Here is a 137,799-nt window from a genome sequence, read left to right on the forward strand (position 1 = left end):
ATAGTAATTTTTAAATTTGTCCCCCCATTTTCCTGTTTCCCTCTTACTCCTCTCATCATAACTCTTAGTCAACCAACACCTAAACGCAAATCATTATATTCTTGATCCAAATTTTTTCATTATTGGCTTTTTGTGGGTCCATACCCCCACCCCTTTTTTTTTTATTTTTTTTTTCATGCCCCTTTATTACTTTTCCCCAATTCAGGCCCTCCATTACAGGCATTGTTTGTTCTATTAAATACAATATAATTCACAGTTCACCACAAGATTTTCTCAAGAAAGAGGGGAGAGGAGAGGAGAGAAAAAAAGGAGGGGAGGAATAATTTCCTTTTTTAAAATTTTTATTTTATTTTATTTTTCTTTATTTCATTATTAATTTTTTTTCAAAAACAACAACTTTTTTCAATTTTTTATTTTTTTTAACTTTTTATTTTTTATTAAATCTCATTAATACTATCAACAAAACCACCCTCAGATGCCATTAAGGAAGAGAAAATCAAATATCATGGATACAAAAGAAAGAGAGGTAACACAGATAGAAGAGGAAAAATCTATGGAGAAAAAATTTAATATATTGGAAACCTTGGAGTTAAATGACAGAGAATTCAAGATAGAAATCCTAAAAATACTCAGAGATATACAAGAAAACACAGAAAGGCAATTTAGGGAGCTCAGAAAACAACTCAATGAACACAAAGAATATATGTCCAAGGAAATTGAAACTATAAAAACAAATCAAACAGAGATGAAAAACTCAATTCACGAGCTGAAAAACAAGGTAACAAGCTTGGCTAATAGAACAGGCCAGATAGAAGAGAGGATTAGTGAAATAGAAGACAAGCAACTTGAGGCAAAACAGAGAGAAGAAGAAAGAGACTCAAAAATTAAAAAAATGAGATAGCCCTACAAGAATTATCTGACTCCATCAGAAAGAATAACATAAGAATAATAGGTATATCAGAGGGAGAAGAGAGAGAAAATGGAATGGAAAACATACTCAAACAAATAATAGATGAGAACTTCCCAAGCCTGTGGAAAGAACTAAAGCCTCAAATTCATGAAGCAAACAGAACTCCGAGTTTTCTTAACCCCAACAAACCTACTCCAAGGCACATCATAATGAAATTGGCACAAACCAATGGCAAAGAAAAAATTCTCAAGGCAGCCAGGGAAAAGAAGAATACAACATATAAAGGAAGGCCCATTAGATTATCATCAGATTTCTCAGCAGAAACTCTACAAGCTAGAAGAGAGTGGACCCCAATATTTAAAGTCCTGAAAGAGAGGAACTTTCAGCCACGAATACTATACCCATCAAAGCTATCCTTCAAATACGAAGGAGAAATAAAAACATTCACAGATACAGAAAAGATGAGGGAATTTATCATCAGAAAACCCCCACTCCAGGAATTACTAAAGGGGGTTCTCCAATCAGATACAAAGAACAAAAAAAAAATAAAGCCACAAGTAAAAGCTCCACCAAGAACACAATAAAACCAAATTTAAACTGTGACAACAACAAAAAGGGGGGAGAGGATGGAGATTAACAGTAGCAAAGGATGATGGAGTGCAAAAGTACTCACAAAATAGTGCGCTACAATGAACAGGGTCGGAACCCTTTTCATTACCTAAAGGTAACCACCATTGAAAAAACCACCACAGAAGCACATGAGATAAAAAAGATAGCAACAGTGGAAAGATGTATGGAATACAACCAAATAAAAACAAAAGATAAAAAAACGAAAGAGAAGGATCAAACAAGACACAAAACTAACAGAAAGCAATCTATAAAATGGCAATAGGGAACTCACAAGTGTCAATAATTACACTAAATGTAAACGAATTAAACTCACCAATAAAAAGACACAGAGTAGCAGAATGGATTAAAAAAGAAAATCCAACGGTATGCTGCCTACAGGAAACTCATCTAAGTAACAAGGATAAAAACAAACTCAAAGTGAAAGGCTGGAAAACAATACTCCAAGCAAATAACATCCAATAAAAAGCAGGCATAGCAATACTCATATCTGATAATGCTGACTACAAGACAACAAAAGTACTCAGAAACAAAAATGGCCATTTCATAATGGCTAAGGGGACACTGAATCGAGAAGACATAACAATTCTTAATATATATGCACCAAACCAAGGAGCACCAAAATATATAAGACAGCTACTTATTGACCTTAAAACAAAAACTGACAAAAATACAATCATACTTGGAGACCTCAATACACCGCTGACGGCTCTAGATCGGTCATCCAAACAGAGAATCAACAAAGACATAGTGGCCTTAAACAAAACACTAGAGCACCTGGATATGATAGACATCTACAGGACATTTCATCCCAAAGTGACTGAGTATACATTTTTCTCCAGTGTACATGGATCATTCTCAAGAATTGACCATATGTTGGGCCACAAAAACAACATAGCAAATTCAGAAAAATTGAAGTTGTACCAAGCATATTTTCTGATCATAAAGCCTTGAAACTAGAATTCAACTGCAAAAAGGAGGAAAAAAATCCCACAAAAATATGGAAACTAAACAACATACTTTTAAAAAATGAATGGGTCAAAGAAGAAATAAGTGCAGAGATCAAAAGATATATACAGACAAATGAAAATGACAATACGACATATCAGAATCTATGGGAGGCAGCAAAAGCAGTGATAAGAGGGAAGTTCATATCACTTCAGGCATATATGAACAAACAAGAGACAGCCCAAGTGAACCACTTAACTTCACACCTTAAGGAACTAGAAAAAGAAGAACAAAAACAACCCAAAACTAGCCGAAGAAAGGAGATAATAAAAATCAGAGCAGAAATAAATGAAATAGAGAACAATAAAACTATAGAAAAAATTTATAGAACAAAGAGCTGGTTCTTTGAAAAGATCAATAAAATTGACAAACCCTTGGCAAGACTTACCAAGGAAAAAAGAGAAAGAATTCATATAAACAAAATCCAAAATGAAAGAGGAGAAATCACCACGAACACCGTAGATATACAAAGAATTATTGTAGAATACTATGAAAAACTTTATGCCACTAAATTCAACAATCTAGAAGAAATGGATAAATTCCTAGAACAATACAACCTTCCTAGACTGAGTCAAGAAGAAGCAGAAAGCCTAAACAGACCTATTAGTAGAGAAGAAATAGAAAAAACCATTAAAAACCTCCCCAAAAATAAAAGTCCAGGACCTGACGGCTATACCAGCAAATTTTATCAAACATTCAAAGAAGACTTGGTTCCTATTCTACTCAAAGTCTTCCAAAAAATTGAAGAAGAAGCAATACTTCCAAACACATTTTATGAGGCCAACATAACCCTTATACCAAAACCAGGCAAGGATGGCACAAAAAAAGAAAACTACAGACCAATATCTCTAATGAATACAGATGCTAAAATACTAAACAAAATACTAGCAAATCGAATACAACAACATATTAAAAAAATAATACATCACGATCAAGTGGGATTCATCCCAGAATCTCAAGGATGGTTCAACATACGTAAAACGGTTAACATAATACACCATATCAACAAAACAAAGAACAAAAACCACATGATCTTATCAATAGACGCAGAAAAGGCTTTCGATGAAATACAACACAATTTTATGTTTAAGACTCTCAACAAAATGGGTATAGAAGGAAAATATCTCAACATGATAAAGGCCATATATGATAAACCATCAGCTAACATCATATTAAATGGCACAAAACTGAAGGCTTTCCTTCTTAAATCAGGAACAAGACAGGGTTGTCCACTCTCTCCACTGTTATTTAATGTGGTACTAGAGGTTCTAGCCAGAGCAATCAGACAAGACAAAGAAATAAAAGGCATCCATATCGGAAAAGAAGAAGTAAAGGTGTAAAGGTATCATGTTTTGCAGATGATATGAACCTATACATAGAAAACCCCAAAGAATCCACAAAAAGACTACTAGAAACAATAAGCCAATACAGTAAGGTCGCAGGATACAAAATTAACATACAGAAGTCAATAGCCTTTCTATATGCCAACAATGAAACAATTGAGAATGAACTCAAAAGAATAATCCCCTTCACAATTGCAACAAAAAAAATAAAATACTTAGGAATAAACATAACAAAGAATGTAAAGGACTTATATAATGAAAACTATAAACCATTGTTAAGAGAAATTGAGAAAGATATAATGAGATGGAAGAATATTCCTTGTTCTTGGTTAGGAAGAATAAATATAATCAAGATGGCTATATTACCCAAAGCAATATACAAATTTAATGTAATTCCCATCAAAATTCCAATGACATTTTTTAAAGAAATAGAGCAAAAAATCATCAGATTTATATGGAACTATAAAAAACCCCGAATATCCAAAGCAATCCTAAAGAAAAAGAATGAAGCTGGGGACATTACAATACCTGACTTCAAACTCTATTATAGGGCCACGACAATCAAAACAGCATGGTATTGGCAGAAAAATAGACACTCAGACCAATGGAACAGAATAGAAAGTCCAGAAATAAAACCACATATATATATAGTCAAATAATTTTTGATAAAGGGGCCAAGAACATACAATGGAGAAAAGAAAGCCTCTTCAATAAATGGTGCTGGGAAAACTGGAAAGCCACATGCAAAAGAATGAAACTGGACTACAGTTTGTCCCCCTGTACTAAAATTAACTCAAAATGGATCAAAGATCTAAACATAAGACCTGAAACAATAAAGTACATAGAAGAAGACATAGGTACTAAACTCATGGACCTGGGTTTTAAAGAGCATTTTATGAATTTGACTCCAATGGCAAGAGAAGTGAAGGCAAAAATTAATGAATGGGACTACATCAGACTAAGAAGTTTTTGCTCAGCAAGAGAAACTGATAACAAAATAAACAGAAAGCCAACTAAATGGGAAATGATATTTTCAAACAACAGCTCAGATAAGGGCCTAATATCCAAAATATACAAAAAACTCATAAAACTCAACAACAAACGAACAAACAATCCAATAAAAAAATGGGAAGAGGACATGAACAGACACTTCTCCCAGGAGGAAGTACAAATGGCCAACAGATATATGAAAAGATGCTCATCTTCTTTAGTTATTAGAAAAATGCAAATCAAAACTGCAATGAGATACCACCTCACACCTGTTAGATTAGCTATTATTAACAGGAAAGGTAATAGCAAATGTTGGAGAGGCTGTGGAGAAAAAGGAACCCTCATACACTGTTGGTGGGAATGTAAAGTAGTACAACCATTATGGAAGAAAGTATGGTGGTTCCTCAAAAAACTGAAAATAGAACTACCTTATGACCCAGCAATCCCTCTACTGGGTATATACACCAAAAACTCAGAAACATTGAAACTTAAAGACACATGCAGCCCCATGTTCATTGCAGCATTGTTCACAGTGGCCAGGACATGGAAACAACCAAAAAGCCGGTCAATAGACGACTGGATAAAGAAGATGTGGCACATATACACTATGGAATACTACTCAGCCATAAGAAATGATGACATCGGATCATTTACAGCAAAATGGTGGGATCTCGATAACATTATACGAAGTGAAATAAGTAAATCAGAAAAAACCAGGAACTGCATTATTCCATATGTAGGTGGGACATAAAAGTGAAACTAAGAGACATTGATAGGAGTGTGGTGGTTACAAGGGGAGGGGGGAAAGGGAGAGGGAAAGGGGGAGGGGGAGGGGCACAAAGAAAACTAGATAGAAGGTGACAGAGGACAATCTGACTTTGGGTGATGTGTATGCAGCATAATTGAAGGACAAGATAACCTGGACTTGTTGATCTTTGAATATATGTAACCTGATTTATTGATGTCGCCCCATTAAAAAAATAAAATTATAATTAAAAAAAAAAAAGTGGCCAGTAATACTTCTTCCCTCATAGGAGGGTTCTGAGAATTAAATGAGATCATGTAAATCAAGTGACACGAAGTAGTTTTCTAAAATTTTAAGTTTTTCTCCTCTTCTTTATATAGCATTCAGGACCCTCTAACCTCTGGTTTCCACCCTGGTCATTTATTGGACAAATATTTATTAAGGACCACCGGACGCAGCGAGCTAGCTTAGGGGAGGTACTAGGGACTCGGTGGTGAGTGAAGTTGTGTAGACCATCAGCACTTCCTGACTGAGCACAGCTAGCTTTTCTCAGCTCTGTATTTTCATTCGCCCTGCACTGTCCCTGTTCCTCAGGGACAGGGACTTTACCCCCTCCAATTTGTAGGCAGCCTCCAAAGTCTGCCCTCTCAGTGAACCTTTCCACAGCCCCATGACCCTTAGGATGGGCTCCTCCTACCTGAGATCTTGGTTTTTCTCATTTCAGGTATTTGGGTTGGCCTTCCTGTGAGCTCCTTGTGAACAGGCTCCTGGCCTTTACTTCTTTGTGCCCTTGTTAACCCTTACCCCATACAAGACTCATTAAATTCTAGAAATTGTCGGGAGCCAATCCACTAATGTTGGCTAACTAGGTCACAGCAGGAGAAGATCCACAACTGCTGGTTGACAAAGTCACAGCAAAAGAAGATAGAGTCACCACAGTAAAGACCAACAGCTGCAGGTTGACAAAGTCACCGCAAGGAAAGGCACAACGATACTTCCCCCTTTAATCTTTTGAATTAATCTGGCCTTATATTCCCCCCTTTTCTGGGTGTGTGCTATTATTTATGGCACAGGAATAATAGTACCGTGCTTTCCCTGTAGATTTGTAGTAATTCTTTGGAAATGAGACAGAAGGTGTAAGTTCCACAGAAAAGCCTGTAAGCCCCTTGAACTGGGCTCATAAACATAAGAGGCTGGCTATGATATCCCTCGTAAAGGGTTAAGTTTGTAGGAAAATTTCTTCTTAATCATGTTAGAAAGAATAGATTGTGACTTGTGAATGGGTAGAAGGCAGTGGCTGTGCGCAAAGCACCTTTCGGCCTTCACTTAATTCATCATTTTTCCTCCCTAGCCTTTTCATGTGATAGAGTAGAGAAACTTTCCTTTCTTCTTGCTTATTTGATCTGCAGATAGTGAAACACTCTAAGTAGAATATAGTTAGAATTTACTAGTGTGTGAATATAGTAAATAAACAGAATTTGACTAGACAATAGAATCTTAGGTAAGGTGTTATAGAATGGCCCGTTGCATGGCTTGGGATGGGAATGCAGTCAGCAAGAAAAGAGTGTTTTGCTAAGAGAATTGTTTTATGACTGAAGGCAGTTGCTGGGCTTTCTCAGTGAGACACTCTCATGAGATTTATATACTTTCCCAAAATTCTTTCTTCAGATAATGAGAGGTATGGGGGGGCATCCATAGAAGCAATAGCAATTAATGCCTTCTGATATTATGTTGCTACTAAGCTATCTTGCAGGTGCACTCTATATATCTTTAAGCAAAAGTTACTCTTGATGTTATGACAATTTCTTAATAAGCAAGCCTTTTGAAGTCTTGTGAGAAAAGTTAGGACACAGCATAAACTCAAGGCCATTTGCCTAAGCAAGCGGTGGTCCTTTGCTAGTCCTTAATGATTTTGTCTGTTAATCTCTCTCTGCCCCTTGACTCACAACAACAGTAAAGTTGAGTTATTAGTTAGTACTAATCCTTTAAAAGCTTTTACCAATGTTATCGCTATTCAAGTTATTTTTTAATTGTACTTTGAATGATTTGCCACCTGATTTGTAGTTTATAGATATAAATTAACTGTTATCTGGAAACATGTAAACATAGTGAAACAGAAGCAATGATTAATACCATGTAATTGTAACTTGGTGTGTGTGTATAAAAAAGGAGCTGTACTAGCATTTGGCAGAGATGCCTGGCAGAAAATGCTAACTAGAGAATAAAGAGAAAGAAAAGAATTCGGCTCTCTCACTCGATTTCGCCGACGCCGTCTCTTCCTGTGGGACCCCTGGATCCCACCCGGGGCTGGACCCCGGCAAGAAATCATGACTTTCTTTCTAAGATTTTATTTTTATTCATTTTAGAGAGGGCAGAGAGAGAGAGAAGGGTGAAGAGCAGGAAGCATCAACTCTCATATGTGCCTTGATCAGGCAAGCCCAGGGTTTTGAACCAGTGACCTCAGCATTCTAGGTCAATGCTTTATCCACTGTGCCACCACAGGTCATGCTAGAAATCATGACTTTTTATTAAAGTAGACACAAGTGGGCTTCAAGAGCATTTAAATTCTCAACTTGGTCTTGGGTGCAAAAATAATCTAAGACCTCAATCTTGATTCCTTCACCTGAAACCCAAGCACTTAAGCTGCTTTTTACCTCTTAGCTTCCCCCCCACACCCCCCATTGCAGAGTAGACAGGGTGATGTGAAGGTGGAAGATGAGGTGTTTGCTGCCTCCGCGTCCCTGGGGCACAGGAATACCCAGTCCCAGGGGATGACCTTGTTCCCTATCTTTAGTCCCTTCAGAGATTTTACTTTTCATCCTTCTAGGATGCCCACCCCCAGGACAAAAGTCTTGCCATCTCCAGCAGAAGACTCTGGGGCATGAGTTGGGGAATCTTCTTGACTCTGCACTCTGGCAGGGCAGGGGTTAATGGTGAATTACAACATTTCTCTGGGCTGAGTCACCTCCAACTGCAACTCCTCCTCCAATTCCCCCACCCCCCAAGTTTTATAAAGAACACCAGAGACTAGAGTGAAAAGAACTGAAGAGCCCCCTCCCACCTAACTCTGCTCCCCCAGGCTCCCAGAAATCTCAAGGCAGAGGTTACAGACAGCCTCTGGAGCTCCTACCTGGGGGGACCATGAACTGGCAGCCACTGTGGCTGAGCTTTCTACTTCCCGTGATGGTCACAGGCCAGGCCCTGGGGCCTTCAGAGAAGGAGGCAGCACTGGTGAGTCCCCTGGGTAAGAGGAACCTAGGCCAGGGGAGGGTTTGAGGTACTGCCCCACAATCCCATCTAAGTCTCCATCCTGACCTTCAACCTGCCTGTTTTTCCCTCTCTTTCTCAACTCCATGATCTAACCCTGCTCATCTCTTTCCCCTTGTTCCACCTGAGCCCCTTCCTTAAGGTGCCTCTCCTTTAATTTTCCCATGTCTGTCCCTTCCTATGCTCATGGACCTGTTAGGTCACTTAGAGGCTTTACCCTGAAACAAAACCCCTTTTTATCCTTTTTTTTGTTGTTGTATTTTTCTGAAGTTGGAAATGGGGAGGCAGTCAGACAGACAGACTCCCACATGCGCCCGACTGGGATCCACCCGGCATGCCCACCAGGAGGCGATGCTCTGCCCATCTGGGGCATTGCTCTGCTGCAATCAGAGCCATTCTAGCGCCTGAGGCAGAGGCCACAGAGCCATCCTCAGTGCCCGGGGCCAACTTTGCTCCAATGGAGCCTTGGCTGCAGGAGGGGAAGAAAGAGACAGAGAGGAAGGAGAGGAGGAGGGGTGGAGAAGCAGATGGGCACTTCTCCTGTGTGCTCTGGCCAGGAATCGAACCCGGGACTCCTGCATGCACCAGGCCAATGCTCTACCACTGAACCAACCAGCCAACGCCCCTTTTTATCCTTTTAACCCCTATCTCTATCATAGGATTACCTTTTTCAATATGGTATCTACAGAAGCCTCTAGAAGAACCTGCTGGCTTCAGGTTAGAGGATATCACAGAGGCCTTGAGGTGAGAGTTCATAAGGTGCATGACTTCAGGGTCAAGGTTGCAAGGTCTTTCCCTCTTCACTCCTTCCTTTCCCCAGACTCACCTCTGCCTGACCCAAATCCATGTTGAGATCTAGGGAATGGGTGGTTATCACTGTGAGGCTGGTGGGCATCAGTTGAGATGGTAATTCAAAGATGAGGAGCAGTCATTGGATCTTCTGAGGCTCTAAGCATTCCTTTGGAGGCTCCACATTGTATTCAAATACTAATATTGAGTCACAACCCATAATAAGTATAATTTATATGTAAAACTATGAGTTGAGATGGGGTTGAGTTGTTGATATGATGTTGCCTTTTGTAGACATCTAATTCATTATTTATTTGTTTCTACTTTGAAGTTTTCTTCTTATATTTTGGATACAATAAATCATTTCTCTTTTTGTTCTCATATATGTTCACAGTCTCTTGAAAAACCATAGTCCCTGCAGTGCCTGATGGATGAAATTGCTCCAGAGCAGGCTGGGCTGGGAGGAGTAGCCAGCCAAGAGGGGAGAAGGCTGAGGGAGGCCAGGCCCTTGGGTGGGAACAGTGGTGAAAGAATCTCCAGAGCAGGGTGTCAGCACATATCCCCAGAGCAGGTTAGATTGCAGGAGGGGAAAAGGGCTACTACATCCAAGAGGAACCTTACCTGAATAAAGGACTGAAGGTGGAGAGGTAAAACTGGAATATCACCATATATCCAGAAAGACGAGAAAGTTCCAATTATGAGGACTGGGTACGGGAGTAACCCCATCAGGCTCAGAAATCCTGTTCCTTTTCAGCTATCACTTTGGGCAGCAGGGGGCCAAAGAGCTTTCTTCAGTTCCTAGTTATTCCAGATTCCTTTACCTTGCTAGACCTATCCTCTTTTCAGAGCTTTTCAGGAAGCTTCTGAACTTCCCGTCTCAGGCCAGCTGGATGATGCCACAAGGGCCCACATGAAGCAGCCCCGTTGTGGTCTGGAGGATCCCTTCAACCAGAAGAGCCTTAAATACCTGCTGCTGGGTGAGGCCTGAACCTGGGAAAGGGAAGGATAGGCAGGGGTGGCATGGACAGCCTGGAATAGCTCAATGTTGGGTAGAAGGTCACCTGGTGATTACCTGATCATCACTTACCTGGAGGGGTTGTTTCATAGCTTTGTTGAGTGAACGCACAAATCCAGGGGAGTCCTCTGGGGTTGGCAGAAGGATATGTGTTTGTAATCTATTTTCTGATCTAATAACCAGGCCGCTGGAAAAAGAAGCACCTGACCTTCCGCATCTTGAACCTTCCTTCCACCCTCCCACCCCACACAGCCTGGGGAGCCCTGCTTCAAGCTTTCCAGTACTGGAGCAATGTGGCCCCCCTTACTTTCCGTGAGGTGCAGGCTGGCTGGGCTGACATCCGCCTCTCTTTCCATGGCCGCCAAAGCCCATACTGCTCCAGTAGATTTGATGGGCCTGGTAGGTACCAGCTCTTGACTCTCAACAAACAGACCTCTAAGATTATCTCTGTCCACTTGAGCCAGAGACTCTGGAACCTTAATATTTAACCTTATTCCTATGCCCAACTGCATCTTATACTCTCTAACCACCTTCTAACATTCACTTGGGGAGCAGATGATCACCTCCTTGAGACCCTGTTCAAGGCACACCCCAAAGAGGACTGGGCCAGAGAGGAGAGAGTGATTGGGAGATAAAGTGACAGAGTGATGGGCATCCCTGTGAGAACTGTGATGACAGGGGAATCTGAAAGGAGAGAGAAAGGCATCCAACAGACACCAACTACAGATGAGGAAATTTATGGGAATGGAGTAATTGGAGTTTATGACAGGCAGGGGAGCTCTGGCCTAGGAGCTTTGACATCTTTCCTGCCCACCTTTGCCTTTGTCCAGGGAGGGTCTTGGCCCATGCTGACATCCCAGAGCTGGGCAGTGTGCACTTTGATGAAAATGAACTTTGGACTGAGAGGACCTACCATGGGGTGAACCTTCGCATCATTGCAGCCCATGAACTGGGCCATGCCCTGGGGCTTGGGCACTCCTGATATGCCCAAGCCCTCATGGCCCGTCTACTCTGGCTACCGGCCCCACTTCAAGCTGCACCCAGATGATGTGGCAGGGATCCAGGCTCTCTATGTTAGTCCTTTCCCCTAGTGATCATGAGTGTTAGTCTGACCAGCCTCTCTTCAGGTTTGAGAGGCAAGTCTAACCTCTATGGAGGGAAATGACTTGGCTTCTTTCTCTTCCTCCTGTCCAGTTATTCAGCATTCTATTTTCAGGAACTGTTTTTCTGACACTTACATGTCTAATCTTCCTTTGGGGCCTCTGTCCCTTAAAACCTATTCTTGGGGATGAAGAATGAAGATTCCAGAAAGCCTCCTTCCTCCTAAACTAAAACATGTTTCCTGATATGATCTTGCCTCCCACCAAGGGAAACTCTAAAATTCCCTTTCCTCTTCCCTATGGGGCCTCTGAGCCAAACTTACAGAAGAGTGGGGGTCAGGAGTTATGAGTTCTCTCTCTGAGAAGCATTACATCACCTTGCAGGAAAGAAGAGCCCCAGAATAGGGGATGAGGAAGAAGAGACAGAGCTCCTCACTGAACCCCAAGCACCCACAGAACCCAGTCCCATTCTGGACCCCTGCAGTGGTGAACTGGATGCCATAATGTTGGGTGAGGCCCTTCTCCTCCAAGCTATAGGCAAGCAATGACGGCAGTCTTATGACCTTGAGACTTGGACAAATGGGAATAACATGGGACCACAGCATGAGCAATGGAGGTTAGACATTAGGCAGGAGTTAGTGGTCATGAAAAGAGGCATGTGGCATGGGGAGGGAGGTTTCAGAACCAAGTTAAGGACCACTAAAACACATTTGGAAATACAGCAAGATGAAAATAACTATATTAACTGGAATATCTATTAGAAAGAAATGTCCTGCATGGAAGGACAACTTGAAAGCCACTTGGAGTGGAAAGTGAGATCCCCAAAGGGGGAGCAGCTAACTGTAAGGTTTTTGTTTTGCTGAGTGAACCAGAGCTCAGTTGCTCTGAACAACAAAGGAGAGGCTTATCTCTGGGTCCTCCTAATCGTCTCCCTTAATCTTATTAATTAAAGTTGAATGAATTTTAAGAAATCAGCCTGTGGGAGGTAGAGAAATTATCAGCCTGACTGAGATACCCACAAGTCTATATTTGACCCTAGTCTTTTTAATTTGTTGACAAATCTTTGCTTTCAGGGCCCCGCAGGAAGACGTATGCCTTCAAGGGGAACTACGTGTGGACCATGACAGATGCAGGGCTGGGTCCCTTGTTCCAAGTGTCTGCTCTTTGGGAGGGGCTCCCAGGAAACCTGGATGCTGCTGTCTACTCTCCTTGAACACAATGGATTTATTTCTTTAAGGGTAAAGGGACTAGTTTATGTGTCTTGCCCAAGGAAGGCCTACCATCAAAGAAGCCATAAAAGGGAGGGAAAGATGAGAAGTTTCTGAGAGGATGGAAGGGAGGAACCAAAAACTTTCACCTGAGGATGGAGATTACTTGTTCTTACATGTCGTCAGGAGACAAGGTGTGGTGCTACATTAATTTCAAGATGTCTCTTGGTTTACCCAAGAAGCTGAATAGGATAGAACCCGACCTGGATGCAGCTCTCTATTGGCCAGTCAACCAAAAGGTGTTCCTCTTTAAGGTATATACTTCAAAGTAAGGGCATATCCCCTAGGATGGGCAGGCTACCTCACATGGAGAAGCTAAGACTTGCTCCTGAGGGAGATTTGCAGCTGCAATGGGCTGAGGGTAGATTTCTGGGGTCCTTAACCTCTCTCATCATCCTCCTCTTCTTATTCATCCCACACTTAGGGCTCTGGGTACTGGCAGTGGGATGAGCTGGCCCGAACTGACTTCAGCCACTACCCCAAACCAATCAAGGGGTTGTTTACAGGAGTGCCAGACCAGCCTTCAGCTGCTATGGGTTGGCAGAATGGTCGTGTCTTCTTCTTCAAGGGCAAACAGTACTGGCACCTCAACCGACAGCTTTGAGTAGAAAAAGGCTATCCCAGAGATACTACCCACACCTGGGAGCACTGTGATCCCTGTCAGGTGGAGACACCACTCCTTCAGCTACAGGTCCTGACCACGCAGTCACAGGAACAACCTTGGATACCACTTCCCTATCCAGAGATACCACTTTGAACACTGACCAAGAGACACAATCTTGGATATGATCCACTGAGCCACAGGCTTTACCACCCTTACATTCATTCCCTGGTAATGTCACCTTCCCAGAGACCTAAGAGCTGAATCAACTGTCTACTCATTGTACTGCAGGTCCTGCAGCAGGGCATGGACCATAAACCTCAGACATCTTTTTTTTTTTTTCTTTTTACAGAGACAGAGAGTCAGAGAGAGGGATAGATAGGGACAGACAGACAGGAATGGAGAGAGACGAGAAACATCAATCATCAGCTTTTCGTTGCGACACCTTAGTTGTTCATTGATTGCTTTCTCATATGTGCCTTGACCGTGGGCCTTCAGCAGACCAAGTAACCCCCCTTGGGTCCAAGCTGGCGAGCCCTGCTCAAACCAGATGAGCCCGCACTCAAGCTGGCGACCTTGGGGTCTCAAACCTGGGTCCTTCCGCATCCCAGTCTGATACTCTATCCACTGTGCCACCACCTGGTCAGGCAACCTCAGACATCTTAATGTCCCAGCTTTAGCCACCATTTCCCTGGATTCTGGGTCAGCCCTGAACTCTAGCCATTCCTTCCTGTCCTAGATAGTGTTATCTACTCCTTGGAAGACAGTGGTGGAGGGAAGGTGCCAATCAGATCTTACAGGAGGTAATGGCTGGGAAGCTGAGTGCCTGGGTCCTATTCTTCCTAGATAATGTGCAAGAAAACAGCATGGCCAGTAAAATGAGCAAGGGTTCTGAAATCCTTGAGAATCATATTTGCTTGTTTATGACTTGAGCAAGTTAATTAACTTCCTTGCACCTTAAGAGTTTCCATCTGCAAAATGAGATTAATACCAATCCTGCAGGGTTATCGCATTAAGTGAAATATTATATGTGAAGTATATGAGAGTGTCCGGCACATTTATGCTTAATAAAGGCTGACTCCAGAGGACTGAACAACTCATCCTCTGGCTGTGTGTGTAGCTTCTACAGCAGCCCAGTCTGCTAAGGGAGCCCTTATCAAATTTTTAGTGGGCAGAGGACTTGTCAGTCTGGCTAACTCTCTGTTTTGGGGTACAAAGAAAGAAAAGAGCAGCAACAGTAGAGGCCGGACTCCCTGATTCAGTGTTCAATGCCACTTTATTCACATGCTCCCATGTTCTTCCTCCCTCTCATCATAGCCTTGCTACCCAAGGGAGGGATATATCTTCCTTTTTGCTGTCTGGGGAATCATGGAACTGAATTTGGGAAGGAGAATCATAGTGAGGAGAGTTAGAATGGGTTAGTGGTTGGGATGAAGTTCTGGTTAAGAAAGAGGTTAGTATCACTACAATGAGAGGCAGAGGAGGCACCCATCTCTTACACAGCCCCAAAGATCAGGCTCCTTTGGGCAAAAGGGCAATACTCTGGCATGTGTGCCAATGCTCTTGCCGTGGAGAAGCCAGCTTTTGGGGGAGGTGGAAGTTGAGCCAGGTATTGCCCCATCGTCTTCCCCACATCAAGGAGAGAGCAGGAAGTACTATGGAGGACAAGACCCCCAATTGAGGTAGGAGAAGGGGGCTTGAGCCTATGAGTCCCGGTCGGGGTGGGGGGAGGTTACTCAGGAACCCAACCATCCCCTAATGAGGGGCCTAGGGATTGGGGGATTCTGGAGCTCCTCTGTGCCCTTCTCCCCATCAAAAAGCTACCAAGTGCCCTGGCTGGTTGGCTCAGTGGTAGAACATAGGCCTGGAGTATGAATGTCCTGGGTTCGATTTCCAGTCAGGGCACACAGGAGAAGTGACCATCTGCTTCTCCACTCCTCCCCCTCTCCCCCCCCCCCTCTTCTCTCTTCGCCTCCCACAGCCATGGCTCGGTTGGAGCAAGTTGGCCCTGGGTGCTGAGGATGGCTCCATGGCCTTGCCTTAGGAGCTAAAATAGCTCTGTTGCCAAGCAACAGAGTAATGGCCCTGGATGGACAGAGCATCGCCCCGGTAGGGGGTTTGCTGGGTGGATCCCAGTCAGGTACATGCAGGAGTCTGTCACTCTGCCTCCTCGATTCTCACTTAAGAAAAATAAAAGGCCCTGGCCGGTTGGCTTAGTAGAAGAGCGTCGGACTGGCGTGCGGAAGTCCCTGGTTCGATTCCCGGCCAGGATACACAGGAGAGGTGCCCATCTGTTTCTCCACCCCTTCCCCTCTCCTTCCTCTCTGTCTCTCTCTTCCCCTCCCGCAGCCAGGGCTCCACTGGAGCAAAGCTGGCCCGGGCGCTCCATGGCCTCTGCTTCAGGCGCTAGAATGGCTCTGGTCACAACAGAGCAACGCCCCAGATGGGCAGAGCATCGCCCCCTGGTGGGCATGTTGGGTGGATCCCGGTTGGGCACATGCGGGAGTCCGACTGCTTCCACGTTTCTAACTTCAGAAAAATACAAAAAAAAAAACCCCAAAAACCTATCAAGTGCTTTAGGAGGCTTCCTAATTTTCTAGATCTCCTACAAAAACAAAACCCTCGATTTTACCATTGTGTGGCACACTGAGGTGGGTATATAAAAAGTTTTCTGGGTAAGCCCCTCCTTGATTTGAAGAGAATTAGGAGTCAGTTACTTTAGGGACCAGGGCACCTCTATTATTGGACAGAGGTAGCTACTCATACTTCTGTTCTTCTCCCCTCCACAAGATACCTCTCCATCTGTCTCTGAACCCTACCCCTGCAGGGCTTTTCTAAGTTAGCGCACAGATTCCAACCCCAAGTCTAAGAGGTAGGGAAGTTTGTGTGTAGGTCCTGTGGGCTCAGGCCTTGCCCACCTAGTGTTCCCAGGCCTTTGTTAGGGAGTGTGGGAGTATCAGTGGAGGTTTAAGCTCAGGTCTGGGTGGAACCAGGTGTGGTGAGGGGTACAATGGAACCACAGTCAGAATCCAGGTCCAGGATGGTGTGGGGGACTGTGGCCTGGCTGCCTGGTCCCAGCTGGCGCTCTCGAAGGCTCTGGAGATAACTCTGGAGGGGCACAGAGCAGAGAGGACAGAAAGGTGGGCCTGGGTCAGTCCCTGCCCACAATGACCATCCCTATGTACCCTCTGCCCAACTTCCCAGAGTAGCCCCTCCTCCCCACTCACTGGAGCCAGACTGTCAGCAGGGCTCCAGGTGTTGGGGGGGAGCTGGCGCCAGTAGCTGCCCTTACAGAACCCTACCCCAGGGGACGTCCGGTGCCACTTGGCCTCTTGCTGACGGATCTGAAGGAGTTGGAGATGCCTTCGCTGTTGGCTCAAGACCACTGCTTAAGAGGGGGCAATAAAGACTGAGGGAGGCCTCTTTAGGTCTGAGTCCCACCCCAACCACATATTCTAAGAGAAATCCATTTGATATCCTTGTTTCACCTGCATCAAACCTCATCTTCTACTCAGTTCTTCTACAGCAATCCCTTCTTTGTAGTCTTCTTATTCTCTCCTGGACTTTCCTGAGATCTTCCTTGCCTTCCATAACAATATCCAATAATTCTTCCCTGCTCCCTCTGACAATTTTTCTTCTCACCCTCACCCAGACCTTTGGCTCCTCCAACTCTAACTTCCTTTCAATGCCATTCACCTAAGACACCTCTGCCCTCTTCTCAAGTGTACTTTCCCCTTTCCCCTCTTCAAGTCTGAGACCTGGGGACATGAGAAGGCACAGGCTGGCTGCTTCTGTACCATGGCACTAACTCACCATTGGCGTGGCCTCCATGGTCCTTATCCATGAGCTTCCACTGGGCCAGAGCCCCAAAGGCCCCCAGGGCTGGCAAGGTCGCCAGCAAGACCCAGCTATACCAGCAGAGAGGAGGCAAGGCTGGAAGTGCCTGCAAGCGTTGGCCCAGCCGATTGCCCAGTGCCAGCCCTTCCAGGAAGTAGTCAGCACAGGCTACCAGCACCGCAGCACCTAGCAGGGCTGTGCCCAGAACTGTGAATGGACGTGGCCACCGAAGTGTGAGCAGGGCTCCCAGCAGTGCCAGCCCCACCAGCCCCCCAGCCGGAACCCAGGCTGAAGGTGGTTGGTAGATGGGTTCGGTGCCTAGCAGGGCCCCGGCACCCAGGGTTAGGCCTAGCAGGAGACCAGTCAGGAAGAGCCCAACACTGCGAACCAGCATGGTGACCAGGCCACAGAGGAGTCCGATGCCCAGCGCAATGCCCGTGCTCACCTCCAGGCTCAGCTGTGTCTCTAGCACTCGTTCCTTGTGGCATAGCAGGAAGATCACCAGAGCTCCTGACAGCAGGCCGGAGAGAAACATTACTGCCTTGAAGCAGCGGTAGCCTGAGAAGGGAGGCAGGAGGCACTGAGAGGCAGAAGGGTGGTGGTGAGGGGGTCCACAAGGAAGGCTCTGATGATAAGTAGAGGAGCAGAAGACAGGAGTAGCATACCCAGGGACTTCAAGGCAAGAGGCAGAAAGGGACAATTTCTGGGAGGGCAGACAATTTTCAGGAACTATAAGGGGATGGGAGAGAAAAATCAGGAAATAAGATGGATGCATTGAGAGGAGTAAGTATAGAAAGAAGATCTAGTCCTTCCAGGATGGTAGACAGGAAAAAATCAGCATAAACTGATTCAAGGTTATTGGGGAAGGGTGGAGAAACCTTAAGCATGGAGGCTAATTTGGGAATGGATTTTTGAGATAGAAGGCAAGGGGGAAACAAGTGAGCATGTCAGGGGTCAGAGCTGGAAGACATGGATACAGCAGGGAGTGGGGTAGGGGGGTGGGGTGGAGGAGGGGTGGGATAAACAAGAAGAGCTGACAAGAGCAGCATGAGCCAAACTGAAGGTAGGCATTCCGATAGAGTAGTAGAGGTAGCCCAGGAGCAAAGGAAAAAGTTAACCTCATCCTTGAGGGTGACATTCTTGGACAGCTGCCCCCCAGAACCCTAGCTCTGCCCTCACCAAAGCAGCAGTAGATGATTCCAAAGCAGCAGCAAAGAGCACACACCAGGGTGGGTGCCAGTTCAGGATTGTCCTGGGATTCCAGGACACATCTTGGGTCTGGAGGCTCTGGGAGTTGTTGATTAAAGGGCCTGTGGTCAGAGGTCATGGCCAGGGGCAGCAAATGGTGGGAAGAGAAGGTGGTCACAGAGCAGTAGGTCAGTATCAGCTCCTCTCATCCATCCATGAATGTCTTGAGAGGGTTGGGAAACCTGCAAGGAGGTAGGGGGCAGGAACTCAGGTGCCCATGAGTTTTGAGGACTTTGTACCTCTATGTATTTCTTTCTTTTTTTTTTTTTTTTTTACAGGGACAGAGAGAGTCAGATAGAGGGATAGATAGGGACAGACAGACAGGAACGGAGAGAGATGAGAAGCATCAATCATCAGTTTTTCGTTGAGACACTGTAGTTGTTCATTGATTGCTTTCTCACATGTGCTATGACGGCAGGCCTTCAGCAGACCGAGTAACCCCTTGCTTGAACCAGTGGCCTTGGGTCCAAGCTGGTGAGCTTTTTGCTCAAGCCGGATGAGCCCACGCTCAAGCTGGCAACCCCGGGGTCTCGAACCTTGGTCCTTCCGCATCCCAGTCCGACGCTCTATCCACTGCGCCACCGCCTGGTCAGGCCCCTCTATGTATTTCTTTTGAAGAAAGGTCAATTTCAGCAGGGACCATGGCCCTGCTGGGGTAACTAAAGAATCTATAGAACTGGGTCGATGGGAGCCAACTGTCTCTCTACAACCCTCTGTAACAGGGACACTAAGTAAAACTTAAATGAAAATCTTATAAAGTAATGAGCTTTTGCCCCTTAGCTTTCCAGGGTAGAGAAGAAGAAGTAGGAAGTCCTAAGGACTGTAGAGGAAGGGATCCAGGGGCTTTAGTGGGACTGGGGACCAAAGTCCCAGTAGCCTGTTCCAGCTGAAGAGAAAGCTTGCCACATCTGCTGCTGGGACTCAATATTGCCCCATGGGACTAGGAAGAGTAGAGTGAATAAAGGGAGGGAAAGGAAGTGAAAAAGGAGAGAATGGTGGTGTTTCTTGACATATGCTTCAACCTCAGGGAAGAGGCAGAAAAAAAGAGGCATCAAAAGAGTTTGGGACAAGAAATCAAGTAGAGACAGTCATCCACGTTTGTCAGGGTTTTGAAGCCTGTTTCATATGGAGATGGAGTTGCTAGGGGAAGGGGCATTCAGCCACAGTCCAATTCCTGCAGCCCCTCATGGAATAAATAGGCACCTTGGCCACAGATATATCCTGGAGCTTCTTGTTCTTCCCCTGAGGACACTGGGACTTTTCCTACCCCTCCCTTCCCTCAGGCATGTCAGGGCTGCCAATGGGACTTGAATTCAGTTCCTAAGAGAAAAACACCAAAGATGGGCTGGCGTTGGGGGCACTGTGGGAGTGGGTTTGGGTGGTTGCAGGCACATTCCTTCAGCTGTCTTCCTTTGGACATCACGGTCCTAACAGGCTGGAAGGCTGGCCGTGGGAAATCCCTGGGGTTCCTCTCCTCAATCCTCTTGGAAGCCTAGGGACCCTAAACAAGGAGAGGTTGGGGAGGGGGTGTTAACTACTCACCACCCTGCCAGAGCTGAGGAGAGGAAGGGGGTTGAAGTGCTTTCCTAGACCACCAGCTTCATCCCAACCTGGGGGTCCTAGGCGTCCGGGCCGCTGTTGTGCGTGGGCGCCCCCAGAGTCACTCAGTTCGATGCCCCCTAAACTCTTGCGAGTTGTCGCCCAAGCCCCGTGAGCTAAATGCAACCAGTTTGGGGGGGGGGGGGTGGAGGAAGGGGACAGGGTGTGGGGGGGGGGTGACATCATGAGGTGGGCCATTCCAACTCTTTCCCTTGTGTGTGGGGAAACCAGTTTGCCTACTGCTGGAGCTGGGACCAGAGATCACCCCCAACTATCGTAGAGAAGAGTCCTGGGAGCACAATAGGTTTGGGAAAAGATCTCTGAATACTTAGGCGGTGACTCGATAACTGGAATTTCTCAAAACCCCAACTAGGGTCTCAGCCGCCCCCCTAGCTCCGGCTTGGTTTCTTCCACTTCCCAGAGAATTGGAGTATTGTCTTCAGTAGAGCCTGGTGGTCGGGATTGGGGATTCGGGGAAGGGGCTTTTGCTGCTCGGGGGGCGCCGGAGAGGGGTTAATGGGTGGACAAACTTGAGGAATAAGACCGAGTCTGGAAGGGGGACTAACGAGAGAGGCATGTACAGAGGAGGGTACTCAAGCCGGGGCTGCGTGGGGGAGGGGGCGCTTGTCGACGTCAACCGAACTGCTTGGTATGCAAATGAGATGTAAAGTAGCATGCTGATGAGTGCAACGTCTTTTGGCACAGTTGAAGTCCCGAGTCCTGCGGGAGCTACGCTCCCATTCCCCAGGCCCCTCTTGGTGACGGGGCTTGGGAGCTGTACTCAGAGAAGCGGATCCGGGCCGCGGGAGCTGCAGTTATACGGGGCAGTTTTGCCAGCCAGTTGGGTCAAGAGCTGCGGAGGCCGAGGGTTCTTGGGAAAGAAGGAGCAGCGCTAGCGGGACCGGAGCGGGGGCTGGCCCGGGGTGTCCTCTCTTCGATCCAAGGAGAGGATATGATACAAAAGGGCCTCTGTCCTCGCTACCGCCAGCAGGGAAGGGATCAGGGAGGTGGCCCCTCTACGATCCCTAGTTTTTGTCTGCAAGGGAAAGACTGTGGCTTGGTGGTCCCGGTCTCGGCAAAGCCCAAGAATCCAGCAGAGGAACCCTGAGATGAGACTCTGCCCCAGGAGGCAGGCACTGCTTCAGCACCCACTTGCTTCGCTTCCAGCCGGGCAACTTGAGGGGTTTCCACTTCAGCACGCGGAAGGTCGCACAGCAGAAGGCCCTTTAAGGGGCGGGTCCGGTGCTCTCCAACACCGCCTCCGATTTGACTCCGCGAGGGCCTCCGCCAACCGCTTTTTATTTTCTTTCCTGTCTCTTCCCTGGTGACCCCAGAAGTGGAAGTAGGCGCAGGTCGGCGGCTGCGGCGGTGCCGGAAGGCGGAAGCAGAGCGTGAGCAGGAGGCGGAGTCGGGGGAGCTGCTCTCCGAGCTCCCCCTGGCTCTGGGCCAGCTGCTTCTGGGGGGAGGAGTTGTCGCCGCTCTTCGGTACGTTACCTTCGCCCCATCTACCCAGCCGGAGGGTTCCCTAGTTGATCGTCTCAGAGGCAACCCCAAGCTCCGCCTCCAGGTTTTCTTTAACGGCCGCATGGTCCTCACCCTTTTCAGACAGCCTACGCTTCTCCTTTCCGACCGTTTTTATCTTTTTCCCAGAGTGACCCCCAGGACCACACCCTTTGCGGTACCTCCCCTCTTTCCCGGATTCAGGACTGTATCTTTCAGGGGAGAGAAGAAAAACTTAAGTGGATTTGGAAGAGGGGGCAGGGAGCAGTGTTGTGGTTAACGTAGTATTGGTTTATTATTAGGGGTAATCAATGCCCCGAAAGAACTTGGGAAAACAAGGAAGGTGGATGCATTAAATATATCCCTTATTTAAGATTATTCAACCCTTTTCTTGGTCCTATCCTTGATTATCCCCACCTTGATACCTTTGTAACAAACATCAGAATTTATCATGATGGCTGTGACCTAAAATATCCAGGAAGCCCCGGGGTCATGGCCCAGAAGAACCCCGGAGAAAGAAGGTTGTGTGAAGCCCACCACAGTGGTAATGCCTCCCTCGGGGCTTTACGATCCTCTGTGGACCCTGAAATACTTTCATTCTCAGGACTCAGGGACTCATCGAGCCCTGCTTTTACTGGTACCCGCTGCTTCACAGAGCACTCTAGTTCTAAGTATACACAGCTCCCTAATCCAGCCCACTGGTCGGATCCAAGTCATGGCCCCCCAAGGGGTCCAGGACCCCCTAGAGATGGAGAGGATTCTGATCAGAGTGAGGTCTCTTCAGAAGAAGAGTCAGGAGTGCATCAGGAACTCTCAAGAGAGAGTGAGGCTGGGCACCAGGAGAATGGGAACACTTCTTTTCTTTCCATTCCATCTACTTGCAACTGCCAAGGAACCCCTGGAATCCTTAAAGGGCCTGACTCTGGGGAAGGAGGTAGCTCTTCTAGCAACTTTTGCCACCATTGTACCTCTTTAGCTGTTGGAGAAGATGAGGAGGAGCCCAAGTTCCCCAGTGATTTTTCACATGTGCCCAGTGGAAAGAAACTTCTAACCCGGAGACAGAGGCACCGTGTTCCAGCCAAGGAGGATACTCGGGAAGGTGGACGCAGAGATCCCAGGTCCCTTGGTCGACATAGGCTGGGCCGGAAACGAAGTCAAGCAGATAAGCACAGAGGCCTGGGATTTTGGGGAGCAGAAGAACTGTGTCAGCTTGGTCAGGCAGGCTTCTGGTGGCTGATCGAACTGCTTGTATTGGTAGGAGAGTATGTGGAAATTTGTGGCCATCTCATCTATGCATGCAGGCAGCTGAAAGGCAGTGATTTGGACCTTTTTCGAGTCTGGGCGGGAGTCTGGGCAGGGCGGCTGGGCTGCTGGGCCCAGGTGATGTTCCAGTTTCTGAGCCAGGGATTTTGCTTTGGGGCAGGGTTGTTCACCCGTTTTCTTAGGTTATTGGGTGCTTTGCTGCTCCTGGCTCTGGCCCTCTTGTTGGGCTGTCTGCAGTTGGGCTGGCAGTTTCTCGTGGGACTAGGCGACTGGTTAGGCTGGAGAGGGAAAGCCACCTGGCTCTTCTCTTGGCTGGATTCTCCCACCTTGCAACGTTGTCTGATTCTGCTGAGAGATAGCAGACCCTGGCAGCAGTTGGTAAGAATGGTTCAGTGGGGCTGGCTGGAGTTGCCTCAGATCAAACAGAGAACTAACAGGCAGGGGAGTGCACCTGTAGCTAGTGGTCGCTACTGCCAGCCTGAGGAGGAAGTGGCTCGACTCTTGACCATGGCTGGGGTTCCTGAAGATGAACTAAACCCTTTCCATGTGTTGGGAGTTGAACCCACATCATCAGATGTTGAACTGAAGAAGGCCTATAGACAGTTGGCAGTGATGGTGAGTATCCTTCTCCTTGGTTTCCTGTCTTTCTTTTGTTCCCCTATTCTTTTTTTTTCTAATTTTAGGGAGAGTAGAATAATAGGAAGGCAGAGAAGAAAGTCAACTTTAAGCTGAAGAGTAACTTTAATTCTTAGAAAAGTCATAAAGACTCCTCCCCTCTACTATGGGATCTTACTTTCCCTACATTTTAAGTTTTTTGTCATGAGATTCTTTTTTCTTTTTTCTTTTCTTTTTCTTAATGAAAACAAATGAACCTGATATATCAGGCAGTGTTAGACTCGCTCACACTGAAATAATCCAGATGAAGTCCCTCTGACTAGTGTGGAAAAGAGGCCTGTCAGAAAGTTTGTCAGTTCCTCTCCCTGAATCATTTGTTTTGAACACAAAGAAACCCAACAATCTGTCCCAGAAAGGCAAGTGTGTACCTAGTGTGAAATATTTCAGGGAGTGCATGTGCGTCATTATTCCAGAACCAGGTGAAAAAAAAAAAGCTGTTTCAAGACCAGCAACCCAGAGTGGGAGAGGGAAGGAAAATGGAACATAAATCATAGAGAGACATGTACACATGTATATCATACATGAAAATATGGTTGCTTTTGTTTATAAAAGGGAGTTACAGGTTGGAGTTGTGACATTCTACATGCTTGAGGAAAATGATTTAATAGAGCCTGACCAGGTGGTGGCATAGTGGATAGAGCGTCGGACTGGGATGCAGAGGACCCAGGTTTGAGACCCAAAGATCACCAGCTTGAGCGTGGGCTCATCTGGTTTGAGCAAGGCTCACCGGCTTGAGCGCAAGGTCGCTGGCTCGAGCAAGGGGTCACTCGGTCTGCTGTGGCCCCCTGGTCAAGGCACATATGAGTAATCAATCAATGAACAACTAAGGAACTGCAACGAAGAATTGATGTTTCTCATCTCTCTCCCTTCCTGTCTGTCTGTCCCTATCTGTCCCTCTCACTGACTCTCTCTGCCTTTGCCACAAAAAAAAAGAAAATGATTTAATAGAAACATGCAATCAGATTGTTATTAGGTATTATTAGGTTGCTATTTTTAGATATGATTGTTAAACACTATTTCTGTACAAGTAAAACTATTATGAATATAAGTAATGTGTATAAATTGCCCTGGAGGCCTTTTTTTTTTTAGAGACAGAGAGTCAGAGAGAGGGATAGGTAAGGACAGACAGATAGGAACGGAGAGAGATGAGAAGCATCAATCATTAGTTTTTCATTGCGACACTTTAGTTGTTCATTGATTGCCTTCTCATATGTTCCTTGACCATGGGCCCTCAGCAGACCGAGTAACCCCTTGCTCAAGACAGTGACCTTGGGTCCAAGCTGTTGAGCTTTGCTCAAACCAGATGAGCCCATGCTCAAGCTGGCGACCTCGAGGTCTTGAACCTGGGTCCTCCGCATCCCAGTCTGACGCTCTATCCACTGCGCCACCGCCTGGTCAGGCGAGGCCTCTTTGACTGAATTGGAACTGGACTGGTATAATATCACAGTGTGCAGATTACCTCAACAGTTGTGTGACACCAGAGGCATGGGTAATCATGGTTTCCATTAACCATTCAAGGCACAATAGTACCAGCCCTTAACTTATCAGGCCTGTAAATTAGATAGGTGGGAAATGCATGGCCCTTAGTGGATAGCCTAGAATATTCTTAGAGTGGGGAATGACTGCTTACACTCAAATTGTTACTAGGAGTAGAGCTCTTTTTCTTACCTTCATGTCTTTAAACAGATATCCTCTCTTGGGGAATATCATTCTTCCACGAAAAAAAATCTTTTTCAACTTACTTTCTTGGATAAGAGATGTTAAGTTCCTCGATCTTCAATACACCTGCCCCGCATCCCAAAGTTCTCCTTTGTTCTGGATCAGAGTGTCTGCGGGCTTCTTTTACAGAACCTCTCGCTGCCCTTTATGAGGCCCCAGAGTGACCATGACTAAAAGGCTGTTCTATAAATTTGGGGATATGCAAGATTTAACAGCATTCTGCTAACTTGACATCAGTCAGGAGACTAGCTTCATCTCTGTATTTCTGGGGAATGAGGATGGGAACAATAAGGAAGCTGTAGGAAGAGAGGATATTATTTGTCTTGGAGAAAAGGCTGAAAAGCCTGTGAGTATCATATTTCATTTCATTTTTGGGACAGAAAGGAAAACTATTGTAGGAAGTTTTTATTTTTAAAAAGATTTTATTATTTTATTTTTAGTGAGACAGAGACAGGAAAGAAGAGAGATTAGAAGCATCAACTCGTAGTTGTGGCACTTAAGTTGTTCATTAATTGCTTTCTCATAAGTGCCTTGACTGGAAGGGGAGGGCTACAGCTGAGCCAGTGACCCTTTGCTCAATCCAGCAACCTTGGGCTCAAGGCAGTGAGCGACCTTTGGGCTCAAGCTAGTGACCATAGGGTCATGTCTATGACCCCATGCTCAAGCTAGCGACCTCATGCTCAAGTTGGTGAGCCTGTGCTTAAAGCCAGAGACTTCTGGGTTTTGAACCTGGGTCCTTAGCATCCCAGGTTGTTGCTCTATCTACTGCACCAGCAATGGGTCAGGTTAAAAGATTTTATTTATTGCTCTTAAAGAGAGGAGAGAGAAAGGGATGGGGAAGGAGTGGGAAGCATCAACTCATTGTAGATGTTTCTCCTATGTACCCTTATCAGGCAAGCCCAGGGTCTCAAACCTGTGATGTCAGCTTTCCAGGTCCATGCTTCATCCACTGTGTCATCACAGGTCAGGCTTATTGTAGGAAGTTTTGAGTAGATATGAGAATTTTCTAGTTAGAAAAGAATGAGTTTGAGGATGTATTACCTTTGGAACTCTTACTTTATAACTTACAATAAAGTTAAAATTTGAGGGCCTAGTATGCATGTGCCAGGTCAGGTGACCATCACTGTTTGCCTAAGATTGAGGAGTTTCCTGAGACATGAACTTCAGTGCTAAAACTGGGACAATCCCAGGTACACTGGGATGGTGGATCTCCTTAGAATAGATTCTGTGCTATGTATTTCACATATATTCTCATTTAATACTCCCAACAATCCATGATATAAAATATTGTAGGTCGGCCCTGGCCGGTTGGCTCAGCGATAGAGCGTCGGCCTGGCATGCGGGGGATCCGGGTTCGATTCCCGGCCAGGGCACATAGGAGAAGCACCCATTTGCTTCTCCACCCCCACCCCCTCCTTCCTCTCTGTCTCTCTCTTCCCCTCCCGCAGCCGAGGCTCCATTGGAGCAAGGATGGCCCGGGTGCTGGGGATGGCTCCTTGGCCTCTGCCCCAGGCGCTGGAGTGGCTCTGGTCGTGGCAGAGCGACGCCCCGGAGGGGCAGAGCATTGCCCCTGGTGGGCGTGCCGGGTGGATCCCGGTGGGGCGCATGCGGGAGTCTGTCTGACTGTCTTTCCCCATTTCCAGCTTCAGAAAAGTACAAAAAATAAAAAATAAAAAATAAAATATTGTAGGTCATGTAGCTAATAGTGACAGAGCTAGGACTTGAGGAGATTGGTCTGCAAAGCCAGAGCAATTATTTATTAAGCTATATTGACTCTCCAAAAGGGTGATGAAAGAGAACCATTTAACATGAGGTATTTTTTTATATTTTTACAATTTTTATTATATGAGAGAAAGAGAGAAACATCAATTTGTTGTTCCACTTATTTATGCATTCAAGGATTATTCCTTGTAAGTACCCTGACTGAGGGTTGAACCACAACCTTGGTGTATTGGGATGACGCTCGAACCAACTGAGCTACCTGGCCAGGGCTAACATGAGGTTTTGACTCAAGATAGGGAGAGGGTTAGAATGGATTTGTGATGAAATCTTTCTCTTGGTAGGTTCATCCTGACAAAAATCATCATCCCCGGGCTGAGGAGGCCTTCAAGGTTTTGCGGGCAGCTTGGGACATTGTCAGCAATCCTGAAAGGCGGAAGGAATATGAGATGTAAGTTGGAGACGGGAAATTGTCAGGTGAGGTAAATGAATAATCTTCAATAACAGAGGTCCCTGGACTTGTAGGTGGAGAGAATTGAGGTTACTTGTCTTTCTAGCAGGCCAGAGGCCTTAAGAGGTCAATACATGTTTCCTTTTGTTTCTTGCTCAATATCCTGTGATTTACAAAGCCTTTCTTCTCTTAGGAAACGAATGGCAGAGAATGAGCTGAACCGGTCAGTGAATGAGTTTCTGTCCAAGCTGCAGGATGACCTCAAAGAGGCAATGAATACTATGATGTGCAGTCGATGCCAGGGAAAGCATAGGTAAGACATAGATAGGAATGAGACAGCCCAGTTTAGGGACTGGGCAGCTGAAGATGTTCTTTGTATTATTAGTAGTTGTGGGATACAGATGGTGAGTAAAAAGCCCCTTAGGTTTCTACTTCTGTCATATGGTCAAGAGATTGGGGATTTGAATTAGGAAGAAAAAAAAAAGTATTTTTTAGCTTTAAGACAGTAGATTGAGCCTGTCCAGGTGGTGGCAGAGTGGATAGAGCATTGGACTGGGATGCTGAGGACCCAGGTTTGAAACCCTAAGGTTGTCGGTTTGAGCGCAGGCTAGCCTTCTTGAGCATGGAATCATAGACATGACCCCATGGTTGGTGGCTTGAGCCCAAAGGTTGTTGGCTTGAAGCCCCAGGTTGATGACTTGAGTCTAAGGTCACTGGCTTGAGCAAGGGGTTACTCTGCTGGAGCCCCCCCCCCATCAAGGCACATATGAGAAAGCAATAAATGAACAACTAAGATACCACAATGAAGAATTGATGCTTTTCATGTCTCTCCCTTCCAGCCTGTCTGCCCCCCCCCCCCCCCCCCCCCGCTAAAAAAAAAATCTAGTAGATTGAGAGCAGGGTGTACATAGGCATATTTAACTCAGTGGAGGTAATTTTAGATCTTTTAGCCACATTTTTCAGTAATGATGAGACTACAGCAGTGTCACAGGCTTGACAAAGAATCAGGGAACTGTCCTCTTGGGTTGCAGGAGGTTCGAAATGGACCGGGAACCTAAGAATGCCAGATACTGTGCTGAGTGTAATAGACTACATCCTGCTGAAGAGGGAGACTTTTGGGCAGAGTCAAGCATGCTGGGCCTCAAGATCACCTACTTTGCACTGATGGATGGGAAGGTGTATGACATCACAGGTACACTTCTTTCTCTAGAAATATGGCCTCACATGTGTATAAAATTGGCTAATCATTTCTCATGTTTGCAGAGTGGGCTGGATGCCAGCGTGTGGGTATCTCCCCAGATACTCACAGAGTCCCCTATCACATCTCATTTGGTTCTCGTATCCCAGGCACCAGTGGGCGACAGAGGTAGGTGGTATTTCTTTCAATAATCTAGCTCTTAATATGATTTCACGTGACATGGTGTTTAGGACAATCTCAGCCTTTAATTAAGTTTGCTGCCTAATCAGGCGGTAGTGCAGTGGATAGAGCATCGGACTGGGACGCAGAGGATCCAGGTTCGAACCTCGAGGTTGCCAGCTCTAGCGCGGGCTCATCTGGTTTGAGCAAGGGGTCACTCAGTTTGCTATAGCTCCCTGGTAAGGGCACATAAGAGAAAGCAATCAATGAACAACTAAGGAGCTGCAAAGAAGAATTGATGTTTCTCATCTCTCTCCCTTCCTGTCCCTATCTGTCCCACTGTCTCTCTCTGACAAGGTCACACACACAAAAAAAGTTTGCTCACTGACTCAATATATCTTTTTTTTTTTTTTCATTTTTCTGAAGCTGGAAACAGGGAAAGACAGTCAGACAGACTCCCGCATGCGCCCGACCGGGATCCACCCGGCACGCCCACCATGGGGCGGTGCTCTGCCCACCAGGGGGCGATGCTCTGCCCATCCTGGGCGTCGCCATGTTGCGACCAGAGCTACTCTAGCGCCTGGGGCAGAGGCCACAGAGCCATCCCCAGCGCCGGGGCCATCTTTGCTCCGATGGAGCCTTGGCTGCGGGAGGGGAAGAGAGAGACAGAGAGGAAAGCGCGGCGGAGGGGTGGAGAGTGGAGAAGCAAATGGGCGCTTCTCCTGTGTGCCCTGGCCGGGAATCGAACCCGGGTCCTCCGCACGCTAGGCCGACGCTCTACCGCTGAGCCAACCGGCCAGGGCGACTCAATATATCTTTAACTTCAGTGTCAATAGGCAACAAAAGTAACAATTTGACTCTTATTCTCTCTTGCCTACTTATTCTGTTTTCCTCTCAGAGCCACCCCAGATGCCCCTCCTGCTGACCTTCAGGATTTCTTGAGCTGGATCTTTCAAGTACCCCCAGGACAGGTGTCCAATGGGAACTTCTTTACAGCTCCTCATCCTGGCCCCGAAGCCACCACAACTTCCAAGTCCAATAGCACAGTACCCAAGAGAGAAGCCAAACCGAAGAGGCGGAAGAAAGTGAGAAGGCCCTTCCAACGTTGACACAATTCTTTTCCTCAAATCAATGTCAGGGAGTCAAAAGGGCTGTGTACAGCACAGGATGGAATTTGATTTGTTTATTTTTAAATATTTTAAAAAGGGAAAATTTTAAGCTCAAATTGTTTATTCAGTACTTATAGGAAGCCTTGGAACCACTCTCCCCACTCTACCAGCACCTAGGAACTGATCTTGTCTTCAGACAATACCAAAGAAACAGGGGTAGCGAGAGCAAGGAACCCAGGGCCTGGGCTGGACAGTGTCTCCCATAGTGGATAGGAACTGGGTGTTTCCCCGGGGGTCTGGATACCTTTTTCTTGTCTTTTTGCTAATATAGAAGATGACACTTGTCTCCCTCTTTTTAAACTCTAAATCTCTCTCATTTCTTGACCTGTGTTAGGAGGAAGCCCCCTCCTTTATACTAGTTAAAAGACAGAACAAGAAAGCATGTAGCCCAAATTGTAGGAGACACAGAAGAGATCAGAGTGGGAGCTCTGAATTTTTCCTCTTTCACCTTATGGGTTATTGCCCAGCTTCATGCTTATTGCTGCAGGGATGGCCAAAACTAATGATTTTTAAAAAGAAGACTCATTCCCTCTACCCTTGAGTTAGGGGAAGGATAAAGGGGCTCCTGGCAGCCCCCTTATGATCAAAGGTGTGTATTTTTTTAAGTTTGTTCATATTTGTATGTATATATCTATTTAAAGCCAGGGGACTATCTTTCTATAAATATATAACCGGCAACCTGTTTCTTCCCTCTCTTCTTTGCCCTGCTAGTTGGAATTCTTTTTCTCATTTGAGAGTCCTTTCTCTGAGTGTTAGCTGAGTGAAGGGTACCTCCTACTGAACTGAGGGAAAAGGGATAAAAAACACCTTTTGAGAAGTTTTGTGCAATATGTCACTGTTCCACCTTTCTTCCCCAGCCTTATAAGAACATCTCCCTACCCTTCCCTGCTGACCAAATAGTAGTCATATCTGAAAAAAATTAACTTTATTATAAGGAAAATACACAGCAAAACAGCTGGAAGGTGGTGGGAGTGGAAGATACGGAAAAACTTAATCACCAAATAAGCTGCCCAAACATGGCCTCCTCCTGTGGAGGAGTGATTTGTCCCTTACCTAACCTGCCTTTCCTGATTCAAAGCCTACTTCCAACAAGGGTAGGCCCAGGGAGCCCCATTTTCCGATCTGTTCTCTTCTGGGAGTTTGGGAACAGCTGTATAGTTCTCAGTTCAAGATACAGAAGACAGTATGGAGCAAGGAAAGATGTACAGCCTTTTGTTCCAATGTCATCCCCGGCCCCATCCCTCAGTATTTATTGATGCCAAAGAGACGAACCCCATGGAATTGGGGCAACTTAGGCAGTAGTACACTGAGCAGGGAGGCTGTGTTGATGAGGAAGTGAGCAGCATCATATTTAGTGTAGAAGCTGGCTAGGAGGTAGCTGTGGAGAAAAAAAATAGGTTGAGTTAAGCTGGCCTTCCCTATCCATATCCGTACCTTTCCAGTGACTCTTTTTTCTATTTTAAATGACCATTTTTATTGCATGTAGTCCTAGGATATCTTAAAATATCCTAGGGGTCGGGGAGATAATAACCTTTAACTGGAGATTTTAAGTTTGTGGTTTTTTTAAATTGATAATAACGTGTGGCAAATGATAGCTGAAGCAGTTTCACCTAGTATGACTGTTCAAGTCCTTTTTGCTTCCACTCCCCACAGTCAGTTTTTGGAGATATACATCTGCCTTAATTTATTCACATCTTTTGGGAGTGTAAAATCATTTGGTTTTACTTGGCTTTCTTGTTCCTTCTCCATTCTACCACCAAGGAGGCAGCAACAAATGCTTGATTACTACTGTCTACTTTTTACTGTGCTCCTTGATTTACATCTAGTATGCCATATCATCAAAGGGTCTAAGTGATTAGTCTGCCTTTTTTTTTTTTTTTTTTTTTTGTATTTTTCTGAAGCTGGAAACGGGGAGAGACAGTCAGACAGACTCCTGCATGCTCCCGACCGGGATCCACCCGGCACGCCCACCAGGGGTGAAGCTCTGCCCACCAGGGGGCGATGCTCTGCCCCTCCGGGGTGTCGCTCTGCTGCGACCAGAGCCACTCTAGCGCCTGGGGCAGCGGCCAAGGAGCCATCCCCAGCGCCTGGGCCATCTTTGCTCCAATGGAGCCTTGGCTGCGGGAGGGGAAGAGAGAGACAGAGAGGAAGGGGGGGGGGTGGAGAAGCAAATGGGCGCTTCTCCTGTGTGCCCTGGTCGGGAATCGAACCCGGGTCCCCCGCACGCCAGGCCGACGCTCTACCGCTGAGCCAACCGGCCAGGGCCTAGTCTGCTTTTTTAAAGCTTCCCTGTGGGCCTTTGCACCTGGCTCTTGGAGCATTTCCCGTATCTCCCTCTGTACTCACAGTACAATAGGAGAGATGCTGAGGAATTTGCGGGAAGAGGTAAATTGGAGCCCGTAGTCCATCTGTTCCCAGTGTGTCAGTAGCCGAGCCTTTCCTTGGTCAGGGGTCTCAAAGGGTGTCCCTTTCAGTGTATGTAGGAAAACATACATAGCCTGCCAGGAGAGAAGGGAGCAATTTGAAGGGGCAGAATGTAGTCCTCTTAGCCCAAGAATTAAGATCCCGAAAGGAAAACATATATACCCAAATAATTAGGGATTTTATTTTGTTTTTGGTTGGGAAAGGCCTGGGGTTGGTATATAGGCATGGATTAGTGCTCACCAAGTTATGGATGACATTGGTCAGGGTCCAGACAACAGGAATGCTGAAGAAGGGGATGCTGAGTAGAACCACATGCAGCAGTCCTACCAAGATGATGTAGGCCAGCCAGATGCCCCGGCTATTCATCACTCGAGTGTTGGGGTTTACTTCACTGTGTGCCACCCCCACATTCATCCTACCACAGTGGAGGATCAGGCAGTTCACCTCAACCCATCACTCTTAACCCCTCTTTGATCTCCCCCCACATTGTCTCCTGAATAGTTGAACTCCCCTGAACGCTATTAAGAACATCCCCATCATGCACAAAGGAAAATATGAGGGGTTGGCAAAAAAAAAAAAAAAAAAAAAAAACACCAACCCCCCCCCCCCCCAAAAAAAAACCCCACAACAACCTTAAAAGGCAAAAGTCCTCTCTACATTTTAGAGACATACGGTAATCTTATACTCTGATTCTTACACTTCAGCTGTAATTTGAAGCAGTAAGTTTAGGCTTGGGACACCCGCTTCAAGGAGCACGGGAAACAGAAATATCTCACTTTATTTTCCTGAATAAGTTAATAAAGAAGCACGAAGAGGTTACAGAATGCCAGAAGAGGGTCACGGGAAACAAGGTTTCATAAGGAGTGCTGAGGGGGTTAAAGGTACATATTTCCAATCCCCACCTTTACTCGGGCTTGCCCGTCCTGTCTCTCCCTTGGCATGTAAGCAGCCAGCATCCCAATTCCTTCTCTGAAGCATGGGGCATTGGAAGAATTTGCCCAGCGTTTTGGATTAAGCTAGGAAGGGGCCTGAGTTGTGGGCCTCGATGGAGCCCTAATCTCAAATCCAGGGGCGGCTCAGATCGCCTGAACTTGGCTCCTTAAAAACGTGCTAAAATTCATGACGTCTAGTTAGGAAACAGCTCTTGCCCGCCCCTCTCTACCTAAAATTCCTAAACTCTAGTACTGTACCTGCCCTATGCTCCTCCCAGCCTCCCTTCCCTCTCTCGTACATCGGCTCTTCCCAGCGTTTCTCTCTTGGTATTTAACTCGCCGCCGTTCCACTGCCCCCTCCCCCCCTTCGCTTCCTATCATTTTTGCCTCAGCACCCCTTTCTAATCTCTCTCGCAAGCCCCTACCTGCAAATTTCAGAAGCCGGTCGGCTAGGGGCGTAGCGCTTCCTTCCACACTTGTGGTCTCCAGGAAGCAGCCGCCCTCACCTATCTGCAACTTCCTATTGGTGGAACGAATCAGCAATGCCGCCATCCATTGGCTATCTGTCTGTAGTGGAGACACACAATTGGTTGCCGTTTCCGTCGTTCGGTCGGTCAGTCTTGTCCGGGCCCCACCTCTAGGTGGGAAAGCTGCCTAAAGAGGGACGCCAGCTATTGACTAATGGGAAGAGTATATGGTATGAGGTGGAAGTAAGAGTGTCGGTGATTGGCTGCCCTGGTTGTCTAAGCCTAGGCGGGAGCGGAGGCCGCGAGGAGGGGCCTAGTAGAGTGGAGGAGTTGCAAGATGGCGGCGGAGACGGTGGAGCTCCATAAGCTGAAGGTATCGTGACGGGGGTGGGGTGGGGGGCTGACTTGGACTTTTCTGGGGACTGAATTCTGCCGAGTGGTTTGTGCCTTTTCCAACGTGCTCTCCTTATAGGCTTTTCCACTTTTTACCGGCTCCCTCAGCGGTTACTTTCTTTTGTGCCTCCCTTCTTCCTCATTACGCCTGCACTAATTTCCCATGCCTTCACGGTTTTTTTTTGTATATGTACTTGTTTTTTCGGCTCCCTTCTTCATCGTTGTATTTTCTGTCATTTCTCCACCGGGTTGTGTAAGTACCTTCAACCTGTTCGCTCCGCGTTTCTCTTTAAAGCTGCGTTACGTCAGTGGTCCGCTCCTCTCTGCCCCATGCCGGAGCCAGCACCCCTTTTCTTCCCTGGCTTGAGGTTTTCCTGTCGTCCCAAGCTGAGATTCCTGTTAGCAGATGTTGGCATCTTTTTTTTTTTTTTTTTTTTTTTGTCTATCTAGGTCTCAAAAGTGATCTAGAAAATACATCCATTTTTAAAAATGAGGTTACGCCCCTTGGGGGGCACTTTGAAACCTGAGGGGGCCTCAGAATTTAGGGTTCCCCATAGAAACCTGGGGTTTAGGAGACCTTTAGAGTTAGTAAAGGCACAGATAGCGCAGATGTAAAAGTTTTCGGGTTCTCGCACGCGGTTCTCCACTGGCCAGCCTGCCCCGCCCCCACTCGGTTCCTACCGCCGGACAAACGACTCACTTATAGCTGTAATATTGAAAAAGCATTCCTAAGGTTGGGTTATCTGTCCCCTTTCAGATCGCGATGGACCCTGCATCTCTCGGTGTGACCACTGGGTGACACTCTAATTCACCTGTTTTAATTTGTGTCGGGAATCTTGCTAGTTTTCTCACGTTTAGATTATTTTCCTGGAAGAAAAGAGTTCTGTCTTTTATGAGAATTATGAGGATAACTTGATTAGTTGTCCACTTGTGGTTTCACAGTTAAATGTTTCAGTCACCTCATCCTGGGAACTTTGAACAAACCAGGCTGATATGGTTGAAGCTGAAAACTGACCCTTTAAAGCCTGTTTAGCTAAAAAACAAACATAAACAGTAAGGAGAGTGAGATAGGTAGAAGTTCTTTCAGTCACTTCTAAGTTGACATCAATTAGCTGTTTTTGAAAGCTGATAGATTTCTTACTCTTGGATTCTAAACTATACTAGTGGGTTTGTGTTATTCTGGAGTTACTGTTACCTTGTTGGTACTGAAATGCATAGATTTTATCAGTAGTCTCCTGTTACCCCTAGAAAAAAAATTGAGCAGCCACTTTTTTTTTAATAAATAAATTTTTATTTTAATGGGGTGACATCAATAAATCAGGGTACATATATTCAAAGAAAACATGTCCAGGTTATCTTGTCATTCAATTCTGTTGCATACCCATCACCCAAAGAGAGATTGTCCTCCGTCACCTTCTATCTAGTTTTCTTTGTACCCCCTCCCCCTCTTTCCCTTCCCCGCCCCCCCCCCCCCAACCATCACACTCTTGTCCATGTCTCTTAGTCTTGTTTTTATGTCCAACCAATGTATGGAATCCTGCAGTTCTTGTTTTTTTCTGATTTGCTTATTTCACTCTGTATGTTATCAAGATCCCACCATTTTGTTGTGATCCAATGTCATCATTTCTTATGGCTGAATAGTATACCATTGTGTATATGTGCCACATCTTTTTTATCTAGTCTTCTTTTTTTTTTTTTTTTTTTACACAATGATTAAAGCCTTTAAGCAAACTCTTGGCCAATACAGCAAGAATCCATAAAAGAGTAGTGTCCTTAACATGTTCACCAAGACCAAGTTGGCCACAACACCATGCCAAATCTCTGACAAATGCAACCCAACCCCAGTTCAGTCTGTTAGGAGCTGTCACAAGGAGCAGGAGTCCAGGAAAAGTCCACATGGCACTGGAATTGTTGTCACAATTCTATACTTTGCAGCTCACGTCCAAGTCCCAATGACCGCTGCTTCTGGCTGGTAATGATTCAGGTAGACTGGAAATGCCATCTGCAGCATGTGTGGAAACGGAGCTTCTGTTCTCCTCTACCTGGAGAGATGAGACCAGGTTGCTTTTCCCTGGAGCTCTGTGACTGTAGCGTGGTGAGAAGAACCTTCGGATACACTAAGCTGGGAGGCAAAGGTAGATTCATAATAGAAGTTGGCAAAAGGGGGAAAGAGAGCTCTAAATTAGTAGTAGGTCCCAGCCTGAAATATGAGTGGGGTATTGAGGTAGGAGGAATAAAGGAAATACTATATATTAAACAAAGCAGCAGAAAATAGGACTATCAACACCCACAACAGAGATCTTCCAGGGAAGAATAAAAAACCTGACTATTCAGGCAAGACATAGTTAAGTGGCCCTTGTGCAAATGAGATCAGTTTACCTGCTTCTTGGAAGAAATACCCTAGGCTCGTCCACAGTGTCATAGATGGGGCCGACGGCCCTGGGCACCTTCAGCTTTCAGTGGCAAACCCCAGCATTCTGGACAAGGTTAGGTCATAGGGGGCTGGAGCAGGGCAGCCACTTTTATTATATGTATACTTATATAAATCTTGTTACCATACTGTTATGTATGTTATGAAACATACACAGAGAAGGAATTTTTTAATGGAGATATGGAGTCATGAAGGAATGAATGAAGGAAATACAGGTAGAAGATCAAATGATTTCTTATTAGCCCCACTTTTGAAACTTTTGAAGTAAGGCATCAGCCTTGTGACTTGCCTTTATGAATTTTGTGTTGGTTTATGGAGTTTCTGCTCCCATAAAAGCTGTATTTGTTTAGACTATATTAAATTTTATTTTGATTGGGTAATGTCCTCTGACCTGATTTCTGGTATTATAGTCTAAGAAAGCACGAGGCACTTTTGGCAACCTAAAAAAGAATTCACTCTTTTAATCACGTTTGCTTGTCTTTACTTTTTCTCTAGAGTACTTCTTAATCTTTTGGAGGTCACAGATATCTTTGGAACTCTGATTAAAGGTATGGATCCTCTTTCCAGAAAAAGGCATGTATGCATAATTTGCATGCAATTCGAGGGGATTCATAAAATTTACCTTGTAGCCCTGAGTAATTCATGCACCTCTGGTTAAGAACCCATGCCTTTAATTCTGATTTACAGGACAGTTAATGTTTGGTTTCATTGTTGATGTTGGTAGACTAAACCCAACTTGGGTTGGCTTAGGATTTTATCTATTTTTTTTTAAGTCTTTCCATTTTATAGAGATTTTGGGCTTTAGAATGGTATCTTGGAGTAAAGGAACAAGCTTTGAAGTACGAGGGGAAAATAGTACATACCTGAATTGATATGTTTGTCCAAATCAACTGCAGATTTCTCTAGATTCTGTAGAAATGCCATCATTCTAACACAGTTATAGAAACTGAATAGTGGGTGAAAATGCTTTGAATTGTAGTAGTACCAGATATCCAATCAATGGTGAGAAAAGGGACTATTGGAGAGGAGAGAATGAGGAGGGTATACTAGTGCCAGAGTGTTGAAAAATAGTGAGACATGTAATTTTGAAGCATATAAAGTGCCTATATGTTGGCGGTTGAAGGTTTGTAAAGGGAACTAGAGGAATTGTGTGACTATAAAGGTAGAATGGAGTGATAATTGAAAAGGGTTTTTTAAGTTGTGAATAGCATTGGGAATTTGTCAGTGTTTGTCATGTAGGCAGAAAGTGGGAAGCCCTTGGAAATTTGAAAGAAGGAGCTGATGTGTGTTCTTTTGGTAGTGTGGAAGATGGGGTCTGGAGAGGAAGACATTTCTCCAATTAAATTTTTATTATACTGTTTACTCCCTACTTGAAACCTTTTAACTTTATACCTGCCAATCTCTCCAGCTTGTTTTCTCACTCTAACCACATTGGCTTTATTTTATTTCATTCCTCAGAATGAATGTTTATTAATTGCTAATATTTATATAGCATTTACTATGTGGCAAACACTGATCAAAGCTATTTACAGCCTGACCAGGCGGTGGTACAGTGGGTAGAGTGTTGGACTGGGATGCAGAGGACCAAGTTTAGAAGCCCCAAGGTTGCTGGCTTGAGCAAGGGGTCACTCGCTCTGCTGTAGTCCCCTGGTCAAGGCATGCATAAGAAATTAATCAATGAACAACTAAGGTGCCACAACAAAGAATTGATGCTTCTCATCTCTCTACCTTCCTGTCTGTCTGTCCTTCCCTGTGTCCCTGTCACACACACACACCACACACACACACACACACACACACACACACACACAAAGCTATTTACATACATTAACTGGTTTAATTCTCACAATAACCCTGGAAAGTAAATGCCTCTTGTCCTATTTTAAAATGAGGGGAAAAATGGAAAGTCAGAGAGATTAACTGAGTAACCTGCCCTAGGTCCCACAGCTGGATTTCAGTGATGGATCAACTCCAGACAATCTGTTTCCAAAAATCATGTGGGTTTTTTTTGTATTTTTGTATTTTTTGGAAGTTAGAAGTGGGGAAGCAGTCAGACTCCCGCATGCGCCCCACCAGGATCAACCTGGCATGCCCACCAGGGGGCAATGCTCTGCCCATCTGGGGCGCCACTCCGTTGGCTGGAGCCATTCTAGCACCTAAGGTGGAGGCCATGGAGCCATCATCAGAGCCCAGGCCAACTTTGCTCCAATGGAGCCTTGGCTGCAGGAGGAGAAGAGAGAGAGAAGAAGGAGATGGGAAAGGGTGGAGAAGCAGATGGGTGCTTCTCCTGTGTGCCCTGGCGGGGAATTGAACCCTGGACTTCCACATGCCGGGCTGACACTCTACCACTGAGCCAACTGGCCAGGGCCAAAGTTCATGTTTTTCATTGCTGTGCATGCTGCTTCTCCTTGCTTTAGAACTTTCTTACATATACTTTTGGCTGCAGTGTTCCTGCCACCTCCATTTCCCACATCTTCATCTTAATTAACTACTCGTTGCTCTTCAGATGTCAAACATCATTTACCCAAAGAACTACATGGTCAGACCACTTTTTAAATATTTTATTTATTGATTTTTACAAAGAAAGGAGAGAGGTCGGGGGAACAAGAAGTATCAGCTCATGGTTGCTTCACTTAAGTTGTTCATTGATTTCATGTTATGTGTGCCTTGACCAGGCAAGCCCAGGGTTTCAAACGAGCGACCTCAGCATTCTAGGTTGATGGTCTATCCACTGTGCTACCACAGGCAGGAGGTAAGAGCACTGTTAAAATGCTTTCATAAAACTCTTCTTTCTTTCTCCTCCTCCTCCTCCTCCTCCTCCTCCTCCTCCTCCTCCTCCTCCTCCACCTCCTCCTCCTCCTCCTCCACCTCCTCCACCTCCTCCTCCTCCTCCACCCTTCTTCTTCTTTTTTTTTTTTTGCGAGAGGGACAGATAGGAACAGACAGACAAGAAGGGAGAGAGATGAGAAGCATCAATTCTTTGTTGCAGCACCTCAGTTGTTCATTGATTGCTTTATCATATGTTCCTTGATGGGAAGGAGGGCTGCAGCAAAGTGAATGATCCCTTGCTCAAGCCATCGACCATGGGGTTATTTCTATGATTCCATGCTCAAGCCAGCGATCCCGCCCTCCGTCTGGTAAGCCTGTGCTCAAGACAGTGACCTTGGAGTTTCAAACTCAGGTCCTCTGCATCCAGGCTGACTCTATCCACTGTGCCACTGCCTGGTCAGGCTACTTTCTTTTTTTAATCAGTAAAGTATCAATATTATGTGTGTGATCATTGATTGCTTTGTTTCCCGACTAGGTTGTAAGCTTCATGGGGACAAGAACTCTCTTCTGCTTTTGATTATTTCTCTGTATCTAAAATAATGCTTGACATGCAGGGGGGTATTCAGTAGCTGTTTATCAAATGAATAATCTTAGTAACACCTGAAATATGACAGTGACTACTAGGGAGGGACTTTATTTATCTATCTATTTATTTGTGACAGAGACAGAGAGGGACAGACAGACAGGAAGGGAGAGAGATGAGAAGCATCAATTCTTCATCGTGGCACCTTAGTTTTTATTGATTGCTTTGTCATATGTGCCTTGACCTGGGGGCCAGAGCAGGCTGAGTTACCTGTTGCTTGAGTCAGTGACCTTAGGTTCAAGCTGGTGAGCCTTGCTCAAACCAGATGAGCTCGCACTCAGGCCAGTGTCCTCAAGGTTCCGAACCTGGGTCCTCTGTGTCCCATTCCAATGCTCTATCCACTGCGCCACCGCCTGGTCAGGCAGGAAGGAATTAATTTAAAAGATATTTAGGATATAGAATTCTAGATATTTATGGATCAGTTAGATGTGGGAGGAGTGAAAGATGAGTCCAAGGTTTGAATAGTGATACCTTTAGTCTAGGTTGGGAGGAAGAGAAGAAGCCAGTTTTGTGTATTAGAGAAGATAAGTTCAGTTTGGGGCTTAGGTGTCTTTGAGACATGCACTTGGAGATGTCTGGTCACCAGTTGGAAATGTAGGTTTTCTGCTTAAGGTGAGAGCTGATAATAAAGGTTTGGGACTTTGCAAAAAAATATTTATGGACTACCTACTATGTGCCAGCTAACATAGGCCTGGAGATACAGCAATGAACAAAGCAGTAAAAATTCTCTGTTGTGGAGCATATATATATATATTTTTTTTTAATTTTATTTATTGATTTTAGTGAGAGAGGAATGGTGAGAGACAGGTAGACAGAAAGACATAGGAACTTTTGAGCTTTTCCTGTATGTACTCTGACCAGGGATTGAACCTGCAATCTCTGTGCTTCGGGATGATGCTTTCTAACCAGCTTAGCCATCCAGCCAGGGTCAGCTTATATGTTTTATTAGGGGAAATCACAGTAAAGTAAAATTTATAGTATGTGAAATAGTGATAAGGTCTGTAGAGAAAAATAGGAAAGCAGGATAAGGGAGTACAGTGAAAAAGAGGTATTATAATTTATAATAGGGTGACTAGGGAAGGCCTTATTGAGAAGGCAGTTATTTATTTATTTATTTATTTATTTATTTATTTATTTATTGTATTTTTCCGAAGCTGGAAACGGGGAGGCATTCAGACAGACTCCTGCATGCACCCGACTGGGATCCACCCAGCACGCCCACCAGGGGGCGATGCTCTGCCCATCTTGGGGCGTTGCTCTGTTGCTACCAGAGCCATTCTAGCACCTGAGGCAGAGGCCACAGCGCCCGGGCAAACTTTGCTCCAGTGGAGCCTTGGCTGCGGGAGGGGAAGAGAGAGACAGAGAGGAAGGAGAGGGGGAACTTTGCTCCAGTGGAGCCTTGGCTGCGGGAGGGGAAGAGAGAGACAGAGAGGAAGGAGAGGGGGAGGGGTGGAGAAGCAGATGGGCGCTTCTCCTGTGTGCCCTGGCCGGGAATTAAACCCAGGACTCCTGCACGCCAGACCGACACTCTACCACTGAGCCAACCGGTCAGGGCCGAGAAGGTGATGTTTAAGCAGAAATTTGAAGGAGGTCATTTATGTACAAGTCCACAATTCTAAAGGTACAAAAGGGTATATGGTAAAGAGTTTTCTTCCTACACTTGCCCTCAACAAGTTACTTCCCACTGTTAATTTACCTGTTTCTTGTCCATACATTGTGTATATATATCACCCAGAGTGGGGTGTGTATGCACATGCATGCATGCATTATTTTTTACATTAACATTGAAGTTGAAGTTGGTAACTTGGTTTTTTAAATTAGCCATTTTTTTCTTCTTTTTTTCCCAAGTGAGAGGAAGGGAAATAGAGAGACTCCAGCATGTACCCTGACTGGGATTCACCTGGCAACGTCTTGGGCTAACGTCTGCCCATCTGGGGCCATGTTCACAACTGAGCTATTTTTAGCACCTAAGGACTCCACGGAGCCATCCTCAGCACCTGGGGCCAATGCGCTCAAACCAATTGGGCCATGGCTGCAGGAGAGGGGGAGAGAGAGTAGGTGGAAGGGTGGAGAAGCACATGATTGCTTCTCCTGTGTACCCTGATCGGGAATCGAACCCAGTACATCCACACACTGGGCTGATGCTCTTATCACTGAGCAAACTCACCAGGACCTACAATTACTTTGGTAGAAAATTCTACTGTAAACCCTTTCTGCACTTGTAATCATCTCAAACCTTGATATCTTTATCCTTTGAGGTCCCATTGAGCCAGATCTTGCTCATCTGGTTTTTGAACAATTTAAGCTTTGAATATAATTGTACTTTTTGGGGTATATCTGATTCCTTCTAAATTGAATATTTTTGGCTCATTGCTCTCTCTGAAGAGCTTCCACTTCCCTCAGCTTAGCTGTGTCAGTAATCAATTCTTTCTCCTTCTATTGTCTGTAAAGTTGATAAACATAGCTGTTGTATCTCTAGTCTAATTATTATTATTATTATTATTTACAGAGACAGAGAGAGTCAGAGAGAGGGATAGATAGGGACAGACAGACAGGAACGGAGAGAGATGAGAAGCATCAATCATTAGTTTTTCGTTGCGCATTGCAACACCTTAGTTCTTCATTGACTGCTTTCTCATATGTGCCTTGGCCGCGGGCCTTCAGCAGACTGAGTGACCCCTTGCTCGAGCCAGCGACCTTGGGTCCAAGCTGGTGAGCTTTTGCTCAAACCAGATGAGCCTGCGCTCAAGCTGGTGACCTCGGGGTCTTGAACCTGGGTCCTCGGCATTCCAGTCCGACGCTCTATACACTGTGCCACCGCCTGGTCAGGAATCTAGTCTAACTATTGAGTTTAAAAATCTTCAGAATTCTGGTGTGCTGTGGGGCAGCTGTGTTAGGCTTGATCGCTGGTTTACTGGCTGTAAGCTCTTTGCCTGATTAGTGCGTGAGCATGTGGCAGTGCCACGTGAATATGGCCTCTGTAAGGCTATAGGTGCTTGTACTCAGGGCAGCACAGATGTGTGGGTTGCCTGGCCGCCACTGTGAGGAACCATTTTGCTGTTTGTTTGCCTGAGAGGCAGTTTCCCCTGCCTGTGTGCTTGTTCACCCTTGTGAGCCTTCATTAAATGGAATGGTTCTAACCCTATCTGGCTCTGCAGTTTTTCTGCCGTCTGCCTGAATCCAGTGTCATCCTGCCTGGCCTTGGCCACCAGTATTACATATGCAATTAGGTATTTTTTTCAATTTTGTCATAGATCTTTTAATTGATTCATTGTTAACATAATGGCTAACACATTTACCTAATTTTACAGTGGTCAGACTTGAATGCATATTTATGGAAGATTTCAGTAAAGGATCTGGGGTAACAGAAGAATCTGCTTTTAGGTAATTAGATCCCGAACATAAAGATTAATTCTTTTCATTAACTAGCTGGTACAGTAATTTGGGGGGAGAACATTTTTCTTCCCTCAGAAATGTTAAAAAATTTGTAATAATAATCAATTGCATCAGTTAGATCAGTGTCCCAGGTTGATGCTCTACCTATTGAACCATTTCTGGTCAGGCTTTTTTTTTCTTTTTTTTAATAATGAGAGCTACAGTTGACTCTTGAACAATATGGGTTTGAACTGTTCGGGTCCACTTATACTTGGATTTTTTTCAGTAAACATACAATGCTGTAAATGTGGGTTTATTTTTTAATTTTTTCATTGATTTGAGAGAGAGAAAGAGGAAGGGGGGAGAGAGAAGGAGGGAGAGAAGCATCAACTTGCCATTCCACTTAGTTCCATTTAATTGCACACTAATTTATTGTTTCTTGTATATGCCCTGATGGGATTGAACTTGTGATCGTGGTATGCTGGGACAATGCTTTTATTCACTTTGCCACCTGGGCAGGGCTATGATTTTCTTAATATTTTCTTTGTTCTAGCTTACTGTATTATAGGAATGTGGAATATAATAATACACAAAATGTGTGTTCATCAACTTTTTATGTTATTAGTAAAGCTTCCAGTCAACAGTAGGCTATTAGTAGTTATGTTTTGAGGGATTCAAAAGTTATATGTGGATATCTGACTGCATGAGGTGTCAACATCTTTAACCTTGTGTTGTTCAAGAGCCTGCTGTACCCTTGCCCTTCCGTGCCCAGGTTCATTCTATTAACTAAGGAAAAGTTTTATTCTTTTTTTCTCAGCTTGCTGAACTAAAGCAGGAATGTCTAGCTCGTGGTTTGGAGACCAAGGGAATAAAACAAGATCTCATCAACAGGCTCCAGGCCTATCTTGAAGAGCATGGTGAGTGCTTTGTGAAGGCAAAGAGTGATATGATTGAGGGTATTAATTTTTAGGTTCTGCCATATGGATGATTTCTTCTTTTCTTTTAGATTGTTGATGTAAGCTCTTAATTAACTATATTAAGAAAACTCTTGGTTATCCAGAATAGTAGTTATAATGCAAAGAAACATTTTCCCTTTTTTAATACACTGTAATTTTATTTCAGCAAATTATTTAAAAGGAAGTATGGTAAAACAAGTATCATTAGCCTGAGAATTGGAAGACTTAAATTCTAATTCCTCTTATACCACAAATACTAGGTAACTGTGGACAGTCACTGTTTACATGGCTTACTGTTTATGATTGTCCTAATATATGAAATGAGATAAGTGTCTCCACCCTTGAAATTCATGAACTTTGGTAACCCTGGTCCCCTCTAGTTTTGATATTCTCTAATTTTGCCTATCTTTTTCTTTTTTGAGAGACAGAGAGAGGGAGAGGGTCCGGATAGGGATAGACAGACAGGAAGGAGAAAGATGAAAAACATCAATTCTTTGTTGTAGTACTATATTTGTGATTTTTTTGTTTGTTTTGGTGGGGTTTTTTTGTGACAGAGGGACAGACAGGAAGGGAGAGAGATGAGAAGCATCAATTCTTCGTTGCGACACCTTAGTTGTTCATTGATTGCTCTCATCTGTGCCTTGACGGGGAGAGGGGGTGGCTAGAGCAGAGTGAGTAATCTCTTGCTCAAGCCAGTGACCTGGGGCTTCAAGCCAGCGACCATGGAGTCATGTCTATGATCCCACGCTCAAGCCAATGACCCCATGCTCAAGCTGGCACCTTGGGGTTTCGGACCTAGGTCCTCCACATCCCAGTCTGGCGCTCTGTCCACTACACCACCACCTGGTCAGGCTAATTCTGCCTTTTTAAAAACTGCACTTAAGGGCCCTGGCCAGTTGGCTCAGCGGTAGAGCGTTGGCCTAGCGTGCGGAGGACCCGGGTTTGATTCCCGGCCAGGGCACACAGGAGAAGCGCCCATTTGCTTCTCCACCCCTCCGCCGCGCTTTCTTCTCTGTCTCTCTCTTCCCCTCCCGCAGCCAGGGCTCCATTGGAGCAGAGATGGCCCGGGCGCTGGGGATGGCTCTGTGGCCTCTGCCTCAGGCGCTAGAGTGGCTCTGGTCGCAACATGGCGACGCCCAGGATGGGCAGAGCATCGCCCCCTGGTGGGCAGAGCGGTGCCCCTGGTGGGCGTGCCAGGTGGATCCCGGTCGGGTGCATGGGAGAGTCTGTCTGATTGTCTCTCCCTGTTTCCAGCTTCAGAAAAATGAAAAAAAATAAAAATAAAAAAAATAAAAATAAAAACTGCACTTAAGGCACACTATTATCCCATGTTTTATTTCAACTCATTTCTTTTCTTCCAGCTCCCTTAACCGTTCTAATGTGTTTGATAGGTATTTTTTTTGTCTTCATCCTTGTAAAACCATAAAAATACTGTACAGAATTTTATTTTGGGAAAACAAAGTATTTATAATTTTAGCCTGAGTATAGTGATTGATGTGGTTTTGTAGCAGAGCTTGACCTGTACAGTATTTTTATGTAGTTGGCAATGAGGTTATGGCCTTGGTTTATTGCTCTTTTTTCTTTAAATGTGGATTTTTTTTTCAGATGTATACGTGTACCCTATGGCTGCATGGTCATTTAGTCTATTTATTGTATTCTATGATATATAGAATCTACCACACTTTAATTCACCCAGTGATAGACATCTGTATTGTCTCCTGAACTACTACTTTTGTATACCTTCATGAGAATCTTCCTGGGATATATACCCTGGAATGGGTAATACTTACTTATTAATGTATGCTTAATATTACTAAGCACTGTCCAGTTGCTTTCCAGAATTGTTCTGTAAATCTACGGAGTGCATGAGAGCTCTTGTATCACCTCCACAAATCAAAACTTGGCACCATCCGCCTGACCAGGTGGTGGTGCAGTGAATAGAGCATTGGACTGGAATGCCAAGGACCCAGGTTTGAGACCCTGAGGTCACCAGCTTGAGCGCAGGCTCATCTGGTTGGACCCAAGGTTGCTGGCTCGAGCAAAGGGTTACTCGGTCTGCTGAAGGCCCTCGGTCAAGGCACATATGAGAAAGCAATCAATGAACAACTAAGGTGTCGCAATGCACAACGAAAAACTAATGATTGATGCTTCCTATCTCTTCGTTCCTGTCTTTCTGTCCCTACCTATCCCTCTCTCTGACTCTCTCTCTGTCTCTGTAAAAAACAAAACAAAAAACTTGGCACCATCCTATCAAGTGGCCTAATTTTTGCTAATCTATTGATTATTTCAATTTAACATTTCTCTGTTAAAAAGTTTTGGCCCTGGCCGGTTGGCTCAGTGGTAGAGCGTTGGCCTAGCGTGCGGAGGACCCGGGTTCGATTCCCGGCCAGGGCACATAGGAGAAGCGCCCATTTGCTTCTCCACCCCTCCGCCGCGCCTTCCTCTCTGTCTCTCTCTTCCCCTCCCGCAGCCAAGGCTCCATTGGAGCAAAGATGGCCCGGGCGCTGGGGATGGCTCCTTGGCCTCTGCCCCAGGCGCTAGAGTGGCTCTGGTCGCAACATGGCGACGCCCAGGATGGGCAGAGCGTCGCCCCCTGGTGGGCGTGCCGGGTGGATCCCGGTCGGGCGCATGCGGGAGTCTGTCTGACTGTCTCTCCCTGTTTCCAGCTTCAGAAAAATGCAAAAAAAAAAAAAAAAAAAAGTTTTAACATTTCTTGTGTTCATTTTTGGGTTTCTCTCTTGCTCACTGTTCTTTTGGGGTTTCCATCATTTGCTTGTCAGTTTGCAAGCCATTTTATTTATTTATTTATTTATTTATTTATTTATTTATTTATTTATTTGGTGACAGAGACAGAGAGGGACAGATAGGGACAGCCAGACAGGAAGGGAGAGATGAGAAGCATCAATTCTTTTTTGTGGCACCTTAGTTATTCATTGACTGCTTTCTCATATGTTCCTTGACTGGGTGGCTACAGCGAGTAAGTGACCCCTTGCTCAAGCCAGTGACCTTGGGCTTCAAGCCAGTTATCATGGGGTCATGTCTATGATCACACTCTCAAGCCAGTGACCCCATGCTCAAGCTGGTAAGCCTGTGCTCAAGCTGGTGACCTCAGAATTTCGAATCTGTGTCCTCTGCATTCCAGTTCGATGCTCCATCCAATGTACCGCTGCCTGGTCAGGCTCCCGTATTACTTTATATTAATATTTAAGTTTGACCTCATCACATTTATTTCTTCAGTCCAGCTGGAGTTTCAACAGTTTTATCTCTTCCATATGGAGCACATATTATGAACATTAGTCTACTTTCATTATTGAATTTTATTTTGGGAAAACAAAGTATTTATAATTTTAGCCTGAGTATAGTGATTGATGTGGTTTTGTAGCAGAGCTTGACCTGAATATTTTAATATTTTTTAGCTGAAGAGGAGGCAAATGAAGAAGATGTACTGGGAGATGAAACAGAGGTGAGTTGGAAAGAGTAAGGTTAGTCATTGGCCTGGAAATGTGCCACTCTCTAGGTCACATTGCTTAACATCAGTCATTAAAGAGTTTAAATGCTAACTTATTAGGGGAGCATAGAGGGGGACTGAAGGTTCTGAAAGCCTGGTTCATTTTGGAGTTCTCATATTCTGTATTGACAGGTTTTTACTCTTCGTTTATGTTAACTATCTTGTTCATTTGGTTTTAGGAAGAAGAACCAAAACCTATAGAATTGCCTGTTAAAGAGGAAGAGCCACCTGAAAAAACTGTTGATGTGTAACTATCTCTTTTATAATCTGAGTACAGAGCAGACAATTCTTGGTCTTTTGGCGAGCTTTCATTGATTAGTGCTTCATTCTGTTTACCTTTCATGCATTTCCATTGGCTTTTTCTTTTTTCTTTTTTTTTTCTTTTTTTTTTCTTTTTTTTTTCTGAAGCTGGAAACGGGGAGAGACAGTCAGACAGACTCCCACATGCGCCCGACCGGGATCCACCCGGCACGCCCACCGGGGGCGACGCTCTGCCCACCAGGGGGCGACGCTCTGCCCCCTCTGGGGCGTCGCTCTGCCGCGACCAGAGCCACTCTAGCGCCTGGGGCAGAGGCCAAGGAGCCATCCCCAGCGCCCGGGCCATCTTTGCTCCAATGGAGCCTTGGCTGCAGGAGGGGAAGAGAGAGACAGAGAGGAAGGAGGGGGTGCGGGGGTGGAGAAGCAAATGGGCGCTTCTATGTGCCCTGGCCGGGAATCGAACCCGGGTCCCCCGCACGCCAGGCCGACGCTCTACCGCTGAGCCAACCGGCCAGGGCCTCCATTGGCTTTTTCATTTCTCATTATATCATACATTTTCAGAAGAGTATTTCATTTCAAATATATGGTCTCAGTGAAGCAAAGTAGTTTGTCTCTGGGTTATGTAATAAATAATTAGGGCCAAGAGATTTCAAGCCCAGACAAAATTTAGGTCTTCTAGTCTTCGTCGTATCACCATAATAGATGACTCTCTTTCTATATAGAGAATCATACAGATTCTCTGAATATAAGGAATTTTATAAGGGAAGAGGGTACTGACAGAGATTTTGTCTCTCAACACTGTTCTCTCTTTCTGCTTTACATGGAGGAGGGGAGAACAAAGTAGTGTGGAAAGTAGATCTTGACTTATATAAACTGTCTCACAGTGTTGTCATAAACATTTTTTATTTAGGGTATTTTATACAGATGTCTGGCCATCTTATACTGCAACACATAACAGTTGAGTCCTTTTTAACATTTTTGTTCTTCATAACTGTATTAATGCATTTAATTGTAACAGGCAACATATGGACTAGTAAAAAAGTCAAACAGTGTATACACTTAAGTACCCAGTGTATACACTCAAGTACTCCACCCCCATCTGATTTCCTAGAGGCTTTCAGTATATTCTTTTGTAATATTTTACATAGTGTTTCTATATATGTGTAAATACAGATACATAGGCATATACTATACATGTTTTTGGCTTAATTTTTTTTACATACAGAGATCTTTCTGTATCATTAAATAATAATGTTCTTAGTTAGATGTTATTTACTAGGTAACGTTCTAAATGTTACATATTCCTTTAATTCACATCAACCCAATGAAATAGGGATAATTATCCCAGTACGTGGCAGGTCCCTTTTTGTAGCTTGTTATTATGGGAAATTGCAAGTATATGTAAAAGTTATGAGAATAGCATGATAGACTCTCAGGTATCCGTTTACCCAGAATTAGTAGTTACCAGCTTAGAAGCTTAATCTTTCTAGCAAGAAATAGCACTCCATTCCAGGGGTGAACAGTAATTTCACCATTCTCCTATTGATTAACATTTAGATCATTCGTATTAGCAAAAATGCAGTGCTACTACACATTCTTATCTAACTTTTTTTACTTATGCAAGTATGTTCATAGGATAGCTCTCTGGATATGCTGCATCACGGGGGATGTGCACTTAATGTTTTATTAGGTTTTATCAAATATTACTGCTTTTAAAGTCTTTTAGTTATCTTCTGTCATAGGAGTTTTGTGTATAGATAGAATGCTTTGAGAAGATCATTTATGGAGGTGGTTTTCAACCTTTTACACTTGGGGACTGGTGAAAATAGAATTATTTCGGAAATTACTAAGGCCAGGTATCACTTGGAGCATAAGTAAATTCTACTAAGATGATTGATTGGGTCTGTATTTTTTATACAACATCATGCTGGTTAGCTCTTTTGTGGACTGGCACAAAATTTCTGGCAGACTAACAGTTGAAAACACTGGTTTATAGGCCAGCTCTAAAATAAAGATGTTTTGAGGACTTCTGGGGCAAGAAGGAAGATTAGGTAAATACAGTGATAATTGGCTTGTGTGGTTTTAAATTAATGAAGTTGGAAAATTTGTGATTCGTTATTCTTTGAATATGTAATATCTGTAATCTGTTTAAAAGGCTTTAATTTTATTAATGAATTTCTAAGCAGGGAAATTGAATGTGTGGCAGTGATGATTTTGTTCTTTAGAGGAAAGTAGTGGTTAAGACTAAAATATAGCACAGAAAGGTTCTGGATCTGTGTAGTTTAGAGAGTGTTTTTAGTATGTGATTGTGGGTCAGAGAGAAATTTCTCAGTGAAATGGTGAAATTTCCCATGAATCCCAGAACGTGATGTGTTTTTATTGCTTGTGCTTAATTGTGCTCTGAGGTATACTGCAACGATTGTGCTTTGAGACAGGAATGTGAAGGAAGTCATTAGTCTGGGGTTGGTGGGAAGGACTGTTTTCTTGATGGCATTGGACTTCAAGAAAAACATTAAACTTTAGTGTCCCTTTTTGCCTGAACAAGACAGAAGGTTGGGGGGAAATGACCAGAAAATGGGAAGAATTCAGATGTTTCTTATTTTATTTTTATTTTTAGGGAGAGAGGGAGAGAAAAGGGGTGGGGTAAAGGGAGGGGAGGGAGAGAATATCAATTGTTGTTCCATGCATTCATTGGTTGAGTCCTTCCTGTATGTACCCTGACTGAGGATCAAACCCACAACCTTAGCACATGGGGATCAACTGAGCTGCCTGGCCAGGTTTAGAAATTTCTTTAAAGTCAGAATATTTAGGGCTAATTTAGGTCCTTTGAACATTCAAGAGCAGATCTGCTTGCTTTATTTTTGGCTTGAGGGTCTACAAAAATATTCCTGTTTCTAGTTTGATTTTTTTGCCCCCAATCAAGTCAGTTAAATATTGTAGGATTTAGTTATGGTCAATAGGGGGCACCCATTGCTTATCTGTTACTCCAGGGACCTCCAACAAAGGATGGAGGAGAGAGTTCCTGTTCCAGAATTGCTTCCTCTGAAAATGCCATTAAAACATTACTACCTTGCAGAGCATCAAATGGGAAAAGTGTCTGGGATATTGGAACAAAAGCCATCCATGTCTCTAAATGAGGGACCTTAATGAGTCTGGTTATGACCCACAGTTTTATGGGAGTTGTTTGGTAAAGGGCTAAAGCCCTTCCATTTATCCTAAGTACTTCCGAACTTTGTCTCCCACCCCTCTGGTCCCTCCTCCTTTGTTTTTTCTTAAGCCTTTTGACTAGTAACTTAATATGTTTTCCTAATTCAGACTCCCCTTACCTTTCTTTCTTCCCACTCCCTTTGCCATTTTTATTTGTCCCCTTTTGACTATTCAGCTGAGGCTACAGTCCCCGTGGGAGAAATAAGGGATTTGTAAAAGAAAGAAACCAGAGCTTGTAGAGCACACATTAATGGTTTCTGTGATAAAAATTGAGAGTTGATATTTAAATGAGGGTTAGAGGAATAGTTATTAGTTCAGAAGTAAATTTAAAGTTTCTAAAAGTAAATCAAATGGTTTCTTATATTGATTAAATATTTCTCTTCAGCACAATATTTAACCAGACTTCTTTCCTAATAATTTTCTTATACTTTAGCAAAGTAGCTTTCTCTGTTATTTGAACTCTTATCAGTAAGTGACAGTTCAAGGAACTGAAGTTCTAATGGGCTTTATGGTTTTTTGGACTAAGGGGTAGCGGAGAGCTATGGGGCAGAGGACATGATTCAGGTGAATTACATTTTTTTTGGAGATAAATTCTTATACAGTTCTTAAGTTTTAGTTTAGGATATCGGTTTTCTGACTTTAAGAATCTTCTTTTTTCCAGAGCAGCAGAAAAGAAAGTGGTAAAAATTACATCTGAAATACCACAGACTGAGGTAGGTATTCTGCTCATGCTCAGTGGTAGAAGAGCAATCTCTCAGTGTATCTTTCTGTTTCTTCCCTGTATTTTATCTGTATCATAATTTAAAATTTTACTCACAGGAAAGCAATCAATGAACAACTAAGAAGTCGCAACGCGCACAACGAGAAACTGATTATTGATGCTTCTCATCTCTCTCCGTTCCTGTCTGTCTGTCCCTGTCTATCTCTGCCTCTGTAAAAAAAAAAAAAAAAAAAAAAAATTTTACTCACAGGCTGAAAACCCATATTGACAGATTTTGGTATTGATATGTTTTTCCACAAACCATTCTTGAGAAATTTTGGAGCTGGCATAATCACTTTTTGAAGCCCGGGTATTTTTGTATGTAGCACTATGGTCTTAGTGGTAACTCTCTTTAGGGTGTTTACAAACTAGTATTGGGAGGATTATACCTTGGAAGAGATGAAAAGTAGCAAGGGGAAATGTCAGCCTCAAGTAACAACTCACTAGCTGGTGAGATTGAGATTTCTCTGGATTCTGTCATAAGATCTCTGAAACTAGGTCCCAGTTGAGATTTATGCTTTTTTGGTACCTTTAAAGTAAAGGTGGCATAGGACAAAACTGCCTCATTTCTTTTTTTTTTTCTTTTTTTTTATAAAGACAGAGTCAGAGTGAGGGATAGAGAGGGACAGACAGACAGGAATGGAGAGATGAGAAGCATCAATCATCAGTTTTTCGTTGCGCATTGCGACACCTTAGTTGTTCATTGATTGCTTTCTCATATGTGCCCTGACCGTGGGCCTTCAGCAGACCGAGTAACCCCTTGCTCGAGCCAGCGACCCTGGGTCCAAGCTGGTGAATTTTTGCTCAAACTACATGAGCCTGCGCTCAAGCTGGTGACCTCGGGGTCTCGAACCTGGGTCTTCCGCATCCCAGTCCAACGCTCTATCCACTGTGCCACCGCCTGGTCAGGCAAAAAACTGCCTCATTTCTAACTGAAAGAGTACTATTACCAGTTTTAGAACCAAGGTATTCCTTTGATCCCTTTTTTAAGGTCAACCAGACAAGCTTTTTATCTTGACTTTGTGCACAATGTGAGTTTTATTTTATTCCTTCTGTTTTGTTTTTGAGGACATGAATGTAATAATGGTTTTTCTGTGTTTGCTATCTGGAAAGCGCTGTTGAGTTAAGCCCTTGAATGGCTATAACCTAATATCTACTAGGATTGTCAATATTCTCAGTTTGTTTGTTTGTTTGTTTTAACAGGAAGTTGGAGAGAGGACAGATAGGCACAGAAAGACAGGAAAGGAGAGAGAAATGAGAAGCATCAATTCTTCATTGCAGCACCTTAGTTGTTCATTGATTGCTTTCTCATATGCACCTTGACTAGGGGGAGCTATAGCAGAGCGAATGACCCTTTGCTCAGGCCAGCGACCATGGGGTCATATCTATGACCCTGCACTCAAGCTAGTGAGCCCATGCTTAAGCCAGCAACCTGGGGTTCAAACCTTGGTCCTCCACATCCCAATCCAACGCTCTATTTACTGTGCCACCGCCTGTTCAGGTGGTATTCTCAGTTTAGACCCTAAGAAATTATTTCTGATGTTCTAAAGATACACACCTAAACAACTTTTCTCTTAAAAGAAGGAAATCAGAAATTGAATTTTTCTCCTCCCCCCCCTTTTTTGGTCCATTATCGCTTAGAGAATGCAGAAGAGAGCTGAACGATTCAATGTACCTGTGAGCTTGGAGAGTAAGAAAGCTGCCCGGGCAGCTAGGTGAGTGTCCCCAGCCTTTTGGACCTGAGATCATGATAGTGTGAAGGTGAGGGAGTGGGATCCAAGATTTTAAATATAATTGTTGACTTGAAGTAGGATATAGGCCTTACTAAAAAGAAACATTTTTTGCCTTCTTCAGAACTTTGGATATAATAGCTGTATACGGGACTTATTAACTAGCAGAGTTTTTAATAGGTAAATGTCAGGAACTGACTGCCACTCTCAATTCTGATAAGGCTTCCTTTTAGCTTATTATCTGGACTCTTGGTGAGAAAAAGTAAACAGAACTTCTTTCATGGGGTTGTTAGAATTAGCTAATGATTGCAAGGCTTGAGATCACAAGCAAGAAGTGCCATATGTACACCTTTACACGGAGACCAGAAGTGTGAACAGCTTCCTAAATGTAGCTTGTTTTTCTTTCTACAGATTTGGGATTTCTTCAGTACCATCAAAAGGTAAGCATACAGAGACTCTTTTGAGAAAATTATATTATTTTCTGGTGCAGCAGATTTTATTTTTCCAAGTTAAGGTAAACTTGTTAGCTTTAGAAACTTTTAAGAAGTTATAACATTTTATCTTTTTGCTTTGGATAAAACTGTACTTAAGTCTTGCTGGACAATTTAGAGAAGGTACTGAAGTTGTAAGAATAGGAAGAAGTGCCAACATCTGTTTCCCCTTTTTTGGACATTTTCAGAAGAGTTTATAGTATCTCTCTTACTTACTATGATGTCTCAAATCAGCATATAATTATTATATACTGTCCAGCATTATACTGGCTAGTGTAATAGTAAAGAGAAAGAGTCTTCCTTACTTCAACAATCTTACTTCTAGGGTTTACAAGGAAATAAACTTTGGATATACTTAAAGACTTAGCCACAATGATTATCACACATTGTTTATAGTGATCTGTAACTGCAAATTGTGGTATACAGTAGAGAATTGGTAAAATGTGCACTATAATGTAGTGGAAGACCATTCGGATGTTTGAAATTATATTAAAGAATATTTGTTAAAGCCTGACCATGTGGTGGCGCAGTGGATAGAGCGTTGGACTGGGACACGGACAATCCAGGTTTGAAACCTCGAGGTCACCAGCTTGAGCCCAAGGTCACTGGCTTGAGCAAGGGGTCACTCAGTCTACTATAGCCCCCCCCACCCCCTGTCAAGGCCCATAGGAGAAAGCAGTCAGTGAACAACTAAGGTGCTGCAACAAATTGATGCTTCTTATCTCTCTCCCTTCCTGCCTGTCCCTCTCTCTGTCACAAAGGAAAAAAAAAAGATTTGTTAGAAAGATATTAAGTAAAAAAAAGCAAGTAATAAAATTTGCATTATGTTTCCATTTTAGTAATAAAACTGCATGTATGGCTAGGAAAAAAGATTAGAAGGGGGCCCTGGCCGGTTGGCTCAGCGGTAGAGCGTCGGCCTGGTGTGCGGGGGACCCGGGTTCGATTCCCGGCCAGGGCACATAGGAGAAGCGCCCATTTGCTTCTCCACCCCCACCCCTCCTTCCTCTCTGTCTCTCTCTTCCCCTCCTGCAGCCAAGGCTCCATTGGAGCAAAGATGGCCCGAGCGCTGGGGATGGCTCCTTGGCCTCTGCCCCAGGTGCTAGAGTGGCTCTGGTCATGGCACAGCGACCCCCCCGAAGGGGCAGAGCTTCGTCCCTGGTGGGCGTGCCGGGTGGATCCCGGTCGGGCGCATGCGGGAGTCTGACTGTCTCTCCCAGTTTCCAGCTTCTGAAAAAAAAAAAAAAAAAAGAAAAGATTAGAAGGGCATATACTAAATTGTTATTACTCGTTATCTCTCTCTTTTTTTTTTTTTCATTTTTCCAAAGCTGGAAACGGGGAGGTAGTCAGACAGACTCCGGTATGCGCCTGATCGGGATCCACCCGGCACGCCCACCAGAGGGTGACGCTCTGCCCCTCCGGGCGTCGCTCTGCTGCATCCAGGGCCACCCCAGCGCTTGAGGCAGAGGCCACAGAGCCATCCCCAGCGCCCGGGCCATCTTTGCTCCAATGGAGCCTCGACTGGCGGGAGGGGAAGAGAGAGACAGAGAAGAAGGAGAGGGGGAGGGGTGGAGAAGCAGGTGTGCCCCTCTCCTGTGTGCCCTGGCCGGGAATTGAACCCAGGACCCATGCACACCAGGCCGACGCTCCACCGCTGAGCCAACCGGCCAGGGCCTACTCATTATCTCTAGGTAGAATTTTGAGTGACTTTTTGCTTGTCTTTAAAATTTCTACAGTGAATATGCATTATATAATAAATTAGGGGGAAAAGTTACTAGTTTTAAAAGGACACAGTTTCTGTTCTCAGAGACTAAAACTTCAAATGTACTCTTTTAATTCAGTCCAGTCTTCCTAGTGACCTGTTCATAGTTTCAAGTGTGTTAAGTAAATGTCCGGCCTGCCTGACCAGGCGGTGGCGCAGTAGATAGAGCTTTAGACTGCGACATGGAGGACCCAGATTTGAAACCCCAAGGTTACTAGCTTGAGCATGGGGTCGCTGGCTTGAGCCCAGAGGTTGCTGGCTTGAGCAAGGGGTCACTCACTCTGCGGTAGCCCCCCCAGTCAAGGCACAAGTGAGAAAGCAATCAATGAACAACGAAGGTGCCACAACCAAGAATTGATGCTTCTCACCTCTCTTCATTCCTGCCTGTCTGTTCCTATCCCTCTCTGTCTCTGTTACACACAAAAAAAGTAAAAGAAAATGTTCTGCTTGACCTGTGGTAGTGCAGTGGGTAAAGCGTCAACCTGGAATGCTGAGGTCACTGGTTTGAAACCCTGGGCTTGCCTGGTCGAGGCACATATGGGAGTTGATGGTTCTTGTTCCTCCCTCGCTTTTCTCTCTCTCTCTGAAATGAATAAATAAAATCTTTTTTAAAAAAAGAAAATATCGCCTGACCAGGTGGTGGCGCAGTGGATAGAGTGTCGGACTGGGATGCGGAAGGACCCAGGTTCGAGACCCCGAGGTCGCCAGCTTGAGCGCGGGCTCATCTGGCATGAGCAAAGAGCTCACCAGCTTGGACCCAAGGTCACTGGCTCCAGCAGGGGGTTACTTGGTCTGCTGAAGGCCCACGGTCAAGGCACATGTGAGAAAGCAATCAATGAACAACTAAGAAGTCGCACGCGCAAAGAGAAACTGATGATTGATGCTTCTCATCTCTCTCCATTCCTGTCTGTCTGTCCCTATCTCTGCCTCTGTAAAAAAAAAAAAAGAAAGAAAATATCCTCCAAAGATCTTAAAGTATTTTGCTGTGCTTTTTAAAATTAATTTTATTTTAAAATGTTTATTTATTGATTTTAGAGAGTTGAGAGAGAGAGAGAAAGGCAGTGGGGCAGAAGTAGCAATCATCAATTGTAGTTGTTGCTTCTCATATGTGCCTTGACCAGGCAAGCCCAGAGCTTTGAACAGACAACCTCAGTGTTCCAGGTCGATGCTTTACCCACTGTGCCACCACAGTTCAGGCTGCCCTTTTTTTTTTTTTTAAAGACCAGCCAAATTCTGGCCACTATCACTGTGTGTTTTAGAAATAAGATATTTTCTGCCCTTTAGTTATGTCAAGAGATTTAAAATAGGATTGGTGATAGTACAACAAAAATTGTTAAAGATGTTAGGTCAGGTGTGGCCAACAGTTTTTGCCCCCGGGCCAGATTAGGAAGAAAACTTCTCACGGGCCGGATGAAATATTAAAATTAAAAAATGTTAAATACAAAAATGACTCGTTTAAGTAAACAAAATTTTATTATGTAATTTGTTTATGAATAAATGTGAGTGAAAAAAATTTTAATATACAATATTATTTTAATAAAAATATAATTACATACTGTATAAATATCCAAACTGTATTGCAATCAATTGAAACAATAATTAATAGAATGAGCTTGAAGGGGTTATATTGCAAATCAATTATTTTGTTTTACAAACAGCCTGGACACGTTTTCAGTTATCAGCTGCAGCTATTGTCTATGCTACAATGCCACTTGATTCAGCACACTTGACCACAAAAATAATGAATTGTTTGACTTTGGGTGCGCACTGGCAAACTCCGCCTAAAAGAATGTGGATTTCACATCGCCTCTAAACGTCAAACAGTTCGTATCGAGTACAAAAGTTGTAAATCTTTATAATGGAATTTTTTTAAAAAATAAAGAAGTGCCTGACCAGGTGGTGGCGCAGTGGATAGAGCATGGGACTGGGATGCGGAAGGACCCAGGTTCGAGACCCCGAGGTCGCCAGCTTGAGCGCGGGCTCATCTGGCTTGAGCAAAGAGCTCACCAGCTTGGACCCAAGGTCGCTGGCTCCTGCAAGGGGTTACTCGGTCTGCTGAAGGCCCACGGTCAAGGCATATGTGAGAAAGCAATCAATGAAAACAACTAAGAAGTCGCAACGCGCAACAAGAAACTGATGATTGATGCTTCTCATCTCTCTCCGTTCCTGTCTGTCTGTCCCTGTCTATCTCTACCTCTGTTAAAAAAAAAAAAAAAAAAAAAAGAAGTATTGTGAATCCATTCGACCAATTATTGGAAGTTAACCCTAATTTAGTCACACGCGGAATTCTTTTCTGCGTATCACTATCTTCTTAAATATCTCGATTTCCAATAATTGAAGATGCTTTTGCTTCTGAGTAGCTGAGATTTTAAAGTAGTGGAGAATATTAAAAATTTAATCGTGGGCTGCATAAACTCATTTTCGGGCCAGATCTGGCCCACAGGCCGTATGTTGGCCATGCCTGTGTTAGATGGTGCTATTTGAAGAAGGAACAAAAGTTAAAATTAATATCTAGTCTGAAAAAGAAACCTGATTAATAAAAATAATGTATAGATAATGTTTACAGTGTTAATCATATAATTCTGATATCCTAGAGCTGTAGAGTAGCTTAAAAGAATAGAAAAAAAATTTTTTTTAATAGGGACATCAATTTGTTCCTATATATACTTTGACTGGGAATTGAACCGGCAACCTCTGTGTTTCAGGATGATTCTTTAACCAACTGAGTTATCCAGCCAGGGAATAAGTAAATAATTACTGACTAGATTAGGGTTGATCCAATAAGCTAATTTACTACTTGCTTCTTAGTGATAATTTCAGGACAGATCATTGTCGTAAAAGGCTGTGATTTTAGCCTGACTGGTGGTGTTGCAGTGGACTGAGCGTCAGCCTGGGTTGCTGAAGGCCCCAGTTCGAAACCTTCGGGTTGCTGGCTAGAGTGCGGGATCATTCACATGATCCCGGGGTTGCTGGCTTGAAGCCTGAGGCCGCTGGCTTGAGCAAGAGGTCCCTGGCTCAGCTTGAGTCCCACAGTCAAGGCATGTAGGAGAAGCAATCGATAAACAAGTGGGCCCTGGCCAGTTGGCTCAGCGTTAGAGCGTCGGCCTGGCATGCGGGGGACCCGGGTTCGATTCCCGGCCAGGGCACACAGGAGAAGCGCCCATTTGCTTCTCCACCCCCCCCCCTTCCTCTCTGTCTCTCTCTTCCCCTCCCGCAGCCAAGGCTCCATTGGAGCAAAGATGGCCCGGGCGCTGGGGATGGCTCCTTGGCCTCTGCCCCAGGCGCTAGAGTGGCTCTGGTCGCGGCAGAGCTACCCCCCAGAGGGGCAGAGCATCGCCCCCTGGTGGGCAGAGCATCGCCCCTGGTGGGCGTGCCGGGTGGATCCCGGTCGGGCGCATGCGGGAGTCTGTCTGTCTCTCCCCGTTCCCAGCTTCAGAAAAATACAAAAAAAAAAAAAGAAAAGAAAAAAAATAAATAAAAATAAACAACAAGTGAATCAACTAGGAGTTGATGGTTCTCATCTCTCTCCTTCCCTCTCTATCTCTCCCTTTCTGTGTTTCTCTCTTTTTTAAAAAAAAAAGGCTGTAATTTTAACCCATGATAGTAGTTCTCGTTTTTCCAGAAATGGCTCTTTTTTTTAACAGCTTTATTGAGATATAATTCATATGCCATATAATTTATCCATTTAAAATATATAATCCAGTGTTCTTTTTTAAAATATTCACAGGGTTGTGCAGTCATCATCACAGTCGTAATTTTAGGACGTATTCACTACCCGAAAGAGAAATGCTCTACCCATTAGCAGTTGTTTCCCATCCCCTCCCCCCAAGCAACCACTGATTTTTTTCTTTATATATAAATTTGCCTTCATGTAAACAGAAGTATACAATTTGTGGTTTTTTGCAACTGAATTCTTTCACTTAGCATAATACATTCAGAGTATATCCATGTTGTACCACGTATCAGTACTTAATTTCTTTTTATTGTTGGATAACATTCCATTGTGTGGTTATACCATATTTTATCCATTCATCAGTCGATGGACATTTGGGTTGTTTTTATTTATTGGTTATTATGAATAATGCTGCTGTGAACATTCATATACAGTTGTTTTTTTTGTTTGTTTTTTCATATACAGTTTTTGTATGGATGTACGATTTCCTTTATTTGTGTGTGTGTGTGTGTGTATATATATATATACACCTAGATGTGGAATTGCTAAACAATGTGGTAAGCTTTTATTTTTTTTTGTATTTTTCTGAAGCTGGAAACAGGGAGAGACAGTCAGACAGACTCCCGCATGCGCCCGACCGGGATCCACCCGGTACGCCCACCAGGGGGCGATGCTCTGCCCCTCCGGGGCATCGCTCTGTTGTGACCAGAGCCACTCTAGCGCCTGGGGCAGAGGCCAAGGAGCCAGCCCCAGCACCCAGGCCATCTTTGCTCCAATGGAGCCTCGGCTGTGGGAGGGGAAGAGAGAGAGAGAGAGGAAGGAGAAGGGGAGGGGTGGAGAAGCAAATGGGCGCTTCTCCTGTGTGCCCTGGCCGGGAATCGAACCCGGGACTTCTGCACGCCAGGCCGACGCTCTACCACTGAGCCAACCGGCCAGGGCCCCATGTGGTAAGCTTTTTGAAGAACTGCCAAACTGTTTTCTGAAGTGGCTATACCATTTTATATTCTCATTGAATGCAGATATGATCTCTAGGTGTAACTTTTCTTTCTCTTCATAAAAAGACATTTGTCTTATATACTATTTCTATGCTAGCTAATGTAATTTGAAGACTGTTGGCTTCCTTAATGATTTTTTAAAATACTGAATAAACTTTTTCTTTTTTAGGCCTGTCATCTGACACCAAGCCTATGGTAAGAAATCTTTTTTTATACCTTAAGAGCCAAAGCTTAATTCTCTACAGTTAGTTTTAAAGTTAGAGCCTCCTCCTCCTACCCAAGTCAGAGGAAACTCTGAGATCATATGAGATTGGTTACTGATTTTTTTGTTTTTGTTTGTTTGTTTGTTTGTTTTTGTATTTTTCTGAAGCTGGAAACGGGGAGAGACAGTCAGACAGACTCCCGCATGCGCCCAACCGGGATCCACCTGGCACGCCCACCACGGGGCAATGCTCTGCCCCTCCTGGGCGTCGCTCTGCCACGACCAGAGCCACTCTAGCGCCTGGGGCAGAGGCCAAGGAGCCATCCCCAGCGCCCGGGGCCATCTTTGCTCCAATGGAGCCTTGGCTGCAGGAGGGGAAGAGAGAGACAGAGAGGAAGGGGGGGGGGGGTGGAGAAGCAAATGGGCGCTTCTCCTATGTGCCCTGGCCGGGAATCGAACCCGGGTCCCCCGCACGTCAGGCCGACACTCTACCGCTGAGCCAACCGGCCAGGGCCGGTTACTGATTTCAGTAGTGTTTTATGTCCTGAATAAAAAAGAATTGTTTGAGGTCTCAAGACGTCAAGAAAATTGCCACATCTTCAAAAATACTATAGACATCTTCTTCATACCACTCCTGTTGAAAAAATAGATAGATTTTGATAGAGGATAATCCTTGTAACTGTTTAATGATACTGGAGTTTTAGGCCTTATCCAATAACTTTGGAATATGTCTTAATTCTTTTTTTGAGAGAGATGGAGACAGACAGGAAGGGAGAGAGAGGAGAAGCATCTACTCAAAGTTGTGGCACTTTAGTTTATTGATTGCTTTCTTATATGTGCCTTGACAGGAGGCTCTAGTTGAGCCAGCGATGTTGGGCTCAAGCCAGTGACCCTGAGGTTTTGAACCTGGGACCTCAGCGTCCTTGGTTGACGCTCGATCCACTGTGTCATCACTTGGTCAGGTGGATAATGTCTAATTCTTAATTACCATGAGAGAATCTGTGAAAGCAGCCTTATGAGTTCTAGTTATAGATACTGGTTTTTTTCAGTACTATCTAGTAAATGTAAAATCAGAAAAAACGAGTAGAATAAGATACTACTGGGCCATTGTAACTAGTAGGCATGTTTAGAAAATGGAAACAAATGATGTAATGAAATATGCTGTTTTATGAAATCCTGCTCTTGGGTTTACAGTTCAGTAGCAGTGGTGGTAGTAGTAGTAATGAAAATGTTCCAAAAACTTTCAACACTGTGGCTGCATCCATGAGAATGTTCAGACTTCAGAAGAGGCTTGCCTTTGTTGTCATTCATTGTGGCAGAAAGGTTAGGTTTGACCCCAGTGAGAGCCGTGAAATCACCAAAGTCCAACTCCCATCAGCAGATTTGGAAGCTGATCAAAGGTGGACTGGTCATTTGGAAGCCTGTGACTGTCCATTTCCGGGCTTGATGCCTGGAAAACACCTTAGCCTGAAAGAAGGGTAGGCGTATGGGCAAGGTAAGCCGAAGGGTACTGCTAGTACTTGAATGCCTGAGAAGGTATCCTGGATGAGGAGGGTAAGAATTCTTCGCTGGCTGCTCAGAAGATACTGTGAATCTGAGATTGAACTCCACATGTATCATAGCATGTACTTGAAAGTGAGAGGCAACACGTTAAAAAATAAGCGGATTCTTATGGAACACATTCACAGGCTGAAGGCAGACAAGGCTTACAAGAGACTTCTGGGTGACCAGGCTGAGGTCCAACAGGTCTAAGACCACGGAAGCACACAAACCTTGTGATGAATGGCTCTAGACCAACATGGAGGAAATCATCAAAACTGTCTAAGGAGGAAGAGATGAAGAAATAAAGATTTATATATTTTTTACCTGTACACATGGTCTTGGCAATTATACACATTAATTATTCAAAATAGATTATATCTGCCTAAAAGAAAGAAATGTTACATAAGATTTGATATATCAAGGCTTCCAAGAAAAAGGAAGAAAACAGTCGTACTAGTGATAGATAGGTCTTCTGAAGAAAGTAGATCTGCAATGATATTTTCTTTTTGCTAGGAGATAGAGTTAAGAACTCTGCAGAGATAATGCATATGAATTAATTTTGGATTGTGACTGGAGGATTTGTTTGGAAGTGATGATTTAGACATTTGTTTGCTTTTTAAAGCATTGTTTGTCCTACCTTGATCTTAAACCCTCCTTAGGCTCTTGCCAGCTTTGATGAATGAAGGGGTCAGCGCTGAGTCATTACATTCCAGAAGAGGCTTTTTAATAATTAGTGGCATGGATGGGTGTTGCTTAGTTTCCTAATTTGGCTTATTTAATTATTTTTGGACCCTAGTGTTTGCCTTCTGTAATTTGTTTTGATTTTTAAAATACAGTTTGGTTTTTTCCCCTCTGTTTTTGCAGATTAATCTGGACAAGCTAAAGGAAAGAGCTCAAAGATTTGGTTTGAATGTCTCTTCAATCTCCAGAAAGGTAAAGTACTATTTTTACAACATTAGCGGTAGCTTGAAATCACTTTTTGCAAGATTAGCTAGAGTTTAGGGGCTACTAGGCTGAGACTGTAACACATTGTTTCGCACAGCCCTTTAAGATTTTTTTGACTATTATCTCTGCCCACTGACTATTGATTACATTATAAGAATTGTTTTCTAGGCCTGACCTGTGGTGGCACAATGGATCAAGTGTAGACCTGGAATGCTAAGGTGGCTGGTTTGAAACCCTGGGCTTGCTTGGTCGAGGCACATATGGGAGTTGATGCTTCCTGGCCCTTCCACCCCATGCCCACCCCCCACTTTTCTTTCTTTCTCTCTCAAATGAATAAATAAAATCTTTTTTTTTCTTTGAGACAGAGAGAGGGACAGATAAGGACAGACAGACAGGAAGGGAGAGAGAGATGAACATCAATTCTTCATTGCTGCTCTTTAGTTGTTCATTGATTGCTTTCTCATATGTGCCTTGACCCGGGGGCTACAGCAGAGCTAGTGACCCCTTGCTGAAGCCAGCGACGTTTGGGCTCAAGCCTGTGCGCCATGGGATCATGTCTGTGATCCCAAGCTCAAGCCTGTGAGCCTGTACTCAAGCCAGATGAGCCCAAGCTCAAGCAGGTGATCTCTCAGTGTTTCTGCGTCCCAGTTTGATGCTCTGTCCACTGTGCCACTGCCTGATCAGGCTAAATAAAATCTTTTAAAAAATTTTTTTAAATTAAAAAGTTATTTCACAAGGCTAATTGTTACATACAGATTGTTTTCTTAGCTTTTACTCAGGCTGTTTGAGCATGCTTTGTATTTCTCTTGGTTGTTGTGTGGTGGCAGGATTAAAAGAAGAATATTTCAAACCAGAGAAACCATCATTTAAAAAAGTGATTATTTTCTATTGAGTACGGAAATATTGAGCTCTCTTGAAATCCATTAGGGAAAATTGATTTGACAGTAGTTATATTTTTGCTCCGGAAAAAAACTGAACACTAAAAAGTAAACACTTGTGCCTTTGTGGGACTTGCAACTTTGGTTACAACTCTGTTTCATCTTCCTTTTGTGTGTGTGTATGTGTGTGAGAGAGAGGGACAGAGAGAGAGGGACACATAAGTCAGACAGGAAGGGAGAGAGATGATAAGCATCAATTCTTCATTGTGGCTCCTTGATTGTTCATTGATTGCTTTCTCATATGTGCCTTGATGGGGGGGGTGCTACTGCAGAGCAAGAGACCCCTTGCTCAAGCCAGTGGCTTTGGGCTCAAGCCAGCAACCGTGGGGTCTTGTCTATGATCCCCATACTCAAGCCAGCCACCCCGTGCTCAAGCTGGTTAGCCTGCACTCAAGCCGAAGGCTTTGGGGTTTCAAACTTGGGTCCTCTGCATCCCAGTTCAACATTCTATCCACTGTGCCACTTCCTAGTGAGGCTTTTTTTTAAGATTTTATTTATTGATATTTACAGAGAGAGGAGTGGGGGGGCGAGAAGCATTAGCTCATAGTTGCTTCACTTTAGTTGTTTGTTGGTTGCTTGTTATATGTGCCCTTGACTGGGCAAGCCCAAGGTTTTGAACTGGCAACCTTAGCATTCCAAGTTAAGGCTTTATTCACTGTGCCACCACTGATCAGCCTCAAGTTACATTTTTGATGTTTACCAGAAATATGACATCAGCTCTGTGTGCCCAGCTTGATGCTGAGACCATAGGTATTCAGTAGGAGTATTTGCTGGTTTATGTGAAATTTTTAAAAATTGAGAGTTGAGAGGTAGGCAGAGTGTGAGATTCTTAAACCACATTTAGCTTAATTGGGGAGAATTATTACAAACTCAGAGTCATTCGTGTTTTGCTAGGTGGCCAAAGGAAAGGGTACCTTGGATCTGTGGCCCTGGTTCTTATCTATTTTTATTTGTATATGAGGGTCAGGTGTCTGAGAATCCCAGCAATAACTTCACTTTTCTAGGCAATTATGTGTGTTTGTGTGTTCCATCAAATTAACAAAATTGAACATTGTACCTTCTGCTACTCAGCTCACGTGGACACATTATGGAGACAAATTTGTCCCTCACCTATACTGTCTACCTGAGTTATGTTGAAAGCATTTCATTACAGGGATATCAAATTTTCTCTTTCCTTTTCTAGAATGTTTCTTCATATTGGATCTGATTTCATTTTTAGTCCACAGGGGGCTGAGTAAAACATGAAGGGATACCTTAATTAATTTTGTGACTTTGAGCAAAGTATTAAAACTTGTTTGATCCTCATCTGTGGGGGCGTAATACCTAACACCATGTTTGTGAAGAGTAAATAATTGTGTATTCAAAATTACCTATCATAGCTACACTTTGACCCTCAGTAAATATTAGTTTTCTTTTTTTCTCAGTTCAGCTCTGTTGGCCAAATGGCTTTATGATTTAATTTTTTAAAATTGATTCTAGAGGGAGGAGAATGGGGGGAGAGATAAAGAGAAACATTGATTTGTTGTCTACTATTTATGCATACATGGGTTGATTCTTGGGACTACCCTGACCAGGGGTTGTGAATCAGCACAACCTTGGTGATTCAGGACAACACACTAACCAAAAGAGCTGCCTGGCCAGTGCCTTGGCTTTATGACTTTGTGTTGTGTGACTTCTGAGATTGATTTGATCATTGATAAGATTTCAGTTTTCATTTTAAAATCTATAAAGGGTTATAATCAGGTAATGGTAATTAACAGTTATATGAGTTAGTTACTCATATAACTAACTATATGAGTTCTCTTCTGTAATCACATTCATTGTCACATGTGTTCTAGAGTAGTGTTTTTCAAATTCTATGGCAAAGACTAGTTTTTTGGGGTTTTTAGATGATAGGAGGGGAGATAGTGAGGCAGACTCCCACATGCACCATGATTGGGATCTACCTGGCAACCCCCATTTGGGGCCAATGCTCAAATCAACCAAGCTATCTAACAAGCCATCCTCAGTGCCCTTGGCCACCCTTGAACAAATCTAGCTACTGGCTGTGGGAGGGAGAGAAGAGGGAAAAGGGGTGGGGGAGAAGCAGATGGTTGCTTCTCCTGTGTGCCGTCACTGGGGATCAAACCCCCAGACCATATACTGGGCAGATGCTCTACCACCGAGCCAACCAGCCAGGGCCAAACACTAGCTTTTTAAAATTTCCAGTTAATTGCAGAGTAGTACTTCTGTAAAATACAATAAAAATGCCACAGCAGTGTTAAATTACTTTGGAAGTTTCTAAACATACTCAGTTTCTGGACTTAATTCAGACTGTAATTATTTGGGGACCAGCACCAGGAGGCAGATCACATTTTGAGTAGCAATGTGCTTTATATAGAGTATATGACTTTCTCAAGGGACCACTTTGCTTGAAGGATTGTGACTTTTTGAAATGTCTTGAGTTCCATTTATATTGATCATAAATTCTGGTTTTCAGAATCATCCCAGTTTTAACAGTTCTGATTTTCCTCATAAACTATTGTTCCAGTAATGCTAATATTTTGCTATTTAGAACACTACTGTCCAATAGAAATTTCTGTGATGATGGAAATAGTCTATAGCAGTGGTCCCCAACTTTTTTTGGGCCACGGACCGGTTTAATGTCAGAAAATATTTTCACAGACCGGCCTTTAGGGTGGGACAGATAAATGTATCACATGACTGAGACAAGCGTCAAAAGTGAGTCTTAGATGTAACAAAGGGAATCTGATCAATCCATATATGTGGTTCTTGATCACTTGAGGAACTGAGGAACTGGATTTTTTTTTTTTTTTTTAGGTTTTTTTTTTTAGGTTTTTTAAATTAGCCTGACCAGATGGTGGTATAGTGCTCTACTGGCGAGCCAGTGCTCTACTGCTGAGCCAACTGGCCAGGGTTAACTGTTCTTTATTAACAGAGGTGATTTTGCTACCTAGTATCTTTTGGTTGGCCAAAGTAGTGAGTGACATGGTTAAATTACATATGGAACAGCAGATAAGCTCATTCTGTCCACCTTATTTTAGGGTCCTGGATTCTAGTGTAGCACCTTTTTACATAATTTTGTCACCTGTCTTTAAGTTATACAATTCTGTAGGTTCTCATTCACATAAATATGATGCCAATAGTGGTAAGTTAGTAGATGGTGTGGAGATGCCTTTTTTTCATCCTGGTATCCTAAAGGAGTGCAATGAGAAACCCACCTCCTGTCATTTCCTTTGCACAGGATTTGTGTTTACTTTATCCAGCTTAAGGCCCTGATAGCTTGCTAATTTTGGTAGATTTTGCTGTAGCTCATATATGATAAAGAGAGAGAAAGTGTGTGAGAGGGGGTGAGCCATGGATCAGTAGTTATGACTGGTTTTTTATATTTTAGATTTACAGCTTGTTTTAGATTTACAGCTTGAGCATATTACAAATTTGAGGGTATTGATCTCAGCTATTCTTCCTAGGCTTTTACATGACTGCTCATATGTTTAGTTTTTACCATTATTCGTATACTGTACACATTAGGCAGTGCACAAAAAACTTCAATCTGTCTCCCCTCCACCCCCCAGTCATCTTCCCTCTTTTGCCCTGCCAAAGAAAGGCCTGTCCGTTCATGTTTCCAGCTCAAGTCTCAGTGAATAGAATCCTGTTGGTTTAGGATAATGGGAAGTGACAGGGCAAAAAATGGCACTGGCATTTATAGACATTTTTTACACAAGAGGCTGTAAATTGTCCCCTTCAATTCTTTGGACTATTTGAGGAAAGAATGGCATGCCTTTTCTCATATAAGCTTCATGGTGACTATGGGCTGAGAAACCTTCCACCCCTAAAACAAAACCAACCCCAGATAAATAACCTCTGCCTGATTGGATCTGGTTGATCACCAGCTTGGTTTTCACTCTTGTGCTTGACTTTTTTTCTTTTTTTTTTTCTTTTTGTCACTTTTCCATGCCTCCCAAGAAAAGTAGTGTTTAGATTAGTCTTATTTGTGAAGGACTTGGCCTGGCACATGAGAAACTCATCTCTGAAAGGAATGATAGGTAGATAGAGGGAATAGATGGGAAGCTAGATCAGTTAATATATATTGGTCATAGGACACCAGTTTTCCTACAAATTTAAGTCTGGGCCTAGAGTTATAGTTAAATGAAGTAGCTACTGTGAGTTATTTTGTTTTATTTTTTCTAAATTTTGGCACATTTAGGAAAATGAAACTTGATACTTCAGGAAGTTACAGGAAATCCAGCTAGTTAAAGTATTAAAAAAAAAAATCCCAGGCACTAAGCAGAAAACTGGAGTGTGGTTTATACTGTTCTCCCACACTGGAAATATGAGGGGCATGTGATACTACTTATTCATTAATAGCAGTAGAAAATATAAGTATCTTATAAGCATTTGTATCCCTATTGATCTTTTTTTTTTTTTTTTTACACAGAGACAGAGTCAGAGAGAGGGATACATAGGGACAGACAGACAGGAACAGAGAGAGATGAGAAGCATCAATCATTAGTTTTTCGTTGCTATACCTTAGTTCATTGATTGCTTTCTCATATGTACCTTGACCATGGGCCTTCAGCGGACCAAGTAACCACTTACTCAAGCCAGCGACCTTGGATCCAAGCTGGTGAGCTTTGCTCAAACCAGATGAGCCCGAGCTTAAGCTCGCGACCTCAGGGTCTCGAACCTGGGTCCTCCGCATCCCAGTCCGACACTCTATCCACTGCACCACCGCCTGGTCAGGTTCTATTCCCATTTTTATAGCCCGCGCCCCCCCCATAAAACCAAGAAAGCTCTCTTCCCATCTCCCTCTCTCCACATGCATGCACCAAGGAAAGACCCTGTAAAGTCAAAATGAGCAGGTAACTAACTACAGACCAGAAAGAGAGCCCTTATCAGAAACCAACCATTCTCGTGCCCTAATCTCAAACTTTCAGCCTCCAGAACCATAAGAAAAAAAGATTTCTGTTGTTTGAGCCCAAAAAAAAGAAAAGAAAAGAAAAAGGCAGGTAGTAGGATTGTAGATGGAAAAAACTTCAGTCTGATCCTCTTAGTTATTGTTTCATTCATCAAGGGCTTTTGGGGGAATGTCTACCCCTTCATCCTAGATTATCATTTTCCCCAAAATGATTCCTCCATTTGAAAAACTTTATTCTTTTAACTTAAATTAACCAACAAGAAAAGAAGATAAGACTGGGTTATATACTATATTTTTCGCTCCATCAGATGCACAGGCATTTCCCCCTCCACTTTTGGGGGGGAAAGGTATGTCTTATGGAGTGAAAAATATGGTATTTTATTAAATATTTTAACATACCATTTGGTTCAGAATCTTTTTTTTATTTTCCTCCTTAAAACCCTAGGTGTGTCATATGGTCAGGTGTGTCTTATGGAGCAAGAAATATGGTATATGGTAGATAGAGATAGCAGTTTAGAGTAGCTATCAAAAGATGAATTTGCCTGACCAGGCGGTGGCACAGTGGATAGAGCATTGGATTGGGATGCGGAAGACCCAGGTTCGAGACCCCGAGGTCGCCAGCTTGAGCACAAGCTCATCTGGGTTGAGCAAAAAAAAAAAAAAAAGCTCACCAGCTTGGACCTAAGGTCCCTGAGCAAGGGGTCACTCGGTCTGCTGAAGGCCCACGGTCAAGGTACATATGAGAAAGCAATCAATGAACAACTAAGGTGTTGCAACGAGAAATTGATGATTGATACTTCTTATCTCTCTCCGTTCCTGTCTGTCTGTCCCTATCTATCCCTCTCTCTGACTCTCTCTCTGTCCCTGAAAAAAATTAAATAAATAATAAATTAAAAAGAAAAAAAAGGATGAATTTACCTGACCAGGCAGTGGCGCAGTGGATTGAGTGTCTGACTGGGATGTGGAAGACCCAGGTTTGAGACCCCAAGGTTGCCAGTTTGAGCATGGGCTCATCTGGTTTGAGCAGAGCTCACCAGCTTGGACCCAAGGTCGCTGGCTCAAGCAAGGGGTCACTTGGTCTGCTGTACCCCCCCCCCAATCAAAGCACATATGAGAAAGCACTCAATGAACAACTTAGGTGCTGCAACGAAGAATTGATGCTTCTCCTCTCTCTCCTTTCCTGTTTGTCCCTCTCTCTGAATCTGTCACCAAAAAAACCCAAAAAAACAAAAAGGATGAATTTGAGGAAAAACCAAAATGCAACCCCACATAGTCTTCAGCATGTCTTAGAGTAGTTTAGGGCCCACCCAGATTTAACCAATCCTTTAAATCCCCTTCTAATTCATAATAATTTGAAAATAAATATTTGGCATTTTTTTTATACTGCTGTTTCTCCACCCAGTGATTGGAACCAACCGTTAGGGAGTGGTAAAGGAGCTGTTTAAGAGGAATCAATAGGAAAAACTCTCTGACCTCAGTTTATCCCCTCATCTGGTTCTTCATTTTTCCCTTCTGAGGAGGAAAACACATTGTCTTTTGTTTGAAACACAAATACATCTTCACCTCTCTCCCTTCCGACTTCACCCTCCCATTACCCACACTTCTCACTCCCTTCTATTATGGTTCCAGTCAATAATGACATTATGTGTGCCATTCAACTGCTGTTGAACCACTTGGCTATAGGAATTTGGAAGAACAGAGAGGCAGAATGGAATTTTTCTCTTTCCTGCCCAGGGCTCTTAAGTATTTTCTAATTTTAACCAGAGAAATAGGAGTCAGGTTTTACTTTGCTCAACAACTTCTACTTTCCCACTATGCCCTAACTTTCAAATACACACTATTTTTACCTAGCTAGGTATGAGGAAAAATTGAACATGAAATGTTAGGAGCATGTAAACTGAATACTTTAAGAGGAAAAACTTGAAAAATTGGGGGAAGCAAGATGAAATTTTTGATGCTTTAACAACATTTATGGCTGGTGATTTGCTGTTTATTATAAATTGGTTCTTTTGAGAAATTTGTGATAGAGGGTTTATACCTCCCTAAGGTACATAGTTGAGACTACTATTTTGTACCTTTCCATTTGCTTTTTCCCTCTCTAATTTCATTCATTGAATTTGAACCCCAAGAACATAGTAGGTAAAAAAGTTTTTTGTGGCCCTGGCCAGTTGGCTCAGCGGTAGAGCAACAACCTGGTGTGCAGGAATCCCGGGTTTGATTCCCGGCCAGGGCACACAGGAGAAGCGCCATCTGCTTCTCCACCCCTCCCCCTCTCCTTCCTCTCTGTCTCTCTCTTCCCCTCCCGCAGCCAAGGCTCCATTGGAGCAAAGATGGCCCGGGCGCTGAGGATGGCTCTGTGGCCTCTGCCTCAGGTGCTAGAATGGCTCTGGATGCAACAGAGCGAAGCCCCAGAGAGTCAGAGCATCGCCCCCTGGTGGGCATGCCGGGTGTATCCTGGTCGGGCGCATGCAGGAGTCTGACTGCCTCCCTGTTTCCAGCTTTGGAAAAATGAAAAAAGAAAACCTTAATCCTTTCAGAGAACTAAAACCAAATGACCCAGTTGTTCTTGTCAGTCAGGAGATTTCTATATCCTTTTTAAAAAAGAAAAGTTTATTGTCAGATAAAAACTCTTTTTTGTCTCCCCTGCTCAATAGCCCACCCCCACTAATGTCTTTGCATTCCTTCTTCTCTAACATGTCAGAGCTGATGACTTTGATAAAAAAACAAGTTTTATGCCACTTGTGGTCCCTCTTTGCTTCAGGAGTAAACATAGACTGGAAAAGGAGGGGACTGCTGGGTTTTATTGAATCTTTTACTTTTAAATACCTTCCGTTGTTTTTGGACAGTTAAGTTCTTGGGGTGAGATTATTCTTTGAGTGTTAGTTGTTTGTTTTTTTTTTTGTTGTTCTTTAAGTGCTACTCTTGAGTATATAAGATGAACAATTTTTAAAACCCACCTATAAATCATACTCCATATGATTGTATTTCTAGTTTTATGTCTCAGTTTTGAGTGACCAGTAGCTGATCTGGCTTTTCTAAGCAGAGCAGTATCTGATCTCTCCCAGACGATCCTCTTGGCTATGGTGAAATGTGAGCTAACTATCTGAATCCACATCGATCCATCCTCCAAAATCCGTATGGGAGGAAAGAGTGTGGGCTTTTTTGTTGTTGTTGTTATGTGTATATGTTATTTTTGTGGAGGTGGGAATTTTTGGTGTTGAACAGGCTCCTCATGATGTGAGAGCTGTAACAGTACAGGACAGTTTAAGATGTATTTTAAAACTTGTGAAGCTAACACTTTTGAGTAATACTGTTCTTTGGGCTGACATTGATTAGGAGAGGTAATATGTTATCTTTAAAAAGTGCATGTGGGTTCAGTTCAATTAAGGTTTATTAATTACATGATAGTTCATTTTCTTGATGTACATACCAAAATAACCAAGTTGCTTTTCATGCTTGATAGCTAAAGCTGATCAGAAGAAATGCTACAGTATTTTGGAGATGAGGCAGGGTGTCAGATTGGGAGATATTTTATAGGGAGATATTTGGTGATGATGTTTGAAAACTAGCAAAGGGTGTCTTTTAAATAAAATCTGAAGTCCCTTGTTAAGATCTAGAAAAGTTAATTCCTTTCCTCCCCTCCTGTTCCTTTGCTACTGTTTTTTTACTTTTTTTTTTTTTTTTTTTTTTTGTATTTTTCTGAAGCTAGAAACAGGGAGAGACAGACAGACTCCCTCATGCACCCGACCGGGATCCACCCGGCACGCCCACCAGGGGGCGACGCTCTGCCCCTCCGGGGCATTGCTCTGTTGTGACCAGAGCCACTCTAGCGCCTGGGGCAGAGCATCCCCAGCGCCCGGGTCATCTTTACTCCAATGGAGCCTCGGCTGCTGGAGGGGAAGAGAGAGACAGAGAGGAAGGAGAGGGGGAGGGGTGGAGAGCAGATGAGTGCTTCTCCTGTGTGCCCTGGCCGGGAATCGAACCCGGGACTTCTGCACGCCAGGCCGACGCTCTACCACTGAGCCAACCGGCCAGTGCCTTGTTTTTTTACATTTTTAAAAAATGATATTTTACCTTAATCTTGCCTTCTCATCCCCAGAGCAGATTCTTAGGACAGAAATAGACATGTATTTTTCAGGGTGTTCCACATTTGGAGTTCGTATCAAATATTGAATCTTTTAAGTTCTAGCAGTGAATATGTGTTGATATTATGTGTCCTAGAAATGCTGAGTGTCTGGATTTTAGAAAGTATTTATTAGGTGAGGAGTTTATTGAGTTGTAGAGTTAAAGAATTTTCACCATTATGCTTATGTTTAGGTATGAAATGGTTGAGGAGGAAAGGGAAACTGGAAATGAACAGAGTTATAAAATGAGAAGTCTTATATGGTGGCTCTCTTTAGTGCTCTAATGAATAATCAAAACATATGAGCCTTAAAATCTGTGTTCTCCACTTTATTGACATTCTGTTACTTTGTAGCAGTTCTGTAGAAGAAAATAACTTGTGTGCTTGCACCTAGTTGTCTCCCTCTTTCCCTCCAAGTACCTGAGGTGTTCTCAAATCTTGTTTTGGCATGTTCTTCCTGTATTGAACAGCTCGGGCCTGGAACACTGAGGACCCAGGTTTGATACCCTGAGGTCGCCAGCTTGAGTATGGGCTCACCAACTTGAGCATGGGGCTTAAACATGGGATCATAGACAGGACCCCATGGTCGCTGGCTTGAGCAAGGAAGGGGTCACTGGCTCAGCTGGGGAGGCCCCCCCCCCACGCAAGGCACAAATGAGAAAGCAATTAATGAACAACTAAAGTGCCGCAACTAGTAGTTGATGCTTCTCATCTCTCTCCCTTCTAGTGTTCCTCCCTCCCTCCCTCCCTCCTTCCCTTCCTTCCTCCCTCCCTCCCTCCCCTCCCCTTCCCCCCTCCCTTCCCTCCCTCCCCGCCTCCCTTCCCTTTCTCCCTTCCCTCCTTCCCTTTCTCCAGACCTCCTTCCTTTGGTATATAGAAAAAGAAAAAGAAAAAAAAAGTCTTTCTGTTCCTCTAGTTCAGTGGTAGTCAACCTGGTCCCTACCGCCCACTAGTGGGCGCTCCATCTTTCATGGTGGGCGGTAGCGGAGCAACCAAAGTATAAATAAAAAGATAGCTTTAACTATAGTAAGTTGTGTTATAAAGATTTATTCTGCCAAACAGCGAAAATCTAACATAAAGTACTTGGTAAGTAATTATTTTTATATGCTTTAACTTGCTGTAACTCTGCTTTATAAATTTTATAAAGTAAAGTTACTTGCCTACTTTATAAATCACCATTACTGTGGAACCGGTGGGCAGTTAGAAAATTTTACTACTAACAGAGATACAAAAGTGGGCAGTAGGTATAAAAAGGTTGACTACCCCTGCAGTTGAATTCTAGGAAGACAATAAGACAGTTGTGCTCCTTAGAGCCAGCTATGATTCCTTCATAACTTCCTTTTTCCTTTCACATTCCTGCAGCTGAGATATGCTGTTTGTAGAAACCTTAAAACTTTTTTGGAAGGCCCCTAGTGCTTTTGGGAGGAATTGGAAACAGTAGCAGCCTTCTGTGGACTTAACCAGAAAATATTTTTTTATCTATACTTTCTGAAAGCTATTTGCAATTGTTGCCAGCTATAGCTGCACATAAGAGTCACCAGGGGACCCTTTTAAAAATTCAGCTCCCTATGCTCTTTCTTTTAAAATTTAAATTTGTTATTGGATGAAACCAGAAATCTGCATTTTAAAATACTATAGGTTAAAAGAATGTTTTCCTAGTGCTCATTCTAAATATGTGGATTTTCAAGTAACTGTCATCCTCCATTCTCTAGAGAGATTTTGGCCAAGAGAGTATTTACCTCCTTTCAAAAGTTTTTAGTTTTCTTCTTGACATTTCTTCCAAGCTCTACATCGCTCATCCTTAAAAGCAACAGCTTTCTGGCTTTTAAGGAAAGGAGATGGAGACTATTAATAGAAACTTGATTTGGGGGGTGGGCGTCTCAAGTGCGAAGCCTTCATTTCCTCCACCTGCCTTGCTTTGTGTTACAGTCAGAGCAACACCCAGACCTAGGGGCAGTCAACCTTTTTATACCTACCACCCACTTTTGTATCTCTGTTAGTAGTAAAATTTTCTAACCACCCACTGGTTCCATAGTAATGGTGATATAAAGTAGGGAAGTAACTTTACTTTATGAAACTTATAAAGCAGAGTTACAGCAAGTTAAAGCATATAATAGTAATTACTTACCAAGTACTTTATGTCAGATTTTTGCTAAGTTTGGCAGAATAAATCTTTATAAAACAACTTACTATAGTTAAATCTATCTTTTTATTTATACTTTGGTTGCTCCGCTACCGCCCACCATGAAAGCTGGAGTGCCCACTAGTGGGCGGGTAAGGACCGGGTTGACTACCACTGACCTAGATGACCACCTCTGGGATTGGAGAGGAGTGGGGATTGGGCAAAGAGCTTGATTTGTACAAGAGAAAGAAAAAGTGACAGGAGCTAGTAGTTCTGAACTGGGAGCCTAAAATCCTGGGAAGGTATGAGATACCATTCCTGATGTCTCTTACTCTGTATAGCTTTAAAGTTCCTGGCACCCTTATGGCCTTAGAAAGTTGATTTTGATCTCACAGTTAAAAGTTATTAAGAGTAGGTAAGATGGTTGTTTTGGGAAGTATATTATGGGTATGTGTGGTGGAGTGTTGTAATGTTTCTTTATTATGTATGTGCTAAGGTGGTATACTCGCTGCTAGTCCAGCCCTTTCCCTTTAGTCTTTCTTTAGGTTCTGTGCATTGGCTTTTAGGACCACCCCATGTTCTATGGTCTGGCTGGCATAAAGGCTCAAGAGTAAACATGTACAGATGAATTTCAGAAACTGGAGCAGGGAGGTGACAGCTGTGTGTTTAAGCATTGAAGTGTTTCTGAGAGGAAAACTATTGGTTGCTCTCATTCACCCTGAGAGTATGAAATTGGAAGCCCACTTACCCTGGAGTGTTTTATAACCATTACCTCTGGGAAGTCAAGGCCATGTCATTATTAATCTACCATTGCCTGAATGCCTCCAGGCTCTGCTTTTCATCTTGCCATCAGTCACCTGGCAGTGAGAGTCAGGATGTGACCATGAGGCTCCCTCTTTTCCTTTTGGCCTCACTCTTACCTTACGAAATTCCCTTGGAAAATCAGATTGACCTGAGAACTATTAACATAATCTGGTGATTCATTTACAAAAGTTTGTTTGTTATTTTTGCATTTTTGCAAAATGTGACTACCTTAGGTTACCATTATCCTCTCTTTTGTCACTCCAGGGAAGAGACTTCTGAGAAAATAACTGTTACACTGGGATAAGTAAAGTGGCAGGGTTTAGGTCCTGATGGCAATGTGTCGTATGAGACTTTTACCTTAAACAGTGTTAATTGTGAGCAATAACTCAGTCATTAAAACAGCTCTAGGAGAATGGCTGTCTCCAACTCATAGCAGTACCGGAGCTTCCCTGAATTGCCCTTTCCTCCTTGTAAAGATATATCTGACTGAATTCTTTAGATTGTAGAGATATATCTGACTGAATTCTGTAGATTGAAATTTCTGCTTTTTACACATAATGTGAGTGACTGAGTTTGTTGTACTGACCAGAAAAAGTGCCTGGCTTGGTTAATGCTTTTGGTCTCCTCAAAGAATAATATGTCTCTTACTTGAATTCAGAAATACTCTCACTTTGTGTTTGGAAATTACTGAGTTCAAATTCCCTAAATAAGTCTGGGTTACATTTGTGTCACTGTTTTGTTTTTCCTAGTTTCTCTATGAACTTGAGTGGTGAATGCTTTCAACACATAGTCCATGGAGTGCTATTGCTAATTAAATCAAAGTGGACTCCTTTTAGCAGAGCAAACAACCCTAGAACACAGAACTTGAAGTAGCAGTATTTATTGTATTCAGGATAAAATTCATAAGTTTTAAAAAGTGTTCTCGTGAATTTGAATCTTGAAGACACAAGTCTGGTTTGGAAGATAATAAAAGTAGAATTTCATTTTAGATAGTGTATCCTTGGTACTCTGCTATAAAAAGAAGCAGTTGTGCCTGACTGGGCGGTGGTGCAGTGGATAGAGCGTCAGGTAGGGATGTGGAGGACCCAGGTTCAAAACCCCGAGGTTGCCAGCTTGAGCACAGGCTCATCTGGTTTGAGCAAGGGGTCACTCAGTCTGCTCTAGTGCCCCCTTCCCGGTCAAGGAACATATGAGAAAGCAATCAATGAACAACTAAGGTGCCACAACAAAGAATTGATGCTTCTTAGCTCTCTCCCTTTCTGTCTGTCCCTATCTGTCCTTCTCTCGGTCTCTCTCTCTCTCTCTCTCTCTCACACACACACACACACACACACACACACCAATCGCTTTAGGAAGAATACCTGCGATATTCAAGCTGCCAGTTATTGCAGTTGTCTTCCATTTGGGACTTAATTCCTGGTTATAGTGTATATGCTCTGGAAACCATTGACAAGAGCCCTTAATTTAAAATTTTCTAGTTATAATTTAGTGCCTCCTTCCCCTCTCTTCCTTCTTGAGACATTAAGATTTTTAAAATTAATCTCATTATATTTAGAGAGAAATAAGTTCTTAAGAGTACAGCCGCAACCCTGTAACTACTTCATCTTCTAAGCTTCTTCCTTGGAAACTGGGTGTTAGGTTTCCATCTCTGGATCTCATGTTTCTCTTTCACAATACTCTGGCCTCTCCTCTCTTATCAAAATATTTTCAAAATCACTTGCCAGGGAGGGCCCATGTTTGACTTCAAACTTTATAGTAATCAGTAAAAGTGGAAAACATAGTTGTATTGTTTACAATTATTCACAGGATTCAGAAGGTAAAAACTAACAAGTTACTCAGCAAAAACATTATTATTTTGGGTCTGGAGAAAGAAAATTTCCCCATGGGTCCTCATAATGCAGTGCTTTAATGAACAATGGCACAGAAACTCATTTGTGAATTCATAAGCCTCAGGAGGTTAAGGATCTTTGTTTTACTCATCTCCCTATTCCCAGTGGTCAGTCAGTACAGTGCCTGACCAAAAGTAGACATTCAGTAGATATTTGTATGACTAGTAGATGAATGGATTAATTTTACAGTTTCGGTGTTACTGAAAATGTTGATAGAAGCTAATGTGGGTGATTAAGTGGAAGGAATTCCTCGGAGGCATTTAAAAGACAGTGGTACCTTGACACACGAGTTTAATTTGTTTCATGGGCAAACTCGTGACTCAATTTTCTCGTGTGTCAAATAGAATTTCCCCATTTAAATTAATGAGAATGCAATTCATTCCGCTCCCAAAAACCAAACAAATTTTTTGTTTTATATGCTTTTAAATAAGAAAATGTAGTTTATAAATAAATACATATATATGTACATAATAAAAGAGAATGTAAAGAAATAAACTAGTTTATGAAATGTTATTTACCTTCAAGGTCAGACAAAGATGCTGGTGGAGGGGGAGGAGACAGGTGGAGAAAGTCTTCATTTGTGTGCTATATTGCTTAACATAACTTACTCTCTACACTTAACACTGTCTAGTGGAGGGTGGCCACAGAAGCTCGTGATTCAAATATCTGCTCATGACTTAAAGCAAAAATATCCTGCAAGTGACTGCTCGTCTCTCAAAAAATTAATATAAGTATTTTAAGAGAGAGTCAGGTGTTTTGCTCTCTCCTTTCTGTAGGGAGGGAAGGGAGAGAAATGAGGGAGTTTTATGGCTTGCAGAGACATAATGTGTAGAAAACTTCCTTTTACTAGGAAGCTTAAAGGACATTTTATAATTTGGGCTAAGCATACAGAAAGATTTTGTAAATATGATTTTTATATTTGTGTGTGATTTGCACCAGCTCAGGTTGGACGGCAGCATTGTGTTATAAATAGAGAGATTTTGTCTTAGGTTTTTTTTTAATTATTTTTATTTTATTTTTTACAGAGACAGAGAGAGAGTCAGATAGAGGGATAGACAGGGACAGACAGACAGGAACGGAGAGATGAGAAGCATCAATCATCAGTTTTTCGTTGCGCATTACACCACCTTAGTTGTTCATTGATTGCTTTCTCATATGTGCCTTGACCGTGGGCCTTCAGCAGACCGAATAACCCCTTGCTCAAGCCAGCGACCTTGGGTCCAAGCTGGCGAGCTTTTTGCTCAAGCCAGATGAGCCTGCGCTCAAACTGGCAACCTCAGAGTCTCGAACCTGGGTCTTCTGCATCCTAGTCTGACGCTCTATCCACTGCCCCACTGCCTGGTCAGGCTTGTGCTAGGTTTTGAGTGGAAGCCAAGAGGAAACTTGGATTCTTTCCCTTCCCCTGCACCTGTGAGGAAGAGATAAACACCTAGCCAGGTAGACAGGTGGTGGTGGTGGGGTTAAGTGAAGCTTTTCCTTTTCTTTCTTTAATGGGCCATTAACAAACGCTTATCCCCTGGCGGCTTGTAGGCTCCCCCTCCCATTCTGAAGGCGTATAGTTAATGTATATATCTCTAGACCAGGGGTCCCCAAACTACGGCCCCCTGAAGCCATTTATCCGGCCCCCGCTGCACTTCCGGAAGGGGCACCTCTTTCATTGGTGGTCAGTGAGAAAAGCATAGTTCCCACTGAAATATTGGTCAGTTTGTTAATTTAAATTTACTTGTTCTTTATTTTAAATATTGTATTTGTTCCTGTTTTGTTTTTTTACTTTAAAATAAGATATGTGCAGTGTGCATAGGGATTTGTTCAGTTTTTTTATAGTCCGACCCCCCAACGGTCTGAGGGACAGTGAACTGGCCCCCTGTGTAAAAAGTTTGGGGACCCCTGCTCTAGACAAAAGGATAGCAGATGAACAGTGAAAGATTTGGGAATGTCTTTTAATATGTAAAACAACATTTTTCACTATTGGGTTACCTTATAAGTTTTAATATGTAAAAATAATTTTTATAAATCCTATAGACAAATGTTAAAAGCTTGCTAATGAATTGTGTCATCTTCCCCTCTTCCTCCTTTTCCCGCCAACCTGTGTGTGATCAAAGGTATATAACCTGCCTCAAGTCTATAGTCTGGACGGCAGGATTTGGGTCAAATATGCCCCGAGTTTGTCATATGTGGCTGGCGTATTAATAAATCTCCTCCTTTAATAAAACCCCTTAAAAATTCATTTGGACTTGGTGTCTCTATGTAAACTCAGCGAAACGGTACTTTACAACAATTTAAAGTGCTCATGTGTCAAGGTACCAGTGTACCTGGGACTGGGTCCACAGAGTTAGAGATTGGATCCTTGCTCAGGTCCCTTGGATACTTTCTTAAATAGGTATCTTTTTTTGTAGTCATTAATTATTAGGGATGATGGAATCAGTAAATGCTAGCAGCATAGATTCTTTTTAAAAGTTCTAGAAAGGGAAGAAGATTAGCCTGACCAGGGGGTGGTACAGTGGATAGTGTCGGACTGGAACACGGGGGACCCAGATTCAAGACCAGCTTGAGCGTGGGGTCACTGGCTTGAGCCCAAAGGTTGCCATCTTGAGCCCAAGGTTGCTGGCTTAAGCAAGGGGTCACTCGCTCTGCTGTAGCCCCCTAGTCAAGGCACATATGACAAAGCACTCAGTGAACAAATAGTCAATGAACAACTAAGATGCCACAACGAAGAATTGATGCTTCTCGCCTGTGGTGGCACAGTGGATAAAGCGTCGACCTAGAATGCTGAGGTCGCTGGTTCAAACCATGGGCTTTCCTGGTCAGGGCACATATGGGAGTTGATGCTTCCTGCTCCTCCCCCTTCTCTCTCTCCCCCCTCTCTCTTCTCTCTAAAATGAATAAATAAAACAAAAACAAAAAAAAAACCTGGCTGCTCATTAGAACAAACCAAGCATTTAAAAAAAAAATGCTTCGCCTGACCTGTGGTGGCGCAGTGGATAAAGCGTTGACCTGGAATGCTGAGGTTGCCAGTTCAAAACCCTGGGCTTGCCTGGTCAAGGCACATATGGGAGTTGAAGTTTCCTGCTCCTCCCCCCTTCTCTCTCTCTCTCTCTCTCTCTCTCTCTCTCTCTCTCTCTCAATCTCTCTCTCTCCTCTAAAATGAATAAATAAATAAATGTTTAAAAAAAAATGCTTCTCGTCTCATCTCTCTCCCTTCCTATCTGTCCCTCTGACTCTTTTCTGTCACTGTCAAAAAAAAAGAAAGAAAGAAAAGGAAGCTGATTAATAGCACTTAGTGGAGAAGACTGGTTTTGCCTGGTTACTATTCTGCCACACTTGAACCTAAATTCAGTCATTTGTCAAAATACTCATTTGCCTTATAGTGAAAGAAAATTTCCTTGTTGCCTTGGTAATTCCTTACAGACCTTTGATGATTTCACTTCTTTTTCTTTTTTCTTTTCTTAAGTGAGGAGGAGGGAGGCAGAGAGATAGACTCCTGCATTTACCCTGATCTGGATCCACCTGGCAAGCCCAATTCTCTGCCCATCTGGGACCATTGCAGCATTGCAACCAGTGCCATTTTAGTATCAGAGCCATTTTAGCACCTGAGGCGAGTCCATGGTGCCACCAGCACCGGGGCCAACTTGTTCCAATGGAGCCATGGTTGCAAGAGGGGAAGAGTGAGATAGAAGGGGGAAGGGAAGAGAAGCAGATAGTCACTTCTCCTGTGTGCCCTGACTAGAAATTGAACCCAGGACATCCACATGTGGGGCCCGTGCTATACCACTGAGCAAACCGGCCAGGGCTGATTTCACTTCTAATATAGAAGAAGAATGTATGGCATTGTTAGCTTCAAATTGTTGGTTTTCTCAGACTTTGTTTTAAGGACCAGGAGGAATGTTACAAGAAAAATAATATCTGCCTGGCCTGTAATGGTGCAGTGGATAGTGTGTTGACCAGGAACACTGAAGTCACTGGTTAGAAACTCTGGGTTTGCCTGGTCAGAGCACATAAAACAAGCAAGCAGTGAACAGCTAAAGTGAAGCAACTCTATGCTTCTCACTCCCCCACCCCTTCTCTCTCTGTAAAATCAATAAATAAAATCACTTTTAAAAAATTTAATATTGCCTGACCAGGTGGTGATGCAGTGGATAGAACATTGGACTGGGATATGGAAGACCCAGGTTCAAGACCCTGAGGTCACCAACTTGAGCATGGGCTCATCTGGTTTGAGCAAAAAGCTCCCCAGCTTGGACCCAAGGTCGCTGGCTCGAGCAAGGGGTTACTCGGTCTGCTGTAGCCCCACGGTCAAGGCACATATGAGAAAGCAATCAGTGAACAACTAAAGTGTTGCAATGAAAAACTGATGATTGATGTTTCTCATCTCTCTCTCTCCGTTTCCGTCTGTCCCTATCTGTCCCTCTCTCTGACTCTCTCTCTGTCCCTGTGAAAAATAAATAAATAAAAATTAATACTTATTGAATACCTAAATAATAGTTCCTATGTACTGAGCACGTTTACACATGTAATTTGTATTCTTGACTTGAATCTCTCAGACTTTTCCCTCAGCAGGTATTATTTTCTTTAGCCTGAGGGTTTTGTAAATATGAAAGGGAAACAAGGAAGAAATTAAATTTTAAAAAGTTAAGGGTTCAGTTTTGGTTTTTTGTTTTTTTTTTAACAGACAGAGAATCAAAGAGAGGGATAGACAGGGACAGGCAGACAGGAACGAAGAGATGAGAAGCATCAATCATTAGTTTTTCGTTGTGCATTGAGACACCTTAGTTGTTCATTGATTGCTTTTTCATATGTGCCTTGACCGCGGGCCTTCAGCAGACCGAGTAACCCCTTGCTTGAGCCAGCGACCTTGAATCCAAGGTGGTGAGCTTTTGCTCAAACTAGATGAACCTGCGCTCAAGCTGGTGACCTCAGGGTCTTGAACCTGGGTCCTCGGCATCCCAGTCCAATGCTCTATCCACTGCGCCACCGTCTGGTCAGGCTGAAGGGTTCAGTTTTGAATTGTCTTACTCAATGATGAAAAATACAGTGATAGTGATTTGTGGAGGTATTTGGCTATATTAAATATATATCATGCTTTCTGTCCTGTGTTGCTTATATATGGGCTCTCTCTTCTTGCACAATTCCTGTTGTCATTTTCATCAATGAACTTTTAAAAAGAAGAGGCAGTTTTGGGGAAATAGGATTATTATGTATGCTGAAATTATTGGCATCAGCCATTTGGCTTACTGTTTAAATCTTGAGTGCAAGGAAGGGAGAATTGAGTTATATGGATCAATATGAACATACAATGCCTGTGTTTAGTCAGTTAGGACAGGTTTCTTCTCTGATTTTGGATGTAAGTTGTATGTTTTGTTTTGTTTGAGAGAATGGTGAGAGAAGTGGGAAGTATCAACTCTCAATAGTTGCTTCTTGTATGTGCCTTGACTAGGCAAGCCAAAGGTTTCCAACCAGTGATTTCAGCATTCCAGATCGACGCTTTATCCACTGTACCACCACAGGTTAGGCCAAGTTGTGTGTTTTTAAAAGTTTTTTAAGTGAAAGGAGGGTAGGCAGAGACAGACTCCTGTATGTGCCCCTGCAGGGATCCACCTAGCAAGCCCACTAGGGTGTGATGCTCTGCCCATCGAGGGCCCTTGCTCCATTGCAATTGGAGCCATTTTTTCGCACCTGGGGCAGAGGCCGTGGAGCTATCCTCAACCTCACTCCAATCGAGCCATGGCTGCAGGAGGATAGGGGGAGAGAGAGAGAGAGAGAGAGAGAGAGAGAGAGAGAAAGAGAAAGAGAGAAAGAAAGAAGCACCAGGGGGAGGGGTGGAGAAGCAGATGGGCACCTCTCCTGTGTGTCCTGGCCAGGAATTAAACCCGGGACATCCACACGCTGGTCCGATGCTCTACCACTGAGCCAACCGGCCAGGGCCAAGGAGTTTTCACTTAATAGGAAATAAGGGCCCAATAGATTAAGGGTTCACCTGGAATGCTGAGGTTTCAGTTCAAAACCCTGGCTTTGCCCAGTCAAGACACATATGGGAAGCAGCTATGAATTAATGCTTCCTACTCCTCCCCCACTTCTTTCTCTTTCTTCTTTCTAAAAATCTAGAACTATCCTCTGACATAGGAGCATGTATGGGAAGAATAAAGATTTGTTAGTGTCATAGGATGCAGGAGTAAGTGGGGGTGGGGGAGGAGATGAAGAAGGAAATGGTTTGCAAATGCATATGACACTGAGCTAGTGGGTCAGTGCTGCCTGCAGATGCCTAACCCCATTTGTGCACTTAAGAATGGCCTGGGGGAGCATTGGCCTAATGAATGCAGAAAGAGATGCATTTTGATCGAGGTAATTTCCTTCAGATGGGTCTCACCATCCCATGAATCAAAACCTGTCAGCAAGTAGCTAAAGATGGAGTCAAGTTTATTGTACATTTGTTTCCATGCAACACCTTCATGCTAGAAGGGTCAAGTGAGAGATCATTAGAACTGTTGATTTACTGGGCCTGTGTGCACTTTCCCTGCAGGGCAAGAAGGAAAGAAGCTTTAGGAGGGGATTTGAGGGGAGTTGGGTGGTGAGGAAGGAGAAGGCATGCACAAAATAAACCTTTACTGGTCTCGGTGGGTGAGGGGTGAGCAGGTTGATTTGTAGGGAGTGGGAAGTGGGGTGTTGAGCAAATGAGTTTATAAAATTTGTACTTTTTGAGTTTGCTCACTCTTGTTACAAAATGGCGCTGTGCAGTGCCAGGTATGTGGTCTGTGAAATTGCAAATTACCTTCCTGCTTGGGAAGGGCTATTGTTTTGCTAATGTTTGCTGAAGGAGAGGTTGTTCAAGCCAGAAAGTTTTGAAGAGTAGGCAGAAAGAAGCCGTGTTTGCAGAGAGAGTGGAGAGAATGCAGAGTGCTGAAAGAGAAGCCATGTTGGCAGAGAGAGAGAAGGTGTGCAGATGGTCAACCAGAGGTGAGGGGCTTTGCGACCTCCACTGAGACTGGTGGGACCTTTGATTCTAGGAGAAACTGGAGAAGATTCTCCTGGTTGTAGAACTGGAGAATGTGTCAGTATCTTTGGGAGCCCTGTGTTCAAAAGGGAAGTGTTTTCCCTGCTTATTTGCTGGTTGGCTGGTGTGAGGCTTTAATAAAGGAATGGTCCACCATTTTTTGGCTCCACTGTTTCTTTACTGTCTGTCCGAATCCAATGTGAACCTGCATGTGCAAGGCCACGATAGTGTTGGCCCCTGGCTTTACGAAGGGTGGGGGGATCTGTATTATTTTTTCTTTTTCTCCTAAAGCCCCTTGTAGATTTGGAGCAAATGATCTGCCTGAATCTCCAGGAGAGGTACCAAAGATTTCTGATTAAAAAGGAAGCTTATGGGCCTGACCTGTGGTGGCGCAGTGGATAAAATGTCGACCTGGAACACTGAGGTCGCCAGTTCGAAACCCTGGGCTTGCCTGGTCAAGGCACACATGGGAGTTGATGCTTCCTGCTCCTCCCCCCTTCTCTCTCTCATTCTCTCTTCCTCTTTCCCTCTCTCTGAAAAATTAATAAAGTCCTTTAAAAAATTTAAAAAAATAAAGGAAGCTTATGGGCCTGACCTCAGGTGGCTCAGTGGATCAGTGTTCAAACCCTTGGCTTCCCTGGTCAAGGCACACATAGGAGTTTATGCTTCCTGCCCCCTCCAAATGAAAATTTTATATATTTTATTTTATTTCATTTTATTTAGTGTGTGGGGGGGGCAGACAGGAAGGGAGAGAGATGAGAAGCATCAATTCTTCCTTGTGGCATCTGAGTTGTTCATTGATTGCTTTCTAATATGTGCCGTGACCAGGGGGCTACAGCAGAACCAGTGACCCCTTGCTCAAGCCAGCGATTTTGGGTTCAAGCTGGTGAGCTTTGCTCAAATCATGTGAACCCACACTCAAGCCGGCGACCTCAGGGCCTCAAACCTGGGTCCTCTGGGTCCCAGTCCGACACTCTGTCCACTGCGCCACTGCCTGGTCAGGCTAAAATGAACTTTTAAAAAAATTTTAAAGGAAGCTTATAGCCCGACCTGTGGTGGCGCATTGGATAGAACGTCAACCTGGAATGCTAAGGTTGTTGGTTCGAAACCCTGGGCTTGCCCAGTCAAGGCACATACAAGAAGCAGCTAATATAAGTTGATGCTTCCTGCTCTTTCCTCCCCCTTTCTCTCTCAAATCAATAAAGAAAGTTTTAAAAAAGAAAAAAGGGGGAGCTCATCTGGAAATCTGATACTATTTTAGTGGCTAGAGAAATCTATCCTTTCCCCCATTCTCCCCCCCCCCTTGTTCTTTTCTCACCTTTGAGCTCAAAAGGAAATACAGGAAATTTAATTCAGAAGTCATAATTTCTATTTCAAGATATAGCAAAATAGGGAACTAAAAGAAAGGTTGTCCTACTCATTCCAGATGGACTTTGTGAAGAGGTGAGATTTATGAAGGGAGTGCCTAGTTTTCTGAAGTAGCATCACTCTCTCTGTAATTTGAACTTGCTGAAGTACCCCTACCATTGAAATTGAATGGGAAAAAAAGTACATAGTGTGGTTTAGCAAGATACGGTCTAATCCTGCCTCTCCTCAAAAAGAATTTGAAATATTTCTTTGATTTCTTCTAAAACTCCTTCTTGCTTGGCTTAGAGACTTGATGAAATTAAGATGTTTCATCTAGAATATTCTATAGAGGTTTTTGTTTTGAAATTCCATTTACATCTCTTTTTCACTATTATCTTGGTGATGTTAAATATTTTTCTAGTAACTTAGGTAAGGAAAAGTGTAGTGAGGCCTGAGTTCATTGGAAATCCTCCTAAATTCTTTTATTTCAGTTCAGCAGATAGAATAGCCAGTTAGCCAGAATCAGAAACAATTTTGTTGAGAAAAGTCTTTACCTTAGATCCCTAGTTATAAAGTGGAAGAATTTTATACAGTAAACAAGGGATAGGATCCTAGCATTGACCCACGTTATTTGAGTGATGTGAAAGTTATTGAAATAGTTCACAATTAACTTTTTTTTTTTTTTTTTTTGGTAACAGAGACAGAGAGACAGACAGGCAAGAAGAGAGATGAGAAGCATCAATTCTTCGTTGTGACTCCTTAGTCTCCTTAGCTGTTTTTGTTTTTTGTTGTTGTTTTTTGACAGAGACAGAGAGTCAGAGAGAGGGATAGATAGGGTCAGACATACAGGAACGGAGAGAGATGAGAAGCATCAATCGTTAGTTTTTCGTTGTGGCACTTTAGTTCGTTGATTGCTTTCTCACATGTGCCTTGACCATGGGGCTACAGCAGACCAAGTAACCGCTTGCTCAAGCCAGCAACCTTGGGTCCAAGCTGATGAGCTTTGCTCAAACCAGATGAGCCCTGTGCTCAAGCTGGCGACCTTGGGGTCTTGAACCTGGGTCCTCCACATCCCAGTCCAACACTCTTACTGCGCCTCCTCCTGGTCAAGCTCCTTAGTTGTTCATTGATTGTTTTCTCATATGTGCCTTGACCCCGGGGGGCTACAGCAGAGTGAGTGACCCTTGCTCAAGCCAGCACCTTGGACCTCAAGCCAGCAACCCCACGCTCAAGCTGAATGAGCCCGTGCTCAAGCTGGTGACCTTGAGGTCTCGAACCTGGGTCCTCTGCATCCCAGTTTGATGCTCCATCCACTGTGCCACCGCCTGGTCAGGCTCACAACTACTTTTAGCTGAGTGTCCTGGTAATCCTTATTTCTTGGGAATTAAACACTTCCATTCAGCTACTGTTGTTCCAGAGAAATGATTATGTGAGATACCTGAAGAGACGGTAAAGTTGGCAAAGCGGGTTCTTGGGTAAAATGTCCTGGGTTCCATTTCTGACTCTGCTACTTACAATGTAAGACTTGTGCAAGTTACTTAATTTCTCTAAAGCCTCAGTTTTCTTATTTTTGAAGTGAATTTAGTCATAGTATCTACTGTGTAAATTAAAGACAAGATACTTCTTTCCATTTTTTTTAGATTTTATTTATTGGACTAGGGTCTCAGCCCACCTGTTTGCAGATGCATACATGATTTTCTTCTAAAACTCAAAAAAATATTTATTGATTTTTAGAGATAAGAGAGGGAGAGAAAGGGGGTGAGGTGAGAAGCGGGAAGCATCAACTCATAGTATTTGCCTCTTGTATGTGCCTTGACACTGGGCAAGCCTGGGAAGTTGAACTGTCAACTTCATTGTTCAAAGGTTGACTTTATTCACTGAGCCACCACGGGTCAGGCCTTTTTCCTTGAAACCTAGCTCAATGTTTTACAGTAGTTTAGATTATATTAATTATGCACCTATTATGGATTTGCTGATGGTTAGTTAAATGAAGAAGGCAGAAAAACTATGTAGGCAATTAAGTGATAACTTGTTAACTCGTCTGTAGGATTCTTCAGTCCTTCATAGGGAGCAGCCTTTCTTAGCTCCTTTCTTACTAGAAGGCAGGTAGGTGCAGTAAAAGGGAGAAAATGAACATGTTTCTCAGTCTGAAATAGCTCTGAATAGTTTGAAATGATTTTGAAATAAAGTGAGTCAAAGAATTAACTGGACTTTGCCCAAGCACCCAAGACTCATGATACCTGCTCTATAACTAGAAAGGGGGTTTCATCTCACTGAATTAGAATTAAAACTGGCCATTCTAGAGCTGTTTTAATTTTTATTTATTGATTTATTATTTTTTTTTTTTTTTAGAGATAGAGGAAGGGAGAGGGAAACACCCTTTTGTTGTTCCACTTATTTATGCATTGATTGATTGATTCTTGTATGTGCCCTGATGGGGTATCAAACCTACAACCTTGGCGTATCGGGATGGCGCTCTAACCAACTGAGCTACCTGGCCAGGGCTTACAGAACTGTTTCAAAAACTGAGCTACTGTTCATATCCAGTACTGTTCAATGTAAGAGTCTCGTATATATTCCAATCAGGACCTAAAACCTGCCAATTTATCACACTTTAATAGATATTTTCTCATTTTCTACCTTCCCTGCATACCAAGTAACCAGTCATTAAAAGCCTAGCCCTTAAGATTAGTAATCATCTAAGCTCAGATAGCCTAGGGTGTCTTGTTCCCCTCCCCCTCCTAGTCCCACCCCCAAAACTTAGCACATCTAGACAAAGAATCTATCCTCTTACGTACCTCAAGACCCTCTACTCCAGGGGTCCCCAAACTATGGCCCGCGGGCCACATGCAGCCCCCTGAGGCCATTTATCAGGCCCCCGCTGCACTTCCAGAAGGGGCACCTCTTTCATTGGTGGTCAATGAAAGGAGTACATTGACCATCTCATTAGCCAAAAGCAGGCCCATAGTTCCCATTGAAATACTGGTCAGTTTCTTGATTTAAATTTACTTGTTTTTTTATTTTAAATACTGTATTTGTTCCCGTTTTGTTTTTTTACTTTAAAATAAGATATGTGCAGTGTGCATAGGGATTTGTTCATAGTTTTTTTTATAGTCCAGCCCTCCAACGGTCTGAGGGACAGTGAACTGGCCCCCTGTGTAAAAAGTTTGGGGACCCCTGCTCTACTCCATACACAAATACCCACCCTCACCATGGGACAGTGTAGTTTCTTTGGTAACCAATATAATGTCAGGTCAAAAGAGTTCAAACAAATTTTTGAACAAAGTTTCTGTGTAGTAGTGCTCCTGAGCTAGATTTTTTTTTTTTTTTTTACAGAGACAGAGAGAGAGTCAGAGAGAGGGATAGACAGAGGCAGACAGACAGGAATGGAGAGATGAAAAGCATCTATCATCAGTTTTTTGTTGCCACACCTTAGTTATTCATTGATTGCTTTCTCATATGTGCCTTGACCATGGGCCTTCAGCAGACTCAGTAACCCCTTGCTCAAGCCAGCGGCCTTGGGTCCAAGCTGGTGAGCTTTGCTCAAACCAGATGCGCCTGCGCTCAAGCTGGCAACCTCGGGGTCTCAAACCTGGGTCCTCCGCATCCCAGTCCGACCTCTATCCACTGTGCCACCGCCTGGTCAGGCAGGAGCTATCTTCCATCAAATGCAGGGCAGCTATCCAGTTTTCCTGTTCAATTTGTTTAACTAACTAGCCCAGCTCTCTGAACTACAAAAATTCCTTTATCGTAGAAATTTGTTTTATGGATATTCTATTGTTTCACTCTATTTGTCTTGTAAGTATTGAGGCCCTTTTTTATTATCTCATTTCTATTAACTTTTTTTGTTTTTTTAATTAAAAAAAATTTTTAGGTGAGAGGAGGGGAGATAGTGAGCCAGACTTCCTCATGTGCCCTGACAAGATCTACCTGGCAGCCCCATCTAGGACCAGTGCTCAAGTACCAAGTTATTTTTAGCACCTGAGGCCTATGCTCAGACCACCAGAGCTGTCCTCAGCACCTAGGGCAATGTTTGAACCAATCGAGCCAGCCACTGGCTGTGGGAGGGAAAGGGGGAAAAATAGGAGAAGGGAAGGGAAGAAGCAGATGGTCACTTTTCCTGTGTGCCCTAACTGGGACTTGAAACAGGTCATCCATACACTGGGCAGACGCTCTATCCACTGAGCCACCGGCCAGGGCCTCTATTAACTTTTGAAGGTTTATAGCATTTAAAGTATTTTTACTTTTATGTATGAAGTTTAATTTTTTTTCCCCATTAAATACAAGGGCAACCAATTTCACTATTAAGGAAAATTAAAAACTGGGATTCTTTTTTAAATTAGTTCAAAGTGGCATTTAGGAACTAAATTGTAGACTGCTGCCCTTACACCATGACAAACTGTAAAGTGTAGGGTTGAGTGTACTTTTTTCTATTTTCTTTCTGATATCCAATGCTCATGGATTAAGTTCTGGAAATGTTCCAGTTGTGAGGAAGGGATCTGTTTGGATTCCACTATGGCTAAGCTTCTTGGGTTGGATGCTGGAGGGTGAAGCACATTTTGCTGGACCCATGTCGACTACCTGCTAGTATCAAGGTAAAAAAATTTATCATCTCCTCATTGGTATTCTATTCCCTGGAACTCTCCTCAGTACCAGTAGCAAAATGCCTCCCATTTCCACTGAATCCATTCACAAAATTTGGATTCTTTTTTTTTTTTTTTTTTTTTTGGACAGAGAGGGCCAGATAGGGACAGACAGGAAGGGAGAGAGATGAGAAGCATCAATTCTTCATTGCAGTACCTTAGTTGTACACTGATTGCTTTTTCAATATGTGCCTTGACCAGGGCACTACAGCAGAACGAGTGATCCCTTGTTCAAGCCAGCAACCTTTGGGCTCAAGCTAGCGACCATGGGGTAATGTCTATGTTCCCAGGCTCAAGCCAACAACCCTGCTCTCAAGCCGGTGACCTCAGGGTTTCAAATCTGGCCCTCTGTGTCCCAGTTCGAAGCTCTGTCCACTGCGCCACTGCCTGGTCAGGCTTGGATTCTTGTGACTTGTCTGTGACAATTTCCACTGTAGCTCTAAATTTTTTTATATTTCTAAGCAAATAGAAGGGCATGCTCTCAATTAGTTCATATTCTTTTCCTTTCTCTTTCTGTGAAATAAGGTTTACCATTCTCCTTTTCTGGAGTTAGAGAATTTTCTACCTCAGGCTCTGGCTGACTTCGTCAAGTATCCTACTAATTTCTTCTCTTGAATGACTTGTATGTTGGAGAGGACTTCAGTAAATAATTCAGTTGTTTGGTTGACTCCATTTAGGATATATTAACTAATTTTAAAACTTAAAAATTGCAATTAAAAATTGATCAAATATATCAAATTGACTTTGTTCAGTTTTTTGGGTTTTTTGTGTGTTTTTTTAGTGAGAGAAAGATATACATACAGATGTTAGAGAGATGAGAAGCATCAGCTCATAGTTGCAGCACCTTACTTGCTCATAGATTGCTTTCTCATATGTGCCCTGACTAGGGGGCACCAGCCGAATCATTGACCCCTTGCCCAAGCCAGCAACCTTGGGCTCAAGCCAGCGAACATGGGGTCATGTCTATGATCCCACACTCAAACCTGTGACCCTGCGTTCAAGCTAGAGAGCCTGTGCTTAAGCTGGCAACCTTGTGGTTTCAAACCTGTGTCCTCAGCATCCCAGGCCAATGCTCTATTCACTGCCTGGTCAGGCAGACTTAGTTCAGTTTTTTTTTTGTTTTTTGTTTTTTAAGACTTTATTTATTCATTTTAGAGAGGAGAGAAGGAGAAGAGAGAGTGAGAGAGAGAAGAGGGGAGGAGCAGGAAGCATCAACTCCCCTATGTGCCTTGACCAGGTAATCCCAGGGTTTTGAACCGGCGACCTCAGCATTCAAGGTCAACACTTTATCCACTGCACCACCACAGGTCAGGCGACTTAGTTCAGTTTTAAAGTTAGTTGATCCAACTGAGACTAGCAACATTGACTTTGTCTCCAGAAATAAACAGCTGCACAGCAGTCTCAGCTACTTTCTAAATATAGTTATATCGCTTCTCCAGTCTTAAATGGGCAAACCATAGTGGACTTGGGAGATCCATAGTGAATACATGCAGGACTTCTTTTGAGTTGTATGCCAAAAAGTGCACCACTACTATTTATCATAGTGAAGTCAAAGTTTTTTGTTGTTTTTTTTACAGAGACAGAGTGAGAGTCAGAGAGAGGGATAGATAGGGACAGACAGGAACAGAGAGAGAGATGAGAAGCATCAATCATTAGTTTTTCGTTGCGACACCTTAGTTGTTCATTGATTGCTTTCTCATATGTGCCTTGACCGTGGGCCTTCAGCAGACCAAGTGACCCCTTGCTCGAGCCAGCGACCTTGGGTCCCAGCTGATGAGTTTTTTCAAACCAGATGAGCCCAAGCTGGCGATTTTGGGATCTTGAACCCAGGTCCTCCATATCCCAGTCTGATGCTCTACCTACTGCACCACCGCCTGGTCAGGCTCAAACTTGATATCATCTGAAAGTCATGCTTTAGGAGCGTCTTATGGAATTTGTTATAACACATATACAGTAATGTATTAATTGGTTTGAAAGGTTCAAAGTCAATGTTGACTTTCTTTTCTTTTCCTTCTTCTGTTACGGTTACACAATAGTAAACAACCAGTCCATATGGAGGTCCTTTGTTTTGAAGTTTAACTCTTTGTTATACAGATAGAATGGCTTCCAGGACTGAAAGATTGTTACTTGTGACTTAATGTTAGACAGTTCCAGACTCTTCTGCTAACATTTTTGCCACTCGTGAAATCTGTTCATTGGGAGAAATGATCGATGAAATGCTTGTGCCATTGCCGCCGGCCACTTCCAAGCTCTTCCTCACCTTTGTGATCATCCAGATCTCCATGTTCCTGTTGGGAGCACTGGGATCATCTGCTGTCTTCAAGGCCCTACTTAAAATTAAGCTTTTAGTCACTCTAGGGACAGCATGCTATATGCTGGCTTATTCAGTTTGTTATCTATTGTTTCCATTTGTATGATCCTTAGTGCCCCAAGATTGGCTAGCATATTGTGATCCATAAGTTATAATTTTATTTCCTTTTACCTTGTGAATGGAGGTTAGCTTGTTTCAACCCTTTTCTTTGCCCCTGAACAGTCTGAAGATGATGAGAAGCTGAAAAAGAGGAAGGAGCGATTTGGAATTGTCACAAGTTCAGCTGGAACAGGAACCACAGAAGATACAGAGGTAAAATAAACATAAATGTGAGCATATGATATGTGAACACATAAATATGTGTTCCTTGAAGGAAAATAAGGGTGAACAAACTGGAGGAGAAACACTTATTTCCCTGGCCTACTTCTGAAGAGCCCAAATGACAAGATCTTTTGTTCTCTGATGGCTGTTTTCTGGATAAAGAAGCCACACTGAATTACATCAGTATACTTAATTCAGTGTTAGAGCCATTTAGCCTAGTAGAAAAGAGCTCAAGATTTGGAATCAGGTAATCCTGAATTAGAAAAGTGGCTCTGTCATTTAGTATTACAGCGATATTTACAAGTTACAGTACTTCTCTTAGCCTCAGTTTCATCATGTGGGATGTAGACATAGTAGTACCTACCTTGAAGTGATATTTTAAGCATGAAATGTTACTGTGTAAAAAGGGATGATTCTGTGTAGAATGCTTGACAAAACACCTATCATATTGTGAGTATTTAGTAAGTAGCAATGTCTCTGATAATCTGCCAAGCATATTTCTTTGATCATTTAATGAAGGTCATATCCAACCCAGATACAAGTATAATTGTGCCCAATTCTCCTCTGGAATAGGACAGTGGACTCTAATAAGACTTCCTGTTCTCATCACTTTATTTATAAATAGTTTTTCAAAATGAAAGAGTGGCTTTTTTTTTTTTTTTTTTTTTTTTAAACACAGAGATAAACAGGAAAGGAGAGAGATGAGAAGCACCAGGCTCATAGTTGTGTCACTTTAGTTGTTCATTGATTGCTGCTCATATGTGCCTTTGGGAGTGGATTTAGCTGAGCCAGTGACTTTGGGCTCAAACTGGCAACCTGTGGATTTTGAACCTGGGTGCTCTGCGTCTCAGGTCCACACTCTACTATGCCACTGCCTGGTCAGGCTGGCTGGCTTGCTTTCTTGCAAGCTTGCTCACTCCATCCCTCTCTCCCTCCCAACTCAAATTCACTGAGACTTAAGTATCGGGTGACTGCTGAGACATTGACAGACAATATTGATTTGCTGATTAGAGAGTATCTATACTGTCACCTGAGGTAGTCATAAGAGACAGTTGAAATAATGAGTGTGTTTTGAATGTTTTGTGGTAAAGAATTTGGAATGTTCTTTCTCCCATTTAATCCAAATTAACTTTTTTCTTCCCATCTACCTCAGGAGATACCCTTTGAAAATCTGTTGTCTCACACACTTAAAATCTTAGAAAAATTTCTTTCTTTATCTTTTAGATTTTTTTATTGATTGATTTTTAGAGAGAGGAGAAAGAAAGAATGGGGAAAAACAGGAAGCATCAACTCAGAATAATTGTTTACCATATGCACCTTGACCAAGCAAGCCTGGGGTTTCAAACTAGCGGCCTTCGTGTTCCAGATTGACACTTTATCACTGTGCCACCACAGGTCAGGCAGAAGTCTTTTATGAATAATAAAACTAAACAAGGAAAACTTTAAAATCTCATCAGTTTATATTCTTCACTAGGAAAATACTAGAGGGATTTGTGTTCTTTGTGCTAATTCAGAATAAATCATTACCTATTGTATCTGCTTATTTAATGATTCCCAGGAGGAGCTAGAATTAAACTATAAACCTAGACTTTTTTTGTGTGTGTGTGACAGAGGGACAGACAGACAAGAAGGGAGAGAGATGAGAAGCATCAATTTTTGTTGTGGCTCCTTAATCTTCTTAGTTGTTCATTGATTGCTTTCTCATATATACCTTAACATAGGGGTTACAGCAGAGTGAGTGACCCCTTGCTCAAGCCAGTGACCTTGGGCTTCAAGCCAGCGACCTTTGGGCTCAAGCCAGCCACCATAGGGTCATGTTTATGATCCCACGCTCAAGCTAGCAACTCTGTGCTCAAGCTGGCAACCTTCGGGTTTTGAACCTGGGTTCTCTGTGTCCCAGTCCAACGCTCTATTCACTGCGCCACCGCCTGGTCAGGCTAGGCTTGTTTTAATTTAAGTTAAAATTACTCCTCTTTTCCTAAGGAAACTGTTGTTGAACAAAGCATGCTCACTAAGCTGGTACATTTGACCTCTCTGAGATGAGGCAGATAATGATTTTGTTGGGTGGCAAGGAATATTGGCTTTTGTTGGGGAAGTCAGTGTAGGTAAGGAAGAAGTAACTTCTGAGGCTTGTGTAGTTTTCATGAACTAGATGACTTTTATGTGATTCCAAAGAATTGTGTCAGTAATCCAGATTAGTGGTTTGGGCTTGTATATACTTGGTTTTTCTTTTTCTTTTTTATTTACTATTTTTTAATTAAGTGAGAGTAGGGGAGGCAGAGAAGACAGACTCCTGCATGTGCTGGAAACAGGGGATCCACCCAGCAAGCCCCCTAGAGGGTGATGCTCTTTCCCTCTGGGATTTTGCTTCCTTGCTGGGCGACCAAGCTGTTTTTTAGCACTGGAGGCCACTAGCCATCTTCAGCGCCTAGGGCCAGCCTGCTTCAGCCAATCGAGCCATGGCTGCAGGAGGAGGGGTAGAGAAGCGGATGGTCGCTTCTCCTGTGTGCCCTGACCAAGAATCAAACCCGGGACTTCCACACGCCTGGCTGACACTCTACCACTGAGCCAACTGGCCAGGGCCCAGTTCTTTTTAATCTAAATTAAACTTCCTATGTGAATTGAATGAAAAAGAAGCCGCTGCCCCCCCCTTGCTGGAGGCAGTGGTTGGGGTGAGGATAGAGATTCAGTGCTGTTTTGTGAGTCACTCTTAGAACAGAAAGGTCTTTGTCTTTCTCTCTTCTCCCCCTCTCCATTTTGTACCCTCTCTCCAGTGCTTACTCCTTAAGAGATCTATGTTGGGGGCTCCCCACCTCTCCCCATTTATTATGTTGGCATTATGTTGGCATTGAAGATTTTCTACCTCTTTGGATTTGGAGGTTGAGTGGGCCTGACTGCTCAGAAGGACATTTCCTTCTCCTCCATGAAATAGCATTGGTTAACCCTTTGTCTTCTGATATCTCCCATCTCTCCACTGACTAGAAGACTTTTCCTAGCCTATGAAGAGTCCATTGTTTCCAGGCTAACTTGCTGCAAGGCTGAGTGGCCCTCTCCTTCAGAAAACTTGCCATTTTTTATCACAATTTTCCTCCTCTTCCTTTCACCCCCCATTCTGTGATCTTCTCCCCTTCTCACTCTCCTTTTCCACCAAACCACCCCAGCTCTAACTGGATAAGAAAAATTCAGGACTGAAAATCTTGGCTGCCAGATTTATGCCTGGGCCTTTCCTCTTTCTTGGACCTTGTGACAATCCATGTGAGTTTGGATTAAAGCAGCCAGGAACCCAGGCCACTATTGTCTTGCAATCTAATTTTTTTTTCTTGCTTCTTCCTTATAGGCAAAGAAGAGGAAAAGAGCAGAGCGCTTTGGGATTGCCTGATGAGGAACTCGTATTAATGTCTTCTGTTCTTCAGTGGTTTCCATCTCTTTGACTCTTGGTCACATTATACTGAAGTACATAGTCGTGTGCCTAGGTTCTGCCTCACAGTGAGAGAGCATGTACCCCAGGTGCATCCATGAACTATAGTAGCAATTTGACTTACTGCTGTTCAACTTGAAAACTGTTGTGTTGTATTTGTTCAATTTTTATTTTGCTTGTTAATAAAAATAGAAAAGAGAACAATGTGTTTTATTGGGTACTTCTTTGGTTTTTAGAGCCAGATTAGATCAGAAACGGGGAGCTTCAAGGACAGATATAGGGAGTTAGCCATAATGCCTTTACCCATTAGAAAAGAGGATAAGGAAAAGGATTACATTCATCCCTTTAAGCCTATTTATATTCTCATATTCACAAGTATTCTTTTACTTCTTTATCCTCAATGAAGAGACCAAGTTTTACCCTGAGTCTTTGCTCCTGCAGTTTTATATGACCCATTGGGATGAAGTAGGGAGGATACTCACTGGGTTTTAGGAGGTGCAAAGGATGTGAATATGAGAGCAAATGATTGGTAGTCTGTTTTAGAATAGAGTCCTGAGTCCCTGTTCTGGACTCCAGAAGGTCCTTTTTTTCAGAAGTGGCCTGATATGATACTGTCTGCTTAGAGACAAAGCCAGTATTCGGGACTTTATTGGTTAGGCAGTTCAGTAAAGGTGATGATGGGCTGGGTACCCCCTAGAACTAGAAGGAAGTGTAAGGATTTAAAGCATAACAAGGTGGGATGTGAGGGCGATCTGGCTGTGACATCTGTCACCCCGTTGATCGCCAGGGTTGATTCAGCTGATCTGGCTGGCTAGGCGGGTGTCCCCTTCCTCCCTCACTGCTCCATATGTGTCCATCCTGAAGCTGTGTGCTCGGTCGAAGAGGATGACCTTCCCTGCTGGAGGAGAGGACCATTCTTCAGTCAAGGGTATACGAGTAGCTGTGCTCCCCTGCTAGAACCTCCAAACAAGTCTCATAAAGTATAACAAGGTATCAGAACATTGGTGCCCAGATCACCGGGGAACATAAAACAGTGAACTGGAGGCTTCTACATTCAATTCAAGCCCCATGTTAGTTTGTCTTCTATTGCAGAAGTATACCAAGATCCTTTTTAGTGCTGGGCCTCCTACTTGGAAAGATTTGAGCCTCCCTAAGTAGGCTGCTGCTTTGCATTTGAAGTTTCACATACATGTGAGACCTGCTACTTAATCTTTGGATGTGTTGGTAAGAGGTTTGTCCTCTGAATCTTTATTTCTGGACATCTATTATAAGGTTGGTTGTTGTCCTCCTCGGATAGCTTGGTTGTTTAGAGCACTGTCCTGAAGCACAAAGGTTGCCAGTTTAATCCCAGGTCAGGGCACATGCAGGAATAGATTGATGTTCCTGTCTCTCTCCCTTTCTCACTAAAATCAATAAAATAAACATTAAAAAAAAATAGCCTGACCAGGCGGTGGGGCAGTGGATAGAACATTGGACTGGAACAGAGGACCCAGATTCAAGGCCTGGAGGTTGCCAGCTTGAGCACAGGCTCATCTGGTTTAAGCAAGACTCACCAGCTTGAGCCCAAGGTCTCTGGCTTGAGCAAGGGGTCACTCGGTCTGCTGTTGCCCCCCAGTCAAGGCACATATGAGAAAGCAATCAATGAACAACTAAGGTGCCACAACAAAGAATTGATGCTTATCTTTTTTTTAGAGACAGAGAGGGATAGATAGGGACAGAGACAAGAACAGAGAGAGATGAGAAGCATCAATCATTAGTTTTTCATTGTAACACCTTAGTTCATTGATTGCTTTCTCATATGTGCCTTGACCTCAGGCCTTCAGCAGACCGAGTGACCCCTTGTTCAAGCCAGCGACCTTGCGTCCAAGCTGGTGAACTTTTGCTCAAACCAGATGAGCCCATGCTCAAGCTGGTGACCTCGGGGTCTCGAACCTGGGTCCTCGGCATCCCAGTCCGACGCTCTATCCACTGCACCACTGCCTGGTCAGGCAGAATTGATGCTTCTCATCTCTCTCCCTTCCTGTCTGTCTGACCCTCTCTGTCTCTGTTTAAAAAAAGAAAAAAAGCATAAGGATTTTCTATCCACAGATGGGGACAATTAGTAATAGGTAAAGGAATAGAACAGATAATATAGTGAAGCAATGAAGCCATCAGAAGTTTTCTTCACTTTGCCTCCTTATCCTCTGTAACCTTCCATAAAAGCACTCAGTCTCCCCCCTCTCTCCCGGCCAGAATTCTCTTCCTGAAGCCTAATCATGCTTTTCCTGACTCAACTCACTCTCCAAATCCTTGATGATAGTGTGGATTTTTTACTAACCTTTTTATCTCATTCCAGCAGCTGTTCTTTTTTTAAATTATTTTATTTTATTTTATTTATTCATTTTAGAGAGGAGAGAGAAAGGAAGAGAGAGAGACAGAGAGGGAGAGAGAGAGGAGAGAGAGACAGAGAGAGAAGGTGGGGAGGAGCTGGAAGCATCAACTCCCATATGTGCCTTGACCAGGCAAGCCCAGGGTTTTTTTGAACCGGCGACCTCAGCATTTCCAGGTCGACGCTTTATCCACTGCGCCACCACAGGTCAGGCCCCAGCAGCTGTTCTTATGTTGGTCAGAAGTCTCTCTCCTCCAAGCTTAATCTTTGAGCATGAATATGTTCAAAAGCCTTTTTTTTTTTTTTTTTTAGTAATTCAGGCTTCCAGTTCTTTATCTGGAATCCAAGTACCCTTCCTTCCTATTTATTCCCCACTCTCCCTAGTTGTAGCTGATCCAAGATCCAGATGTGGTTAGCTGACTGAGCTTTTTTCTGTCCTGAAGCTGTGACATTCTCTGCATACCTGGAAGCTATTAATGAGAGAGTCTATAAAAGATGTGGAGGGAACTAGCTTCCTCAGTTGTAAATCTGCACCTTTTTATGGTGCTCCACGATCATTTCCTTTTTCTCTACCATCCCACTATACTGCCCTTCCCCTACCCCAACTGCTGGGAACTTCTGGAGATACAAGACTAGAAGCTTCTGTGGGGGTGGGGGGGTATAGGAAGGAAGATGTGAATAAGAGCAGGAATTCTTGGTGTTGAAACCTGTTGCCATGTCTGATATGAGAAACAGAAGAGGGGGAAAGAAGGGTGTTTTTTTCCCCGTCTTGTATGAGAGCCTCTGACAGGCAGTCACTGGATTATTGAAATCCATCAAAAACTAATTTATGACTTTCTTGCTACATGTCCATACTTGTTTCTCAATACCAACAGAATTACAAAATAATGGCAGTTTTCACACCTTTGCAGACCCTATGAGCCCAGGGTGCTCCCAGTTTTATTCCTTTTCCTTTCTTTCTTGTCCCATTAGTTTTTCTGCCTTTCAGATCACTATTAATAGAATATATTAGGAATATTGGGTAGCACCTACTTAAGTGTAATTTCTTGTTCTACCATACTAGCTCTGGCTCTGAGACCCTGAGCATGTTTGTGTGTGTGTGAGAGAGAGACAGACAGAGAAGGACAATAGACAGGAAGGGAGAGAGATGAGAAGCATCAATTTTTTGTTGCAGCACCTTAGTTCATTGATTTCTCATATGTGCCTTGACTGGGGGGGGGGGGCGCTACAGCAGAGTGAGTGACACCTTGCTCAAAACAGATGAACCGCCTGACCTGTGGTGGCGCAGTGGATAAAGCGTCAACCTGGAAACACTGAGGTTGCCGGTTCAAAACCCTGGCTTGCCTGGTCAAGGCACATATGGGAGTTGATGCTTCCTGCTTCTCCCCCTTCTCTCTCTCTCTCTCTCTCTCTCTCTCTCTCTCTCTCTCTCTCTCCTCCCCCTTCTCTCTCTCTCTCTCTCTCCCCCCTCTCTAAAATGAATTTTAAAAAAACCAAACAAACAGATGAACCCACGCTCAAACTGGCGACATCAGAGTTTCAAACCTGGGTTCTCTGTGTCCCAGTCCAACGCCCTATCCACTGCATCACTGCCTGGTCAGGCAATGTTCCTTTCCATGAACCTCCAGACCCTGTACCAATAGCAACCCTGTGAAAATTGGTATATTATGTACTTTGCATAACTTGCTTACCATAGTTTGCAAAGTCATCATTCAATAAATATTAGCTCTTAATTTTACTGTGTGATTTACAGTGGGAGGATTTTCTATTCCCTGAGTAGGTTCCAGCTAGAGGAGAAGGGGTTGAGTGCATTAGTTTGTGTGCGTGTATACATTACATATGCAAGTATATTAGGTTCAGGGAATGAGAAGAGGTGGGAGGAGTCATAATTGCTCTTACCCCCAGCTCACTGGCAGGAAAACTGACAGTTGCCTGAAGTCAACGTACCTGCTTCAGCCTCACTAGAGTAAAAGCTGTAAATGCCACTCCCTGCTGAGGCTTAGCTTAGGCCCTCTGACATCCAAAAAAGTTGACAAAAGAGTATAGAATAGCTACTAATGCATTGGGTTGGAGGATGTTTGGGGTTAAAAAATACCTTGCAGTTGCTTCTGGATGGCCTCTCAAAATAAGAAACAATGAACAGTAGGGAGAGAAAATATATTTTTAGCTCAGGTAAAAAGCTAGGGGCAGGTATGGATAAAGCAGTTCCTTTGGAGGATATACTATGTAGCACTTTTGTCCTGACTCAATCTGTCTTGTTGGTCTGTTGACAGAACTGACAGGACAGGGAAAAAGCCTGGTGGCATATTGAACTCTCAGCAGCCCTGTCCCCCCATTCTGGATCAGGTCAATGTTTTAAAATAGAAGTTAGGCAAGATTTGTTTGACCCAACTCTTAATTTCTTGGAAGTGTGTGCCAGGTACATGGGAGAAATCTTGAGATGCTTAACCACTCTGGTACACTGGCAAGGTCAGAGGCTGTGATGGTCTGGATTTTGTTGGGAAATCTAGGATCAGAGAATTGCAGGATAGACATTAGCTGAATCATCTCAACAGAACTTTTAGATCTTCCATTCTCTGGAAGTCTGGAGAGGGTTTTTGTAATCTTTGGGATTGTTTTGGATCCAGCTTTCTAGAGAGGAGTTACAGGTCCCCACCCTCACCCCAGATGCCCCTAGTTTTACCCTTGCTCCAACACTCCCATCTTCTTAGTTCTTGAACACAAGGTTTCATCCTCTCAGAATCTCGTGTTCCTGGTCTTTGAGGTGTAAATGTGGCGCTTGGTTAGGGAGAAGAGCTCATCACTGAATTCTAAATTCTTTGACTGCTTTTATTTTTTTTTTTCAAGGTTCAAGTGCTGGATTGTGTCATGTGACTATCCCAAAACTCAGAGCACCCTATGGCCATCTTTGCCCTCTGTCACATAACTTGAAAACTGCCTGATGGCCTTTTTGCAGTGGTTCCCTCCAGGAATCCTTGATCTCAGTGAAAAAGTCCTTTCCCTGGCATTCCAGTGCCCCTGTCAGCCCCATACTCCTCAGACACCCTTAACAAAGGCAATCAAGCACACAGGGTAACAAGTATACAAAGTAAATAATTACACTAATTATGATCTGAGGGTACTGGTGAGATCCACACACATCATAAGGTGGGAGTGGGGTGCTAGTTGCCACTAGGCTGCCAGGCTATGCCCCCATGCCTCTGGGGGCAAGGAAGACCAGGAAAAGGAGACTTCAACTCAACTCACAGGTTTATGTTCATAAGAAAAAGACCCCCCCCCCGCAAAGGTCTTTATTTGGTGGTATTAAAGGGGCATATTCTAAGTATTCCCAAGTCTAATGCCCCAGCTCTCTAGAATTTGTGGAGGGAAGTCACCTGATGCCTATTGTCCAATTCCCACCCTGTGCCAAGATCAAGAGACATGGGCATTTGACCTTGGAGAAGGCATCTTCTGTTCTTCACTTCTCTGTTCCTCTTCTTCCATCCAAAAAAGGTGAATGGTGTTGACAGTTCTCCAAGAATGGTCCAGGAGGAAGGATGAATAGGGTGAGAGCAGAGGCTGGGGTTTAGCATAGCTGCTGTATGGGAGGAGGTGAGTTGAAATGCTACTAGCCCCTGCCCATTCCTATACTGAAATACCTTATCTCACTTTTTCACTATGGGAATGGGAAGAAGATGCTAAAGCTCACCTACATGACCTTTGCAAGGGTGATCTCATATCTTTGCCCCTTCCCCTGGCTGGGCCAGGTGGGAGAGTCATGCTCTTGGGAAGAACAAGCCTTCCTGGTCAGCTCTCCAGCTCATGTTTAACTTTAGTACTGTTTGTATCAGAACCATAACTGCTGGCTCTACTTAAGAGTAATAATTTTACTGAAGGTTCTTTCTTTCTCCTTCCTCTCCTGATCCTCTAGGCTCTTGCCTGAAGCCAAGAGGTCTGGTGGTGAGGTATGGATAGGGTGTGGATCAGGAGATTCTCAGCTTCTTGGCTTCAGGCACTGTCCAGCTGGGAGGCAGAGGGGAACTTGTATTCTGAAGCCTGTGACTCCTCTGAGCCTCACATCTCTTCACCACTACTCTGGTGCCCTGGTTATCTGTCCCACAGCGAGAGGTATTTTATGTCCATAAAGTGCCCGTGGTAAGTGCTCAGAATTCATCTCTTGGCTGTGGCGGGTGCTGCTATTTTTCATTCCATCAAGGGGAAGAAACTGAGGCACAGTGAGTCCAGAAGGTGGGTCAGGATGTGGGAGGAATGAGTATGCCCAGCTAGTGACTTGGAGTGGTAACCAGTCCCTGCCTGCTTCCCAGCCTTCCAAACCAGGGAGTCTCCATCCTTCCCATCCTCTGCTCTTGCTGGCCTTATCAGATGCTTTCCCCCACTATATGGTCCCCATTCCTGCTTCCAGGTACTGCTAGATTCCAAAAATAAAACATAAAAATAATTAGACACTCTGCTCCCTTGTTCTCCCCACTTCCACCCTGAGCTTTGGGGTTGGTGGACTAAAATGTCCCCTCTCCAGATTCCCTTCCACCTTGGTCTGCTGACTCTATTCTCCAGCCCAAAGCAATGATTTGGATTCAAATGCCCTGTTACTATCAGCCTCCTTACTATTCCTTTCTTGACTCCTCCAAACTCTTCCCAGACCCAGGGACTCTGGGATCTCTAAACTCTTCTTACTGACCTGAAGAAAAGAGGCTGGGAGCAGGGCATTCCACAGGCTCTTTGGTCTCTCTCGGCTGGGGGGAATTGGGGCATAAGCAGGCCACACCCTCTGGCTAAATAACTCAAAACTATGAGGGTGGACCTAGGTTAGTTTATTGGCTCTCATATAGATCCTGGATGTTGAGGGATGGTTCCCTATACCCCACCCCCCAGCTCCTAAACCCTAACCTCTTACTGTCTCCATGACCACTGGAATTCAGTTCAACCCCTTTGGCTCAGGAAGGTTAATTAAGTAGGGTGATTGTGGATCGGAAGCTTTGCCCTATGTCAGCCCTCTTGCCCTTTACTCCCATTCCCAACCCTGGAGGCTTTATACAAGTGCTTAAGTAGATGGGTATTGAGGGAGAACAGGGTTTGGGGAACAGGGACAAATAGGGCACAGTGGGCGGGGGCCCTTCTATTTCAGTAAAGCAGAATACCCAAAAATGAAAAGTCACAATAAATAAATAAATAAAATTCCAAAATCTCCACTTGCCCCTGCCCTTACTTCCCTTCCCCGCCACTGCTGGAGAGATAAGGGGAAGAAACTGAGGATGGACTTTTGATTTCCTCTCCCACTGAGAATGGTAGTCAGGGGGTCTCTCCAAACCATACCAAGCCCCTCATCTTGCCAGTTGAAGAAAGGAGGCTTGGTATGGGGCTTTCTCTTATTACTCCTTTTCAGTCTCTTTCTCATGTTTATCTCTGCCTAGTTTCTGTCACTTCTGCTTCTCTATTCCTTTGTCTTCTCACTGCTGCTTTTAGTGTTCCTGTCTCTATCCCTCTGCTCTACCTCTGTCTCTCTGTCTTCCTGCCAAACCCTCTCACCTGCAAACCTCAAACACTCCCTACCTGACCCACCCATCCTCTTTTCCCTTTCCCCCAAACCCTTCACCCTTCAGTCCCCACCTGCCTCCCTCTGTTGTATTGCACGCTGCTTGGGCAGGGAACAAGGTGTGATGTTCATGAGAAGTGGAGGGAGATCTAGGGCCTAAGGGGAATGGGAGTCAGGGCTGGGATCCAAGGGTAGGGTCTGTGAGGGAGGCATCCTCTGTCCCCACTTTAAGAGCAGCCACAGCGATCCACCACCATGCCAGGGATCTTGCCGTAGATAATCTGCTGTTTGTCATTGAAGTAGAGCATGTTGATTGGGGACATCTTGGTAGGGGTACAGCAGGGCCCAGCAGAACCTCTTGGATTAGCCTGTTGCACCAAGTGGGTGTGCGGATACTTTTGCATGAACATGTACTCGCACTGGCCGGAGCAGTAATTGGCCTTGTAGCGTTTAGGTGCGATGATCCAGTCCCAGCCGAAAGCCTCAAAGTCTACTGTGAGGGGATACCGACAGCAGCGGGACTCACTTGAGTGCTCATCGCAGTCCAGGCCCAGGTTCCGCCGGGACCGTTTTGTGTTCTCTAGGACTCGAAGCTCCATGAAAGGATGCTGGGATGGGAGAGGAGAAAGAGATGTGATAGAGTCCTGAAGGGGTCCTACTCCCTGTTTCTCACTTGCGCTCTGTAGGGGCCTGAGAACAGAGACCACTGACTTCTCAGCTTTTCCACCGCTCGCACCCTCAGCCCATGTCTTCTGCCCATTTTCCTTCAATTCACCTTTCCTAATTCTTCTCCTGGCAACCTAACCTTCATCAACCCCTTGGTCTGAGGTCTCAACAACAGCCCATTTTTGTGTTCCCACAGATCTCCAATTAACTCACAACTTCACCCCAAATCCAGTTTTCAGTTGTTGCCTGGCTTGAATCTCCTCCCTCAAGCTCCTGCTCTAGAATCAACTCCTGGCCCCAGCTAAATAACCAACCCCCTTCACATTCCTGGTCTGCCTTTTCCAATGTCCCACCTACTCAGAGCCAAGTTATACATATTTGCCACCATCAAAGGCTCCCTGCTCACCAGCCCCTCAGCTCCTGGCCCCAGGGAGGTGACAGCCAGGTCTGTACCACTGGGGTCAAAGGCGTTGATCTCGATGCCCCAGTTGCTCTGTGGCTGGCGGAACCAGCTATGTAGCACTTGCTTGAAGTCGATGCTCTGCCAGTGGCCGGAGCGTGAGTGCAGCTCAATCTTGAGTGAGCGGATACGGATGTGTCGTCGGCCTCCGCCCCCTCCCCCAGCAGTCCCTTCCCCAGTAAGGGGTTTCAGCCGCAATATCTGCAGGTAGACTGTGGCTGGGCGGGGCACCGGCCGTAGATACACCCACAGCTGGGCCTTTAGTACCTTTGTGAACATCACCTTTGGGCTGAAGTGGAAATGGCAGCAGAGAGGGCTGCCATCAGTCTGCACCGCAGGGTCCGCTGGTAACAAAAAAAAGGGTGCAGGGTCAGCAAAGGGTGTTTGTGGATGGGGTCAGCAGCCCTGGGTGGCACTGGCAACTTGGATTCTTCAGCCTGAGTTTTCTGGCTCTTCACTCTTCCCCCACATCTGTCTTGTTGACTACCATGTCATTGGTACCCAGCACAGTGTCTCCTCTCTTTCCCTGTTGGGTGACTGCTCTGTCAGGTCTTACTGATCTGTACCCATTCCCTAATTTGTTTGCCATAATGCATAGGCTCTCCTCTACCAGCTAACCTACATAGTTATTAGAGATTTTTCCCCCATAGCCTTCCCTTTCTCTAACTTTCCCCAACTTGTAGGGCTCCAATTTCTTCTGAACCTTTGATGCCCTTCATTGGAGCCAAACCTCATATCACACCTGCTATCCTTAGGTCACCTTGCCTCATTTTTGCTGTTTTGTCTGGTGGCCAGATGAAGCCTAACACAACTCCTACTACTCCCCTGCCAAAAACAACACAACACAACAAAACAAAACAGATGGCCTAAGAGAGTAGATAACCCAGGGTTCAGATAGAAAGCATGGGCTAAATTTATTCCATAAAGTAAACCAGAATTCAGATCTAGGGTTCTTGGCATCATTCCCACTAGAAATAGCACTCCCAGAAGAATGAACTACTCAAATACTCCTGTGCCTTTGACTCTCCCATTAACCTGAAAACCAGTTTCCTCAGCGGCTTCCTCGTCATCATCACCATTATTATTACCTCAGCTTTTAAGGAAGGGAAAAACTAACTTTATGTTGTTTCCTTCTACTTGTCCAAAGCATCAGAAATAATATTCAAGCCCAGGCTGGGTAGCGCAGTTGGTTAGAGCATCATCCGGATACATTAAGGTTGCGGGTTTGATCCCTTGTCAGGGCACATCAAAGTATCAACCAATGAACGCATAAATAAGTGGAAGAACAAATCAATGTTTCTCTCTCTTTCTCCCTCTAACATCTGTCAATAAATAAAAAATTTTTAAAAAGAAATAATATTCAACACACCAGATCAACTGTTTTCGTTCTTCTTTTCTTCCCTGAGCTTCCTGTCCAGTACCAGTAAGTCTTTACAAAGATTTAACATCCCAACTATACATTCTGGCCAGTTCCCCTTGTTCTGGACCACAAATGGACTCTTCTTAGGTCTAAAGGATGATTCTCATTATCTGCCTCTGCTTCTACTGCAGTTCCTTGCAGTTCTCCTTTCTAATCCCTTAAATCAGTTGGGAATACCTTAAATCACGTTTCCGTTATACAGGAATATTCATTCTCTAAATGGACTGAGAGAGGAAGAAGAATCAGGAAGGAGCTTCCAAAGCCATGTAAGTAGAATTAAGAAGTCCAAGCCTGTAATCATGCCAGGTCTGAGTTCTGCATAATCATGGAGGGTTTAGCATCTGTTGTGCCCCATCAGTGCTCCCCATCCCCGCCCCAGGAAAAGGAGGGTCCTCCAAGGGTGATGAGGAGGAAAGTGCTTAATGATCTTCATATATTCAGGACATGAGACACCAAGTTCCTCTGCAGCTTCCTTTCCCTTGGTTCTTCCCTGAGATCCCAGGGCACTGGTCGTCCTCCCAGTTATCTTCCTGCTGGAGCTGCAGTGATGGTGCAATGGGATAAGGTTCGTGGAGTGAAGATTCAGAGATGAGGAGAGCTGGGGCAGGGAAGCTGCTGGTGAGATGGGGGGAATGACAAACAATCCAAATTGCATACTATGCCTAATTTCAGCATAAGGATTCTTATGTTCCTGCCTGTCTTCACCATTAGGTACTGTTTTACTTATGGTGGCTTTAGTGCCTCCCATAGTACCAGGCAGTGCTCAATAAGCACATGCTGAATAAACTCCCTAAATTCCCAATCTTAAAATTATACAGGCTCGTGCCTGGAAGTGCTTGCTGGCATCTAAACACTGCTGTTCTTGGACTGCGATTGAAGTGGGCTAATCCACTGCCTGACTTCTCATTAACCAGCATCTGACCTTATCCACCAAACTTCTCAGTGATACAGGTAGTAATCCTTGCTCGGTAAGAGTGCTGAGCATTAAATAAAAAATGTGAAAATAGTAGTGGCTTCTCAATAACTGTTGGCTTATTGTTAGTTTTCTAAGCTGACCCAAGGCTTCATGGAGATAGAGGACTGGGCACCAGGGCCCCATCCCTGTTAGGACTTTAGGCAGAGAGCCCCATGGCCACCCCAGGGAATCACCATATACTTCTTACCCAGTGGATGTGGGGACAGCCAGGTACTACAAGGGACAGGAGGAAGACAATATACGGATAAAGGAAAGGGAAAGGGGAAAAGATGAGGAGAGACTGGAGATGGTGAGGGAGAAGACAGAAGAGACTGTCGGGGATGAAGGCAGGTTAGAAGAGATAAGCAGAGAAATGAAAAGAAGGAAGTGGGGAAGATCATGGTAGGGAGAGAAGAAATCAATTTGGGATTTGGAGAACACTGGGAAGGAAAGGGGAATTTAAAAGGGTGGGTGGAGGTTAAGAAGCAAAAGGAGAATGGTAGCTAAGCCTAGTGGGATAAAGAAAAAGGATAGAGGGCTACAAAGGGAGGAACAAAGGAGAAGCAGGTAGAGCCACAGAGGGAAACAAGGGGCTTGAGAGAGTCCCCAACACAGACGTAGACCCAGCTCCCAAGGGGAGGGAAGGAGCCACATCTGTGTTGGATTGATTGGGTTGGTGGCAGGCAGCAGGTCAGGGTTAGTAGGCGGTGCTGGTCTGGAGAGAGGTCACTGCACTATTTTCAGCAAAAGCCCAACCCCCTCACCGCTCACCACCTCCCCCTCCTCCCTATCCCCATACACACTCTTCCTACCCTGGCTGGAAGGCCTAGGGGCAGGAGGTTGGGCTGAGAGGATGGGGGCCTCTTGGTGTAGGGAGGAGAGAGAAACTGAGGGGCTGGGCTTGGCTTCCAGAAGGACAAGGGGGCTGGGTTCCCAGGATGAAGGCTAGGGTGGGAGAGCCAGGCAGGGTGGAGGGAACTAGGGCAGGCTCTGCAGCCTAGGAGAGGTGGGGGCTGGGGTCCAGGGTTGAAGGTTGGGGGAGGGGAGGAAGGGGGAGGGGAGCGGTGGCCATCTCTGCTGACAAACACCTCCCCCGATTAGCAGAGCACAAGTCTCTTATTAAAGCAGGTCCCTGGGGATTAGACTATAAAAGTCTCTTTTTCCTTTTCCCCTCTCTCCCTCCCCTCTCCTCCTCTGCACTCCCCCTCCCTCTCTTAAGAACTCAGCTTGGCTCTTAAAGGGGACGTACAATAATACCTGGCCGGAGACCTAGTCCCTAGTAATCCAAGTCCTGGGGTGGCATGAGGGCGGAAGTTGGGGTGGAAGCTTACCTGCTGTTGTCCTTCTCACTTCCCTGGCCCCTCAGCCTAACCTGCATTTCCCAATCCAGGCATGCAGAGTCCTTCTCACTTCTGGCATGCCCATTACTAGGGCTAACTATGGACTTGGGCCCATTGATAAAGGGATGCTGGGGATAGAGAGGGGCAAGGGGAAGCCCACAGTTCTATCATCCATCTAGAAATCCTCACACACACTCCACCACATAGACCAGAGTATCTTTTTCCCAAGTATCCTTCATCGTCCAGCAAACTCTTCTTCAGAATTCCTCAACAACTGTTTCACAAATGCCCACCCCCATCCCTGCCCTCAGTCAATCTCAGACTAACCCTAGCTTCTATAAAGCAGAAGCCTTAAAAACAGAAGGGAGACTGAGGGAACCCAAGATCACATCCCAGGCCTTCACCTTTACCCCACCCCCAAGTTAGTTTCCTAGTTCTTTGAGTTTTCTTTCCTTTACAGCCTCGACCAAGTACTGTGGAGTTAGGGTCTGTCGAAAAACTGGTGCCAGTATAAGGAACTCTGCCTCCCAGACGCACACCTGGGTTCCTGTGTCTCTCCCATGGGAGTGGGCCACTAGGACTCCCCTTAGCCCCCAGCTTTTTATGACCCATCTGCCCATAAAAGTCTCCCCCCTCTTCTGTTCAGAGCTATAAAACTAAAACCAAACAGTTGTGTGTGTGTGTGTGGGGGGGATTACTTTGCCAAACATCGAATAAGAGAGTGCCCGGTTCCCTGGAGTTGGAGGGAGGAGACTTCTGCGGGGGAGGGAAAGGGGAGTCATCTGGTCCTAGGAGACTCCTAGCGTTTTGGGAGGGGTGTTGGCTTGGATTTTCCAGGCCATAAAATTTCAAAGCAGCTCAAGTCTATTAACACGTTCATCTTGCTTCTGCCCAGGGGCTTGGATGCCTGGGTTCCTCCTCCCTCCCCATCTATTTCTTTCTTTTTTTTCCCTAAGTCTCCCTGTCTCTCCTCAAGTCTGGGTGCGGGTAGGGGCGGATGAATGAGGGATGGAATACTAAGGTTTGAGCAGCTATACATTTGCCCGTAACCCCCGCGCAGTGGAGCCGAGTTCTCTGAGCTCAGTCAGTACCGAGAAGGCTCAGCTTTTCGGTCCCTTAGGGAGACCTGGTGTCAGAGGGCTCTGGATGGAATGCGTGCCAGTTGGGCTACGTACCGGGAGAGATACAGGGCTCTGGGATCGCATTCCTGGGAGAGGGAGAGGAGCATTAAGTTCTCTGTCGCCTAGTGGGCGCTTGCGGAGCCCAGGGTGGAAGGGGTGAAGAGTTGGTGCCAGGGGCATTGGGAGGCAGAGAGCACTGCAGTCCTGCCGGGACTGCGGGAGTCCGGAAGCCTCCCGAGTCTGTTCTCCATCCAGCCTCTCCATCACGACTCTTCAGGACTCAGTTGCTGCCTCTTCCCCTCTGCTGCGGGCGAGCCCCAGCTTCCTCAGATTCCCCAACACGGACCTTTCTCGCACACCCGAGGGTAGAAGGCGGTATCTCGAAACCCCCTCGATTTGCCGTCCCCCAACCCCTCTAGGGACTGGTCTTGACAACACTCCGCAGCCCATCTCCGCCGCTGAAAAACTTCTAGGGAGCAGCCCCTGTCCCCCAATCTGTCAAGTTTTCGCAAAAAAAGGCTTCCGGGCCGGAGCAACGGGGAGCGTCCCGCTTCGGAGAAGACGCTCACTTTCCCGAAGCCCGGGTCAGCACCCCACCGCTCGCGCCCCACCATCCACTTACTCTCCTGGGCCATGCTAATGACAGTCTCAGTGGTGGCGTGGTACTCGTCCTCCTCCAGGAAGTCCTCGGGCTGCAGCGCGTCGCCCTGGAAATCGTGCAAGTCCAGGATCTGCTGCAGCGGCGGCGCCTTGGGCAGCAGCTGCTTCACCACCTCGCGGCTAATGTTGGGAGCCTCCTTGAGCCTCAGTTTGCTCAGGATCTGCGACTTGATGCTCTCCAGGCGCAGCTCGCGGCTGTGCTGCCGCCACACGCACACGGGGCAGCCGTCGGGCTCCGGCGCCGCGGACGGGGCTGGTCGGCTCGAGCGCTCCCCCCCGACCCCCGCCGCCGCCGCCACCGCGGGGCTCTCGGCCGCCTCCCCCCGGGGCCGCAGCTCCAGGGCGAGGAGCAGGAAGCCCAGCAGTAGGGGGGCCGCGAGCACCATGCTGGAGGGGAGGGGAGGGAGGACTGGGGGCGGGGACGCCGGAGTCCCGCAGGGAGGGGGCGGAGGGAGGAAGGAGGAGGAAGGGAGGAGGAGGGGGTCCCGCCGGCGCGGGATTGGGGGCTGCCCGGCCGAAGGGGGCCCGGGGGGGCCGGGGGCGGCGGGCGCGCGGGCGGGGCGGGCGGGCGGCCGGGGCGGGCGGCTGGGGGGGCCCGAGCCCCGGCCAGGCCCTTTATAGCCCCGGCCCCCGTGTCGTCAGCGGCCGCGATTGGCTGCGGAGCCAACAAAAGAGGCAGCGCTGTCATCCGAGGCGAGAGAGGGAGCCGGAGAGAGCCGTGGAAAAGAGAGAGAGGGAGGGAGTGAGGGCCCAGGGAGAGATGGAGAGACCAAGATATTGGGATGGGGGAGAGAAGGGGAGGGGAGAGAGAGAGAGTCAAAGAGACCAAGGAAATACAGAGAGATAAACAGGGAAGAGACAGATCAGAGACACAGAGAGAGGAAGAGCAGGAGGAGGAGGAGAAAGAGAGACAAAGGGGGAAGACACAGAGAGCAGAGACTTAGCTAGCAAGAGACAGAGAAGGAAAGAGGCCGGTGCAACTCGTACTGGAGTTAGAATGGGGAGAGTCAGATGCAGAGATAAGGGAGAGAGACTAAAGGGAGGAGAGAGGTATGGCTAGACAAGGGGAGAGATGGAGGTCCCAGAGCTAGATCTCAAGAGCTCAGGTAGGTGTGCAGAGAGATGGGGTAGGGGCAGAGGAACTGATGGAACAAGGACCAGACCCTGGGAAAGAGAGAGGGGTGGAGAAAAAGTGACAGACGCTTGGAGATTCCAAAGGAACCCCTGAGAAGGTCCACACAAAAGATCAAGGGAAGGCAGAGATGAGAAGATACTCCTGAGGGAAGGAGAAATAGCACAGTGACAAGAGTCAGCCTTAATGGAAGCATGGAGAGCCAAAGGGGAAAAGGTAGAGAATTTGAGACCAGAGGAGCCTAAACTACCAAAAATAGCCCAAAGAAGATGTTTAAAGAAGCCATGGAGGGGAGCCTCACGGTGTCTCATCAGGGACATCAGAGAGAGAGAGATGGAGGGATTGGACATGGGGGTTAGCCAGGGAGACTAGAAGCCAAAGAAGTCAAGGACAATCTGAGAAGGTGGAGAGGTTGCTGGGAAAACCTGACACAAGAGGAAGACTTAGAGCTGGAAAGAGTTCTTGAGCTTGAAACTGAGGCTTGAAAGGGATAAGGTAATCAGCAGGTTGGAAGAGGCAGGAACTGGGGGCCACCCGGGGGGCAAAATGGAAGGAAGCAGGGACAGGGACTGCTGTACTTGCAGAGGAATCTGGATTTCTGGGGTCATAGCTTTACTTTCGGATCTGCTGGGTCTTAGAAATCTGAGAAGGGGCTAGTAGTTTTAGGGGTAAGAATAAGAGATGTCTGCCCTCAGATGCCTAAGTTGGAGACAGCGGGTTGTATAGGGAAAAATTCAGATATGGGACCAGCCCTTGCCTTCAAGTATGACCCTGAGAACAGCCAGAGGGCAGAACAGAAGATTGCCGAGGTACTAAAATGCTTGTGAAGTGCTTAACTTCTGGTTCTGAATACCTCTTTTCAGACTTCAGTTTCTCCAGGCTTTTTTCTTGAGTCTAAAGCTCTGGAGATCAATAGACAACCAATAGATTGAAAGTGTTTGAGGGGACCAGATCTTGCTGGTTTCCTGGCATACACGGTGTTTATTGAATCAATAGAAGGACATTATTTGAACTTCTCAGGCAGAATATAGGGACACTGGTTTCTCTGGATTAGAGCCCAGTACGGTGTCTTAAAGTTGTCTTGATGGAACAGTTGATATAAGGACAGAGTTGGACTGGGTAGCAGGAATGAAATGAAGGAAGAAACTGGAGGTCTAGGTGTGAGAGAGGAAGGCTGGGTAGGGATTAGGAGGACCATGCTGGGGAGCTATGAAGAGATGATACATTTTTTATGGAGGACAAAAACTAAGACTGCAGCAGAAAGGGGAAAACACTAAAAAACTTAGCTTGTTCCCTCCCTGGCTTTGGTCTAAGACATGGGCATCTCAACATTTCATGAAATTTCTTCATCTATAAAATGAGGATCCTACTGTCTACCCTCAACTGGTTGTAAGAATTACATAGTTATCAATCAATAATGGCTTTCACAGCTCCTTCTTCCTCATGATTTTCCTCCCTTTCTTTTCTGATCTTTCATATTCTGGAATATCCTGCACCCTAAAATGTTTCTCTGATGTCCTTTTCTCTGCAAAATTGCAAATTCCTTGAGAGCAGAGGTGGTGTTACCTCCTAGCCTTCCTCAGAAGAGTTGGCTCAACCTTCACTTTCTCACCAAACATAGTATAAAGGTCTATGACAGATGCAAAGATAATACAGCCTTAGGGAGCATACAGATTAGACAAGACACTAGGATAACAGTATGGGCCAAAGCTCCAGACCAAATGTGTCTCTCTCTCTCTCTCTTTTTAAGGATTTTATTTGGCCCTGGCTGGCTTGTACAGTGAATAGAACATCAATCCAAACTATGGACATCCCAGGTTTGATTTTCAGTCAAGGCACACAGGAGAAGTACCATCTGCTTCTCTTCCCCTCCTTCTCCACTTTATTTCCCTTTTCCCCTCCCACAACCAGTGGCTGGGTTGGTTTGAACATCAGCTCCTGTCACTGAGGATAGCTCTGTTGGTCTGATTGCATCATCTTCAGGTGCTAAAAATAGCTCGGTACTCCAGCATTGGTCCCAGATTGGGGTTGCCAGGTGAATCTTGGTCAGGGTGCATTTGGGAGTCTGTCTCACTATCTCCTCTCCTCTCACTAGAGAGAGAGAGAGAGAGAGAGAGAGAGAGAGAGAGAGAGAGATTTTATTTATTGATTTTAGACAAAGAAGAAAGAGAGAGAGGAGCAGGAAGCATCAACTTGTAGTAGTTGCTTCCTTGACCTGGTAAGCCCAGGGTTTTGACTCGTGACCTCAGCATTTCAGATCAACACTTTATCCACTGCATCACCACAGGTCAGGCCAGATATCTTCTTGATACCTCCATCTGGAAGTCACAGACAACTCAGGTATTATAGGTTAAATAGGATAAGTAGTGAACTCCTTCTCTCCCCCTAAAATGTGTCCCTATCCTGATGTTTTTCATTTTTAGTGAATGGCACTTCATCATCCAGGCAGAAACCTAAAAGAAGCCTTCATTTCCTTTCTCTTGATCATCTCTGAGTCTTTGTACCACTTGTTTCCTTTTCTCCCTCCTACTTCCACTCTCCTCCAACACACAGTCTCCTGGCCAAATTCATTGTTCAGTTCTCAGTACAGATAAAAATTTAAACATATCTTCCAAGAGTCTATTCCTGACTCCTAAGTCTAGAGTAGATATTCCTGTTAGCTCTATCTGCACCATTCTTTGTGGGTATGAGGATTAATCACTTCTAGACTAGAACTAGGCTGCCTGATTTCAAGTCCCTGCTCACCCCCTTTTCTTTTTCTTTTTTTTTTTTTTTTGTGGGAGAGACAAAGAGAGTCAGAGAGAGGGACAGATAGGGACAGACAGGAAGGGAGAGAGATGAGAAGCATCAATTCTTTGTTGCAGCTCCTTAGTTGTGCATTGATTGCTCTCTCATATGTGCCTTGACAGCGGGCATTCAGCAGACCGAGTGACCCCTTGCTCGAGCCAGCGACCTTGGGTCCAAGCTGGTGAGCTTTTGCTCAAACCAGATGAGCCCACGCTCAAGCTGGCGACCTTGGGATCTCAAACCTGGGTCCTCCACATCCCAGTCCGCCTGGTCAGGCTCGCCCCCTTTTCTGACTGTGTGGACTTGACTCAATGTTTCAGATTCCTTATCTGTTAGATGGGGAAAACAATACTGTACCTGTTCCTTAAGCTTATGAAGATGAACTGGCTGACACACAGTTCCAAATGAGTTCATTAGTCATTACTGTTACCCCAATTTACCACCCTACTTTTGAAATGTTTATTTATTTATTTTCTTTTCTAGAGAGAGACGGAGAGAGAGAGAGAAAGAGAGAAGGGAGACGGAAATATTGATCTGACCTGACAGGTGGTGGTTCAGTGGGTAGAACAACAACTTGGGTGCTGAGGTCCAGGTTTGAAACCCGAGGTTGCTGTCCTATGCGTAGGGTCACTGCTGGCTTGAGCATGGGGTCATATTGATGATCCCATGGTCACTGGCTTGAGCCCAAAGGTTGTTGGCTTGAGACCAGGGTCATTGGCTTGAGCAAGGGCTTGCTGGCTTGACTGGAGCCCCCCAACCTCCATCAAGACATGTATGAGAAGCAATCAATGGACAACTAGAGAGCTTCTCATTTCTCTCCCTTTCTGTCACTGTCTCTTTCTCTCGCTAAAAAAAATAACTAAAAAATAAAAAGAAAGGGCCTGACCTGTGGTGGCGCAGTGGATAAAGTGTCGACCTGGAAATGCTGAGGTCGCCGGTTCAAAACCCTGGGCTTGCCTGGTCAAGGCACATATGGAAGTTGATGCTTCCAGCTCCTCCCCCTGTCTCTCTCTCCTCTCTCTCTCTGACTCTCTCTCTCTCCTCTCTAAAATGAATAAATAAAAATAAAAAATAAAAAAAGAATGTCTGTTTCTGAAAAACTTACTAAGTTTAAATAAATAAAAAAAAAGAATGAAAAAGAAAGAAACATTGAACTGTTTCTTTATGTGCCCTGACCTGGGATAGAATCAGTAGCCTTTGAGTATGGGGCAGATACTCTTACCAACTGAGCTATCCAGCCAGGGCACCATCCTACTTTTTTCACCCAAGTATTCTATTCCTTAGCTACTTTGAAAGACACATATTTTTCTTTATTTAGATATTGATTTTAGAGAGACAGGAAGAGAGAAACATCAAGTTGTCGCTCCACTTTTAATACTTTTTTTAAATTTATTTATTTATTTCAGAGACAGGGTGAGAGTCAGAGAGAGGGATAGACAAGGACGGAGAGAGATGAGAAGCATCAATTATCAGTTTTTCGTTGCAACACCTTAGTTCATTGATTGCTTTCTCATATGTGCCTTGACCGCGGGCCTTCAGCAGACCGAGTAACCCCTTGCTCGAGTCAGAGACCTTGGGTCCAAGCTTGTGAGCTTTTTGCTCACACCAGATGAGCCCGCGCTCAAGCTGGAGCACGACCTTGGGGTCTCAAACCTGGGTCCTTCTGCATCCCAGTCCGACACTCTATCCACTGCGCCACCGCCTGGTCAGGCTCATTGGCTGATTCTTGTATGTGTCCTGACCAGGGATGGAACCTGCAACTTTGGTGTATCAGGATGATCTAGGTAGGGTTTCTTAGCTACTTTGAATAAAAAATAGATGAACTCTGCTGATTGTATCTGGTCAGAGCTGGGTTAGTAAGAGAAAACTGTATTTATGGTCATTAAGAGTTATAGGAACCTTCCAAATACCAGAGAGCAAGAGTCAGGAGCAACTTCTGGGACAGAATAGATTTCCACCTTCGAGTTTCTTCCCCAGAGGTCCAAGCTGGCACTTAATCCATAGAACGGGCAAGACTGTCATCTGGTGGTAGAATCTGGAATTGCTGCTTCTTGGAGGTGGAACTAAATGCCTTTTTTTGTTGTTTTTTCTTTTTGTTTTGCATACTTCACATATTTTCACTTTAGATTTCTAGTCCAAGAAGTTCTATATCATGCCCTGGCCAGCTAGCTCAGCTGGTTAGAGTGTTCTTCAGAAACACCAAGGTTGAGGGTTTGTTCAGGTCAGGGCACACACGGGAAGCGAAGTGACCAACAAATGAATGTTTCTCTCTCAAAGCAATAGATAATTAAAAAAAAAAAAAAAAAAAAAAAGAAGCCCTGGCTGGATAGTTCAGTTGGTTAGAGCATCCTCCCAAAGCTCAGAGGTTGCTGGTTCGATCCCTGGTCAGGGCACATACAGGAACTGATCTAGGTTCTTGTCTCTTTCTGTCTTCCTCTTTCTCTAAAATCAATCAGTGGTAGAGCCTTGGCCTGGCGGGCTGGAATCCCAGGTTTGATTCCTGGCCAGGGCACACAGGAGAAGCACCCATCTGCTTCTCCACCCCTCCCCCTCTCCTTCCTCTCTGTCTCTCTCTTCCCTTCCTGCAGCCAAGGCTCCACTGGAGCAAAGTTTGCCCGGGCGCTGAGGATGGCTCTGTGGCCTCTGCCTCAGGTGCTAGAGTGGCTCTGATTGCGGCAGAGCAACGCCCCAAGATGGGCAGAGCATCGCCCCCTGGTGGGCATGCCGGGTGGATCCTGGTCGGGCGCATGCGGGAGTCTGTCTGACTGCCTCCCCGTTTCCAGCTTCGGAAAAATACAATAATAATAATAATAATAATAAAGTTTTATATCATGCCTGACCAGGCGTTGGTGCAGTGGATACAGCGTCGGACTGGGATGTGGAGGACTGAGGTTCGAGACCCCGAGGTCGCCAGCTTGAGAGCGAGCTCATCTGGTTTGAGCAAGGCTCACCAGCTTGAGCCCAAGGTCACTGGCTCCAGCAGGGGTTACTCGGTCTGCTGAAGGCCCGCGGTCAAGGCACATATGAGAAATCAATCAATGAACAACTAAGGAACTGCAACGAAGAATTGATGTTTCTCATCTCTCTCCCTTCCTGTCCGTCTGTCCCTCTCTCTGACACTCTCTGTCTCTCCCACAAGAAAAAAATAAGTTCTAAGTCTTGTTCTTCTCTCCCTAGACCCAGTCCGAAGGAGGGAGTCCTGCTGTCTTTACGGAAGTGGAGTTGAAAGAGATCTGGATATTTTAAATCTGTCTTCATCCCAGTACAGACATACGTACCAGAATTTGGCACTGCCCTGGTCTCCCTGGTGACTGTCTTCTGGCTAAGGCTGCTGCTAGCCCCGCCTTACCCTGGCAACCTTCAGGCCCGCCTCCTTCAAGGTCCTGACTGCTTCACAGAAAATGTAGGTCGGAGTCGAAGGGAGGAGTTGAGGTTTGAAGAGTGTGAGCTGCCAGAAGAGAAGCGGGAGGGTTTCAGTTGGAAGGAATGAGTTTTCAGGGGCTGCTGAAGGGAAGAAAGGCTTGTGTCGCCCCAGATAGAGGGCCCATTATGTTGTCAGGAAGCGGTACTGTAGGTCTTGGGTGCCAGAGACCAGGGTTCAGGCCACTCTCAGGAGTAGAAGGGACTCCTATTTTTCTTAACCCTTTCCACACAGGCCACCCCATACCCAAACTGCCTGTTCATCGGAGCTGGGCTCAGTGGGGAATCACTCAGAATCCCTAGGTTTCTCTCTTCTCCATCCCCCCCCCCCCCCACACACACACAAAGGGCCCCATTTTTAGGGTCAGTGGATTCCTGCCCAGGCATGACGGGTCTATCCTGGGTCACTGAGAAGCAGCTGAGAGAAGGCAGGCTTCCCTACAAGGCTTGCTTCCCTCCCTCCCAGCATAAGCCTCTGGGAATGTGGTGTGCAAAGGGAGACTATTCTGGGCTGGGGGTGGACTGTTGGTGGGATGGAGATCTTTTAGGTCTCTGCCCACAAACCCTGAGCCCTCCCCCCCCCCACCTCACTGTAATTACCATTCTCTCTATACCACACTCTAAACCCTATAATTATCCTGCTGGGATCCACCCTGTTACCAAGGCCCTCTAAGAGAAGTTGGAAGTTGGGAGGAAGGAGCCAAAGAGTTTGTGTTTGGGGGAGAGGTGGGACAGAAGTGGGGAACTCGGAGAATTACTTGGCCTCCCAGAAGACATTTTCATGCCCATCACTTTCCACGTAACCTCTTAGATAGGCCCAGCCTTCCAATTCTTTCCAGTTTTTTTTTATTTTTTTTATTCATTTTAGAGAGGAGAGGGAGGGGGAGAGAGAGAGAGAGAGAGAGAGAGAGAGAGAGAGAGAGAGAGAGAGGAGAGACAGAGAAGGGGGGAGGAGCTGGAAGCATCAACTCCCATATGTGCCTTGACCAGGCAAGCCCAGGGTTTCGAACTGGCGACCTCAGCATTTCCAGGTCGACGCTTTATCCACTGCGCCACCACAGGTCAGGCTCTTTCCAGTTTTCACTATAGTCTCTCTAAGCCTCCCCAGCTCTGCTTGTCTGTCTCATTTCTGCTGCCTCTCCAGGCCCCTGCTGGGGTGCTGCTTGGGGGCATGGCCAAACTTGGCCCTATTGACCAGCTGCTGCTCAGGAAAAGGAGAGGGTCTCAGTTCAGTGTCAACTTCTTCAGGGACTTCAAAACACTGGCAGATGTGCTGATCCCAGAGGTGACAAAGCATGACCTGGGCTACCAGGTGAGGGGAGCTGGTGGGAAGCAGAGAGGTGCTGGAGGCAGGAATGTCCAGAGAGAATTCAGTCTCCAGGAGACAGCACAGGGCACTGAAAGTCAAGGTTGTTGTCAGATGCGAGGTGTTCATGTGTGTGATCCCATCCATCTAAATTCTGCCTCATCTTCATCTCTTCAGTCCTAGTTCTCTAAGCTGCAAAACTATCAATACATTCACAGGGAGGAGTCCAACCAGTTGAGGAGAGCCTGAGGGGTGCCCCACGGCCTGCAGTGCCCTGCTGCAGCCTGTGCTAAGTGGCCTCCCGCATTCAGGGCTTCTCCTAGTCATAGCTCTCACCACACTGCATTTGATTATTTTTATTTATTGATTTTAATCTCTCAAGAAAGTGGGGGGAGAGTGAGTGAGAGAGAAGTAGCGAGAGACAGAAAGGAAGGCAGAGAGATGAGAAGCATCAATTCTTTTTTTTTTTAATTTATTTTTTTTTATTTATTCATTTTTAGAGAGGAGAGGGAGAGACAGAGAGGGAGAGAGAGAGAGAGAGGAGAGATAGAGAGAGAGAAGGGGGGAGGAGCTGGAAGCATCAACTCCCATATGTGCCTTGACCAGGCAAGCCCAGGGTTTCGAACCGGTGACCTCAGCATTTCCAGGTTGACGCGATGCTTTATCCACTGCGCCACCACAGGTCAGGCGAGAAGCATCAATTCTTCATTGCACCCTTATTTGTTCATTGATTGCTTTCTCTTATGTGCCTTGACTGGGGAGCTACAGCAGAGCAAGTGACCCTTTGCCCAAGCCAGCAACCTTGGGCTCAAGCCAGGGACCTTTGGGCTCAAGCCAGTGACCATGAGGTCACATCTATGATCCCACACTCAGGCCAGATGAGCCCACGCTCAAGCCAGCGACCTCGGGGTTTCCAATCTGGGTCCTCTGTGTCCCAGTTCGACGCTCTATCCATTGCATCACCACCTGGTCAGGCAATAAGTGTGTCACTTTAGTTATTCATTGATTGATTTTCACACGTGCTTTAACCAGGGGTCTACAGCCAAGCCAGTGACCCCTTGCTCAAGCTGGTGACCTTGGGCTCAGGCCAGTGACCATGGGATCATGGTGGCTCATCTGGCTTGAGTGTAGGCTCACCAGCTTGAGCACAGGGTTGCTAGCATGGCAAGCTGGTGAGCCTACACTCAAGCCAGATGAGCCACCAAGGCAGGGCAACATTGCATTTTTAAATCTGTGCCTATAGATTGAAATCACCTTAAAGGCAGGGCCATGCTTTACTCATCTCTGTGTCGTCCCAGTGCCTGGCATGTTTAGGCTTTCAGTAAACAGATGGATGGATGGATAGATGAATGAGTGAATTGATGAATGAATGAATGAATGAGTGAATTCTTCCCAGCCCCTGGATAGGCAGACATACTGTTCCTGTCAGCTTCAATGAAAAGAAATCTGAGGTAACCACTTTGCCTTAGCATTGCCTCTTTCTCATTTCTCCCATGTTCATCTCTGCTTTATCCCAGGAGAAACCTCAGTTGTATGGGTTTGTGACTCGGTGGCGACCACTGTACTGCTGAACCATTCCTGGACCAGAACCACACAGCAGCCAAACTCCTGGTCTCATATGGCACTAAGAGGCCATGGGCTGGAGCTGCCTACCCTGCTCAGTCACCAGTAGGGCATCTAGTTTGATCCATTTGGTAATAGTGACACTGGCTGGGAGGAAGTTGGGACACAAGCCAGGCAAGGGTGGGGAAAACAGGGGCCAGAAGTCAGGGGTTGGGGGTTCAAAGAGCAGGGAAAGGAAAAGGGCAGGAAGAGAGACAGAGCACTGAGGGCCAAGCCTGACAGTGGGGGTTGGGGCCTGGTGAGGCTGGAGCAGGAGCTTGAACTGGGGTTCTGGGCAGTCACAAAGCAAGATCACTTTAATTCCCATGAGTCTAAAACAGGGTATGACAAAATTATTATTAATATTTTATTTACTTATTTAAATGGTTTGGGTTTTTTTTAGATTTTATTCATTTTTTTGAGAGAGAGAGAGAGATTGAGACAGGAACATTGATCTGTTCCTGTATGTGCCCTGACTGGGAATTGAACCTGCAACTTCTGTGCTTTGGGATGATGCTCTAACCAACTGAGTATCTGGCCAGGACAAAATCTTTATTATTCTTTTTTTGTTTTGTTTTGTATTTTTCCAAAGTGAGAAGTGGAGGGTGGGGGGGCCCATAGACAGACAGACTCCCGCATGCGCCGATGGGATCTACCCAGCATGCCCACCAGGGGGCCATGCTTGGCCCATCTGGGGCATTGTTTTGTTGTAACAGGAGCAATTCTAGCACCTGAAGTGGAGGCCATGGAGCCATCTTCTGCGCCCGGGGCCAACTTTGCTCCAGTGGAGCCTTGGCTGTGGGAGGGGAAGAGAGAGCTAGAGAGAAAGAAGAGGGGGAACAGTGGAGAAGCAGATGGGTGCCTCTCCTATGTGCCCTGGCTGGGAATCGAACCTGGGACTTCCACACACCAAGCCAACACTCTACCACTGAGCCAACCAGCTAGGGCCCTTTATTATTCTTAAATGTCCTAATATTTTTTAACTTATTTTATTATTTTATTTATTCATTCATAGAAGAGAGGGAGAGGAGAGAGAGACAGAGAGAGAGAAGCAGGGAGGAGCTAGAAGCATCAACTCCCATATGTGCCGTGACCAGGCAAGCCCAGGGTTTCGAACCGGCGACCTCAGCATTTCCAGGTCGACGCTTTATCCACTGCGCCACCACAGGTCAGGCGCCCTTTATTATTCTTAAGGTAACAAAACTGATTCCTGTCATTTCTTCTGTGACCCTCACAGCCATGCTGTGTGGTGAGGAAAGGAGTAGCTCTCCTGCTGCCTGACTCAGGCTCAGGGAGGGTGTGGGTTTAGCACAGTCACCGATCTAGTGCCCAAGGGACAGAACCTGTCTTGCATCAAGGTTTCTGACCTCAGGGTGCTTCTTGCTGGCGGTGTGCACGGTGCGCTCAGCACTGGAGTATGAGTGTCAGGACCCCCGTTCTTTCCTTCAGGTTGCTTCTGAGTGAGTCGTTTAATCTTTTCAAGTCTAACTTTCCTTGAAGCAAGGATTTGAGGTGGCTGGCAGTGATGGTGTTCTCCTGGGTACCTAGTCTTGCCCAGACAGCCTGGGGAAGTCAGAGCTGGCCAGCACAGTGATTCCACCACCTGGTACCTCAGTGGTGTTGTCCCCACAGAGTCAGTGTGGGATATCTACCTCTCAGGGCTACACTTATCCTTGGTGCTCATCAGGGTCTATCACTGACTCTTTGGGTAGCTTATGCTAGGGTGGTCCATGAGCCTTTTAATCTGCAGGACCTGCAGAACCATAGGCTTTTATTTATTTATTTATTTATTTATTTATTTATTTATTTTAAGTGAGAAGAGGGGAGACAAAGAGACAAATTCCCGCAAGTGCCCTGAATAGGATCCACCTGGCAAGCCCCCTATGGGGCGGTGCTCTGCCCATCTGGGGTTACTACTCTGAAACCAAGCTATTTTTAGCACCTGAGTCAGAGGCTCCTGAACCATGGCTGTGAGAAGGGGAAAGAGAGAGAGAGAGAGAGAGAGAGAGAGAGCAAGAGCAGGGGGAGGGGGAGGGGTAGAGAAGCAGATGGTCCCTTCTTCTGTGTGCCTTGACCGGGAATCGAACCCAGAACAGCCACATGCTGGGCAAACACTCTACCACTGAGCCAACTGACCAGGTCCCATAGGTTTTGATCTAACTCTGCCATCGGGGGGCTGCCATCAAGCACCTGTGCTTCCTCATATCCAAAACTGGGGGCTCTAGATTTAAATCTCAGGCCCCTAATTCAGACAGAATCAACCTCTTGACATTAAATTCCAGCCACTACCCTTTCTACTCTCCCCAGTAAGATTGCCTTCATGCAGATGCAGTCTTCATTTCCTCTCTCTCCCATGTCAGTCTCCTCTTCCTTTTCCTCATTATTCTCACTCATGTCTAGGTTCCCCTCTCATCTCCCCCAACTTCTCCCATGTCTTCCACCCTCCTGTATTCTCTCCTCTATCTCCTCACCCCTCTCCCAATTTTTCTCAGCTCTTCTTTCCTTCTTTTAAGTTTTTTTTAGATTTTACTTATTCATTTTTTAGAGAGAAAGGAGAGAGAGAAAACGAAAGAGCAGAGACAGAGAGAGAGAAGGAGGAAGGAGCAGGAAGCATCAACTCCCATATGTGCAAGCCTGGGGTTTTGAACCAGTAGCCTCAGCATTCCAGGTTGACGCTTTATCCACTGTTCCACCACAGGTCAGGCCTCAACTCTTCTTTCTTTCTCTTTCCTCCTCTCCTTTCTTATGCCATCCACCCCACCTGGCCTGCTCTGGTCTCTGCAGGTGACATTTCTTTTCTTTTACTTTTTTGTGACAGAGACAGAGACAGGGAGAGGTATAGATAGGGACAGACAGACAGGAAGGGAGAGAGATGAGAAGCATCAAGTCTTTGTTGTGGCTCCTTAGTTGTTTATTGATTGCTTTCTCATATGTGCCTTGACCAAGGGGGCTACAGCAGAGTGAGTGACCCCTTGCTCAAGCCAGCGACCTTTGGGTTCAAGCCAGCAACCATGAGGTCATGTCTATGATCCCACACTCAAGCCAGTGACCCCACACTCAAGCTGGTGAGCCCGCACTCAAGCCGGCCACCTCGGGGTTTTGAACCTAGGTCCTCTGCATCCCAGTCTGATGCTCTATCCACTACGCCACTGCCTGGTCAGGCTCTGCAGGTTGATCGGAGTTAATCAGCTTATTCTACTGGGGCACATGTAAGTCTCATTTTGGAGAAGGCCCCATCCCAGTGGGGTCTGGGCAGGGCCTCAGGAGCCCTGCTGAGTGGAGGGGAGAAGTTGTTTGGGTGCTCCGTGTGGTGTGGGCATCAGGAGGCCTTGAGCAGTGACTACAGGTTGTTTTGTGTTGCACTGGCTCTAGCCCATGTCTTTGTGCTCTCAGATGACATCATCTTCACTTGGGACACTTGTGGGCCCCATGCCCTGCTGCTGGCCATGGGTGGAGAGGTGGTGGAGCTGGAGGGCATCCTGGCTCTGTTGTGTGTGTGTGTGTGTGTGTGTGTGTGTGTGGTGGGGGGAAGGGTACTACTCTGAGTCATTTGGGACCTTTCCTACTTCCTCTCCCCCTCCCACAAGATAGCAGTCACCCAGTCCTTTGATTTGCCTCTGAAATGCCCCTTTAGACTTCCCTCCTCTCTATGGTTCCAAACTTCACCAACTCTCAGTTGGACCATGGTAGTGATGTCCCAGCTATCTTCTAGGCCATCTGACATTCATTCCTCCTCATTTCAATGTAGGTGCAATGCTAAGGTAGTTCACCCTCTCAATAACTCCCACCACTCCCCATTGCCTGTAGTAAAAACCCCACATAGCCTCATACATTTTTTTTTGGTATTTTTCTGAAGTTGGAAATGGGGAGGCAGTCAGACAGACTCCAGCATGCTCCTGACTGGGATCCACCTGGCATGCCCACCAGGGGAGATGCTCTGCCCATCTGGGGTGTTGCTCTGTTGTGACCAGAGTCATTCTAGCATCTGAGACAGAGGCCATGGAGCCACCCTCAGCGCACGGGCCAACTTTGCTCCAATGGAGCCTCGGCTGCGGGAGGGGAAGAGACAGAGAGGAAGGAGAGGGGGAGGGGTGGAGAAGCAGATGGACGCTTCTCCTGTGTGCCCCGGTCGGGAATCGAACCTGGAACTCCTGCACGCCAGGCTGACTCTCTACCACTGAGCCAACCAGCCAGGGCCAACTTTTTTTTTTTTTTTTTTTTTTTTTTGTGAGAGGAGGGGAGATAGAGAGACAGACTCTTGCATGTGCCCCGAGAGGGTTCCACCTAGCAACCCTGGTCTGGGCTGATGCTCAAATCAGCCAAGCTATTTTTGGCACCTGAGGCTGACATGCTCGAGCTATCCTCAGAGTGCCCTGGCCAATGCTGGAAACAATCAAGTCACTGGCTGATTGCTTCTCATATGTGCCTTGACTGGGGGGCTCCAGCTGAACTGATGACCTTTACTTAAGCCAGTGACCTTAGTCTTTAAGCCAGCGACCTTTGGGCTCAAGCTAGAGACTATGGGATCATGTCTACGATCCCATGCTCAAGCTGGTGAGCCTGCGCTCAAGCTGGCAGACCTTGGGGTTTTGAACCTGGGACTTCAGTGTCCCGGGTTGGCACTCTATCCACTGCGCCACCACCGGTCAGGCAGCACTTTTTCTAGATAATCATCTTATCATCACAGATAAAAAAATATCTTCTCATATTTAAATTTTCAGTTCATATTCAAATTTTCCCAGTTATTTCCAAAATATCTTCTACAGTTGGTTTGTTCAAATATTCAAAGACAAAGCATTATATTTGTTTATTATGTGTCTAAAGTTTCTTTATCTTGACTTCAGCCCTGGCTGGATAGTTCAGTTGGTAAGAGAATCTTCCTGACCTGCCAAGATTGTTGGTTTGATCCTAGATCAGGGCACATGCAGGAAGCAACCAATGAATACACAACTAAATGGAACAACAAATCGATGTTTCTCTCTCACTCCCTTCCTCTCTCTAAAAAAAAAAAAAATTCTTGACTTCAGACCACCTTCCCTTCTGCCCATCTTTCACCACATCTTTTCTGAAGTCTTTCAGCTACCCAATCCCAACCTGCCAGGGAGCTGCAAATTACTCTCTTTTTACAACTGTCCCTTTCCTTGTCCTTCTCTTTTAATTTTTTATTATTTATTCATTTTAGAGAGGTGGGGGTGAGCAGAGAGAGAGAGAGAGAGAGAGAGAGAGAGAGAGAGAGAGAGAAGGGCAGAGGAGGGGCAGGAAGCATCAACCCCCATATTTGCCTTGACCTACCTCTGTGGTGCTCTCCAAAAAAAACACCTTTTTTTTTTTTTTGTATTTTTCTGAAGTTGGAAACGGGGAGGCAGTCAGACAGACTCCCGCATGCACCCAACCAGGATCCACCTGGCATGCCCACCAGGGGGCGATGCTCTGCTCATCTGGGGCATTGCTCTTTTGCGACCAGAGCCATTCTAGTGCCTGAGGCAGAGGCCATAGAGCCATCCCCAGCGCCCGGGCAAACTTTGCTCCAATGGTGCTTTGGCTGCAGGAGGGGAAGAGAGAGAGAAAGAGAAAGGAGAGGGGGAGGGGTGGAGAAACAGATGGGCGCCTCTCCTGTGTGCCCTGGCTGGGAATCGAACCCAGGACTCCTTAACGCCAGGCCAACGCTCTACCACTGAGCCAACCGGCCAGGGCCTAAACACCACCTTTTTTGTTTTTCTCCCTGGGCTGAGGCATCACCTGTCCCTCGCTCTGAGCTCATCCAGCCAGCAGCCTCTGTTCCCCATCAGTGTGGGATTGTTTCTGCCTACTGACAGAGGGCGGGGCCACTGTCTTCCCAGCCTTGCTGTCCTCCCACCGCTGTGCCTAGCACATGCTTGGCATCCAGAGGCAGTGCAATAAAGAAACTCGGAATATTTCTTTCTTCAGTATCTTCGATCCTCCTCCACAGCCTGCTTGCTGTGATCACTGGGGAGAAAGGTCCAGAATGGGCTTGGTGTGTCTTGCTGGAAGGTTATGATCCTGGAAACTGGTTTCCAGCCCAGCCCAGATCTCCTTCCTTTTGCTCTAGCAGTTTCCTTTCTGTGTACACACACAAGATTCAGGAAGTACAGTCGTTCCTAAGGCATGACCCTAGAAAAACCTAAGGGGTGGGGCCCAGGCTGGGGGAGTAGGAATGTACTGGCTGATCTGTACTTGGCCTGTTTGCACACAACTCCTTCTGGAGACCCAGAAGGGAGGGAGGCAGCTTAAACTTGCTACCTCCCCTTCCAGCCCTCACCTGGCTTTGCCTTGTGAAGTGAGAAGGGCTGTCTGCTAGGACAGAAGGGGGAAATCCAGGGGATATATATGCCATGGCGGCCTTCCTCTCCATCCCCGTGTCTCCATCATGACTGGCTGATTCAAGAGTGGTGGAAACACAGACCTTGTTAGTTCTTTCCCAGAGGGAGGGACTCGAACCTGAAGGATCATGATTGACTGGGTGGGAAGGCCTGTAGAAGGGTTTCCTCACCTTCTCAGCCCACCACTCAGGAGCCTTACAAAATGGAGCAAGGACTAACAGAGAGGGGCAGGAACACCCATTCTAGAACGTTGGGGGACTCCCAGGATGTGAGACTGGGGACTTTCTGGAAGTGTTTATTCTGGCCCCACCCCATCCCAGGGAGCAAAAGCGCCCTCTGCAGGCGGCGCTGGAGTGGGGCTGGAACAGAGATGGAGCATTCGGAAGCAAGTGGGCTCTCTGGAAGTAGGACAAGGAGGCCAGAGGCCAAACCTCTTGTAACTTTGCTTTAGCTCCGCTGCCCGGCCAGGGCACTCATCCTTGCTTTGGGTCTCACATGCCCTCCTCTGCTTCCCTGAACGAGAGAGAAGTTGGCGGCGCTCCGTCCTGTTCTCCTACCCCAGTTGGCACGGGGCTGGGGGCGCCAGAAGAGCTCTAGGCACCCTGAGATTCTGCCTCTGGTGTCCTCCCTCGGCTGGAGGTAGGCGCTGTCTTACAAGTCGGGGCCCACGTGGCCCTGACCCAGCATAGGGCTCGGCCCTCCCCTTGGTTGCAGGGTGACTCAGGCCGCAGCTGTTCCCGCGTCACATGAGGGAGATCGGCGGCCACTGGGCGGTGGAGGGGGCTGGGGCTGAAGGCCAGGGCGGGGCCCCGCGGCGGGCGGGGCCGGAGCCGGAGCCGGGGTGGGGGGCGCAGTTAGAGAGACCCTGAGCCGCAGCGGGAGAGGAGCGCACAGCCTCTAGGAGCCCAGGTAAGGCCGCAGAGCAGGACCACTCCGAGGTCCGGGAGGTCGCCGGCAGCCCCCTCCTCCTGGTCTGCTCCGGCCTCCGAGGACGCGCCACGCTCTCGGCCACTCCGAGGCCCTCGCTTCGCAACTTAGAAAAGTTCCCGAGGCCGGGCCGGGGCGGGGTGCGGTGGGGGTGCCGGCCGCACCTATTTTTTTGAGGGGTGGTCGGAGAGCAGGAAACGTGATTGGCATTGGGCTTGGGTCGAGGACCGTTTTCGGAACCGGTCTGGCGGGGAGGTGGTGTTTCAAGCCTGGCGCTGGCGGCGGAGGGCGGGCAGGAGGCTCTCGCCCCTGCCTACATCTTCGAATCTGTCCCAGGCGGCGGGCAGCCCCGGCTGCGCAGCGGTCGCCCCCACCCGGTTCGGGCCGAGGGAAGAGGGGGTTGGGAGACGTGGATCAGACCGCAGGTTTCCGGATGGGCGGGGCCGGGAATGGGGATCGAGCAAGGAAGACTTCGAGGGCCGGCGGGGAGTCGGGAAAGCGAGGGCCCCCTCGGCCTGTTCTAATCCCCCTGCCCTCCCTTCTGCCTCAGGCCCAGCAGCCATGGCGGTGGAAGGAGGAATGAAATGTGTCAAGATCTTGCACTATGTTTTTCTGCTGGCCTTTTGCGTGAGTGGGGTGGAGGGGGATGAAGGAGACGCACTAACGGGATGCGGGGAGACCTGGCTTCGGAGTGTGAGGTTCTGTGGAATCAAGAATTAAGGCAGCTGGAGAACAGATGTGGAAGGAAAGCCTGGAGAACTGCCCAAGATAGCACGGCCACTTCCTCCTCCAGGCTTCAGACACCTTTGAGGCTGGTTTGCGTGAGAGCGTCCAGCTAGAATGCGCAGCACCCTCAGCCTAACCCCTCCTGGCCCTTCATGCCTGGTGACCCAACACTTGTGATAGAGTTAGTGGGGCAACCAGCCAACCGTTGATGCTATCTATGCCACAGGGCTACCCCACCCTCTTCTTCCTTTTCTCCCCTCTCCTCCCTTTCATTCCTTTCCATTCCATCATCCCTCTTCCCTCCTCCCTCTTTCCAACTGCTTTCAGGTGCAGAAGAGCTCTTCTCACTTCAGTTTACTTCTACCCTGGACTCCTGCCTTGAGAGGCCACTGTTTGTCTAGGGAGGGGCACACCATTCTTGCCCCCTTCTCTTTCCTGGCCTGGCTGGCCCAAGCAACCCTGTTCACAGCTGATGGGGATGAGTTGGGGCATGAAGGATAGTGAGAGGAGGAGCACTGCTTTTGGTTAGGAACATGCCCCGGGGTCCAGACTTTCTGAGAACTTCTCTTTTTGCATTTGATCCAATTGTGGGCAAGGATGGTCATCCTCTTCCCCATAGTCTAGTTTCCTGGGGGGGTGAGAATCTTTCTGTCCTGGATGGTGTCATCTCCTGGGTGCACCCGCTGCTCTCTGCTGTGATGGGCTGTGGGCTGGCCTAACCCTGAGCCACCTTCTTTGCAGGCCTGTGCGGTGGGACTGATCGCTGTGGGGATAGGGGCCCAGTACGTCCTGAGTCAGACTATCAGCCAGGGGGCCACTCCCGGCTCTGTATTGCCTGTGGTCATCATTGCAGTGGGTGCCTTCCTCTTCTTGGTGGCCATTGTGGGCTGCTGTGGGGCCTGCAAGGAGAACTACTGTCTTTTGATCACGGTGAGTGTGCTGTGGGACTTCTGGAAGGTCACTTCTGTGGAGGAGGCTCAGGAGGGTGGGTGAGGTGAGGTGGATAGGCCTGGAAAACCTTTCTGAGTGTTTCAGAGCCTGGCTGGGACATAGCAGACTAAGATTCCAAACCTGACTCTTGTCCTTTATGCTTCCAGTTTGTCATCTTCCTATCTCTTATCTTGCTGGTGGAGGTGGCCGCAGCCATTGCTGGCTATGTGTTTAGAGACAAGGTAAATGGAATAAGAGGAGGGCCCTGCCTCAGAGGCCTGGCTGCTCTGAGATTCAGGTGCCCTGAATTCTGACCTCAATGTCCCTATTCCCAGGTGATGTCAGAGTTTAATAAGGACTTCCGGCAGCGGATGAAGGATTATCCTAAACAGAACAAGACAGTTTTGATCCTGGATAGGATGCAGGAAGAAGTGAGTGGGGTTGCTGGGAACAGGGGTAGTGGGGGCAGAAGATTCTTACATCCATATTGAAGGTAGAGGTCCACTCTACAACCTCCCCCATATCTCTCTTCTCCCCCAGTTCAAATGCTGCGGGGCGGCTAACTACACAGATTGGGACACCATCCCTCTTGAGCCCAAGGGCAGTGTCCCTGACTCCTGCTGCGTCAATGTCACTCAGGGCTGTGGGATTAATTTCACTGTGAAGGAAATCCATACTGAGGTAGGGAGGAGGCTGAGACGAGATAGCAGGGGACTTGGGAAGTGTTTCAAGAGGTGACAGGAATCAGGGATGAAGGTGGAGAGGGTTGGGAGTCTGAGAAGTTGGGGATCAGGGATGGGGAGGGGACCTGGGAATGTTAGGGGTGGGATAAAAGGTATAGACTGATGGACCAGGGGAGATGGGCAGGAAGTTTCTGATGGTGTTCTTGCCCTGTGTGCCTGCCACCTTTCAGGGCTGTGTGGAGAAGATTGGGGGCTGGCTGAGGGGCAATGTGCTGGTGGTGGCTGCAGCAGCTCTGGGCATTGCCTTTGTGGAGGTGAGAGGTGCCCTTGAGACTCATTCTAGGGCATCTGGGGAATAGGGGCAGTGGGCAGGAGGGTGGTCTGGGGAGGGGAGACCTGAGTGTGATTGGGATCTCTTGGGTGGATGGGGGTACCTGGCCCTTCTGACTCCTCTCAACCCCCCTATCTTTCCTTGTAGGTCCTGGGAATTGTCTTTGCCTGCTGCCTTGTGAAGAATATCCAAAGTGGCTATGAGGTGATGTAGAGGATCTGGTCAGCCCCTCATCTAGGAGAGTGGGGTTGTATACTCCACATTTTTCAATTAAACGGATTATTTTTTCAGACTGAAAAGACAGTCTCAGTTTGTCTTTTTTTTGTGTGTGTGAGAGACAGAGACAGCAAGATAGATAAAAAGGGAGAAAGATGAGAAGCATCAACTTGTAGTTGCGTCACTTTAGCTGTTCATTGATTGCTTCTCATATGTGCCTAGACTGGGGGCTCCAGTGGAGCCAGTGGCCCCTTGCTCAAGCCAGCGACCATGGGATCATAGACAAGCTGGCAACCCCACGCTCAAGCTGGTGAACTGGTGGCATTCAAGCCAGATGAGCCCGCACTCAAGCCTTTGACCTTGGGATTTCGAATCTGGGTCCTTAGTGTCCCAGGCCGACACTCTATCCACTCACTGTGTCACCATTGGTCAGGCTCAGTTTGTTTTAATGAGTGATACTTGATCCCTTTTCTGGGACCTTGTTCATTTGTACCTCTAGATAACAAAGGCCTGTTTTGGGGGGTGTTTGGGAAAGGCGTTGGTTGAGCTGGCTGAGGAAGTGGGGGTTGGGAGGAGGCTGTGGCCCACTGTTTTCCTTGTCTCCTAGTCAGGGGCTGCCAGGCTCAGTGCTGCAGTGTTCATGAAGCTATCTCCTGTAGAAATCAAAAGGATTCCCCACAAAGGTCCTATCTGGGAGAGGCCAGTCCACATCTAACATGGATATCTTCCTGGCCTTCTGTCTAACTCAGGGCTTAGCAACCCCCTCTCCAATACTAGCTCCTTTCAGGGTGGTAATAAGTTGCTCTGACACCTGTGTAGCCATTGTCATCCTTCTTGACTTAGATTAGATAATAGAGAATTTAAGTGGATGCTACCTTTTCTTCCATGGAAACTACCCAGTGTGGCCCTGACCGCTCCTCACTACCTTCCCTTGCCCCCCAAGAAAAATATGTAAGGGCCATTCCCACTCCAAACACTGAATTAAAACGTTATGTAGAAAATAAAGGAAACATCTAATAGTGCCCTCTGGTGGCCATTTAGGCACAGCTTCAAAGATCACCACTTGTGGCCTCCAGTGGTGCTAGTTGTTTTGCAGGCACAGAACAGGTTAGAGACCCTGAGCAATACCAGCCTAAAGGGTATTAGAACTTAAATAGAGCAACTTCATTTCTGTCCATCCACGTTTCTTTTTTTGTGTGTGCCCTGATGGGGGACTGAACCCGCAACCTTTGCACATTGGGATGACACTAACTAACCGAGGTACCTGGCCAGGGCCTCCTTTGTTCAGTTTTTTTATAAAAGATTTTATTGATTTTATGTGTGTGGGGGGGGCAAGCGAGAAATATCAACTCATAGTTTCTTCACTTTAGTTGTTCATTGATTGCTTCTTGTATGTGCCTTCAAGGCAAGCCCAGAGTTTCAAACCAGTGTGAAATATAGGTTGACACTATCTACTGCACCACCACAGGCCAAGCCTACCTTTTTTTTTTTTTTAAGACATTTATTGAGTCTATTTTGTGCCAGGCACTGGGCAGTAGCAGGGTGGGAACAGAAATAAAATTCTTGTACTTAAGGAATAATATTTTTCCGGGAGGCTGGATTTAGCAGACTGCCTGGGCAGGTTTGGGAAGGATCCAGGTGAGCACAGCATCCACCAGGCTGGCTGGCAGGTAGGAGGCTGGCAGCCAGAGCAGCTTGGCATCCCAGCCTGGGCTGTAGCGGGTTCTGGGATGACAGGCAGTCAGGGCATGCTCCAGGCACCTGCTCACCTTGGTCAGGTCCGGGTTACAAATCAGCTTCATGATACGTTGCTGCACTTTCAGGTCTACAGCCCAGTGGATGGTTGTAATCAGTGCCCCTGTCCCACTCCAGCCCATCTCAGGCCTCTTTTGGGTCCTAGGCTCATTGCCCCGTGGAGGTGAGAGGTATCTTTAGTCCCACTCCCCAAACTGGGGATCTCTAGCATCCCTTTCACCCTCACCTACTCCCTGACTGCCCTCCCTACTTCCTCCCAGCAGGCTGGTGCAGGACTGACCTTTCTGGCACTCTTCCCCCAAACAGGCCCAGCTACTCACACTTGGTAAGGAAGGCATCCCCATAGTCTGCCCGTGTGGCTGGAGGCAGCCGTGCCCAGCAGGCCTTCAGGGCGTTCTCCAAACTATCCAGATTTGTCACAGGGGTTTGGAAGAAGCCAGGCTCCACGATGGACACTCGTACTCCAAAAGGAGCCATGTCCCTCCTGGAGTTGGGGCAGAGGGAGGTTTCTGGTTTTTTTTTTTTTTTTTTTTTTTTTTAGTTTTTATTATTAGTATTATTATTATTATTTTTTTTTTCATTTTTCTGAAGCTGGAAACAGGGAGAGACAGTCAGACAGACTCCCGCATGCGCCCGACCGGGATCCACCCGGCACGCCCACCAGGGGCGACGCTCTGCCCACCAGGGGGCGATGCTCTGCCCATCCTGGGCGTCGCCATGTTGCGACCAGAGCCACTCTAGCGCCTGGGGCAGAGGCCACAGAGCCATCCCCAGCGCCCGGGCCATCTTTGCTCCAATGGAGCCTTGGCTGCGGGAGGGGAAGAGAGAGACAGAGAGGGAAAGCGCAGCAGAGGGGTGGAGAAGCAAATGGGCGCTTCTCCTGTGTGCCCTGGCCGGGAATCGAACCCGGGTCCTCCGCACGCTAGGCCGACGCTCTACCGCTGAGCCAACCGGCCAGGGCCTAGTTTTTATTTTTTAAAACTTTATTCATTTTAGAGAGGGGAGAGAGAGAGAGGAAGAAGGGAGGAGCAGGAAGCATCAACTCAATATGTGCCTTGACCTGGCAAGCCAGGGTTTTGAACCAGAGACCTCAGCGTTCCAGGTTGATGCTTTTATCCACTGTGCCAGCACAAGTCAGGTGGTTTCTGGGTTCTTGCCCATAGAGGGAGGTGATATTCAGCAACATGGGTGGGAGGCTAATACGGGAAAGTTATCAGACCAGAGACGGTGTTGACAGTACCCTGCTGCCCTAGGATGGGGGCAAGGGGGACAGTGGGAAGGAGGTATTTCCAGTTTGTTTTCCTGTATGTCCTCTTTATGACCTAGAGCAGGGGTCAGCAAACTTCTTTTTTAAAATTTTATTTAGAAAATTAAATTGAACAAAATAAGAGTACATAGGTTTCTGGTGAAAGCAAACTTCTTAAAAGGTTAGATAGTAAATACTTTTGGTACGGCAGGACTAAAAACTATATTATGTGGGTACTTCTATAACCATTACAAAATTTAAAAACCACTATTGGCTTATAGGCGGCTGGCCAGGTCTGGCCTCTGAAGCACCGTTTGCCAATTCCAGACTTAGAACCACATTCCCAGCTCCCAAAGCACAGGGCTGAGTCCTGAGTGCTAGACGGGAAGGTGAAACCTGGCATTTACTGGGAGGAATGTGGAGATGCATCTAACACCCCTGGCACAGAAATTCAAGTATAAAGTATGTGTTCCATGATGCCAATTGAAAAATTAAAGGGGATACAGATAAAAATGGATATTGAAATTATTTGAGTGATGGTAACAAAGACAGGCTTCCTTCAGAACACGAGCTTGGCTTGGGGGATTTGTACTTCTGCTAAAAATTCAGACCCTGCTCCTGTGTCATTCTTGTCAAGTCTCCACTGTGCTTTCCTGGGCTTTGAACATGACTGTCTGAACATGAGGGGGAGCACAACAGAATGACCAGGCTCGGTAGGTTAGCCGACAGTCCCAGGGGTCTTGGGTAAGTTATGTTACTCTAAGGGTATTAATACCTACCCTGATAGGGGTATCAGTTCATCGTAATATTTATTTTTAGTAACAGCACTAATAATGATAGCCTTTTGGGGTCATTTTCTATGTGGCAGGTACTGTTGGTGCTTCACATGTACCTCATTTTACTCACAGCCCCCACGAGGTAGGTGTTCTCATCCTGACTTAGCAGAAGAGGAATAAACTGGGGTAAAGAAAACTAACCTATTAAGGTCACAAAGCTCACATGAGACGCTGGGATTCAAACTCATGAAGTTGAGCCCTAAACTGGCTCCTGTGAATTATTCCATTACGTTTTAATCACCTCTGCAGGGCAGACACTAATTCTTTTGTGAGTGGGCTGGGAGCCCAGGCCCGGGCCCCCTCACCTCAGGCTGTCCGAGAAGGCTTCCAGGCCAAACTTGGAGACACAGTAGCCCCCACCATTGGCTGCCAGGCGACCCAGAACACTGGTGATGTTGATCACCCGGCCCCGGGCCTGCTGCAGTAAAGGTAGCAGGGCGAGGGTGACCCTGATGGGACCCAGTGTGTTCACATTCAGCACCCGATGGAAATCCTCCTGGGTCAGCCACGGTGTGGGCCCAATGATACCAGCCACACCAGCATTATTCACCAGACCAAAAAGCCCTGTGGGGAGGTGAGACACACTGAGGGTAGGGGAGGCATTCCAGTGGCCTCTCTCCATCGCGGAGGACCTGAGCACTGCCCCTTCCCCTCACAGACCCTCTGGCTTCCCACAGTCCCTGTGAGTGAACAACCCACGAGCCCAGTGGCCCCAGCCATACTCACCTGATTTCCCAACATATGTTTCCACCCATTTGGCTGCCTGCTGGACACTCTGGGGATCAGTGACATCCAGCAGGGTGGTGTGAAGACGAGAGGAGGCTACCCGTTGTAGATCCTCTGCCCCTGAGGGGGTCAGGCAGCTGGCCAGGACTCGGAAGCCTTTTTGGTCCAGCCTCAGTGCCAGAAGCCGCCCAAATCCAGAGTCACAGCCGGTGATGAAGACAAAGGCATCGCTGGGGGGCAGGCTCTGCCGGTCCCTGAGCAGCCACAGTGCTGCCCAGAGTAAGACTCCCAGTAGCAGAGGCAGCCACATGGCTGAAGCTGAAGTGATCTGTAGGTAGCAGCTGAGGCTGGGCGAGAAAACTTGTGTAGTTTACTCTGGCACTCAAGCCTTTGCCCCCAATAGCCTCCTTAGCTGAAAAGTCTCTGGTCAGAGCATTTTGAGAAATTATCTGCTCAGCAGATAAATGGCAAATTATACTTTACAGGCAAAGCAAGGATGTGGGCAGACCCTATGTGGGTAACTTAATGAAAACCTGCTGAGCCAGGTCCCTGCTGTATGGAGCAGAGGGATCTTTTTCTTCTTTTCTTTTTTCTCCATCTTTTCCAAGTGAGAGGAGGGGAGATACGGAGACAGACTCTCACATGCACCCTGACCAGGATCCACCCCGCAACCCCTGTTGAGCCATGCTCACAACTGAGATATTTTTAGCACCTGAGGTGGAGGCTCCAGGGAGCCATACTCAGCGCCCAGGGCCAATGTGCTCGAACCAAGCAAGCCATGGCTGTGGGAGAGGAAGAGAAAGAGAGAGAGAGGAGGGAGAGGAGTGGTG

At 45.5% G+C, this 137,799-nt stretch overlaps 8 protein-coding genes and 2 pseudogenes across 17 annotated transcripts in view; 5 read left to right on the forward strand and 5 right to left on the reverse strand.

Moving 5' to 3' along the window:
• The first annotated feature begins 8,651 nt into the window (after positions 1–8,651).
• Positions 8,652–14,559, forward strand: MMP19 (matrix metallopeptidase 19). Its single transcript, XM_066254412.1, is given in 7 exon segments — positions 8,652–8,867; positions 9,550–9,634; positions 10,526–10,656; positions 10,878–11,093; positions 12,179–12,410; positions 12,868–13,316; positions 13,487–14,559. Coding segments are annotated over 6 exon segments (930 nt in total). The 5' UTR covers positions 8,652–8,764; the 3' UTR covers positions 13,031–13,316; positions 13,487–14,559.
• A 361-nt stretch (positions 14,560–14,920) lies between these two features.
• On the reverse strand, positions 14,921–20,477 carry LOC136324940 (transmembrane protein 198-like). Of its 5 annotated transcripts, none has more exons than XM_066258486.1 (5): positions 20,294–20,477; positions 18,680–18,930; positions 17,477–18,058; positions 16,891–17,051; positions 14,921–16,771 (listed from the first exon to the last, which is right to left on the reverse strand). In XM_066258486.1, the coding sequence occupies exons 2-5, from the start codon at positions 18,825–18,827 to the stop codon at positions 16,637–16,639; spliced, it is 1,026 nt and encodes a 341-aa protein (XP_066114583.1). In that variant the 5' UTR covers positions 18,828–18,930; positions 20,294–20,477; the 3' UTR covers positions 14,921–16,636. The 5 variants fall into 5 exon arrangements, with proteins under 5 accessions (XP_066114583.1, XP_066114587.1, XP_066114584.1 ...); XM_066258490.1 differs by having other exon boundaries at positions 16,966–17,048; positions 20,291–20,477; XM_066258487.1 differs by having other exon boundaries at positions 16,891–17,048; positions 20,291–20,477.
• A 233-nt stretch (positions 20,478–20,710) lies between these two features.
• DNAJC14 (DnaJ heat shock protein family (Hsp40) member C14) lies at positions 20,711–30,882 on the forward strand. The gene is made up of 6 exons (XM_066258467.1): positions 20,711–23,725; positions 27,568–27,674; positions 27,868–27,987; positions 28,706–28,866; positions 28,938–29,040; positions 29,930–30,882. Exons 1-6 carry the CDS (start codon positions 22,340–22,342, stop codon positions 30,138–30,140), a joined length of 2,088 nt encoding a protein of 695 aa, XP_066114564.1. The 5' UTR covers positions 20,711–22,339; the 3' UTR covers positions 30,141–30,882.
• A 226-nt stretch (positions 30,883–31,108) lies between these two features.
• ORMDL2 (ORMDL sphingolipid biosynthesis regulator 2) lies at positions 31,109–34,064 on the reverse strand. Of its 2 annotated transcripts, XM_066258468.1 has the most exons (5): positions 33,982–34,064; positions 33,322–33,409; positions 32,865–33,039; positions 32,547–32,698; positions 31,109–31,578 (listed from the first exon to the last, which is right to left on the reverse strand). In XM_066258468.1, exons 3-5 carry the CDS (start codon positions 33,036–33,038, stop codon positions 31,443–31,445), a joined length of 462 nt encoding a protein of 153 aa, XP_066114565.1. In that variant the 5' UTR covers position 33,039; positions 33,322–33,409; positions 33,982–34,064; the 3' UTR covers positions 31,109–31,442. The 2 variants fall into 2 exon arrangements, with proteins under 2 accessions (XP_066114565.1, XP_066114567.1); XM_066258470.1 differs by lacking the exon at positions 33,322–33,409 and having other exon boundaries at positions 33,982–34,051.
• A 178-nt stretch (positions 34,065–34,242) lies between these two features.
• On the forward strand, positions 34,243–97,686 carry SARNP (SAP domain containing ribonucleoprotein). 2 transcript variants are annotated; one of them, XM_066254856.1, is made up of 11 exons: positions 34,243–34,396; positions 44,452–44,551; positions 48,007–48,053; positions 48,278–48,345; positions 52,225–52,276; positions 53,965–54,038; positions 54,465–54,493; positions 61,141–61,166; positions 63,580–63,648; positions 93,966–94,055; positions 97,402–97,686. In XM_066254856.1, exons 1-11 carry the CDS (start codon positions 34,361–34,363, stop codon positions 97,441–97,443), a joined length of 633 nt encoding a protein of 210 aa, XP_066110953.1. In that variant the 5' UTR covers positions 34,243–34,360; the 3' UTR covers positions 97,444–97,686. The 2 variants fall into 2 exon arrangements, with proteins under 2 accessions (XP_066110953.1, XP_066110954.1); XM_066254857.1 differs by lacking the exons at positions 93,966–94,055; positions 97,402–97,686 and adding an exon at positions 63,829–64,263.
• LOC136323039 (large ribosomal subunit protein eL19-like) lies at positions 62,437–63,020 on the forward strand (annotated as a pseudogene).
• LOC136323753 (eukaryotic peptide chain release factor subunit 1-like) lies at positions 75,941–93,750 on the reverse strand (annotated as a pseudogene).
• A 7,334-nt stretch (positions 97,687–105,020) lies between the features above and the next one.
• Positions 105,021–112,532, reverse strand: GDF11 (growth differentiation factor 11). Its single transcript, XM_066258471.1, has 3 exons — positions 111,968–112,532; positions 106,456–106,853; positions 105,021–105,991 (listed from the first exon to the last, which is right to left on the reverse strand). The coding sequence occupies exons 1-3, from the start codon at positions 112,389–112,391 to the stop codon at positions 105,611–105,613; spliced, it is 1,203 nt and encodes a 400-aa protein (XP_066114568.1). The 5' UTR covers positions 112,392–112,532; the 3' UTR covers positions 105,021–105,610.
• A 16,429-nt stretch (positions 112,533–128,961) lies between these two features.
• CD63 (CD63 molecule) lies at positions 128,962–132,483 on the forward strand. 2 transcript variants are annotated; one of them, XM_066258473.1, is made up of 8 exons: positions 128,962–129,232; positions 130,071–130,147; positions 130,988–131,176; positions 131,344–131,418; positions 131,512–131,607; positions 131,717–131,857; positions 132,090–132,173; positions 132,338–132,483. In XM_066258473.1, the coding sequence occupies exons 2-8, from the start codon at positions 130,082–130,084 to the stop codon at positions 132,401–132,403; spliced, it is 717 nt and encodes a 238-aa protein (XP_066114570.1). In that variant the 5' UTR covers positions 128,962–129,232; positions 130,071–130,081; the 3' UTR covers positions 132,404–132,483. The 2 variants fall into 2 exon arrangements, with proteins under 2 accessions (XP_066114570.1, XP_066114569.1); XM_066258472.1 differs by lacking the exon at positions 128,962–129,232 and adding an exon at positions 129,348–129,502.
• Positions 132,484–133,897: 1,414 nt separating this feature from the next.
• RDH5 (retinol dehydrogenase 5) overlaps positions 133,898–137,799 on the reverse strand; it is a 4,778-nt gene continuing 876 nt past the window's right edge. Inside the window, exons 2-5 of one of the 3 annotated variants that reach the window (XM_066258492.1) lie at positions 136,970–137,316; positions 136,549–136,807; positions 134,482–134,645; positions 133,898–134,231 (exon numbers count right to left, since the gene is read on the reverse strand). In XM_066258492.1, the coding sequence (XP_066114589.1) occupies positions 134,008–134,231; positions 134,482–134,645; positions 136,549–136,807; positions 136,970–137,279 (957 nt within the window). In that variant the 5' untranslated portion in view covers positions 137,280–137,316 and the 3' untranslated portion in view covers positions 133,898–134,007. Of the gene's footprint in view, positions 134,232–134,481; positions 134,646–136,548; positions 136,808–136,969; positions 137,419–137,799 lie in introns of all 3 variants that reach the window. The other 2 variants (XM_066258493.1, XM_066258491.1) reach the window with 2 other exon arrangements.

Source organism: Saccopteryx bilineata, chromosome 2 (genome assembly GCF_036850765.1).
Source record: "Saccopteryx bilineata isolate mSacBil1 chromosome 2, mSacBil1_pri_phased_curated, whole genome shotgun sequence".
Lineage (NCBI taxonomy): Eukaryota > Metazoa > Chordata > Mammalia > Chiroptera > Emballonuridae > Saccopteryx > Saccopteryx bilineata.

What these genes read in the sequence shown, in the direction of transcription:
- ORMDL2 (XM_066258468.1), bottom strand. Translation starts at nt 33,038, where the DNA reads ATGAATGTGGGGGTGGCACACAGTGAAGTAAACCCCAACACTCGAGTG. An exon ending in CCAATGTCATCCATAACTTG is followed by an intron (nt 32,699 to 32,864) that starts GTGAGCACTAAT and finishes CTCTCCTGGCAG; the next exon opens with GCTATGTATGTTTTCCTACA. An exon ending in AGCATCTCTCCTATTGTACT is followed by an intron (nt 31,579 to 32,546) that starts GTGAGTACAGAG and finishes TTTTCTCCACAG; the next exon opens with CTACCTCCTAGCCAGCTTCT.
- GDF11 (XM_066258471.1), bottom strand. Translation starts at nt 112,391, where the DNA reads ATGGTGCTCGCGGCCCCCCTACTGCTGGGCTTCCTGCTCCTCGCCCTG. An exon ending in CATTAGCATGGCCCAGGAGA is followed by an intron (nt 106,854 to 111,967) that starts GTAAGTGGATGG and finishes TTTTGTTACCAG; the next exon opens with CGGACCCTGCGGTGCAGACT. An exon ending in GGCCAGGAGCTGAGGGGCTG is followed by an intron (nt 105,992 to 106,455) that starts GTGAGCAGGGAG and finishes CTCCCATCCCAG; the next exon opens with CATCCTTTCATGGAGCTTCG.
- LOC136324940 (XM_066258486.1), bottom strand. Translation starts at nt 18,827, where the DNA reads ATGACCTCTGACCACAGGCCCTTTAATCAACAACTCCCAGAGCCTCCA. An exon ending in AATCATCTACTGCTGCTTTG is followed by an intron (nt 18,059 to 18,679) that starts GTGAGGGCAGAG and finishes CTCCCTTCTCAG; the next exon opens with GCTACCGCTGCTTCAAGGCA. An exon ending in CCATGGAGGCCACGCCAATG is followed by an intron (nt 17,052 to 17,476) that starts GTGAGTTAGTGC and finishes CCCCCTCTTAAG; the next exon opens with CAGTGGTCTTGAGCCAACAG.
- DNAJC14 (XM_066258467.1), top strand. Translation starts at nt 22,340, where the DNA reads ATGGCCCAGAAGAACCCCGGAGAAAGAAGGTTGTGTGAAGCCCACCAC. An exon ending in ATAGACAGTTGGCAGTGATG is followed by an intron (nt 23,726 to 27,567) that starts GTGAGTATCCTT and finishes TTCTCTTGGTAG; the next exon opens with GTTCATCCTGACAAAAATCA. An exon ending in AGGCGGAAGGAATATGAGAT is followed by an intron (nt 27,675 to 27,867) that starts GTAAGTTGGAGA and finishes TTCTTCTCTTAG; the next exon opens with GAAACGAATGGCAGAGAATG.
- CD63 (XM_066258473.1), top strand. Translation starts at nt 130,082, where the DNA reads ATGGCGGTGGAAGGAGGAATGAAATGTGTCAAGATCTTGCACTATGTT. An exon ending in TTTTTCTGCTGGCCTTTTGC is followed by an intron (nt 130,148 to 130,987) that starts GTGAGTGGGGTG and finishes CCTTCTTTGCAG; the next exon opens with GCCTGTGCGGTGGGACTGAT. An exon ending in ACTACTGTCTTTTGATCACG is followed by an intron (nt 131,177 to 131,343) that starts GTGAGTGTGCTG and finishes TTATGCTTCCAG; the next exon opens with TTTGTCATCTTCCTATCTCT.
- SARNP (XM_066254856.1), top strand. Translation starts at nt 34,361, where the DNA reads ATGGCGGCGGAGACGGTGGAGCTCCATAAGCTGAAG. An exon ending in GGCCTATCTTGAAGAGCATG is followed by an intron (nt 44,552 to 48,006) that starts GTGAGTGCTTTG and finishes AATATTTTTTAG; the next exon opens with CTGAAGAGGAGGCAAATGAA. An exon ending in TCTCTTCAATCTCCAGAAAG is followed by an intron (nt 63,649 to 93,965) that starts GTAAAGTACTAT and finishes GCCCCTGAACAG; the next exon opens with TCTGAAGATGATGAGAAGCT.